Source organism: Dromiciops gliroides, chromosome 1 (assembly GCF_019393635.1).
Source record: "Dromiciops gliroides isolate mDroGli1 chromosome 1, mDroGli1.pri, whole genome shotgun sequence".
Classification (NCBI taxonomy): domain Eukaryota; kingdom Metazoa; phylum Chordata; class Mammalia; order Microbiotheria; family Microbiotheriidae; genus Dromiciops; species Dromiciops gliroides.
In genome coordinates this window covers 71,354,464-71,469,837 of record NC_057861.1, presented here as the reverse complement: position 1 = coordinate 71,469,837, position 115,374 = coordinate 71,354,464, and the positions used below count along the sequence as shown (strand labels likewise).

Sequence of the window (115,374 nt, the reverse complement as noted above, 5' to 3'; positions counted from 1 at the left end):
TTGTCTATAATGCTTTAGGGCCTCATTGGCCCCACAGACAGACTGGCCAGAAACTCCTGTGTTTTCACTGCTTGGGAGAAGGGGTAAAGGGAATGGGGATGGGAAGGGAAGTCCCAGATCCCACATTTGGGGGAAGGGAGGGTCCTGGGCTCCAGATGTAGGGTGGGGGGTAACCAGGACTGGGCCTAGCTCCATCCAAATCTCCCTGGGGCCTGAGGAGTTTCCCGGAAAGTGCAGGGGCCAAGGGAGGGAACTGGAGCTGCTGGGAAACCAGCTTGACTCACTACTCTTCCCCGCCCCCCCCTTTTCCAATCTCAGCCCACAGCCCTGACTGCCACAGCTGGATCCAGACCTTCTCCCCTCCTCCACATACAGCAGGATCCAGACTCTCCCTCCCCCCATGCCCACCCTCAGACAGCTATACAGAAAAACCACTGGGGATGGTGACCTCTTCAAATTCCCCCCCAGCCTCCCCACTCACACACACTTGGAGGGGATTCCTCTCCACAGAGTAGAGCTACAGCTAGACTAAATCCAGCCTCTTCCCCCTACCCCCACCTTGAGCATCTTCCTCTTGTGAACCCAAGAGTGCCTGCAGGCCCTTGTATCTAAGGGTCTCTTGTCTGTTCCCAAGCTCCTTATTGGGTAGGAGCCTATGACACTCCAGAGTCTAATTTCGGCATTCTCAACCTTTTTTTTGTGTCATGGAGTCAATTGGCAGTCTTGGTGAAGCCTTTGAGCCCCTTCTGTTTTAGATGCATAAAATATACAGGATTGAGGGGGAAAACCCAGATTATATTGAAATATAGTTATCAACATGCTGGTGGTGGGGGAACAAGTTCACAGATCCAAGGTTAAGACTCCCTACCTAAAATGAAGACTTTGAAGACTGGGATGTGATCCTGGCTAATACAGACATACATTTGTATTTAAGACTTAGTTTTTCCATCCATAAAGTGGGGATAATCATCCTTGCATTTTCCTCTCACAGACTTGTAAAGAAAATGAATTATAAATCTTAACACTAGATAAATTGATGTTGTTATTATAAACAAATACAGAGTGGATTGGGGAGGGAGGGAGTTTCTGAGTAGAGAGCAGGAAAGACATCCATGGTCAGGAACCTGAGAGCTCAAGAAACCAGGTGAGGGCCCAGAGTTCATCCCCTGGAAAAAAAAAAAGGGAGTGGGGTAAGATGTGGTCTGGGAGGATCTCATGGCTGCTTGTGTCTCCATTTCTCCCTTTTTCAATCTCTGTTGTTTTTTTTCCTCTTTTTTCATCTTCCTATTTTTTTTGGGGGGGGGGCAGTTGAAGGCTGACCCAGGGAGGAGTTTTGGCTAGTGAAGAGTCGGGGAGAGGGCCATGTGCCAAATGAGAATCAAGATGGGGTTGACAAGGAAGGGGCCTGTGTGTGAGATAACTGACAGTGATTGCCGGGAAGTGGGGTTGTAGGCTTGGTGTGGACAAGGGAGGGGTCGGTGTACTTAAGAGGGATCCAGAGGAACTTGTCTGCAAGACTGACTGGGAAGGAGCTAGGTTTAAGCACTGAAAAGGAGATATTTGAGTGCCTCAGATTGGGAGGGGGGGGTGTCAGTGCGTGACGGGGAAGGATCTGCCTGCGTGACGGCAAAGGGGCGGGATCTGTGTGCGTGACGGGATCTGTGTGCGTGACGGGATCTGTGTGCGTGACGGAAATGGGAGGGGGCCGTGTGCGTGATGAGGGTGGGGAAGGGATTTGTGTGCGTGCGTGCGTGACGAAAAATGCATTCTCTAGGGGAGTGGGAATCGGGTGGCTACGGATGGGGAGGGATTGAGTACATCTGTGCTTGTGCGCGTCTGGGGAAAACGTGTGCATCGGTCCCTAGGGAGCTGAGGGAGAGTCACCAGTAGGGGATCTGGGAAAGTAGGGCCCGGGGGTGCCTCCTTCCCCCGATCCCCTCACTGCGTGCGAGCCCCATCCCACACCTGCCCCGCCACCCCTTCTCCTTCCCTCCACCCGCCTCTGAGGGGCTTTTCAGACTGTTGTGAAACCGGGAGAGAAGGGTGGCTGTTAACCCCTTCCTGCCGGGCTGAAACCAGGCTGGGGCTTCCCCAGGCTGGGACCAACGGTGCCATCAGCTGTACCCCCATCTCCATGGCAACTGCGACTTCCGGCCTTTTTCATTCCCACCCACCCCCCCTTCCAGAGCTTCCTATGCCTGCTTGGGCCTGGAGAAAGGAGTGGGGGAAACCTTTTCCTGACCCGCCCTGACTGGCCTGGGGTGAGAGGGTTCAGTGCCCTTCCCTCCCTGACTATGACTCAGACCTCAGGGTCCCCAGCGTACCGGGGGTGGGGGTTGGGGGGGCTCCACCCTATGAATCATCTCTCCCCGCGGCTTTCTCAATAGTGGGGGGGGGTCCCTGGGCGGGGGTCTCAATCCCCTCCACTCCGCCTCTGCAGCCCAGTCCCAAGAAAAGGGAATCTGGGCTGAAATACCGAAGTTCTGGACAATGGGAAGCTTCCCAGTTCAGTCACTCCATCCCGTAGGTGGTGGGGGTGGAGAGCAGCCGCGACCCAGACTGAAGAGGGGACTCTTGATGGAAGCTAAGATGTTTGGATCACATCTTTACAGCCAAGGCCTGGGAATCAGGACCTAGGTGGCTGTTTTGGCCTCACTCTCCCCACAGAATCTGGGAAGAGCCAGTATGGGTTTATGTGTGTGTGTGTGTGGGGGGGTGACTCACTCAGGCCTGGGGAGGCCTTGGCCTCTCACCCCGTGGCCCCAACTCTCAGGCTCAATACTAATATAAGTCAACATGCTTTTGCTGTGCCCACATGCATGTCTCTGGGTCTGAGAGTCAACACAGAAGCCCAGTATGGCAAGTCTGTTGAAGTCTGCATTATCAGCATCATGTCATATACATGCCAAGGTCATATATGCATCAACTATCTAGGAACAAATGTGGCTGCCTGAAGGAGCTAGGTCCCCATCTCCCCATCAGACAGGAAGTTTTTGCAAGAAAGCTGGTAGAGAAACAGTTAAAAAACTGTTGTCCTATTCATTCCAGTCCTAACTTCAGAGTTAAAGTCATCAGCTGCCCCCCCCCTCTGACTCAAAACATCTTCCCCCCTCCCCCTCAGACCCCAGGAGAGGACACAGGCATCAAACTCCTAGCTCAGCCTCTTCTTGTGTGCTCCCGCCCCTCTCCTTAAGCCGTGGCTCTCAGTCCGGATGCTGTTCCCTGTCCAGTCGGTCTCTGGTCTGACCTGGAGAGCTCTCGATAGAAGAACAGGGCTAGTTGGCGGGAATGATCTCCCCTTCACCTGCCCCTCAACCCTCAGCTCTGACACTGAAGCCCAGAATTCTCTTCCAAGAACACAACACATAGTTCCTATTCTTCAAATTTGGTCCCCCTGAGGGCTCTACATCCTGGAATGTCCAGCTCTGACACCCTCTTTAGATCGACTTTACTCCTTGTCAGAAAAAACTGCCCCCACCCTGAGGCTCCTCATTCCCCCTCCCAAGTCAGAGCCTAAGGTCCTGAGGAGTGGGTCTCCTCAAGGTCTGCCTTGGAAGGCCGAAGATCCATTCCTCTTTACCCCAGGCCACAAGGTCTAGCCCTAACACCCCCAGGTCTGGCCCTGAGGCTTCGGTTCTCCACACCCTGCCACCACACCCCTCCCCCCCCCATCCCCACCTCCTGCCATGCACCCAGGAAGTGAGAGGCGGTGGGAGGAATGAGGAGGAACCCGTCTGGCCCGTTGGGGGCCTCCTCCCTGCCACCCTCATTCCCCAGCCCTGACACGGCCCCGCCCCCAGGAGCTGAGGGCTCAGAATGCCTGGGTCCCTGTGGAGAGGCTTGCAGGCTAGCCAGCCAGAGCTGGGGGGGGGGGAGGGGTAAAAGGAGGAGGAACTGAAGGATGAAGCCCAAGTCTGGTCTAGTGTCTCGGGAACATCCTGTGAACTGGAGATTCCCGGCTCTCCCCTCATCCCACTCCCCCCCCCCCCCAGACATCAGCTTGGGCCATCAGACAGTGAAAACAGGGTCACCAAAGCCCTGACACAGCTGGAGGAACACACACACACACACACACACACACCCCTTATACTTATCCAAGACACAAATATAACACAGTCATACATACACAAACATGCAAAATAAATACATATAGGAGAGGGATGCACACACACACACACACACACACACACACCTCTAACCTGGACATGCACCCCAACTGAGATATTCAAATACCTACTGAGAACAAAACTCAGTACACAACCCTGGGAGAACAGTACACAACTAAACACATATACAACATAGAAAGGACACAGACACTGATAGACACACCAGAGAACATGCTCAACTATACAACCTAGACAGGAACACTAAACCAGTCCTGATCTTCCTGATTCCTGGGGGCCCCCCTCCCCAGCCTGATGGCAACACTCCTGTTTCCTATCTCAAATTAATTGAAAATGCTGCCTCCCTCCTTCTCCATGAGGATTTCATGAGGTTGGGGTAATGGGACAGAGGGGATCTGTTAGTAGCTTGCTAAGTCTATCTGCCCCTCCACTTATCTGTCTGTCCTTGTTCCCCTGGGGGACTGTCTTTCGTGTCCACTGAGTTTGTGGGGTTTCACATCCAGAATCTTGCTAGAACATATTCCCTGATAACTACTTAAGACCTTAATAATGCTATACCCCACAGAGGGGTGGGCAGGTATTGGTTTTATGGGAATCATTCCTCTTCCACATCTGGGCATTGGCCCCCTCCCTCACACCTCCTATAGTGATGAGTCAGAGGAAAGAGGTTTGGCCCATTACTTCCTACTTCCAGGAAAGACTGGGAAACCTAGAATTGGGGAATGTGGTAGGAGATTGGCCTGGCCTGCCCCACCCAAGTAAAAGACTGAGGGCTTTGCTTTCTGCACTGGACCCCAGGCACCCAAAATAGGTTTGACTAGAAGCTGATTTTACTCCAGGGAACTTGGGGGCTGGGGGTGGATGAATTCCCTCAAATTCTTTCCTCAACCTCAACTGCTTCCTCTTTTCTTCTTCATGGGTTTAATCTAATTTAAAGCTGGAAGGGACCTCAGAAGTCATCTAGTTAAACCCCCTCATTTTGCTGAATAGGAAATGGAAGCCCAGAAAAAGGGAAAGGACTTGCCCAAGGTAACTCACATAGGTAGTAGTAGCAGACTCAAGATCTGGACTCAGGTCTCCTAATTTGAAATCCAAGGTTGTTTTCACCACATCACACTGCCTTTCAATCATTCCTTCCTCTTTAACCTCCCCCTCCATCCCTTGTTTAGCCCATAGAGTAGGATTTGGAGGGCTGGAGAAGCAAGGGTTAAGGCTGAAGAAGTTCAGTCTCAAACACCCCCTTGAACTCAGCCAATACTGTTTTGGTTTTTTTCCTTATAGGTTTCAAGAGCTGGAGGAACGAAACATGCTGCCTAATTCAGCTCTCTAAAAATTGACAGATGAAGACACTTGAGGCCTAGTAGCTTGCCCATAGCCCATAGCCACACAGCATGGAACAGAGCTAGGATTTGAACCCAGGACCTTTGGCTCCACTCTAGCGAGCTACTTGCATCCCACTTCTGGGCTTCCAGAGCAGGCAGGGAAGGAGGGGCCTAACCCTCCCCAACTCCCCATTGAATTTGACCTCTTCCTCTTTCTCTACTTCCTCTCCTGCCCTTCCCCCTCCCCAGCACTAACTTCCTGGAGCTAGGAAGCCTGACCTCAGGGTTCTAGCACCAGCTGGCTTGCTTGCTTGCTGTCTGAACAGGGGGACTCTCCCCTCCCCAGGCCTCAGTTTCCCAGGGGGGAACAAGTGGTTGTTGATTAGTTAGAGATTTTTGGAGGGAGAAAATGGGGGAAATGTTCACCAGGCTATTTATAAGAAGGAGAAGTCAGGTTGCTGGGCATGCTGTCCAAAAGCCCCAAAGAGTCCTGTCCTGGGGGGAAGTCACCCCAGCCTCAAGGGCTTCCTCTTTCCGAGAGGGCCAGAGTCCAACCAGATGCCTGTAGATGGTGCCCACCTCCCTGGGGCCTGGGCAGTGCTTACAGTGCCAGGCACGATGGGGGGAGGGGGGCCAGGGGGAGTCTTCTGTCCACGCCTACCTGCCTGCTGCAGCCTTTGGCGCCAGCAGGGCGGCTGGGGGGGTGGTGCCCAAGAAACACAGGCCACAAGGGTGAGGCTGGCATGGAGGCTGTCCTGAGCCTGGAACCTGCCCAACTAGCCCTCTCAAGGAACTGTGGGGTGGGAAAAGAGAAACAGAGATGATCTCCCATTTTTCCAATTTTCAAGATTTTTATCCCCTCCCCACAACAATATCCACATCCCCATCCCCATCCCTATTCCAATGAATTTCTGTTCAATATAATTAACAACAGTACCGGTTATCCATCCATCTCCATCCCCTTTCTTCTTCATCACAGAATCATCATCATTTCATCCTTTCTCTCTGCCACTACCCTTTACCCTGACCTGCCTCTTAGTCTGTATACTTCCCATGTTTTTAAACTTTGATAACTTAATCCTTTATAAATAAATATTTCTAAACATAGAAGGATCTGTGGATCTGCAACTCTCTCCAGTTCTCTTTTTCTGTAGGTTTCTCTGTCTTTATGTTTTTGTATACTTTTGTTTCTTTGATATGCTGCATAGAATTTTTGAACAGAGCAGAGTGGCTACAAAGCTGTCTCTTGGTTTCCTGTCTCTGTATGCATCTGTATTTCTGTGACTATTGACTACCTCTCTCTACCTCTGTTTCTATCCCCTGAACAAGAAACTTAGTTGTAAGGGACCTTGGAGGTAAAACATTCTCCAGCTCTGTTTTCTTTTTTTTGTCCCTCTGTCTCTTTCTCTCTCTCCCCCTCCCTCCCTCCTTCCTTTCCTTTCCCCCTTTCCATCTCTCAGAATCTGTTTCTCTCTCCTTCTCTCTCTCTCCTAATTTTTATAATGTCTGTGTCTACTTCTGTCTTTAGATCTTAGTCTCTTTCAGTCCCTTTTCCCTGTTTCCCATCCCTTCAACTTGATCTCTATCTCTTTAGCTGACCAAGGCCTGCTGTGGGAGCTGAGTCACCAAAGCCTCTGGGTCCCTGACCACCCCCGGCCCTAGCTTGGGGGATTTGAACTCCTGGGAGCAGTGGGTGGATGTTTCACGAAGAAGGGGAGCTTGGGATAGCCAGTGAATGAGAGTCTGTACCCCTCCCCTAGCAGTCATCTTAGCCATCCTCTCTGTTGCTCCCCTCCACCCCCAGCCCCTCCCTTCTCTCTATCATGGGAAAGCCCCTGCAGAGGCCCAGGCCTCCCCCAGCCCAATGGTCTTGCCAGGTGTCAGTCAGGGAGTCATTAGCATGGGCGGGAGACAAGGAGGCTGGCAAAGTGCCGGCCAGACAGAGCCCAGCTCCCTCCCCACCCCCCACTATCCTTATACTCCCATCCCTCTGACTGGTGAGGCACATCCTGGGATATATCCCAGAAGAGAGAGATCAGGATGAGAGAGGGACCAAGTTGGGGAGAGCTGGGGCAGGGACGAGGCAAAGGAGGGGGGGAACTTGAGGCATTGGGCTGGGGGCCAGGTAAAGAAAGGAAATATGGGGTACCCCTGGGGATAGGCAGATACCTGGGCCAGAGAGAGAGAGATAGGTGGTTCATGGTCCTTGTCACCTTTCCTAATCTTCATTATATTTCCCTGCCTCCTTCCCCCACCATCTCCACTCACTCCTCTCTTCATCTGTATATTTTTCATCCTGTCTTCAACAGTCTGTATATCTATCTGGTTCACTTAGTCTCAGTTTCTCTTTCTCCTCTTTCATTTTCTTACTCCACACATAACCAACCCTCTTCCTTTGGTTCCTCTCTCTGCCTGCAACTCTACCTCTCACTGTTTCTCTTTTCATCTGTCTGTTTCTATGTGCCTCTCCAGCTCCATATTTCTCTGTCCTGTGCCTCTATGCATCTCTCTCTCTCTCCCTCCCTCCCTGTTTCTGTCTCTTACTTCCCATGTCTCTTTCTCTCTAGATTCCTGTCTCTCTTACTTTCTCAACTTTGCTGTTTCTCTATGTGATCAGAAATAGATGATCCAATCGAATTCTTTACTTTGCAAATGAGGAAACCAAGGCCCAGAGGAGGAAAAGTAATTCGTCCAAAGCAGGACCTGTATCTTTATTTAAAGTGTCAGGATGGAAAAGAGATCATCTTTTCCCAACCCTTTACTTTATCGATAGGGAAACCAGGACCCTGAGAGGGGAAGGTGTCCGCCTTACACTATTAAGTAGCAGAAATGGAACTAAAATGCAAGTGTCCATGTCCTGCATCTGAGACAAGGCTCCTCTCCTGGTAGGAGTACTCCCTGGGTAAAAGTGGGGGCTGGACAGCTCCCTCCAAAGTCTCCTCTGCCATCCCCCCTGAGGCGGCTCTGGGCCTCTCTGGAAGGGAAGTGAGGCTTCCTTTTTGTTCTAGACACACGCTCTGGCAGCTGGGAAGTCCCACCTCTAGTCTAACATGATGCCTCTCCATCCCAAGGCTACCCAATAATCCCAGCTGTCCTGTGAAATGGGAACCGTCACTCTTAGTCCCTCCTTCCCACCTTAGGCCCGAGGCTCCTCCGGTAAGGCAGCGCCCCGGACCTTGTCCTCCTGGCTGCTTTGCTCCCTTCCCACTCGCTCCAACCTCCGCCCCAGGATGGGGTGAAGTCTGGCCCAAGCCTGGCTGGGCTCCCCTGGGATCCTGCCCCAGGGCAGGGGGACAGGACCTGGCTGGGTTGGGCGGGGTGGGGCAGGACAAAGCTGGAGGCCCAGGGGCGGGTGAGGGGGGGGGGCTGTCCGGGGGCGGTGGCCGGGGCTGGTTGGAACTAGCCAGAGAGGGGCCCGGCTTGGCCCCTCCTTAGGACCTGGCAGGAACCGGGACTCTGGGCTCCGGGCCCCGCCCCTTCCTGTGACCTTATTTGGACTTGGGGCTGAACCTGGGAAGGCGGGGCCAGAAAGTCTGAATGGGGGGAGGGGGACAGGATCCTGGAGGACCAGTAGGGCAAAGGTTCCTAGTCTGAGAGCCCGAGTTTGAAGTACGGGGGATTGGAGTTTGAATCTGGCGGGGAAAGGATTTAGGACGCTGCGGGGAAGGAGGCGGGGGAATAAAATCTGACCCGGCAAAGGCCAGAGGAGACCGGAGGGAAGCGATCCAGAGGAAAAATCTATGGGGCACTATGGGGCAGAGATTGCAAGGCAGGGGTCCTGGGGGTGGGTGGGGGGACGATCTGGGAGACAAAGGTTCAGAGAGTGAAGATTGTAGAGAGGAAAGGGCCTCAGGGGACTGGGGAGATCTGTAGGAACAGGAAGAATAAGGGTATGTGATGGGGCAGAGGTTTAATGGCCTGCAGAAAGGTCAGACATCTGGAGGAGCAGGAGTATCTCAGGCCCCATTCAGCTCGCAGACTGTGCCCCTTCCTCTTCCCTGGGAGCCTGGGGCATACAATATCCTAGACCCCTTTCGGTTACTATAGAGACGATGACAAGAGCTCTGCCACCCCGCCCCCATCCCCTTCTCTGCGGTAGAGCCTAATCTGGGCTCTACTGGGAACTCTGTTAAAGGGAACCCATGACTATAGTGGACATTTAGGCTCCTGCTTCCCACGTTTCTGGTCCCATTTCTATCCTTGGCCTCTGCTGAACACTCTCTGAGGTGAATTAAACTTTACAATCCATTCTGGCCTCATCCTCTTCCTCAGACCAGCCAATGGTACAAGAGGCTAGAGATGAAGACAAAAACTCTGGCAACCCTCACCACCACCACCAAAGTCCAGACCTCCTGCATCCCTCCATCCCCACCAGAGGCCTCAACATCTTGGAAATGCCCAGAGGAGTCTGACTGTTGGGGATATGGGGATACTTAGAGAACTGGCTTCCAGAGTCAGGCCTCGACCTGTTCCTGTTGGGGAAGAAAGGTGGTTCTATTCCTGCCCCTGCTCTGGGGGAGCAGTTCCAAAGGCAGGATGTGTACCTGCTCCCCTAGCTCCAGGCCCGTTGCCACATTTCCGGCAGTTAGCTCTTTCTGAAGCAGGTTTCCCGGGAAGAGAGTTAGGGTTTGGAGCCACCCTGGGGAGTCATCCCGGATACCAACCCAGATCCCCAAAGGGAGGAAGTGAGGTGAAAAGGGGCCCTATAGGGGCTTGGAGTCAGGAAACCTGGACTCTAGATGGGTTTTGCTTTTTACTACCTTTGGCCCTTCCTCCTTGGTTTCCTCCTCCTGTAGAACAAGGGAGCTGAACTCGATTATTTCTAAATTCTGCTAATCTGTGATTCTGTGGGAGAGGAACTCAGGCGTCCTGCCCTTCCCTGTCAGACCTCCTATTAGGGGAGCAAGCAATACTGGGATTAGGGGCTAGGAGTGAAGAGGCACTGGAGGTCCTGATCACCTGCCTATTTCCTATGGTCCGCCCTTACCCTTCTAATACACAAAGAGTAGGGAGGGGATTTTGGACTGTGAGGGTGGGGAAGTAAGTGAGGGTCAGGCAGGGTGCGAGTAAGTAACAGACAGTGTGTGTGGGGGGGGGGCGGGGGGTAGTTGGGAGTGGGGCGGCTCGGGATGTCAGAGTCTTTCTAGCAGAGGGGTCGGTGAGTTCCCTTGGGGATTTGTTACAGCAGCTTCTCGATTTAAGGCTCCATTGCCCCCGATACCCATGTTGATCTTAGGAGACCCTCTCTCATATCTCAGACCCGGCCCCCTTCTTCTCTCCTGTCTCCCAGGCCCTGTGTCTCCACCGCCCCGCCTCCAGCCCCCTACTCCGGCCCCCAGTTTCCCTGTCTCCCTGGCCCATCCCAGTACAGTTCCAGCCCAGCCCTGTCCTTGCCCGGCCCTGTCCCGCCGCCGCTGTTTACAAGGACACGCGCTTCCTGGCAGTGACGCCAACCTGCTCCCCCCCTTCCCCACGCCGAGCCCCGGCAAACTGGGCGGGGAGGGGGAGAGTGGGGTGCGGGAGGAGGCGGGGGCCTGGTTCTCCTGTACAACCAATCAGCGATCGCTTACGCAGCCACTGCCGTATAAAGGCTCTGGGGTACGCAGCGAGGCCGGCAAAGAAGCGGGGAGTCCGAAGGCTGTAGGCACGGAACCGGAGCTTGAGAACCGCAGGCAGCCATAGAGCCTGGATCGCTCGAGCCAGCTAGCAAACAGGGCGCGGCGCAAAGGAGACCAGCTGAATCAGGCCAGGACTTGGGTTCCTGCTGTCAGATCTGCCTCACTAACACAAGAGCCTTGCCATTGCTTTCTGGGGACTTGGAGGGGTGGGGGCGGTTACTGAAGACTGAGTCCGGGAAGAGTGGGCACAGCAGGAGAACCCAATTTGAGCATCGAGGTGCGTTCCGGAAGCTAGAAGCGACTGGTCTGACCCGAGCTTCCCAAAGCGTGCCCAGAGGGCATCCAGACATCCGAGCTCGAGTGCCTCAGGGGTCTCCTCCTCCCTGCTGAGGGGAGCGCCGGGAGCTGCCGGCTGGGCGCGCGGGCGCCTGGATGTGCACGAAGATGGAGCAACCTTTCTACCACGATGATTCGTACCCGGCGGCAGCTTACGGCCGGGGAGGTGCCGGCGCACTGGGACTGCACGATTATAAGCTACTGAAACAGAACCTGGCACTCAATCTTGCCGCTGACCCCTATCGCAGCCTCAAGGGGCCAGGGCACGGTCGGGGACCGGGGCCAGAGGACGCGAGTGGTGCCTACTTTTCGGGACCTCCCCCTCCCCCTCAGAACGAGGCCCCGGCGGGGCCGGCGGGCTCGTTAAAGCTCGCATCTCCGGAGCTGGAGCGCCTCATAGCGCAGAACAGCAACGGGCTCATCACCACAACGCCCACGCCGCCGGGCCAGTACTTCTACTCGCGCAGTGTGACGGAGGAGCAGGAGGGTTTCGCAGATGGCTTCGTCAAAGCGCTTGACGACCTGCACAAGATGAACCACGTGACGCCCCCCAACGTGTCACTGAGCAGCAGCAGTGGCAGCTCGGCGACCTCAGGGCCCCCAGCTCCCCCCAGTAGCGTTTATGGTCCCTCGGCCCTGGGCCCCGAACCACCTCCTGTCTACACCAACCTCACCAGTTACAGCACTAGTGGAGGTACGGGGGGCGCGGGCGCAGGGGCCGCGGGCGGCTACCCTACTGCCACCATTAGCTACCTCCCCCACGGACCGCCCTTCCCGGGGGGTCACCCGGCAGCTGTGGGACTGAGCGCCCGGGCTGCGGGAGGCGCGGGGCCGCTGGCGGCCTTCAAGGAGGAACCACAGACGGTGCCAGAGGCGCGCAGCAGGGACGGGACACCACCCGTGTCGCCCATCAACATGGAGGACCAGGAGCGCATCAAGGTGGAGAGGAAACGACTGCGGAACCGGCTGGCGGCCACTAAGTGCCGCAAACGGAAGCTGGAGCGCATCGCGCGACTCGAGGACAAGGTGAAAACGCTCAAGTCCGAAAATGCCGGGCTCTCGAACACGGCCAGTCTGCTCCGTGAACAGGTGGCGCAGCTCAAGCAGAAGGTGCTGAGCCACGTCAACAGCGGCTGCCAGCTGCTGCTGGCCGTCAAGATGCAGAACTTCTGAGCCCACGCGCGGCCCACCCACGGACCCGGCTGCGTGACTGACTCTCCCCCTCACGCCCCCGCCGCGCGTGATTCTGCCCGGGTATGGGCGGGCCGCAGACTCTGAGACGCGGGAGGAGGGCAGGGCCACCTGGAGGGCACTGGACTGGACTGAGGGGCCCCGCCCAGCGCGCCTGTCGGCTCGCTCTCTTCCTTCCCCACTTCACCCACTAGTTCCAATCTTGAAGTTTACAAGCCCCACCTTGGCCTGGGCCCCCACACCTCTGGGGCGACCCTCTGTACTCTGTTTTGTACGTTGTTGTTTTTGTTTTTGTTTTTTTTTTCTGCTGGAAACAGACACGATTCATATTGAATATAATATATTTGTGTATTTAAGAAAGAAGTTCTATCCCCGCGGCGGAGCTGGCCCCGCCGCCCGCACATGGCCCCAGCGGTGGTGGGGAAGGCATTGGAGTGGACCCCTAGGAAGGGATGCTCCCCACTTGCCCACCCTGCCTGCCCCAAGGGTTCCATCGGGTTGTGTCTCCCGAAGCACTTGGATTTCAAAGTTTATTTTATCATTTGTGTGTGTTTTTTTGTTCTGACTTTTTATTGAATTTATTTAAGTAAAAAAAAAGACTGTTTATTATTTATTACTCCCTGGCGTCTTAATTAAAAATGGGGGGAGGGATGCGAATGGGGAGGAAGGGTTAATTTGAACCTTCAACCTGGTTCAGCACGTACCTCTTTGCTGACTGCCTCCTGAGCCTGCCTATTTTATGGGTGTCTCTGCCCCTATGCCTAGATGTCTCTGCCTCCCCTATCTCTGTTTATCATCTATCCATCTATCCATCCATCCATCCATCCATCCATCCATCCATCCATCCATCCATCCATCCATCCATCCATCTATCTCTAATCTATTTCTATGTTTCTAATAGACGTATGTTCCAGGAGTCTCTGGTTCTTTTCTGTCTCTGTCCCTTAGATCTAGTTCCCTTCTTCAATGTGCCTGTCTCTCAGTCTCTGAAGCGTCTTTGTGTGTCTCTCCAGTCTGTTTTTAGATTCTCATATTAATCTCGTCTGTCCCTGCACTCTGTGGCCCAGGGCCGTCGTAGCCCGGAGGGACGGGCTGTGACGTCGCTGGGGCTTTTTCTCTCTTTGAAGCTGGACTCAAACCTTTCTTTTGCCGGGAAAAAGACCCTACAGGGGAACTGGAGTGGGCCTTTGACTGCGCAAGCGCGGTTCCTCGCGCCAGGGGGCTTTTCCCGGTGACGCACAGGAAGCCATGCCCATATATGGGCCGTTTCTGCCCAGTGACGCTCCGGCGGTCAGGCCTATTCCGGGAATCCCCTCCCACGTTGCCCGGCCGACCCTGAGCACCGGGAAGAGGGGCCGGGATTTTCCCACAGCGAGAAGTGGGGCGGCGGCCTAGCCCAGGCCCAGGCTAGGAAACCCCCCTCCCCTGTGGCAATGGGTGGGATGTAGAGCTGGGAAGCCAGAGCCTGTGGTATTTCACGCGGTGTCCCAAGGAACAACCCCGGGACCCACAGCGCCAGGGAACCTGTTAGGTTCTGTGGCAAAACTGTCCAGTCTGTTCTCCTCCTCCCCCGCCCCCAGCCTGGCGCCTTAATCCGTCTGCCAGGACCGACCCTGAAGCCAGGCTGGAACTGGGGGAGGGGAGGCGGGGCTCTTTAAGTGCCCGGCTGACCAGGAAGGGTGGTGATTGCCTCCAGTCTGCACTCCTTCCCACACCCTCCTTAGTCCCAGGTGGTGGGTGGTGCCAGCTTCCCATGCCAGGGCATCCAGGTCTGGTCATGCCCTGTCGGCTCCTCTGTGCCCCACCAGCGACAGGCGCCGCTGCAGCCTCGCCCACTCCCCCAGCCTGGGGCTCAGGCAGGGCAGGCCCAAGCACCTGGGATAGGGGGAGGGGGAAAAGAGGAAACCAAAGACTAGACACACAGGCGGCTACCCATCTTCCCTAGAAGCTGTGCCCAGGGCCGAATCAACCCTCTCACTTCCCCTCCTCCCAACCCTTGGACGAAGTCAAGGGTCTGGTACTTAGATGGTGGAGAAGGGAAGAGAAGTCAGGAAGCACATCGTTCAGGAAGGTGTTGAGGCCAATTTTTCTGATGACCCCAAAGACAGCATAGCATCTCTTCCCCCTGTCCCTGTGAATTATTAGCTTGGTCAGACTACTCAGTATCCTTATTGCACCAAATCCTTGATGCCTCGTCCCCAGGTGTGTCCCCTCCACCACCACCCCCAGCCCCTTCACAGGTAGCAGTCAGAGTAAGATAGGTTAGAGGCACATTGTTGGGGTTTCAGAGAGATCTAGGGGGCAATTACAGCCCCTCCCCAGGAAGCAATCCTCCCCTAAAATTCCTGCCTCCACCTCAGGAAAGAGTTGGGGCAGGGTTACTATTTGGAAATGCCTCAGATGGGGTATGAGAGATCTCAAGGGAGGCTTTTAGCCAAGGTTCTACTATCTCTTCAGTAGAAGAAACAACTCTGAAGACTTGGGCTGGTGACTTTTACAGGTACTTACATGTCAATAACAACATTTCCTTGAGTTTCCCCCTCTCCCTTGAAGTGTACCAGAAACATTCAGAGATAGGAAGGGCACACAACAGGGGAAGGGGGTACGTGTGTGAATTTCTTAAGGAAATCAGTGCTCTAGAGGAAATTCTCTCTTCCTTCTGGTGAAGAAACCATCCCCTATAATTCACAATTTCATTCCAGAGATGAGTCCAAACTAATGGTCCCAGTTAGACATATCCTGCCCTGGTCAAGCAGTTCCTTGCTCTGTCTTCCCTCAGCTTCTTCACTTCCAGTCCATAACCGAGGGCTCAAAAAGATCCCAAACATTCTTCTCTCAACTCTCCCTCCCCAAGCTCCTCCGACAAAGCAGCCAGTCCCCGCCCCCCCCCCCCCAGCCTTGGGAACCCGAGGCAAGGCCACCCTCTGGTGGCAAAATGTAAGAGCTGCATAAATGAGATGTTTAAGGGCCCTGCCCTTCTTTAGTCATGTGGGATAGCTACCTACTGGGTCAGGATGAACAGAAAAAGAAGAGGGTACCCTGATGCAGGTACCAGTTTTTAAACTTCCTTTTCCTCTGGCACCTAGGCATAGTTTTAGGTCCACTGAAGTGCAACAGAATTTGTAGATTTAATTGTGTGCTTAGCCAAGAAACTGAGAATTCAGAGCCCAACCGCAAGAGAGACTCAACAAGGGTATGTTTGATTTTCCCAGACGTTTATTAGACATAGGTCCCTTCCTCCTCTCCCATACATGCCCCCTCTATAAGGGGAAAATAGATAAAGAGGGGATTTGGGACAAGGACCACTACCCAGGAGGGGCAGAAGCCTCCTTCACCATATCAAGGTTTGCCACCGGAGCAAAGAAGGCAGCAGTACTGCTTGCCTAGTTGTTCTTAGAGAAATACTCTTTGCTGTCTTCCACGTTCGGCTTGATAGTATCTCCTCCAGGCTTCCAGCCTGCTGGGCATACTATGAGGGGGAGAAAAAGGAAACAGAAGTGCTAAGGGGCAGGAAATGGGTAGCCCAGTCCTTTGCCCAAAGCCAGAAGGGAGACCAGCTCAAGCTTCAGGGTTGTCCACAGAGTAGTCATCTGGGGGAGGGAGGATAAAAAACACACAACTAGGGAGTGGGGTAGGATGGGGAATATGGAAGGCTCACCTTCTCCGTGCTCATCTGTGAATTGGAATGCTTGCACTAGTCGCAAAACTTCATCCACTGAGCGACCCACAGGCAAGTCATTTATTGTGATTTGCCGGACAAGGCCCTTAGCATCAATGATAAACAGGCCCCTGTGTAAATAGACAGGGAGTAGTGTAAGACCTTGGAAGTCACCCAGGCCTGGGAAACACCTTGTACAGTAGAAAGAAGACAGGATTTCGATTCCAAACCTATTCTTCTGCCACGTCTTCCTTTTTGGGAAGTGTCTGGCTCCTGATATTCTATACCTTACCCACCCCAACCTCCCAAGTCTTAATCCTGGCTTTGTACTTAGTATTTGTGACTTTTTTTTTTGTGGGGCAATGAGGGATAAGTGACTTGCCCAGGGTCACACGGCTAGTAAGTGTCAAGTGTCTGAGGCCGGATTTGAACTCAGGTACTCCTGAATCCACTGCGCCACCTAGTTGCCCCTATACTTATGTGACTTTATATAGAGGGTCCCCAAGCCATACCTGTAGGCAATGCCTTCTTCTTCCTTCAGCACCCCATAATCTCGAGCTAGGTTTTTGGTTACATCTGCCAACAGGGGGATTTTCAAAGTACCCACGCCACCTATTTTTCGAGGGGTGTTGATCCTTTTTAGGGAAGGTGAGAAAGAAGTTCCCAAGTTACTTGTCACCATCGAGCCCCCCCTCCCCCCAATCAGGGGCCATCTTTTCTAGTCTCCAAAGAAAGGAGCCCTCTCAACTTTGCTCAGAAAGCTCCTCCTCCCCTCCCCCAGGGGCCTGAGCAGTAGATAAGGGCAGCTTGAGGGGACCAGAGCAGGTGATAAAGGGGTTGTAGGCAGGGCTGTCAAACCCCAAACCGACCACACCCAGGAGGGAGTGGTAAAGCAGGAGGAGGAGGAGGATGCTGTTCTATATTTCTGAGGAACAGAAAATAGAGCCTGCTCTGGTGGAAACAAGCAACAACTTGACCTAGAGTCTACAGACCCAAGTTCAAATGCCAGCTCTGGTACTTGGGGACTCAGGAACCATTGCTCTGAACCTTTCTAGGTCTGTTTTCTTCTTTTTAACATGATGAGGGCTGAATGAAATGTCTTCCAAAGTTCCTTCCAGTTCTAATGACCACAAAGGCACTCTAGGAACTCAGCTTTGGGAACCCTTCTGCCCCAATTCAAGAGTAGTTACGGGAGGTGGGATATTTCATAGCAAAGAAAAGGAGGCACCAGCCGGTGACCCTTCCAGTGCTCACAGTGGGTGGTGAGAGAAGCAGAAAGTCAGATAGGGTAGGGTCCCTTCCCTATCCTCCTTCTCCTCCTCCTAGTCAGAATCATACCAGGCTAGGTGACTGAACTGGGAATCCACAGATACACCAAGGACTTCGCAGCCCAGCTGATGGAAATCTGAGACCCGATCACTGAAGGCGATGATCTCCGTAGGGCACACAAAGGTGAAGTCCAGTGGATAGAAAAATATGACCAGATACTTCCCTAGAGCAGTAAGAACAAAAGGAGTGAGGAACAGGTGCTAAGGCCCCTTCCCCTCCCAGTCTCCGGGTGATAGGATTATCTCCTCACACCCTGACTTCCATCCTCCAGAGAAGGGAAGATCCCAGAGTCTCTGACCTCTAAGGCTTTTATCTCACCTTTATAGTCCGACAGTTTCACCTCCTTGAAAGCCCCATCGACCACGGCAGTGGCCTGGAAGTCAGGGGCTGGTTTTCCAATGTAAGCCTTTCCAGAGGACATGACTGGAAGAAAGGATTTCCCTTTAGGGTCAATTAGGGCACCTGATCCGCATTTCCCCCGGCTGTGCAACCCAGCACCACCTCCCCTCCCCCCCACCCTTCCCGAGGCTAGGCTGGGCACGTGGGTCAGACAAAGATGGTCACATGCAGCCCCCCACCCCCACCCCTCCGTCTACGGGCCGAACAAGACACTTGGGCACCCCCGGCCAAACTAAGCTAGCCCCACTGGGAAATGGGCAATTCAGACTCAGCCCTTTTACTTCCTCCGCGCTACTCCCACCCCACCAAAAGAAACAGGTCTGGGCACAGGCTGCAGGCTTCTCCACCTCCCAGGACCCAGATTTAGGCTGAGTTAGGCCTCTAGAGCACGAACAAAGAGATGCCTAGATTCCTCTCCAGGCTGTTTCCCTGTTGAGTGGGGAACAGGCGGAGGAGAATTCACCTGGGCTCAATTCCTAATCACCCACAACCGAACAAAAGCAGGGATCCGAAGGAGGGGGGCGGGGTTTCTTGCTCGGTGCAGGGGATGAGCCGGGAGAGTTACGAACCAGGATAAAACAATCTGCCTGGAAAAGGAGGAGTCGCAGGCTGCCTCCATTGCATCCCACTCCCCTAGCCTAGCTCTGGACCGACTCGGGTTGAGCTGTATTGTAGCTTACCGCACCGTGCCGCACTGCATCGTACTATACCTGCAAGGAGGGCGGGCTCCAAGCCTACAAAGACAGGTAGCGCGTGCTCCCAGACCGCAACAGCAGCAGTCGGGTAACCAAAAGTACGATCCGAGTGGCCTACGCCCGCTCCTTTTATCTGCGGCCTGTACCACCTAAAGCCAGACCGTGGGGGGGTGGGGTGTAGGGGGAGAAGAGGAGGAGTGGTTGGGAGGGACGTACTGGAGCGCGCCTGGGGGCGGACGCAACACGCCTGGGCGGGCCTACTGATGCGTCGTAAGGGGGTGTAGGGTGGGGGCGAGAAACCCAATGACTCCGAAGCTGAAGGGGTGGGGGTCACTGACCTCTTCCCTTCCCCTTGTTCCCTCCCTTCGTCTGACCCTCCCGACCAGCAGCTCAGATAACGGAGAGCCGGGAGAATGCTTGGATCAGCGGCTAACAGCGGTTAAGGGGGCTACTGAATAGAGGAGGCGGGGCCTTGGATGGCCAGACTGCAGCTGAGGTGGCTTCTGTTCTTCCTTCTGGCCGGGCCCCCAACCTGCCTAGGCCCGGACTATCACTATTTTGGAGAACAAGGCTCCGGAGATCCTTGGGAAAGAGAATTGGGTAAGGGGTTGAGATTCCCTTGACCCCCAGGACCTCCAGACTTGATCTCTCCAGATGTTACAGATCAATGAGCAATAGTAACTCAAGGAGTCTTCCACTGGGGGCTCGGGGCTCGGGGTGCGGGGAGGGTACGGAGTGTAGCTCAAATTTACCTCCGAAGAAGCTCAAAGGCACTTATACAGTGCACTGGTTCTGATATCATACTCCTCTCCCTTCTGTCACTTAGCAAAGATTTATACACACACACACCCACAATGAAATCTGCCTAGATTCCTCCCCAGGTCCTGTTACTCATTTGGCATACTGGGAAGAATCCCTTTCAAGCCTGAACATTTTAGGTGGGAGAAGAAACCCTATGAACATTCAGGCTCCCTAGCTGAGCAGTCTTTTCTTCCCCCAGAGCCAGAAGAATTGCCACTGGGCCCGTGGGGCCCGTGGAGTTGCCGGTGTCTCCTAGGCGTTCAAGAACGGAGGCGAGATGTGGTAGGGGCATCTGCAGGGCCTGTGTTTCTGGACAGGGACAGCCTTGTGCAGCGCCAGCCCTGCAGTCACAACGACTGTCCTAGCTGTTCACGGAGCCAGTGTGACTGGAGGGCCTGAGGACACAGAGTAAGCATGGTCAGAGGCAAATGCCTGAGTCCAGAGAAGGAGAAAGGAAGACAGAAAACGCAAGGGGGTTTCAGGCCCTGCCTGTGCACCTTACCATCCCTGTTGGGTAAGGAAGAGAGAGAGAGAGATCTGAATTTAGGAAAGGCGTATCCTGAGGGGGAGGGGTCAGGGCAGGCCCTGGTTGAGGTGGTGCTTGGGACTCCTGGGTTGACATCACCCTTGTCTATCTGCTGCATTCCGGATTCAGTTTTTCCCCTGAGGCCTACCCCACCCTGAGTGCTTTGAAGACCGGTGTGGGATCATGTCTATTATTACTATTGCTATTAAAGGTAATTTTAAAATATTGCTGTAAAGCCACTCCAGCAGGTCCAAGAAGATCCACAGCCACACCCACTACATGCCATAGCTGCTGGTTCAAGGAAGAAACCTCCTGAAGGAAGCCTACCCAGTTTGAGATTAAGGAAGCAGGGCCTGGTTCTATGGGGGCAAGATTTAGTCTACTAGGAGAGGCCCCTAGGGCTCTGAGGCAGCAGAAGTGGAGAAGAGTGGTGCTACTTTAGATTTTTCCTTAGTTCTTTTTTTTCTTTTCTTTTTGGGGCAATGAGTGTTAAGTGACTTGCCCAAGGTTACACAGCTAGTAAGTGTCAAGTGTCTGAGGCTGGATCTGAACTCAGGTCTTCCTGAATCCAGGACTGGTGCTTTATTCACTTTGCCACGCAGCTGCCCCTTTCCTTAGTTCTTATTAGCAGTTCCTACTCCTATTAGTGTTCAGAGACCAGGACAGAGAAGTTTGGTTCAATGAAAACACTAACCTAATGTTGTTGAGTCATTTCAGTCATGTCCAACTTTTGGTGGCCCCACTGGGGTTTTCTTGGCAAAGATAGTGGAGTGGTTTGCCATTTCCTTCTCCAGCTCATTTTACAGAGGAGGAAACTGAGGAAATAGAATTAAGTGACTTGCCTAGGGTCACGCAGCTAGAAAGTATCTGAGGCCAGATTTAAACTCACAAAGATGAGTCTTCCTGACTCTATTCCAACACTCTATCCACTGTATCCCTAGCTCTCTATCCACTTTGAAACTTAGTGGACTCTGAGACCAAACCAAAAGAACTGGGTTAGAATCCTGGCTGCATTTAATAACTCTGTGACACTGGACAAGTCCTTTCCCTTCTCTAGTTCTCAATTTCCCTGCCTATAAAATGAGAAGATTGGACTAGATCAGTCCCACTTAATGATTACTCAATCAATACACATTTATTAAGCAGAAGCTGGAGACATAAACAAAAATGGAAGTCCCTGTTCTCAAGAACCTTATAGTCTATTGGGGGACGGGAAATGTGTGTATAACATATTATACACATATATGTGTTTTTATATATCATACATATATGTATGTAAGAAAAGTAAATACAAGATTAATTCACTGGGGACATGAGTAGAGAGCACCAGCAAAGTTGGGGGATCTGGCAGAATCTCATGTAGGGGATGGTGTTTGAGCTGGGTTGTGAAGCAAAGGATTCTAAGACATAATGGTGAGGAAAGTGCATTTTAGGGCTGTGTAAAGTCAGGGGAGATAACATAGGTCATGTGTGAGGGACAGAAGAAAGTAAGCCGGAGTGAAGAAAGTTTGGCTGGAGGGTACAAAGGGGAGTTTTGTAAAAAGCTTGGAAAGGTAGATGTCGGGCTGTGAAGGGCCTCAAATGCCAAAGGAGTTTGTGTTTTTTAACAGAAGCAACTGAGAGCCACTGGAACTTTTTTTTTTTTTTGCGCGGGGCAATGGGGTTAAGTGACTTGCCCAGGGTCACACAGCTGGTAAGTGTCAAGTGTCTGAGACCAGATTTGAACTCAGGTACTCCTGAATCCAGGGCCGGTGCTTTATCCACTGCGCCACCTAGCCGCCCCCCACTGGAACTTTTTAAACAGGGCAATGCTTTAGTGTGTTAAGCAGGAAAGTTACATCTTGGCATTGGAGATCTTCAGTTAGGCAATGATCAGTCAAAAAGTCAGGCTGGACGATGTTGGAGGGGAAGATTCGTGCTTAGGAGGAAAGGTTAGATCAGATAGTTTTTGAGGTTTCCCCCAGCTCCTGAAATTCTAGGTCTTTTTTTTTAAATCAATTTCATTTATTTATTTATTTTGGTGAGGCAGTTGGGGTTAAGTAACTTGCCCAGGGTCACACAGCTAGTAAGTGTCAGGTGTGCGAGGCTGGATTTGAACTCAGGTCCTCCTGAATCCAGGGCTGGTGCTTTATCCACTGTGCCATCTAGCTGCCCCCAATTCTAGGTCTTTTTACAAAGCTTAGCAAATCAGTGATTGACCCGAGACTCCTGGCTAGGTGGCGCTCTTGCCGATGAACTACAACTCCCAGAAAACTATGCGGACGAACAGCAGGTTCAGGATTGGCTTGGAAGCTTCCGGGGGCGGAGAGCTCGCCTAGACCCGCGCTGTTGTCGAATCTCCCAGCCAGTGTCCGAGACTGCTTGGTTTGCCGCTGGCATGGATCTGGGCGACTTTGAGCAGGATAACACCGGCAGCTGCCGTCTGAGCTCGCCAGTGCCAGAACTGTGCCGCACCGAGGACTGCTGCCTAGGCATCGATGAGGCCGGCCGGGGGCCTGTTCTGGGTGGGGTTAGGGCCCGTGCTAGAGCCTGCGTGCTGGGGGAGGAGGATTGCATCCGGGCTGGGGGGGGAGGGGAGAAGGGGGGGGGGGTGGTTAGCCTGTCGTGGGTACTTCGGTTGTAGGACAGACGGCCTCTGGCCTGGAGATGGGTTTCGTGGGGTTGCCCCCCGGATGGGCACTTCCTTTGTAGGGCGAGTTGAGGGGTGGCAAATTGCTGGGAGGTGGGCTCTGATATTGGAGCAGTTGGGCTAATGGATTGCTACGGGGATGGCCTTGGGCTGGGGGCGTCCAGATCTGGGGACTGGAGCCATCTGACTCCAGCTCTTACCTTTTGTCAGGCCCCATGGTCTACGGCATCTGCTTTTGCCCCTTGTCCAAATTGGGCGACCTGGAGGCCCTGAAGGTGGCAGGTGAGTCCTGCACTAATGCACAAAAGACTTTCCCAACGACTGTGGGGGGAGGGGGGGAGGGGAGTCGGGGGACAGGATTGTGCCCCTGTGACTTAGCCTCTCCTCCTTGCATTTCTTCCCTTTTCCACATGGCCAGACTCAAAGACCCTATCGGAGGCGGAGAGGGAGAGACTCTTTGGGAAGCTAGACCAGGCCCGGGATTTTGTGGGCTGGGCCTTGGACATTCTGTCCCCGAACCTCATCTCCACCAGCATGCAAAGGCGGTGAGGGCTATTGGTGGGTGGGCAGCAAATTGCCTCTTGTGCCACTCATCGTGGCTAGTGGCGAGAACACTAGATTTCGGGAAAGGAATCTCAGGGATCATCTAGCCCATCAGCCTTTGCCCATCCTTTGCTTGTCAACTCCAAGTAAGGTAAAACCTACCTAACCCTGCCTGAGGAAACCCATTTCCCTTTTGTACTATAACTCTAATCGTTACAAAGTTGCCTCCTTATCTTGACCCTGACTTTGCCTCTACACAATCAAGCTGGAAGAGATTGTAGAGACCATTCAATCCCTTCATTTTACAGATGGGGAAACCGAGGCACAGAGGCTAAATGCCCATGTATCAATTAAATATGTCTCAATTACATATTTTTAACATTCATTTTTTAAAAAATTTGAGTTCCAAGTTCCCTCCCTCCCTCTCTTCCTCCTTGAGAAGGCAAGCAATTTGATATAGATTATATATGTGAAGTCGTGCAAAACATAAGCTGTGAAGTCTCTGAGGGAGGATTTGAACCCAGTTCTGACTCTGACAAATCCTCTATCCACTTCAAGGTGGCTTTCTCTTATCTCATTTTGCCCTATGGAGCCAAACCAAAAAAAAAAAAGGCTAGTCCTTCTTCCTCAATAGCTTTTGAAATCGAGTAAATACAGGTTCAAAAGACCTGAATCATAGGGTCACAGACTTAGAGCTGGAAGAGTTCTCAGGGGCCTCTTCATTTTACAAATAAGTTAATTGGGGCTCAGAGAAGTCTTAACTTCTTGTTCAGGGCCATCTGGCTAGTAAATGGTCAGAGGCAGAATTTGAATCCAGAACATCTTACCTCCAGTTCCAGTACTATTAGGTGTGTGACTTTGAACAAGTTCCTTCTCCTTTCTGGCCTCAATTTCTCCCACTGTAAAATGAGTGAGGTAATTGGCTGATGTCTAAAGTCCTTTCCAGCTATGAATCTTAAAAGGTTTCAAGTCTCATCCTTAGAAAGGCAAAGTCACTCAGGCTCTTGTTAGGAGGTGGGGATTCTCAAGTATCCTTAAAATGAGTATCCTTTACAAGGATGCTTAATTGCCCCTTAATAAGGAGCTGGGGCCAGGTAGGATGAGCACATCTTTGTGTTTCCTATAGGACCAAATATAACCTGAACTCCCTCTCTCATGACACTGCTATGGCCTTGGTGCAGCTGGCTCTGGATCAGGGTGTGAGGGTCACTCAGGTTAGTGGGACCTATTGGGGTAGGGGAAGTTGGGCTGCCTGGGGCTTCCCCGACTTTGACCCTCCTTCCCTGGTCTCTGCAGGTGTTTGTGGACACAGTGGGGCCAGCTGACAAGTACCAGCAAAAGCTTCAGGAGAGGTTTCCAGAGGTCGAGGTAACTGTTCGACCCAAGGCTGACTCCCTCTTCCCTGTGGTCAGTGCTGCCAGCATTTGTGCCAAGGTCAGTGCCCCTCCCTCCATGTTGTCTGTACTTCCTGGACCCTGATAAGTGCCAACTCCAACCTGCCCTTGGCCTTATACCTACCTTTGCCTACCCTACCCCTGCAGGTTGCCAGGGACCACATCGTGAAGAGATGGAAGTTTCTGGAAGACCTTGGGGACCTGAAAATGGATTATGGGTCTGGCTATCCCAACGGTGAGTAGTGTCCCAGTCAAACCAGTGGTCTTCTTCTCCCCCCCCCCCCTTCCCCTGTGAAGTCAACTGGGTTAAAGCGGGAACTACCCTGCAATATGGCCACAAGGGGGCATGGCACCAAGAGCCAGAATCTGAGAACTACATGCTAAAGATGGAAATAAACAAGGTCATGTGGTCAGTCTGATGCCATCACTTTATAGATAAGAAAACTGAGTCCCAGATAAATTAAGGGACTTCTCTAAAGCCACCTAGAGAATTAATGGGAGAACTGAGAATTGGATCCCAGAGCTCCTCCGATTCCCAAACTGTTGCTTGGTTCAACTCCACCGGCATTTATTAAACAATTAAACTGTATTCCTCTCACCGAGCTAGGAACTACTAGAGAGACAAAGACAAGAATGCAACATTTTTTATTTTGCAGGGCAATGAGGGTTAAGTGACTTGCCCAGGGTCACACAGCTAGTTAAATGTCAAGTGTCTGAGGCTGGATTTGAACTCAGGTCCTCCTGAATTCAAGGCCAGTGCTTTATCCACTGTGCCACCTAGCTGCCCCCACAACATTTCTTTTTCTTCCCCTAGAGTTTACATTGGGGAGGTGCTGCCATGTGGCATCAGGGAAGGCTTCCTGTAGGAGCCTTAAAGGAAGCCAGAGGGGACAGTGAGGAAGGAATGGACTTCAGGCATTGGGGAAGAAAGGGGGCTGGACAGCCTGGACTAAAGCACTGAGGTGGAAGATCCAATGCTGAGTTTAGGCAAGAGGCCAGGAGACACGTCAGTTATGTGTGGGAAAGATGGAGTATCTGGAGAAGAAAAATGGGAGCCTGAAGGTAGAGGGCTCTAAATGGTGGGCTTTGGGTGTTACCCTACAGTCACTAGGGGACCACCAAAGGGTATTTGGTGATTGTTGGGAAAGTGGATTGGAGAAGGTAGAAATTGGAAACCAAGGGACCAGTTAAAAGTCTGTTCCAGTAGTTCTGGGGAGAGGGAATGAGGGTGGTGGCCATGGGACTAGAGAAGAGGAGAGACAAGTGGAGGAGATGTTGTGGAGGCTGAATCAACAGTTGTACAAATGGTTAAATATGATGGCAGGATGGGGCAGCTAGGTGGCTCAGTGGATAGAGCACCAGCCCTAGATTCAGGAGGACCCGAGTTCAAATCTGGCCTCAGACACTCAGACTCAGATACTAGCTGTGTGACCCTGGGCAAGTCATTTAACCCCAATTGCCTCACCAAAAAAAAAAAAATCCCACAAAAAAAAATATGATGGCGGGGGAGAGGGAAGGGAGTTGAGGAAGGCTAATGCTGTAAATCTGGGCTACTGGAAGGATGGAGGGTCCCCAGCAGAAATTTTAAAAACACTGTTTTAGAGATGAGGGTGGTTGGGGGGTGGGGTGGAGATGATGAGTTCTTTGTGGACATGTGAGAGTCAGAGGTACTGATGGGACAGTGGTGGTGGAGTTCAGCAGCCAGCAGCTGGTGATATAAAACAGGAGAGAGATTACTACTGGTTCTGTAGCTAACATCGGTAGAGAGCTTTCTAAATATTGTTTCATTTAATCCTTACAACAACCCTGGGAGGTAGGTTATATTCATCCCCATTGCACAGATGAGGAAACAAGCAGAGAAGGATGAAGGGATTTGCCCATGGGTCATCTATCTAGTCTAAGGCTGGATTTGAACTCAGATCTTTCTGGCTCCAGGCCCAGATTTGGGAGTCAGGTAAAAGATTCTAACTGATAATGATAGATGCTGATTTGGCTCATGTGAACTGATAAAATCCTCAGGAGAGTCTAGAGAGAAGGACAGAACCTTGCAGGATTTCACTGCTGTCTCCTCACTTTCAATTCCCCTACCTAGTCACCTAGTTTGCAAATCTTCTTGTTTCTACCTCCACAAAATCTCTTCTCTCTACCAACTCCAATACCGCTGTAGTTGAGGCCTTCATCGCCTCTCACCTGAACAATTAGATTAATTGCAACAGACTTCTCATTGATATTCCCACCTGGGCCAATTCATCTTTTACACAGCTATCAAGCTGATTTCTTAAAGTAAAAATCTGACCACATCACTCTCCAACTCATTAAACTCCAGTGGCTTCCTATCACTCCCAGGATTAAGTCTAAACTCCTCTGCTCACCATTCAAAACCTCTTACAGTCCTGGTCTCAACACTCCTTTCCTTTCTTTTTGCAAATCACTCCTTTCTCCACACACTTTGGTTCAGGCAGACTGGCCCTTGCCATTTCTTATGCCCAGCACTCCATATGTGGCCTTCTTGCATTTTCACTGGCTGTCCTTCATTCCTGTAATCCATTCCCTCCTCAACCTGCATCTGTCAGAATCTCAACCCCTTGTTCAAGGCTCAGCTCAGATGTCAAGACTTTTGGGGGGGGGGCAACGAGGGTTAAGTGACTTACCCAAGGTCCCACAGCTAGGAAGTGTCAAGTGTCAGGTCCTCCTGAGTCTGGGGCTGGTGCTTTATTCACTGTGTCACCTAGCTGCTCCCCCCTCCCCCCAAGACCTTTTTCTGGTTCCTTCTCCTGAAAATCACCTTTTTTCTATAGATAAGTATTCAGATATTCCTGTAGTGGCTGCTAAATGCATCAGTTCAGATAGAACTTTGACTTTTAGTCAAAAAGACCTGAGTTCAAGTCTTACTTTAGATGCTGTGTGATTCTGGCAAGTCACCTATTTGAGCTCAGTTTTCCCATTCATAAAATGGGAATAGATAGGGAATAGATAATAATTGTACCCACTTTACTGAGCTGCTGTCAAGGTTCAGAAGAGATGACATGGAAAGTACTTTGGAACCTTTAAAATGCTATATAAATGCTAGCTATTAGTCTTCTATGTGTTGTATATACCTGTCTAGGTATGTGCTATTTTCCCTGGTTAGAATATAAGCTCCTTGGGACAGCTAGATGGCGAAGTGGATAGAGCACCGGCCCTGGAGTCAGGAGTACCTGAGTTCAAATCCGGCCTCAGACACTTAACACTTACTAGCTGTGTGACCCTGGGCAAGTCACTTAACCCCAATTGCCTCACTAAAAAAAAAAAAAAAGAATATAAGCTCCTTGAGAGCAGACTCTGTTGTGGTTTTTTTCCTTTGCATCCACTGTATCTAGTATGTAGCAGGTGTTTCATTCATTCATTTATTTATTTAGTGAGGCAATTGGGGTTAAGTGACTTGCCCAGGGTCACACAACTAGTAAGTGTTAAGTGTCTGAGGCCAGATTTGAACTCAGGGCCTCCTAATTCCAGGGCCGGTGCTCTATCCACTGCGCCACCTAGCTGCCCCTCCATAGCAGGTGTTTGTAAAAGTGCTCAGGAATTAATTGATGAGGGAGCAGATTTTGGATGGGTTGTCTGGTAAAGGAAACAAAGGACTAGTTAGATGAAAAGGGATTCCAGAGAGAGCAGAATTAAAGGGACAGAGTATCTCCAGGAGCAGGAGTGGGTGACCATCACTAGCTATTCCTTCTGCTCTACTGTGAGGCCAAGTTCTAGAGTTAGCAGAGATCCTAGAAACCTTCTTGTCCAAGGCCCTTCTACATATGAGGAGAGGTTGGAGTTTGCCGGGGGTCACGCAGTGAACTGGTGGCATACCTAAGAGAACTGGTTGACTTATTCACCATCTATTTTCTCAGCACTGAAACCACAGATGAGGGAACTGAGGCATGTAGGATGGCTCAGAGAGAGGGGCTGAGGGTATGTGTGTCAGTGGACCCTAGAATCTTGGTCTTTCATAACCCGAGGTCTGTACTACCTGTTTTCAACCTGCCCAACTGTGGCCTTCATTGGTGACCCCATTCTTCTTCCCCAGACCCCAAGACCAAGGAGTGGCTGGCCCAGTGCCTGGACCCTGTCTTTGGCTTCCCCCAGTTTGTTCGATTTAGCTGGAGCACTGCTCAGCTCATCCTGGATGGACGTGCCGTGCCCGTGCGCTGGTGGGTGACCCTGAGCCCCCTTGGGGGAGGGACAAAGGGACCAGCTGGCAACATGTTGACCTTGGTACTCGCCTACCCCCTAAGGAGAAATCCCAACCCTGGGGTTTGGGGCTTGGAATTAGACAAAGCAAATGACAAGAGGCCATTCAGTAACCTGGGTGGGGGGTTGGGGAGGAGACTAGGGTGGGAGTTGATAGGAATCACTGTGGCTTGTGCATCAGTCTTCAACATGGTACATTCCTTCCTCCATGCAGGGAGGACTCAGAGGAAGAGGCGGGAGGCACACCAGCTGCTGGCAGGGGTTCTGGCACCCCCTCCCTTCTGTCCTACTTTGCCCGTAGAGAAGCTCCCACAGAACGACAGTCTCACCGGTTCTTCCACGAGAGGGGGTTGGAGACAGTAGCCAACCTATAGAGATTGTTGAGGAAGTTGGCAGAGGGGAGTGGCAGGGTCTGGCAGGGATGAGAAGAGCTGTTGCTGTGCCTCTTTTCCTTCTTCATAGTTTGTAATAAAATCTCAGGAATAACAGTGAGGTGTCTGTCTTTGGATTCAGGGGATGATGGAGGGAGGGGTTAGGGAAGGATACTTGAGCCCAGCTACACAGGATGTGAAATGATAGTTCCCTCAAACCTTGATGGGGCCTCCGATCTTTTTTTTTTTTTTAGTGGGGCAATTGGGGTTAAGTGACTTGCCCAGGGTCACACAGCTAGTAAGTGTTAAGTTGTCTGAGGCTGGATTTGAACTCGGGTACTCCTGACTCCAGGGCTGGTGCTCTATCCACTGTACCACCTAGCTGCCCCAGGGGCCTCCACTCTTTAGGCAGTCCTTCTAGGCTATGCCCAATGTGTGATATGTGGCTGGATTTGAACTCAGATCTTCCTGACTCCAGGTCCAGCACTCTATCCCCTGGAGAGTTTTCCAGTCATGGGAGACAAAGGCAAAGGCATGTACATGGGGATGGGGTATCATGTGACACCCACAGGAGGAGAGTAAAGGGTTAAGTGTAAGAAGCCCGGAAATCTAGGAATGGGTCAGGTATGGAGAACAGGGTATTCCTTACTCGATCTTGGGGAAACAGCATCATTGGAGTTCATTGAGTAGAGGTGATGTGGTCCAGTGATTTTTAAAAAATCAATCAATTAATTATTTTTTTCCGTTACATGTAAAGATAGTTCTCAACTTTTGTTTATATGAGCTTTCCAATTTCAGATTTTTCTCCCTCCCTTCCCCCTCCCCTAGACAGCAGGTAATCTGATATAGGTTATATATATATATATATACACACACACACACACACACACACACACACACACACATAATAACATTAATCCTATTTCTGCATTAGTCATGTTATAAGAGAAAAATCAGAGCAATGATGAAAAACCTCAAAATAGAAAAAACAACAGCACCCAAAACAAAAGAAATGGTATGGTTCATTCCGCATCTATACTCCACAGTTCTTTTTTTTTTTTCCCTTGGATTTGGAGATCCTCTTCTATCATGAGTTCCCTGGAACTCTTCTGTGCCATTGCATGGGTGAGAAGAATACAGTAGATCGACACTTGATGTTGATGACACTGTGTACAATGTTCTTCTGGTTCTGCTCATCTCACTCATCAGGTCCAGTGATTTTAAGGAAATCACAGAAGTCTCTCTACTTGTTCAACCACCACTTCCTCAATACCTCTCACCTCAGTTATCACAGCAACCTCCTCACTGGAGTCTGGCTACTCCCAATCCATACTGTACACTGCTGCCAAGGTCATTTTTCTTTATTTCTTTTGCAGGGCAATGAGGGTCAAGTGACTTGCCCAGGGTCACACAGCTAGTAAGTGTCAAGTGTCTGAGGCTGGATTTGAACTCAGGTCCTCCTGAATCCAGGGCTGCTGCTTTATCCACTGAGCCACCTAGCTGCCCACCCCCAAGGTCATTTTTCTTAAGCATAGCTATAACCATAGGGCTCCCCAACTCAACTCCAGTGGCTTCCAGTTGCCTCTAGGGTAAAATCTAAACCCTATTTACCTTTAAATGCCCTCCACAAACTGGGCCCAACCTATCCTTCCAGACTAACAGGAAGTCAGTTCTCTCGAATTAATTAATTAATTCAGAGAAATTGGCCTTCTCTCTTTACATAGAATGCCCAAACACCTGGAATGAAGTCCTTCCTACCTCCCACATCATAAGAGTTCTTTTCTTTTGACACAGTTCAACTGTTTCATTCTTTGTACTTGTATCTGGTGTCTGGGGCAAAGCAGGTGCTCATTATGTATGTTGATTGACTGGAGGATGGATTAGGCAAAAGTGGGGAGAGACTCAAGGCAGGAAAATTCATCTAGGAGATGATTGTAATAGTCCAGAGAAGAGGTGATGAGGGCCTGAAACAGATTGATGACTGTGTGAGTGTAGAGAATTAGAAGTATATGAGAGATGTTGTGAAGGTAAAGAGAACAAGATTTTGTGATAGATTGGTTTTGAGAGGTGAGCAGGAGTGGGAAGTTGAGGACTACGCTGAGGTTGTGGGCCTAGGGTAACTGGGAGGTGGGTTGGTGGTACCCTCAATAGCAATAGGTAAGTTAGAAAGTGGAGTGAATTGGGAGTCAAGGATAATGACTTTGTGTGTCCAAAAAGTAGTTGATTTAGTACTGTAGCTCAGGACAGAGACTGAGTATATACCTCTGGGAACCATCTGCATAAAGATATTAATTGAAGCCATGGAAGCTAATGAGATTACCCAATGAGTTAGTACAGAGGGAAAAGAGAAAAAGGCCCAGGACAAAGCCTTGAGGAAGATCCATCGTGGGTGTGACATAAATGAAAAGGCAGCAGAGGCTGAAGACAGGTCAGACAAGTCAGAGGAATGCCAGGAAAGAGCAGTATCCCAAAACGAGAGGAGAAAATATCCAGAACAGGGTGGTCTACGATATCAAAAGCTTTCAGAGAGCTCAAGAAGGATAATCAATAGGAAAAGGTCAATAGATTTGGCAATTAGATCACCGGTGACTTTGGAGAGGGCAGTTTCCACTGGATGATGAGGTTGGAAGCTAGATTGAAGAAAATTTAGAAAAGAGGAGAGGAAAAGAAGTGGAGTCCCTTAGAGTAGCTGACTTTCTCAAGTTTAGCTAGGCGTGGAAGGAGACAGGGCATATTAGCTTTTGGGGAGAGTAGGATCAAGTGACAATTTTTTAAGGTTAAGAGAGGTAAGGTTAAAAGATGTGTTAGTAGGAGCAGGGGTAGAGCAAGTAGGTAGGGGGAGATTGAAGGTGAGGGAGTAGGGATTATAGTAGATGGGGAATCTTTTGGAAGTCAAGGTGTTGACCTTGGCAAGGAGAAAGACCATCTCATCATCTGAGACTGGAATGGAGGGTGAGTGGGGGCAGATATCTGAGTGAGGCAAGGAAGAAGAGGACACTTTTGGAAAATGGCCTCAATGTTTTCTGTGAAGCATGCATTGAGGTCATTAATGGAAAAGGGAGATTGAAGGGAATGGTTTTGGGGCAGAGAAGCGTTGGAGAATGCCAGGGGGCTAACTAGTGGCAGAGTTAGGGATTTGAATTCAGATTTTCGTTTCATTCTTTTGGGGGGGGGGCAATGAGAATTAAGTGACTTGCCCAGGGTCACACAGCTAGTAGGTGTCAAGTGTCTGAGGCTGGATTTGAACTCAGGTCTTCCTGAATACAGGGCCAGTGCTTTATCCACTGCACCACCTAGCTGCTCCCTGCTCATCATTTCTTACAGCACAGTAGTAATCCATTACATTCATATACCACAACTTGTTTAGCCATTCCCCAATTAGTGGGCATTCCCTTGATTTCCAATTTTTTGCCACCACAAAGAAAGCTGCTATAAATATTTTTGTACATGTGGGTCCTTTTCCCTCTTCTATGATCTCTTTGGGATATGGACCTAGTAGTGGTATTATTACTGTGTCAAAAGGTATGAACAGTACCATAGCCCTTTGGGCATAGTTCCGAATTGCTCTCCAGAATGGTTGGATCAGTTCACAGCTCCACCAATAATGCATTAGGTGTGAGGTGGTACCTCAGAGTTGTTTTAATTTGCATTTCTCTAATCAATAGTGGTTTAGAGCATTTTTTCCATATGGCAACAGATAGCTTTGATTTATTTGATTTGTTTTCAACATTTGTTTAGATAAGATTTCCTATTTCAAATTTTTCTCCCTCCCACCCCTCCCTTCTCCCTCCCCTAGACAGCAGGTAATCTGGTATAGGTTATATATATAATAACATTAAACATATTTCTGCATTAGTCATGTTATAAGAGAAGAATCAGAGCAAAAAGGAAAAACCTCAAAAAAGAAAAACAACAGCACCAAAAACAAAAGAAATAGTATGGGGGCAGCTAGGTGGCGCAGTGGATAGAGCACCAGCCCTGGAGTCAGGAGTACCTGAGTTCAAATCCAGCCTCAGACACTTAACACTTACTAGCTGTGTGACCCTGGGCAATCACTTAACCCCAATTGCCTCACTAAAAAAAAAAAAAAGAAATAGTATGGCCCAATCAGCATCCATATTCCACAGTTCCTTTTTTTTTTTTTTTCTGGATTTGGAGAGACTTTTCCATCATGAGTCCTTTGGAACTTTCTTGTACCATTGGATTGGTGAGAAGAATCTAGTCTATCACAGTTCATCAACACATAATATTGATGATACTGTGTATAATGTTCTCCTGGTTCTACTCACTCATCATCAGTTCATGCAAGTCCTTCCAGGTTTCTCTGAACTCCTCCTGCTCATCATTTCTTACAGCATAATAGAATTCCATTACATTCATATACCACAACTTGTTCAGCCATTCCCCAATTGATGGGCAGCCCTTCAATTTCCAATTCCTTGCCACCACAAAAAGAGCAGCTATAAATAGTTTTGTACATGTGGGTCCTTTCCCCCTTTTTATTATCTCTTTGGGAAAAAGACCCAAAAGTGGTATTGCTGGATCAAAGGGTATTCACAACTTTATAGCCCTTTGGGCATAATTCCAAATTGCTCTCCAGAATGGTTGGATCAGTTCATAGCTCCACCAACAATGTATTAGTGTTCCAATTTTTCCACAGCTTCTCCAACATTTATTATTTTCCTTTTTTGTCATATTAGCCAATCTGATAGGTGTGAGGTGGTACCTCAGAGTTGTTTTAATTTGCATCTCTCCAATCAATAGTGATTTAGAGCATTTTTTCATATGGCAATAGATAGCTTTGATTTCTTCATCAGAAAACTGCCTGTTCATATCCTTTAACCATTTCTCAATTGGGGATCATTTATTTATTTATTTATTTATTTATTTTTTGTTGTTGTTGTTGTTTTTGCAGGGCAATGGGGGTTAAGTGACTTGCCCAGGGTCACACAGCTGGTAAGTGTCAAGTGTCTGAGACCAGATTTGAACTCAGGTACTCCTGAATCCAGGGCTGGTGCTTTACCACTGTGCCATCTAGCTTCCCCAGCTGTGTATTTTTCTGAGGCTTTGCTTGTAGATATTTTAGAGTCATTTTCATCTGTGTTTCCCTGCCATCACAATAGCAGAAATGCTGGAGTTCATTTTTTGTTTTCCCCTTCTTCTAGCCTGCCTCCTGACTTTGGACTTAATCTTAGGTCTAGGTTCTACTGCACTTCTGGAAGGCAGGTCTGAGCTGGTCCTGTTCCTGCTTTCTTGGGATATTGAGAATTGTGTTTTACTAGCTGTGTGACCCTGGGCAAGTCACTTAACCCCCATTGCCCCGCAAAAAAGAAAAAAAAAGAAAAAGAGAATTGTGTTATTCCAGGGTCTCCTGGGCAGTCTGGGGACTGGCAAGCTTTCAGTGCTCTCAAAATGTGATCCAAGGCCAAGTGTGATTGCTGGATCTGATCTGATCTTGGATGTCCCTGGTCTGATCTTTGCAAGTTTTTGACTTATGTTTGGTAGACTCTAGACTATACGCTGCTAGACTCAACCCCTCTCAGTCAGCTGAAAAGTTCTGCTGGTTCAAAGTGACAGTACTATAGGCTCCCCTTTGAGCTGGTATTTCTGCCCTGGTTATTCCTTTGTAGACTGGGCTAGATACTGGAACTGAGACTGCTCTACTCCTGGGGAGGGGGTGGGGTGTTTGAGCCACACCACTGCTGTTCACTGCTGAACTTCCTCCTTTCTAGTTATACTGCCCAGGACCTCTCCACATAAGGACACTGCTCCTGGCATAGGTCTCCCTTTCAATACCCCTAAGTCTGTGATTAGAGCCAGATCATGGATGAAAAAGTTCCCAGTTGGCACCTGTCCTTGTTGTGGGTCTGAAGATGTGAGTCTGGAACCTCTTCTTGTTCTGGTGTGCAGCTTCTTTCTGGGTCTCCATCATCCTGACATGTCTGTCTCCTTATGCTGACTTGAGCTGGAAAAATAACTTACTGCTATTTCTTCTGGATTTCCCCATTGGATTCAGTCTAGTGGATTTTCTAGGTCTGTTTAGAGGAATTTTGTGTATTGCTTCCTGCTACTCTGTCATCTTGGCTCCAACCCCCATACACAATGAATTTTCTTTTTCTTTTTTTTTTCTTTTGTGTGAGGCAATTGGGGTTAAGTGACTTGCCCAGGGTCACACAGCTAGTAAGTGTCAAGTGTCTGAGGCTGGATTTGAACTCAGGTCCTCCTGACTCCAGGGCTGGTACTCTATCCACTGTGCCACCTAGCTGCCCTCCACAATGAATTTTAAAGAGCTGGGATACATGGCACAGAAGGCCAAGGAGTGGGACTCAGAACTGAACAAAAGAAAGGGAAGTGGGCTGAATTGACTTCAGGAAATTGCAAAATCCCTTTAATCACTTTAAGCTTCTCATGAAAGTGAAGGCCTATTTTTTTTTTTTTTGGTGGGACAATGAGGGTTAAGTGACTTGCCCAGGGTCACACAGCTAGTGTCAAGTGTTTGAGGTTTGGATTTGAACTCAGGTCCTCCTGAATCCAGGGCTGGTGCTCTATCCACTATACCACCTACCTGCCCCACGGCCCATCTTTTTGTTTTGTTTTGGGTTTTTTTTGGTGAGGCAATTGGGGTTAAGTGACTTGCCCAGGGTCACACAGCTAGTAAGTGTTAAGTGTCTGAGGTCAGATTTGAACTCAGGTCCTCCCAAATCCAGGGCCGGTACTCTATCCACTGTGCCAATAATAATATTCTATTGGCCTTACTATCAGGCAGCAAAGCAGGAATATGAGAGTCTCTGAAGAAAAATCCATGGTGTGAATAGGCTGTAACACAAAACCAATGAGGAGCTTTGAAGCGCAGGACTAATTGATGTTTAAAAAAAAAGAGGAATTGTATGATAGGAAGAGAAGTTGGTTTGGTAATGTGACAAGGGTGAGGGTTGACAGGTAGAAGCCTAGGATGTTTCAAGGTAGCTAGGTGACACAGTGAATACAGTGCTGGGCCTGGAGTCAGGAAGATTTAAGCTCAAATCCAACCTCAGAAATGTACTACCTGTATGACCTGGGACAAATCACTCAACCCCTTTTTTCCTCAGTTTCCTCAACTGTAAAATAGAAATAAGGTTGTTTTTGGTTGTTGAGGGCCAAATGAGACAGTAAAGCACTTAACACAATCCTTGGAAAATAATGGGCATTAGAGAAATGCTTATTCCCTTCCCTTCCTCTTCTCCCAGAAGTTTCTTGAAGGTGATAAAGTGGTGGGAAGAGGTATAGCAAGCTCCTTTCCTCCCACCCCCAGACAGATTAAGAAAATGGAAGTCTTCATCAAGAAATCCAAGAAAGAAAAATCTGAGTTATTTTTCCAGGCCATGTCATGAGAGAGAGACAAAGATGTCTACAGACACTGGGGACAGAGTCTAGTCAGGAATGGTGAGACAGCATTCTAGCATAGGGAGAGTCTGTGCATCAGAGTAAGAAGAGGTCCCAAATCCAGCACAGGGAACTAAACTTCTGCAGGGTTCAGGGAAAGGTGCAAACTGGCAGATATTTACTCATAATTCAGTTCTGAGTCACAAATCCAGGGTGGACTGAGAAGGGGACCTACATCGAGAGGCAGCATTCCATTGAGGAGCAGTCCCTGGCTCTAGGATGTGTACTGATTAAGGAACAAGTTCAGAAGCAAGCAGTAGCTGTATGCCTCAGATCCTAAAAGTGGAGTCTGGCCTTATTTCTCACTAAGAGCCCAACCTGAAGCCTACATGGGAATAATCAGGGCAGGAATCCCAGAACAAAGAGGAGGCTACAGCTCTGTTACTCTTTAGCAACAGACTATTCTAGCTCTCTGACAGTGGCTGAGTATAGCAGCAGTCTACTAGAACTAAAAATGGGGCAAGGCTATAGGCATGATGCTTGGACTCAAACCCAGGTCAGAAACTTTCAGAGCCTAGACCAGAAGGTCAGGAATACAACTTTGCCTTGTATCATGGCCCTTTTGGGACACTCAGCCAGACACCTCAAGAAAAATAGCAGCAGGACCAGCCCATCATTCTTTACAGTGTGCAGAGCTCCACCCTAACATAAAGTCCAAAAGCAAGAAGTCGGCTAGATGAAAAAGCAAACAAAAGAAGAATCCTACTATAAAAAACTATTATGGTGACAGGAAGCTCAAGACAAACCTAGGAGAGGAGAATGATTCCAAAGCATTTACAACCAAAGGCTAAAACAAAACAAAAACAGCTCGAGTACAAATCTGACTAAAATTGTTGGAAGAGATGAAGCAAGAAATAAGCTTTAAAAAGATTAAATTTTTTAAATTGAATTTTATTTTTTCAATTATCAAGTATTTCCCTGTCAGCTTTTATCCCTTCTCTCCTGCTGAACAGAAAGAAAAACAAAACACTTTTTTTTGTGTGGGGCAATGAAGGTTAAGTGACTTGCCCAGGGTCACACAGCTAGTAAGTGTCAAGTGTCTGAGGCTGGATTTGAACTCAGGTCCTCCTGAATCCAGGGCTGGTGCTTTATCCACTGCACCACCTAGCTGGCCCCAACAAAATAATTTTAACAAACATGCATCATCAGGCAAAACAAATTCCCATATTAGCTATTTCCAAAAACGTATATCTCATTCTGCATATTAAGTCCATTACTTCTCTAGCAGGAAGTGAGTGGCATGTTTTGTTTTCTGTCCTCTGGACTCATGATTTATCATTTCATTGATCAGAATTTTTTTTTTTTGCTTTAAAAAATTCAATTTCATTTTATTTTCAGGTTTAAATTCTCTTCTTTTCTCTGCCTCCTCTCCTACCCATTGAGAAGACAAGAAAAACAAAGCCCATTACAAATATGTATAGTCATACAAAAAAATCCACATTGAAATGTTTTTTATAAATGAACTGAATGCACTGGAGGAAAAAGTGGGAAATGATATTAGTAACTAGCATTTATACAGTGCTTACTATGTTCCAGGCAATATGCTAAGCATTTTACAAGTATTATCTCATTTGACCCTCACAATATCCCTAGGAGGTAGGTGCTATTATTATTCCCATTTTACAGTTGAGGAAACTGAAGAAGGGAGAGGTTAAATGACTTGCCTATGTTTACACAACTACTAAGTGTCTGGGGTTAGATTTGAACTCAGGTCTTCCTAACTCCAGAGCCAGTGTTCTAGTCACTGCACCACCTACCTGTCCACCCCTATCTCCCCCCCCCAAAATGAGAAGTATAGAAGAAATAATTTGAAAAAGAATTAACAGCTTGGCACAAGATGTCCAAATTCTTGTCCAAGAAATAAACCCCCTGGAAATTAAAATGGACCAAATAGAAGCTGATGGATCCACGAAACAACAAAAAATGCTAAAAACAAAGTTAAAAGTCTGGGGGAAAAAAAGAATGTGTAGGATACCTCACAGCAAAAACAAATGACATGGAAATTAGATCAGAGAGGTAATTTAAGACTCATTGGACTACCTGAAATCCTTGACCAAAGAAAGAGGCTAGACACTATATTTCAAGGAATGATAAAAGAAAACTACCCAGATCTTGTAGAACCAAAGGGCAAAATAGAAAGAATCCACCAGTTATCTCTCTTTCTTCTTCTTCTTTTTTTTTTTTTTTTTTGGTGAGGCAATTGGGGTTAAGTGACTTGCCCAGGGTCACACAGCTGGTAAGTGTTAAGTGTCTGAGGTCGGATTTGAACTCAGGTACTCCTGACTCCAGGGCTGGTGCTCTATCCGCTGTGCCACCTAGCTGCCCCAGTTATCTCTCAAAAGAAACCCCAAAATGAAAACTCTCAGGAGCATTATAACCAAAATCAAGAGCTTCCAGGTCAAAGAAAAAAATAAACTAAAAAGAAAGAATTCAAGCACCAAGAAGCCACAGTCAGCCTCACACATGATTTAACATCTACCATTATGAAGCTTGGAATATGATATTACAGAAGGCAAATGATATAGGTTTCCAAGCAAGAGTAATTTACACAGAAAAGTGGAATATAATCCTGGAGGGGGTATGGTTGTGGGGGTATGGGTGGGGTGAATTTTTAATGACATAGAGGACTTCCAAGCATTCCTGATGAAAAGACCAGAACTGTATAGAAATGTAGTTGTGCAAACACAGTAGTCAAGAGAAACATACAAAAATAAATGTGAAGAAACATTTATAAGGGACTAAATAAGGATAAACTTACATTCTAATATAAGGAGATCATCATCATCTCCTATCATCTTGAAAGGTCTGACTAGACAGAGGACCTGGGAGTAGTTTTATTATGGTTTGGAGCCAGGGTGTGGGGGGAGGGGAAGGAAGAGGAAGGTTGGAAGAAAATTTTTCACATGTATACAAGAACAAATGTAGGTTTACACAAACAAGGAAGCAGGGGGGAATGGGTGACACCTGCACTTCATTCTCATCTGAACTAGTAAAAGGACAGGAAAATGCATACACACACAGTGCAATGCAGAAATAGATTTTGTTCAATAGGGAAACAGGAGGAAAAAAGGGGGAAGGGGGGGATAAAAGGAAGAGTAGATTAAGGGAGGGAGTAGTTCTAAGCAAAACAAACCCTAAGAATCTACCCAAATATTTATAGCAGTTCTTTTTACAGTGGAAAAGTACTGGAAATCAAAGATGTGTCCACCAATTAGGCTGCAAAAGTGCTGGTATATAAATATGATGAAATAGTATTGTGCTATAAGAGATGATAAAGGAGGTGTTTTTTGTGAAACCTGTAAGAGGCAGCTAGGTGATACAGTGGATAGATAGATCCCTGGGCCTGGAATCAGGAAAACCTAAGTTCAAATCGAGCCTCAGACACTAACTTTGTGGCCCTGGGCAAGTCACAACCTCTGTCTGCCCAAGTTTCCTCAACTGTAAAATAATATCATTGAACTTATAGGATCAAATGAAATGTTATTTGTAAAGTGCTTAGCAGAGTTCCCGAGACCTAGTAGGCACTTAATACATGTTTATTTATTCCCTCCCTTATATGAACTGAAGCAGAATGAAGCAAGCAGAACCAGCAGGAAGACAATTGATACAATAACGAATATGTACATATTGTGACAAGTAAAACCTCATGTGTGGTCTCCTTATTCCATGTGTAGGGAAAACTAGCTAGGGTTTATTTATAAATTAGAAGCTTTAGCACTAGGTTTTGTTGTTGTTTTGGTTTGGTTTTTTGGCCAAAAAGCATTTATTAAAGAGAGTAAAGAGAGAACATGTGGAGTTCAGAAAGTTAAGAAACCTATCTACCCTAGAGGAGAGATAAGAGTTCAACTTGGCCTGGTTCTTCTCCCAAGTCTTCCTCCAAGAGGCTGTTAGAGACAGGAACTGAGAGAGGAAGATCTTCCTGCTACCTGGAAGAGGCAGTCCTTACACAGTGCTTCAAGCTAACTGGCTAGCATCACCCAAATCTATTGGTTCACTGGACTTGAGGGTGGTCTCTCCGTGAGTTCAAGATCCTCAGCTTCTGAGAACAATACTCTCTTGAGGGCCAGCCAGGTGTAGTTTCTTCCTTCCTTCCTTTCTTTCTTTCTTTCTTTCTTTCTTTCTTTCTTTCTTTCTTTCTTTCTTTCTTTCTTTCTTTCTTTCTTTCTTTCTGCAGGGCAGTGAGGGTTAAGTGACTTGCCCAGGGTCACACAGCAATTAAGTGTCAAGTGTCTGAGGCCGGATTTGAACTCAGTTCCTCCTGACTCCAGGGCAGGTGCTTTATCTACTGCACCACCTAGCTGCCCCCAGGTGCAGTTTCAATTGAATTAACTTGGGGTCAGCTAGGTGGCAGTGGATAAAGCACGGCCCTGGAGTCAGGAGAAACTGAGTTCAAATCCGGCCTCAGACACTTGACACTTACTTGCTGTGTGACCCTGGGCAAGTCACTTAACCCTCACTGCCCCACAAAAACAAAACAAAATGAAACAAAATCAATTGAATTAACTTTAAGTGGGTTAAATAGCGAAGTCTATCATTCTGTCAATCAAATCAATCCCAGCTAGGGCCTTTGGGAGTTGGCAAAGCCCATAAGTCCATTATTTTCTTACAACATATACACATATACACACACATTATCTATCTATCTACCTACCTATCTATCTATCTATCTATCTATCTATCTATCTATCTATCTATCTATCTATCTATCTATGGTTAAGGCAACTTTGAAAGACTTAGTGGGGCAGCTTTGTGACGCAAGTGGATAGAGAGTTCAAATGTGACCACAGACATTTACTAGCTGTGTGACCCTGGGCAACCCTGGATTGCGTCAAAAAAACCCCAACCCCAACACCTTCGAACCTCTGGCCCTAGCAACGGGTCACGAGATCCGTGGGGGCAGCGTCTTGACAACCTCCGCCCGGCTGCTGCTGCCGGGCTGTCGCGGTGATGTCCCTGTTGAATTTCCCAGAGCTCTGCTTCAACGTGGATAACGGCTACTTGGACGGGTTGGTTCGGGGCTTCAAGGCCGGGGTGCTGAAATTGGCAGATTACCGCCACCTGGAGCAGTGTGAGACGCTGGAGGATATAAAACTCCACCTCCAGACCACTGACTACGGAAACTTCCTGGCGAATGAGATATCGCCACTAACGGTGTCACTCCTTGATGACAAACTCAAGGAGAAGATGGTGGCCGAGTTCCGCCACCTGAGGAGTCAGGCCTACGAACCGCTGGCCAGCTTCCTGGACTTCATTACCTACAGCTACATGATCGACAATGTCATCCTCCTCATAACAGGCACCTTGCACCGTCGAAGCGTCGCTGAGCTTGTTCATAAATGCCACCCATTAGGCAGCTTTGAGCAGATGGAGGCCGTAAGCATCGCTCAGACGCCAGAAGAATTATATAACGCTATCTTGGTGGACACCCCACTCTATTCGTTCTTCCAAGACTGCATCTCTAAGGAGGACCTGGAGCAGATGAACATTGAGATCATTCGAAACACACTGTACAAAGCCTACCTAGAGGCTTTCTACAAGTTTTGTGCCTCACTGGGGGGCACCACAGCGGATGCCATGTGTCCTATCCTGGAGTTTGAGGCTGATCGCAGAGCCTTCATCATCACCATCAACTCATTTGGCACTGAACTCACCAAGGAGGACCGGGCCAAGCTGTTCCCACATTGCGGGAAGCTCTACCCTGAGGGTTTGTCATTGCTGGCCCAGGCTGATGACTACAAGGAGGTCAAAACCGTGGCTGATTACTACCTGCAATATAAAGTGCTCTTTGAAGGGGCTGGTGGCAATCCTGGAGATAAGACTTTGGAGGACCGATTCTTTGAGCGTGAGGTGAAACTGAACAAAATGACCTTCCTCAACCACTTCCACTTTGGCATCTTCTATGCCTTTGTGAAGCTCAAGGAGCAGGAGTGCCGGAACGTAGTGTGGATTGCCGAGTGCATCGCTCAGCGCAACAGGACCAAGATCCGCAACTATATCCCCATCTTCTAACTCCCTCCTCTGTTCCCCTGTTTCCTACCCTTTGACCAAGACTCCAAGAGGCCCCCTGGGCACAGAAAGTGCTCCTTATGTGCCAGGGGTAGTGTGCATATGTGTATTTGTAGTGATCACTCTTTTAGCCTGTTCCATATGCACTTGATATTGATGAAGCAGGGCTCCCTCTCCTTCCCTCCATTCCCCAACCTCTGGAGCAGTGTCTAGGCTAGAGTGTGGGAATCTAAGATCCTAGTATCAGAGCTGAGCCCTCCCCTCCCCTCCCCACAAGTAGCCTCTGTAACTTCTGTGTTGTTAAAAACCCTTTCCCCCCTTAAAAAAAACCACAACCCTTGGGGGCAGCTAAGTGGTGCAGTGGATGAAGCACCAGCCCTGGATTCAGAAGGACCTGAGTTCAAATCTGGTCTCAGACACTTGACACTGGTTAGCTGTGTGACCCTGGGCAAGTCACTTAACCCTCATTACCCTGCCCCCCCAAAAAATAATAAAATAAAAACAAAACAAAACCCATTTCCCCAAGAAAGATGAATACAGGGTTACCCCTGTCTTGATGTTTTTCAGCTATTAAAGGCATCTGAGAAGCATTCTGAAGTCATTTTGATATTCCTTCAAGATCTTGTGGGATTGCCCTAGTTTACCCAGCTCTTAGCAGCTTTTTCTCAGTTGCCCCAGGGTCCTATTCCCAGTGTATGGGCAAGGGAGTACCCCAACTAGTCCTTCTTTTCTCCAATATACACCCATGCATACACACACACACACACACACACACAAACACACACACAGAGTCTTCCCCCACCAGCACAAGGCAGCAGGGCTCTAGCTCTAGAAGCTAAGGAGCCTTTGCTCTCCTTATCACCCTTAACCAGGAGACTTTGGTACAGAAGTCAAGGAACTGTGCATAACCTTTTCTACCAACTGGAGTATCTCTCTTCTCTCAAACTCACCTTAAGTTTTTGTGTTTCTCCTGACAATAAAACTGCCCTTAACCCTTGAAGATTTACAAAGTGCTTTCTTCATGGCAACTCTAGAAATTGGTAGTATGAGTTCTATCCCTGTTTTACAAATGAAGAAACTGAAGCTCAGCTGAAATGACGAGCCCAGAGTCAAACAGCTGCTATTTGTCAGAACTAGTACTCGAATCCCTAGATCTTTTTTGTGAAAAAATTGACTGAATCCCTGGACCTCAGTTTCCTTATTTGTAAAATGAAGGGGTTGAACTAGATGGTCACTAAGGTTCCCTATGGGAAAGGGATCTTCTTCATTCATGAAAAACAAAAATTAAACAAGGTTATTTTCCTTTAGAGAGGATTGTTAGTTGGGTAGAGTTAGGACTAAATGATCTGACATCTCTTCCAATAAAGATTATGATTTTCTCATAAGACAGTTGCCCAAAGCCACTTACTTTTTTAATGCCCTGTTTTCTTTTTTATTAACTGAGGATTTTTTTCCTAGTGTAAAAGCTAATCTTTCTCAAACACCTTCTAGTTTCTGTCTCCAACTAAAGCTGCTATCTCCACTATCAAAGGAAGGAGGAAAGATCATAGCTTCATCAGGAAAGAGCAGAGGTTTAGTTTCTGTCAAATGAGGGAGGGGATTAAACAAAATGATTTACAAATTTCCTTCCATCTCTAGAAATTTCATGAGCAAATAAATAGCCAGAAGTGGGTTAAGAGCTAGAAATGGTATTAGAGAGAGGGAAGGTAGGGGCACCTGAGAACTAGGGACAGTAGAAATCTGGATTGGAAAGCTACACAACTAAGAGTAAAGACCAGGAATCCTGAATTAACTATTTTTTTTTTTGCAGGTCAATGAGGGTTAAGTGACTTGCCCAGGGTCACACAGCTAGTATCAAGTGTCTGAGGTCAAATTTGAACTCAGGTCCTCCTGAATCCAGGGCTGGTGCTTTATCCACTGCGCCACCTAGTTGCCTGGATTAACTATTTTTAAGGTTTTCTTATATTAGAAGGAGGTTAGGAGGGGCAGCTAGATGGCACAGTGGTTAAAGCACTTGCACTGGATTCAGGAGTACCTGAGTTCAAATCTGACCTCAGACACTTGACACTAGCTGTGTGACACTGGGCAAGTCACTTAACCCTCATTGCCCTGCAAAAAAAACAAAAACAAAAACCCGAACAGAAGGAGGTTAGGTGTACAAAAAGGGGCTCGCTCAACAAAGCCTTTTTTCTGACCTAAGTATTAATTCTTATCAAAGGAAATTTTATCTGATTGATGGACAGAATGCTTGACTAGTAATAAATCTCCCTTAGAAAAATGGGAATAATGGTTAGAAATTTCTTCAAGATTCCGGAAATATCTAGTTAAATCTTTTGAAGGGTGAAATAAAAATGAGAGAGAAATATACAGTTTAAAGAGAATATCCAGGGGCAGCTAGGTGACACAGTGGATAGAGCACCAGCCCTGGAGTCAGGAGGACCTGAGTTCAAATCCGACCTCAGACACTTGACACTAGCTGTGTGACCCTAGGCAAGTCACTTAACCCCAATTGCCTCACCAAAAAAAGAAAAAAAATTAATTAAAGAGAATATCCAAATGATTTTTAAGTTTCATTATGTATGGAACCCCGTTGCCTTCTGCAAACCCATTGTAGGACAATCGATGAACAAATATTTATTGTGTAACTGAGAATATGAATTTGCATAATAAATTCAAAAGAGGGTCCTTCACTTCCAAAAGAACTTACAAATAATATTCCTTTAGATTTCTAGGTCCACTTTTCTAGCCATCATCTACTGCTTAACTAAAGATATCAACTACCTTTGAAGTTAGAAGATCTAGGGATTCGAGTACTAGTTCTGACAAATAGCAGCTGTTTGACTCTGGGCTCGTCATTTCAGCTGAGCCTGTTTCCTCATTTGTAAAACAGGGATAGAACTCATACCACCAATTTTGAGAGTTGCCGTGAAGAAAGCACTTTGTAAATCTTCAAGGGTTAAGGACAGAGATGGCACCTGGGATTTCATTGGGTTAAGTCTAGTGGTGGGGAAAGTCCCTCTCAGTGCAGGTACATTGCCTAGGACAAGGAGAGGTTCCAGGTCTTGCTCATAGTCACTCAGTCATCAGGTATCAGAAGATAGGTCTTAAACCCATTTGACTTCAAAGGTAGTTCTCTACTACAGAAGTGGAAGTTAGCAGCTAACACAAACTACACCTGCCTTTTCTTTAGCTCCTTTCCATGAGGTCTAGGTACTAGGCCATTAACACCTTCATTTGGTTTCCTTCAGCAGATCAAAGGATGCACGTTAACATTGTTCTTACTTCCAGCCTGAAAGTGACTGGAGAAAGATCAACAAGCCAAGGCACTAACTCATGCTGTATACTAAAATGAAGAAAAATAGCATTTGAATGTCAAGGGAAATGCAAGCTTAAACAAATCTAAGGCTGAAGGGACAGGCCATGGACAAAAACATCTCAAGCCAAAACTGAGCAGGAAAGGTTGCAGTAAGAGGGTCAAGTTGGAATGAGGGAGGGAGAGAAATTCTATCTTCTCCCCTTCTGCTGTCTTCTCCTCTGAGCCACAGCGGCTGGCCTGGAAGGACCACACACAGCTCATCTGTCTCTGAAACAATCAGCACTTTGATGGCTGCTGCTGTTAAGTTAATAGATGCACACACTTGGTCACTGGTATGAGACTGAGCCCTTGGGGAGGAGGGGTGTTAGGACTCCTCTGGCTCTCAAGGAACCCAAATATTATACCGATCTCATGAAATTAGTTATCAAAAGCAATTAACCAGTTTGTGGATTAACAAGGGAAAAACATTGTATTCACCCAGCCCTGTGATGAAGAACACCCAAAACTATGTGTAAGGGAGAGCCAGCCCAGGGCTGTCATCTGCTCCTATATTCTACTAGAGGGGAAAAGGTGAAATAAATCCAGCTGCAGTATTGGTGTGGGAAAAAATGCTGGATTTGCAGCCAGAAGCCCTAGGTTCAAATCCCTTCTCTGCTGTTTACTAACTGGGTGAATGACCCTGGGTAAGTCACTTTAATGTCTCTCTGGGAGTCAGTTTCTACATCTTTAAAATGAGGCCTTTGAACTAAATAACCTTTCTGGTTGTGGCTTTAACTACTATGATAATCCAAGGCTTTAGTGTCTTTTTTATTACTAGCTAGCATTTCTTTAGTGCTTTAAGGCTTCTAATTTTATCCTCATAACAACCTTGGGAGGTGAGTACTGTAAGAAAATTATTACCAGGGCCCCCCGTGCTGAGATAGCCTGGCTGACCTTTGATTTAAGGTCAACCCTGTGTCAGGAAGTTATCTCACAAAGCCTTGTTCCGGCTGGAGGATATGAACTTTGACCTCAGCACGTTCTATTCATGGACCGCCTTCAAGTCATGTCATCAATGGACTTGAATGCTACCAGCCAATTAGCTTGGAGCTGTGTGTAGGGACCACCTGTCTTCCAGACCCTCAGGGAGCATCTGCTCTAACAGGCACTGGAACTTCCTCTTGGTGACCTGGGACTGGCAGGTGAAGGCAGCTTTTTTCTCCTCTCTCTCCTGTAGATCCTAGCTAGGCTTTCCTATATTTCTGAACTCCACATGTTCTCTCTTTGCTCTTTAATAAATGCTTAATGCCCCAAAACTGGTGCTAAAGCTTCTAATTTATAAGTAAACCCTAGCTAGCTTTCCCTATACTGGGGACAGAGATAGATCATCATACATTAAATTTTACTCATCACAGAGACTTAGAAACTCTGATTGATATAATAACGAAGGATGATTCCAGAGAAGTCATGATGAAACATGCTACCCACTTCCTGAGAGAGAAGTGAAAGACAGTGCAGAGACATTTTTCTGAACATAGCCAATGTAGGATTTTTGCATTTGTTTGACAAGAGGTCAGCAGACACCTAAGGGCAATAGGAAATGGGCCACCAGTAAAGTCAGTACAAGTACTCAGTAGCTCCCCAGTATGACTAGAGACAGGTCAGGGAAATATGCTGTGCAGTGCTCTGGGTATAGAAGCAGCAAGAGCAGAGGACTTCCTCAAAAAAGCTTGTAGGTGGTGCAAAAGCCCCCAACTAGGAACTTTGGAAGTCCTAGGGAGAAAGGCAGCAACCAGAATGGTGCTTTGATACCCAGGGCCAGGGCCTCTGAGGTCCCTTGATGCTCTGTCCTGATAAGCTGGAGAGGGTCCTAAAGACCCATTACTCTGAAATTCAGAGCAATAGAGGAGCTTAATACTGTGAGGTAGAGATCCAAGCAGGAACCCAGAGGTTCCAGAATGAGGTCAAGCAGGGCCTACCTGCCCCCTCAAAAGCACAGAGAAAAGTGGGAGCCGTGCCCTGGCACAAAGCCCCAGTTCAAGAGCTAAAGTTGAAGAGTAATAAATCAAAACACAGTTTAAAAATGTCAGAAATCAAGAGGTCTCTCAAAAGATTCTTGCAAGCAGAGACTCAAGGGGAAAAATAATTTCCCACAAGAATTCCACGAATACCTAGAAGAAATGAAATGGAAGCTCTGGGGGAAAGAAATGGAAGAATAAACAACTTTGAAGACAAAGTGTTAAATCTTAGTCAAGTAACAGACTCCGAAAACTTGCTCTTGTTCTTGTTCAGTCATGTCTCTTCATGACCCCATTTGGGGTTTTCTTGGGAAAGATACTGCAGTAGTTTGTCATTTCCTTCTCCAGCTCATTTTACAGATGAGGAACTGAAGCAGACAGGGTTAAATGACTTGCCCAGGGTTACACAGCCAGTAAGTGTTGAAGGTCAGATTTGAAATCAGGAAGAGGAGTCTTCGTGATTACAGGCCTGGCACCTAGGTGTCTGAAAATTAGAATAAACAAAACAGAAATCAACTTTTTGAGGGACCAAAATTTTTAGAATCAAAAGATTAAAAAAAGGAGAAAATATAAGAACCACTGGATCTCCTGAAAACCAGGTTCACAAAAAAGCTAAGATACCATATTTCAAGAAACTATAAACAAAAGCTATCCAGATTTAATAGAACAAGAAATCAAAGTGAAGATAGAAGAATCAACCACCTCCTGAAGAGGATCCCAAAAGGAAAAGTCTCAGAAAAGTCATGGCCAAGATCCACAAAACACAAAAACAAAAATACTGTAAGCCTACAGAGAGAAGCAGTTCAAGTTTTAAGCAACCACAATCAGCTTCTTCTCTTTAATTTTTTTTATTTAGAATTTTATTTTTTCCCCAAATTACATGTAAAAAACAATTTTTAACTTTGTTTTTTTTTGTTTTATGATTGATTGATTTGCAATTATTTGCCCCACCTTACATGTAAAAACAAATTGTAACATCGAATTTTTTTTGTGAGGCAATTGGGGTTAAGTGACTTGCCCAAGGTCACACAGCTAGTTAAGTGTCAAGTATCTGAGGCCAGATTTGAACTCAGGTCCTCCTGAATCCAGGGCTGGTGCTCTATCCACTGTACCACCTAGTTGCCCCCCCCATAACATCAATTTTTAAAACTGTTCCAAATTCTGTTCCTCACTCCCTACTCCCCCTTAAGAACTCAAGCCATTCAGTATAAGTTATACACATGTAGTCATGCAAAACATAGCAGACAAAAAACTTTAGAAAAAGGAACTAACAGAAAAAAATTATGCTTCAATCTGTATTCAGATACCAACAGTTCTTGCTCTGTAGATGGACTGTATTTTTCATAAGTCCTTCAGAGTTGTCTTGGATCATTGTACTGCTGAAAATAACCAAATCGTTTACAGCAGATCATCTTATAATATTGCTGTCATTTTGTATACAGTACATTTCACTTTGCATCAGCTCATGTAAGTCTTTCCAGGATTTTCCAATAGCATCCTGCTCATCATTTCTTTTTTTCTTTTCTTTTCTTTTTTTTTTTAGTTTTCAACATATGTTTTTATAAGATTTCTAGTTTGAAATTTTTCTCCCTCCCTCCCCTCTTCCTCACCTCCCCAAGACAGCAAGTATGTAAGTACAATAATATTAAACATATCTTTACATTAGTCTTGCTGTGAAAGAAGGATCAGAGCAAAAAGGAAAAACCTCAAAAAAGAAAAACAGCACCAAAAACAAGAGAAATCGTATAGTTCAATCTGCACCCATATTCCACAGTTCTTTTTATTTTCTAGATTTGTAGAGCATTTTTCATCATGAGTCCTTTGGAACTATCTTGTACCATTGTATTTCTGAGAAGAATCAAGCCTAGCACAGCTGATCAACACATAATGTTGATGATACTGTGTACAATGTTCTCCTGGTTCTGCTCATCTCACTCATCAGTTCATGCAAGTCCTTCTAGGTTTCACTGAAATCCACCTACTCATCATTTCTTACAGCACAATAGTATTCCATTACATTCATATACCACAATTTGTTCAGCCATTCCCCAATTGATGGGCAACTCCTCAATTTTCCCTTTTTAAAATTATCTCTTTGGGGGGCAGCTAGATGGCACAGTGGTTAAAGCACTGGCCCTGGATTCAGGAGTCCCTGAGTTCGGATCCGGCCTCAGACACTTGACACTTACTAGCTATGTGACCCTGGGCAAGTCACTTAACCCCCATTGCCTGCAAAAAAAAAATTATCTCTTTGGGAAAAAGACCTAATAGTGGTTTTTGTTTTTGTTTTAGCTTTAGTGGGGCAATGAGGGCTAAGTGACTTGCCCAGGGTCACACAGCTAGTAAGTGTCAAGTGTCTGAGGCCAGATTTGAACTCAGGTACTCCTGAATCCAGGGCCGGTGCTTTATCCACTGCGCCACCTAGCTGCCCCCCCAACAGCGGTATTGCTGGGTCAAAGGGTATGCACAGCTTTATAGCTCTTTGGGCATAATTCCAAATTGCTCTCCAGAATGGTTGGGTCAGTTCATAGCTCCACCAACAATGCATTAGTGCTTCTCCAACATTTATTATTTTCCTTTTTTGTCATATTAGACAATTACTTTAGTAATGTAGTGTTTGATAAACCCAAAGACTCAAGCTTTTGGGATAGGAACTCAATATTTGACCAAAACTGCTGGGAAAACTGGAAGAGAGTATGGCAGAAACTAGGCATAGACCAACATCTTACACCTTATACTAAAATAAGGTCAAAATGGGTACATAATTTAGACATAAAAGGTGATACCATAGTTTACCTATGGAGAGGAAGGAATAGTTTACCTCTCAGATCTTTGGAAAGGAGAACAGTTTATGACCAAACAAGAGATAAGAGAATATTATGAAATGCAAAGTGGATGATTTTGATTACATTAAACTAAAAAGGTTTTGTATAAACAGAAGCAATGCATCCAAAATTAGAAGGGAGGAAGAAAGCTGAGAAACAATTTTTATAGCCAGTACTTCTGATAAAGGCCTCATTTCTAAAATATATAGGGAACTAAATCAAATTTATAAGAATCCAAGTCATTCCTCAATTGAGAAATGGTCAAAGGATATGAGCAAAGGGGCAGCTAGGTGGCGCAGTGGATAGAGCACCGGCCCTGGAGTCAGGAGTACCTGAGTTCAAATCCGGCCTTAGACACTTAACACTTACTAGCTGTGTGACCCTGGGCAAGTCACTTAACCCCAATTGCCTCACTAAAAAAAAAAGATATGAGCAAGCAGTTTTCTGATGAAGAAATCAAAGCTATCTATTGCCATATGAAAAAATGCTCTAAATCACTATTGATTAGAGAAATACAAATTAAAACAACTCTGAGGTACCACCTCACACCTATCAGATTGGCTAATATGACAAAAAAGGAAAATAATAAATGTTGGAGAAGTTGTGGAAAAAATGGAGCACTAATGCATCATTGGTGGAGCTATGAACTGATCCAACCATTCTGGAGAGCAATTTGGAATTATGCCCAAAGGGCTATAAAGCTGAGCATACCCTTTGACCCAGCAATACCACTATTAGGTCTTTTCCCCAAAGAGATCATTAAAAAAGGGAAAAGGACCCATATGTACAAAAGTATTTATAGCTGCTGTTTTTGTGGTAGCAAGGAATTGGAAATTGAGGGACTGCCCATCAATTGGGGAATGGCTCAACAAGTTGTGGTATATGAACGCAATGGAATACTATCATACTGTAAGAAATGATGAGCAGGTGAATTTCAGAGAAACATGGAAGGACTTGCACGAACTGATGAGGAGTGAGATGAGCAGAACCAGGAGAACATTGTACACAATATCATCAACGTTATGTGTTGATCAACTGTGATAGACTTGATTCTTCTCAGCAATACAATGGTCCAAGATAGTTCTAAAGGACTCATGATGGAAAATGATCTCCAAATCCAGAGAAAAAAAAAAAGAACTGTGGAACATGGATGCAGATTGAACCGTACTATTTATCTTGTTTTTGTGCTGTTGTTTTTCTTTTTTGAGGTTTTTCCTTTTTGCTCTGATTCTTCTTTCACAGCAAGACTAATGTAGAGATATGGGCTTTTTTTGGGGGGGGGGTTGTTTGTTTTATGTTTTTGTGTGGAGCATTTAGGGTTAAGTGACTTGCCCAGGATCACACAGCTAGTAAATGTCAAGTGTCTGAGGCCAGATTTGAAATCAGGTCCTCCTGACTTCAGAGCCAGTGTTCTATCCACTGTGCCACTTAGCTGCCCCCCTAGAGATATGTTTAATGTTATTGTACATATATAACCTATATCAGATTACTTGCTGTCTTGGGGAGGGAGAAAAATTTGAAACTAGAAATCTTATAAAAACAAATGTTGAAAACTATAAATAAATAAATATGATAAAAAACAACAACCAAAAAGTGTTTTGCTTCTGACTGCTTCCTCTCCCAATCTTCCCTCCCTTCTATAACACCCCCTTTCCCCTTCTGCTCCTACTTTTATATAGGGTAAGATATATTAATATATCCAATTGAGTGTGTATGTTATTCCTGCTTTGAGCCAATTCTGATGAGAGTAAGGTTCACTCACTCCCCAGCAACCTCCCTCATCATCCCCTCCACTGTATAAGCTTTTTCTTGTTTCTTTTATGTGAGATATTTTACCCCATCCCACCTCTCCCTTTCCCTTTATCCCAGTGCATTCTTCTCACCCTTTAATTTTATTTTATTTTTCCTTTCTTTCTTTCTTTCTTTTTTTGGCGGGGCAATGAGGGTCAAGTGACTTGCCCAGGGTCACACAGCTAGTAAGCATCAAGTGTCTGAGGCCGGATTTGAACTCAGGTCCTCCTGAATCCAGGGTTGATGCTCTATCCACTGTACCACCTAGCTGCCCCCTAATTTTATTTTTTAAAAGATATCACCCAGGGGGCAGCTAGATGGCACAGTGGTTAAAGCACCGGCCCAGGATTCAGGAGGATCTGAGTTCAAATTCGGCCTCAGACACTTGACACTTACTAGCTGTGTGACCATGGGCAAGTCACTTAACCCCCATTGCCTAAAAAAAAAAAAAAAAGATATCACCCATTCATATTCAACTCACATTTGTGCCCTCTGTCTAAATATACTCCATCTAGCTGCCCTAATAATGAGAAAGTTCTTATGAGTTAACAGTATTATCTTCCCATATAGGAATGTAAACAGTTTAACCTTTTATTATCCCTTATGATTTCTTTTTCTTGTTTACCTTTTTATGCTTCTCTTGGGTCTTATATTTGAAAGTCAAATTTTCTATTTAGCTCAGGTCTTTTCATCAAGAATGTCTGAAAGTCCTCTCTTTCATTGAATTCCCATTTTCCCCTGAAAGATTATATTCCGTTTTGCTGGGTAGGTGATTCTTAGTTGTAATTCCAGTTCCTTTGCCCTCTGGAATATCATATTACAAGTCCTCTGATCCTTTAATGTAGTAGCTGCTAGTTCTTGTGTCATCCTGACTGTGGCTCCACTATACTTGAATTATTTCTTTCTGGCTGCTTGCAATATTTTCTCCTTGACTTGAGAGCTCTGGAATTTGGCTATAATATTCCTGGGGGCTTTCATTTTAGGATCTCTTTCAGAAGATGATTGGTGGATTCTTTTGATTTCTATTTTACCTTCTGGTTCTAGAATATCAGGGCAATTTCCCCAGACAATTTTTTGGAAGATGATGCTCTTTTTTTGATCATGGCTTTCAGGTAGTCCAATAATTTTCAAATGATCTCTCCTGGATCTATTTTCCAATTCAGTTGTTTTTCCAATGAGATATTTCACATTGCCTTCTATTTTTTCATTCTTTTGGTTTTGCTTTATTATTTCTTGATTTCTCATAAAGTCATTAACTTCCATTTGCACAATCCTAATTTTTAAGGAATTTTTTTCTTTTTTTTTCAGGGTATGAAGGATTTTATTTGGAAATTCTTGAGTGTCATGGTTTGAGACCATACATGCAGACTCAACCAATATGATTTAAAGAGACAGAAAACTAAACTCATTACTCAATCATTCTATACAGAATAGTTAAGGAATTATTTTCTTTAGAGAGCTTTTGTACCTCCTTTTCCATTTGGCCAATTCTGCTTTTCAAAGCATTCTTTTCCTCATTGGCTTTTTGTACTTCTCTTACCATTTGGCCCTGTCTGTTTTTCAAGGTGTCATTTTCTTAAGTATTTTTTTTATGTCTCCTTTACCAAGCTCTTGACTTTTTTTTTCATGATTTTCATGCATCACTTTCATTTCTCTTCCCATTTTTCCTCTGCCTCTCTTACTTTATTTTCAAAGTTCTTTTTGAGCCTTCTATGGCCTGAGACCAATTTATATTTTTCTTGGAAGCTTTGTATGTAGGAGCTTTGAATTTATTATCTTCTTCTGATGTTGTATTTTCATCTTCCTTGTTGGTCAGCATTTTTCTCTGTTCGCTCATTTTCCCAGCCTATTTCTTGACTTTTACCTCTTTGTTAAAGTTGGGTACTACTTCCAGGGTAGAAGGCCCACTGTCCCAAGCTTCAAGGAGTTTGAGCAGCTGTTCTCCAAGAAACTTCTAGGGATTTGTAAGTTTTTATTTCTTCTAAGGTGGTATGATTTAAGGAGAGGTATGTTCACCACTCTCCTAGCCTGTGCTCTTGTCTGCAAGCAACCACAGGCCTGCTTTTCTGCCCTGGAACTATGAACAGTCCCCCTCCACTATGGCTGCAAGCTCAAGTGTTCTTGTGCTCCTCCCCAGCCTGGGACTGCCACCCAAGACTGTGACCTATGTGAGAACATAATGGGATTTGGTAGATGCCCAGGGGCCCCACCTGAAGATTGATTTGGAATTGATTGAATTGGATAGGACTGACTGAGAACCTATTTAAGGTTGATTAAATCGAGACCACACCTGGCTGGCCCCGAGTGGGGTGTTGTTCTCAGTGGCCGTGGACTATGACATCAACACGAGACCACCCTCAACCAATCAGATTGAAGGACCTCCCCTTCCAGTGGAGGAAGACAGGAAGTAGGAAGTGAGGCTGGCTTCTTGGTTCTGGTCTTTTCATTCCAGAACCTTGGGTTGGTGGCAGAAAGGAAAGGACAAGAAGGAGGCCAGTCTGAACCCTAAGGGAGATAGGCTTTTCTTTCTGTACTTTCTGCATTCCACGTCTTCTCTCTTGACTCTTTAACAAATACTTAATGCCAAAAACTGGTGCTGACATTTCTAGCTTGTAGATAAACCTTAGCTAGTTCTTCCCCCATATTGGGGGCAGAAAGAAGGTGACCACACATTAGATTTTAAATGTCACACCTACATGCAAGTATGGGAAAACAACAGAGTCCTGCCTCAGTTCTAGCGCAGAGATCCCTGTAATCTCCTTCTGGCCAATTTTTTAACCCCCATGCCTCCTTACTGTTTTTGGGCTCAGTTCCAGGAGCAGTTGCTACCACTGCTGATTCAGAGGCTCCCAAGGCCCACTCCTGGTTTGTTGGGCTTGGGGCTGGGTCTGTGCTGATGTGGCCTACTCTGCGCTGTGCTCCATTGTCACCCAATACAACAGACCTTTCCTGCCGACCTTCTAAGTTGTCTTTGGCTGGAAAATGATTTCACCCTGTCCTTTTGTGGGTTCTGCTGCTCCAGGAATTGTCTTATGGCATTATTTGAAGGTATTTAGAGGGGCCTCGGGGAGAGCTCAGGCAAGTCACTGCCTTTCCTCTGCCATCTTGTCTCCACCCCGCTCAGCTTCTTCTCTTAACAAAAGGAGATACTGGAATACATTATTCCAAAAGACAAAACACATAGGCTTACTTACATTTGAGAATAACTTACTCTGCAAAGCTTTCCAAGAATTTCTGATGAAAAGACAAGAGTTGTGTTGTAATTCTGAAATACAAATATAAGAATCAAGAGAAATGTGAAAAGGTAAGTTTATTCGAGCAATTGGAAGGAACTCTATGATGACATAGGGTTAACATTCTAATAAAAAAGAAGAAACAATATTGAGGGAGTTAAATAAGAACAACAGAAAGACCCAGCAGTGGATTGGTCTAATTCTGATAATTTTTCTACTAGTGTATAAAGAAGGAAAAATAGTACAGAACTTGCTATTTCTCATAAGTTGAATGTGTGAGAAGAAGAGTTTACAACTGGGGAAGAGGAATCAGATGAACCTCACTCTTATCTGAAATGAGCAAAAGAGAGTTGAACACACATACACAGTTTAGCATAGAAATCCATTAAACTCAATTAGGAAACAAGTATGGGGATGGGGAATATATGGCATGATAAAGGGCAAGGATAGTGAGGAGAGAATTTGTTGCAAGCAAAACAAAATTCCTGATTCTGAGGGGAGGAAATTGAAAGGAGAAAATAAAAGAACTGGAATCTAATGGTATGGGGGCCTTAGTTTGCTTCATAGACTACCCAGGACTGGCTGCACAAATTGTAATGTATGAATGTAATGGAATATTATTGTATCTTAAGGAATGACATAGATGATTTTTAAAGAGCTGTGGGTGGAATGAATTGATGAAGCAGCAAGTGAGGACAGGAGAAAATTTTATACAAGGCCAGTAACATTGTAAAGAAAAACAACTTTTGAAGACTTAACTCTTATCTATGTAATGGCCAAACTTGTTTCTAGAGGACCTGCAAGGAAGCTAGCTATCCATTTTTTGATCGAAAGGTGATGGACAAGGTGCAGAAAAAGATATATGTTTTTGCACATGATCCTCCTGAATCCAGGGCTGGTGCTTTATCCACTGCACCATCTAGCTGCCCCTACTATATACTTTTTTTAAAAATATGTATTTTTTGTGTGTGAGGCAATTAGGGTTAAGTGACTTGCCCAGGGTCACATAGCTAGTAAGTGTTAAGTGTCTGAGGCTGGATTTGAACTCAGGTCCTCCTGAATCCAGTGCCAGTGTTCTATCCACTGTGCCACCTAGCTGCCCCTACTATATACTTTTTAAGAAGCATATGGCATTCATTCCCCAATTAATAAATGGTCAAAGAGTATGAATGGGCAGTTTTCAGAAGAAGAAATCAAACCTATGAACAATCAAATGAAAAAATACTCAAAATTATGATTGATTAGAGAAGTGCAAATTTAAACTATTCTGAGATATCATCTCATGCCTATCAGATTGGCTAATGTGAAAGAAAAGGAAAATGACAAATACTAGAGGGGAAATGGGAAAATGGTAGAGTTGTGAACTGGTCCCACTGTTATGGAGAACAATTTGGAACTGTGCCCAAGGAGCTATAAAACTTTGCATACTCTTTGATTTGGCAATACCACTAACTACTAGGTCTGTATCCTAAAGAGATCAAAGAAAAGGGAAAAGGCCCTACATGTACAAAAAATATAGCAACTCTTTTTGTTATGTCAAAGAATTGGAAATTGAGGAGATGGCCATAAATTGGGGAATGGCTGAACAAGTTGTGGTACATGATGGTGATGGAATACTATTGTGCTATATAAAAAATGACAAGCAGGATGCCTTCAGAAAAACTTAGAACAACTTACATGAACTAATGCAAAGTGAAGTGAGCAGAACCAGGAGAATATTGTACCCAGTAACAGCAATATTACGTAATGACCAACTGTGACAGCTATTTTCAGCTATATAATGATCTAAGACAATTCCAAAGGTCTTATGATGAAAAATGCTATGCATCTCCAGAGAAAGAACCAATGGAGTGTTAATGCAAATTGAAGCATACTTTTTTTTTTTTTTTAGTGAGGCAATTGGGGTTAAGTGACTTGCCCAGGGTTACACAGCTAGTAAGTGTTAAGTGTCTGAGGCTGGATTTGAACTCAGGTACTCCTGACTCCAGGGCCGGTGCTCTATCCACTGTGCCACCTAGCTGCCCCGTTGAAGCATACTTTTAAAAAATTTGTATTTTTCTTGTTTTTTTTTTCTTTTGGTCTCTGTTTTCTTTCACAACATGACTAATATGGAAATATGTTTTCCATGACTGCACATGTATAACCTATATAAAATTGCTTGCCTTCTCAATGAAGGAGAGGAAAGAGGGAGAGAATTTGTAACTAAAAATTTTTTAATGAATATTTAAAATTGTTTTACATGTAATTGGAAAAAATAATGTAAAATATTTAATGAAATAGACAAAATATGTTTTAAAATACAAAATGCTTTTATTAAGCATGTCACATGAAATAGAGATTTCATTTTATATAGCATCCTATTTTTATATTCTACTGAGTATTTAGAAATATCCTCCTTTTCATATTTAAGTTTAGAATTGTATAATCTTAAATTTTAAAAAAAGAACATGTACTTCTTCCAAGTAAGTCTGAGATTGATTCTGAAAACTCTAGTTGCCTCTTCTCCTGCATATTTCCTTCCCTGAGTACAAATGACCAAACAGTGATACTGAGGACATTTCAAACCTTGGCATCTATGTAGGGGACATATGATGTCTAAAGTCATTGAAATCTGGGTGCCTAGAAGCAGGAGATGATTTCTCAAAGAAGCAAATGACCAGCTGGTCAGGAGGACAAGAGTACCCTGACTTACCAGAAGATCTTGACATTGAATGTGTTTGTTTTTTTGTTTTTGTTTTTTTGTGGGGCAATGAGACTTGCCCAGGGTCACACAGCTAGTAAGTGTCAAGTGTCTGAGGCCGGATTTGAACTCAGGTACTCCTGAATCCAGGGCCAGTGCTTTATCCACTGGGCCACCTAGCTGCCCTGGAATGTGTTTGGATGTTACAAAGTCCTAGAATGTTTTAAGCATCAATCTGTGGGGAGTATAGGAGTTATGAGTTGCTCTTTCATGGTGTTTGGTTTGGTTTTTTTTTTAGTGAGGCAGTTGAGGTTAAGTGACTTGCCCAGCACACAGCTAGTAAGTGTTAAGTGTCTGAGGTCAGATTTGAACTCAGGTACTCCTGACTCCAGGGCCGGTGCTCTATCCACTGTGCCATCTAGCTGCCCCTACTCTTTCATGTTTTAACTAGTTGTCAACATGGGCTTACAAGTCTTTTGTAGTTTTTAAAAATATTTCTTTTGTAAAAGTGGATAAAATAAATCTTTCCTATACCATATTGAATACTTTTCTAGATGGGATACTGTCACTCTTTTTTGGGAAAAATCTATTTAAAAGATTTCCCCTAAAGGTCTTTTCTGGGGTTTGTTGTTGTTTGTTTTATAAGGGGGCCAATGACATTATGGTGTGATATCTTGACTTGTGTGTGAATTGGATTTAAATAAGGCAGAGTTGGACAAAGTTGTCAGCCTTGATCTCTCTTCTAGGGTCATTGAATTCCAATGGCAAGACAAAAGTCAAGATGACTGGCAATGGTTTTGGCCACTTTCATGGCTGTTGAAACAAATTGTTCTCACCTACCCATTCTGCCAGAGAAAGTCTTGACGTGCATGGGGTAGACATTCCTCTAACTCACGACAGGTTTGAGGCCTGTCAGTCATCCTGAACCTGGTTTAGCCCATCTGTAGAGTTGGTTTTATGGGATGTGACTGCTGTGTATGCTGCAGATTCTTGGAGCCATGGGTGTAAGTTGAGTGCCAGGTGGATATCAAAGGTGGATGTGCAGCTGTGAAAAGGGCTCAGCCAGTCCCCATACCAGAGGTGCTAGTCCTCCCTGAACACCCTATACACCTATTCTGGGGTGGGATTATAATGAATGGACCAGAGACAAATATGAAAAAGTGACCCCTCTTCTAGAGGTCAGACTCCTCCAGGACTTAATTCCGAAGGAGTGCAGAGCCATTGTCAGGGGAAAGACTGAGCTTTTAGGGCAATGGTATGTGGCTGACAGCATTTGTTAGATGAAGTGTGGGTGCAGCATGGGAATGGAGTGGAGAATAACCTAAATCAAAGCATGGGAGGGCTATGCCCAATTCAGGCCTCTGAGATTGGAGTCCAACCTCCTCCTTTTACAAATAAGAAAGGAGACCCAGAGAATCTAAATGATTTCCCTGATGTCACATAGGTATCAACAATCAGAGTTTGGATTCTAACTCAAGTCCTCTGACTCCAATATGAGTATTCTTTCCACTGTCTTAGCAGGGAAAAGGCCCAAATGGGAGTGGGGAGGTGAAGATCTGTTGCCCTGTGAAACATATATTTTGTGAATCTTTCCATTTGCTGGGGCTAATATATACATACCTAAAGACTGGGGCAGTGGCGGGGGCGGGGATGTCCCATGCCCCATCCCTTCTCCCCCAGGACACAGCCTGTGGCTTCCCAGACTCTGGGGAACCCCCTATACTGTAATGCCCCCTAACCACCCCCATCCCCAACAAGAAACAACTGAGTCGGGCTCTGTAACTCGGCATTTTATTCGAGGGGTCAGTGCTGAATTCCACTTCCCTGGGCTGTTAACTCTGGGGTCTGAGAACAAGCTCTGGCGGCAGTGAGTGGGGAAGCTAGTAGATGGAGTTGGGGGAGGGCCGGCTGATGGGACGGGACTTCTCATTGATTCCACCAGGGTGCTGAATGGCTGTTAAGGCTCTCAGCTCTCAACCCTAAATCTTCTTTCCTTTCCCCGCTCCGGTTCCCCGCACCCCGCACCCAGGCAGAGCGCACCCTCTAGGGGCCGCTGCCACTGCCGCTGCCGCTGCCGCTGCCGGGTCCTCCAGGCGGGAGGAGCAGCAGCGCACGTCTGAGCCGGTTGCCCTGCCGCCCTCGAGGTCGGGGCAGTGGCCAGGCTGGGCAGGCGATGCCGAATGGGGTCTCTGGGCCAGGCGGCTGCGGGTCAGAGATGGAGAGTTGAAGGCAGGGACAGGGAGCAGGCGCAGCAACCAGGTAGTCTCCCAGCGCAGAACCGCACAGGTCTCTGGCGTCCAGAAAGGTCTACGGGACCAACCCAGGTTAGAACAGGATCAATAGTGGAAGTGACGACCGGGGCTGGCTAGATCCACATTCAGTGGGGGAACGAGGTAGGAGGGTGAGACTAAAGGGAGAGGACAAAGACTGAACAATACCATGAATGAAATGGAGATTAGGACAGTAAGAGAGGCAGGACCCCACTCAGGCTGAGCACCAGATATGGAATGGGGGCCAAAGAGGAGGTGAGGCTCATCTTTGGTGTCTCTGTAAAGGTGCAGAGGACAAAGCCAAAGCAAGTGAGAAAGGGCCAAGCCAATATTTGGAGGAAGGCTAGGTGAGGACATGGGATAGGAGTTGGGCTAAGACTATGGAAGAGTGTGGAGGGCCATGCCCCTGCAGTACCTGGGGCCACTTCGGACTGGACTTTCAGTGGGTTCTTACCTGGTCGAAGGTAAGACAGCCACCCTCACAGCTCCCTCCTTCTGGTTGGGACAGCCAATTCCGACCACAGGTCAGATCATCTCTGCAGGCTGAAAACCTGAGTAGGGAGAGAGAACTAGGGAATCACGGTTTCAGAAATAGAAGGGAATTAAGTAGTCTGGTCCTGACCTTTTTCTCCACACCCCAGACCTGAGAGGGCCTCATCTGAGCTGACAAAATTAAACAGCCCGGAGTGGAGCCCCAGTGTCCTGACTCCCAGCCTTGGACTTTTGTTCCTTTCTCTTGCCTGGACTATTGAACAGCTAACTTTTCCCAGCATCCAACTTTCTTTGTCTTTCTGAATCCTGTCCTAAGCAGTTATTTTCACCTTCCTGAAATCAGGCTCTAACTACACCCTTCCTTCCTTTAGTCAAAAATACTCTGTGGCTACAAGCTCTAATCTAGGCATTCAAAGTCCTCTGCCTTATGGTCCTACTCACCCAAATGTGCTTTCCACAGCCTCCCTAGACCAGTCGTCTCTATACTACACTGTGAAGGTGCCTCAGTCCTTCCTGCCTCTGGAACTTAACCACCATGGCTCCACCTGGAATGACCCACCAGGGTCTGAGCTTCCTCCACCCTCTAACAAAGCTAGACTAGTAGCACCAACCTGATTAGGGATGACCAGGAAAGGACTTGAAGATGCAGGCTTCAATTCACCTTAATTAAAATGTCTACCTTCCTTGCTAACCCTCAGTACTGACTTGTTCCTGTACCTCTCCCCATGTCAGGTCCCTCCCATAGAGCTGCCCCAGACTCCTAACTGCACTAGGATCCACCTCTCCAGTAAGAAGGAGCCTTACTAAAGGCCTTATCCACACCCTTGAGATTATCCCTGTTTTACCACTGGTCACAGAAGGCAGCACAGATTGGCAGGGCCTGGATATTCCCATGTCTCTCTAGATGGGTCCAGTTGCCTACAATTGGTGAGCAGTGGAGGAAATAGGAGAGGCTTCTTAGGAAGGAATCACACCTGAAAGAGCCCAAGAGAAATCACAGAATATAGAGACTCAGAAAACCACCCCTACAGGGGGGCAGCTAGGTGACTCAGTGGATAGAGCACCTGCTCTGGAGTCAGCAGGACCTCAGTTAAAATCTGATATCAGCTATGTGACCCTGAGAAAGTCACTTTACCCCGATTGCCAGAAAGAAAGAAAGAAAGAAAGAAAGAAAACTGACTCCACAGATACATACTGGGATAGGGAAGCAGGGGCTATAGCATGTACAGAGGCACAGAGGGAAGTAAGTGAAATCCTAGACATTTTTCCCGTTAGACTTTAAGGTGATACAAGGAGTTTCTATGGCTCGGTACCAGAGTGTCTTCAAATCATGTAAAAATGTATGAATCTTCTAGTGTATCAATTACTAATCTATTCCAGGGTGGTTCGTCAGTGGAGGGAAAAGGACTGCACTCACCTGGGGCTCAGGCCCCCACAGCGATCCCAAATGAGGCAGATGCCTGTCATTATGGGGGAGCCTGAGGTGGAAGGAAGAGAAAGGGTAAGCTGCACTTAGCACATGTGATGGAGGGCATTGGATGGGTCTGCCCTCCCTGAAGTTCTTCAGTTCTGGATCATTTGAGAAGGGTTTGGTATGCACTTGGGGCCTCCCTGGCCGGGAAACAAGATTGTGGTGACCTGAATCAGTCTTAGGGGAATTGGGGTGTGTGTGTGTGTGTGTGTGTGTGTGTGTGTGTGTGTGTGTGTGTGTGTGTGTGTAATTTTCCTGAATGAATTCAAGGAGGTGGGAAGTCAGAAGAGAGGGGAAACCATTTGTTTAGCCTAGGAAGATTGGAAAGGAAAGAGGTATCACTTACCAGTAGAATGGAGTCTACACCAACGTGGTGCCCCATTGAACTCAGACTCTTCATTGGCTTGCCCCAAGCCCAGGTATTTAGGGCTAACAGCACCACCATCATTTCCAGCCAGCCCTAAGAGCCCTCTGGTCCCCAGCAGGCTCATGGCCCAGGCTAGGCCTAGAACCCAAGTCACACTGCCTGTCATGTCCACCTGAGGATCAGAAACTGAACTGAGTCCCTGCACAGAGTCCTCTTTCACAGTGCCTTTGGAGATAACAGGCTCATTGTCCTGTTTAGTCTGTCTCCATCCATTCCTACTACCTCTCCCCACAGAGCTGTACTGCCTGGGGATCTGGGGGGGGGCACCTGTCAGATAAGGTCTTGGCTGGGCACACAGCTCATCCTGGCAAGAGCTGCAAACTCATCCCTAGGATCCTCGATTTTCAACTTTCAATCCCTTCCATAAGAGACCCAGGGTACTGCCTCCCAGTCCCATACTACCAGCCGGACCCCAGTTTCCTGACTCCCAGATGCCTCAGCTCTGCACCTTCATCCAGGTGTCTGCTCTGGTTTAAGCGCTGGTGACCTTGACAAGGGCCAGAGCCATGGTTACCAGAACCCTGCCCCCCTCCTCCCTCCACCTGTCCCATCCTTTCCTCATTCTGCTGAGCCAAATCGGCTTAGCTGTGGCTGCTCACCCTTGGCCCTTTGCACTGCCTGGTCCACGTGTGACCACAAAGAACCCCATCTTTGCATATAACTAGTTGCCTGACTCATTTAGGGCTCAGGTTGCAGAGTCTAGGTTAGCGAACTTCAGGGGAAGCACACTCCACGGAATATAACTACATGCTTCTCCAAAGGAATCCAGGGGTCCCTGAAAGGTTCAGCCCCAGAGAGGGGGTGAAAGGAGGGTGGGGACATGTTTCTTGCTTACTCCAGCCCCCAAGGCCCTGGCCCAGTGGGATTTTACCTGGCTCCAACCTCTCCAGGTAGCACTGTCCAAGGTTTGCTGCTTCCTGCTTCTCCTACAGTCGACCTAGTGAGGGCTTCAGGACCCGGGAAAGAAGGGAGGAGCCGATTGGGAAGAAGGAGGGACCGGGTGGGATGGGGCGGGCAAGAAGATGAAGGAGGTTGGGGCGGGGCAGAAGCTGACAAGGGGCCGCCTCCACAATCCAAGAAGGTTTACAGGGATTGTTAAGAGTGGCTTGGAGAAGTGAACAAGGTGAAATGGGTGACTGGACTTCAAAATCTCTCTCTCTCTCTCTCTCTCTCTCTCTCTCTCTCTCTCTCTCTCTCTCTCTCTCTCTCTCTCTCTCTCTCTCTTTTGATAGGGCATGGGATGTGGGCCAGACCCGAGTCTTTGTCATCATTACTGAGGATGAGAGGCAAATGGGAAAAGTGTCTCCTAAGTCGCTGTATGTGGATGTCAGTGTCTCTTAGAGATTACTGTGGTCTATTGTGGAAGGGGTGTAACTGAGTGTGTATCTTTGTGTAATAGAGATTTGTGATGGTTCCCTATGTGTTCTCTGTGTTGGGGACTACAGGAAACATCCCAGGAGGTAGGAGTCTAAGCTTCTACCTTCCAGCCCCATCCATTCTCCTGTCTGATTATTCTATTATCCCTAAATCGGTGAGGTGAGGGAGGAGCTGGAGGCAAGAGCAGAGAACATCTGAAAGCTCTCCGGATGAGTGAGGGCTGCTCCGATGAGCAGAGGAAGAACTGGTCTAAGAAGGTGTTCGAGAAACACCCTCTTCCCCTTTTATCAAAGCAGGAGGAGGACCCAAGTGCCTAGACAGCTTCTCGTTCTGGCAGCAGCCACCGTAGCTTCACATAAGCTCCACACCCAACTCTTAGCTGGGAAATCTGATTTCCTAGGTCCGGGGCAAATGTAACTGGTTGAGATCAGCACCGCGGAGAGCGACAAGGAGACCTAGGAGAGAGCTAGACGGACAGAGAGAGAGAGAGAGAGAGAGAGAGAGAGAGAGAGAGAGAGAGAGAGAGAAATACCGGAGGGGGGGCGCAAAGGCGGAGACACAGATACAGTAGGAGAGTCAGAGAAAAAGACTCAGAGGGAGACATAGAGTGAGATAGTGAGGCACCTACTTGTTGGTACTAAAAGATTCAGAGGAATAGGAGAGACACCCAGAGAGACAGACAGAAGGACGGAAGAGACTGAGACAGAGGCACTTCTTCACCTAATTCCTTCCAGACCCCCGCGGTAGCCTCAGGACTGGCCGGCAGGTGGCGTTGGTGCACAAGGTGACCCCAGTCTCTGACAGTTCCAGTTTCTGGGGTCAGGAGTATCATTTTCCTCTGGGGACCTGTTCTTGTGTTGGTCGGATGGAAGACAGAACTCTTGAGACCAGCTCAATTCCTTTCTCGTTCCACTCCGCGGCGGCCCGGAGAGTCCAGTTTTCACCCTAGTTCATCTTGTATTGGCTCTGGTCCTGAGACTCCATTAGCAAAGAACAAAAAAGCTGGGGTCCTAAATGAAAGTAAGGGAAATCCAATGGGGAAGGGAGAGGGAAGAGGAGAGGAAGGAGGGTGAGGCCGTTCTGTCCACCCCAGGGAAGAGGACTTGGGCCTTTTCCTGCCTTCACTTTGGAACCAAGACCCGCCCCAAGGTGGCTGGACTATGGAAAGGACTTCCTAAGATGTGGGGAAAGAGCACAGGGAAAAGACCCTCCGATATGCACCAGGAAAAACGAGTGTCACAGGCAAGGGGATAGATACTGACTCCTGGGATGGATCTCTCTGTCTCTGTCTGTCTGTCTGTCTGTGTGTATTTCAGAAGCTGTTTACTCTCCCCTCCATCTCCCCCAGATGGATCCTAATATGACCTATAAATCCTGCCCTGTGCTGGTCCTGGCTCGGGCTACGCCCAACTCACGTTAATCCCTTGGGTGTGGGGTGGGGGTAAGTGTCCCTGTAAGGGAGTCTCTGTTTTTGAAAAGGGGTATGTATTTCTCTAGCGGGGGGGAGGGGAGGGGGCGGGGTGATGCCACTGTGGGGAGAGAGAGAGGGTTTCTCCATAGGTCTCTGTGAAGATGTCTTTAGAGCTTTGTCAGGGGATTTCTTTTTCTGTGGCCAGGGGATCGTGTCTTTGTGAGGGGACCGTGTCTGTCTAAGGTGAGGTGTCTCTCTTATGGTGGCCGTGGCTGCGGCTACAGCTCCCAGACGCAGTGACTGTTCAGGCCGCCCCTCTTGGCTCCGCCCCCGCCCCCCCACTTTCTCCCGCGGCCGCGGCTCCTCCCTCCCTCCCCCCACTCCCTCCCTCACAGGGGGCCGGAGAGCAGCCGCTCCCTCTCCCGCCGTCGCCGCTGCCGCTGCTGCCGCCGCCGCCATGGACGATTCCGGCATCATCCGGCGCCGGAGGCTTCAGGTACACTGGCCCAGCATCATCAGAGCACTGGCTCCGCATTCCCCGGCCCCGATCCAACCCCGCATTCCCTGATCTCCAGCCTCATAGTCCTCTTCATTTCTCCCACATCCTGGCCCCGCATCTCCAGAGCTCCAGTCTAGGCTATTCGTTTCCCAGCCCCGATCCGGGCCCCTGCCAGGGCTAGGTCCACTGGGGCTGCGGGTCTGTGGGTGCGAAACAAGCTATGGGTTGGTGCGGGGACCAGGGATGAAGAGCTGAGAATGGGACTGGGGCCGACACTACTAGTATAGGGGCACTAGAACAGAGGATGTGGGATTCGGGCTAGGTTTGAGGTAGGGGACAGTGAGGGGCTGTGGTTGGGGACCAGGATGCTTCCCGGTGCCTTGGGAGGGTTGTCGGGTCAGGAATACAGGACAGGAGCTGGAGCTGGGGTGGTCTCCTAGTCATTAAGCTAATGGCCAAGCCACAGCCGTAGCGCAGCCCCCTGCGACCCCGGCGAATAGCTTGGCCACCAGCTGCAGACTTACATTCTTCGTATCCCCAGCACCCTGTTTCCCTGCTTCAGCTCTAGCTTGAGCCCCTCCCAGGCTTGGGTCCACCGAGGCTTCGGCACAGGGGCTGGAACTGGAGGTACACATCTGGGGCTGGGGCTGCCGCCAGTTATTAGGGCAATGACCCGCCCCAAACACCGCCCTGCGTCCTGCCGCGCTAGGAGCCGCGGGGAGGTCGGAGGAGCCGCCTCCGCCCCTTTAGCCAGGGCTGCCCCACTCCCAGCCGGGGAAACTGAGGGCCCAGGTAAGGGTAGAACAGAGGGAGGGCTAGGACCTGGCCTGGGGTCACACTGGGGTTCTGGATCCTGCAGAGGCACTGGGGTAAGGGATAGCGAGTCCCTGGATCCCAAAGGTAACTGGACAGATTCCCGAGGTCTTCCTGGAGGAGGGGTCCGGGATAGTTCCTGGGGGCACAGAGCCAGCTCTCAGACTCTGCTGAGCTAAGTGGGAGGAGAAGAATGGAAAGTTATGGCCCTAGGGAACCCCTCCCCCTTTCTTCTCTGAGGCCCCCGGGGCCACCCTAGCCGCGCCTCTGCCTCCACGGCCGTAAACATGTTTGTGCTCCTGCTCCGGCTAAGCAGGATTACCGACCCATTCAAAAGACGGGTCTAGGGACCTCGAACTAACCACTATCTCCCCTTCCCACTCCCTATACCGGGAAGGGACAGGAGACCCCGCGCAACATCCATCCCCGCTCCTTCCACCACCACCACCCCCCACCCCGGCCGGGCCAGCTGGCCGGTGGGCGGCAGCGAATTTTAGCTCCTCTGTCGCGGGAGTCTCGAGGTCGAGCTGCGCACGCGCGAGACGAGGGGGGGGGGGCTGCCCACTAAGAACAGGGAAACTGAGGCCCAGAAAGAAGAAATGAAATATTCTGGAGCCAAGGGGACAGCACTGAGTCTAGGTGTCTTGGTGTCTTTGGCCCCTGGCTTCACACAGTCTGCTGGTTGGTGTGGGTGGGCAAGCATGAACTGGATGATGCTTCCTGACTCAGTTTTCCCTACGGAAGAGAGGGTCGTCGGACTTTTAAGAATTAAGGCAGAATGATGCTTTTGTATCCCTATTTTGGCATTGCTTCCCATAAATCCGGGAAGGGATGCAAATCTCGTGCACCCCTTGTCTACACAATCACTTCTTCTCCAGCTGAGGAAGGGGAATTTAGGTCTATCATTTGGAAGGCGTTAAAGAGAGTTTGGGGAGCAGGTCAGGCTTCTGGGGTTTGGTCTCCATTCTCATGTCTCTCCTTTCGTCATTTCTCCACCCAGTCACCTTCTAGTGGAAAGAAGAGATACTACGTAGGAAAGTCTCGGGAATGGGTTAGGGAGTGCCAAGATGCGGGGAGTGCGGACCGACTACATCTAGGGTGAAAGAGCAATTAGTGTAGCAGGAGAGAGTTCGGTCAAACGGCAGTAAGAACTCTGGGTGTCGAAGGAGGAAGGTTCAGGTAAGCAGGGAGACACTGGAAGCTAAGCGGTGGGGGAGGGGGGGGATCCTGTCTCTTCCTGGAAACAGGGAAGGTTGTAGATGACCTCTGAAGGGCTGTAGGGTCGGCTACTGGGGAAAAGCAGAGTACATATTGAAGTTATGCGAGGGTGGGGAAGAGGGCATGGAAGAGGAGGAAGAAAGTCTCTAGTGCCTGGAAGAGGAGGTGGCTGCGGCAGAGACAGTCAGCCTGGAGGGATGCCTAGGCTGCTATGGATTGACAGGCACTCACCCTACCAGGTTAGGTGGAGGGTCAAGACTCAACTCTGCTCTGTCCAGGCTGAGGTCAGACGGAGAAGGGCGGGGCCTGGAGGGGTGTGGTCCCACAGTCCTCTCCCATTGGCTCAGTGCCACGCGGGCTTCCTCTCTTCTGGTCCCGCCCAGAGCCTGAGGTGGGCGGGGGATGGGGGGGGCGGCAGAACTAGGAGGAGCCTGAGGCTGGAGACTTGGGCGTGGAATGAACTGGGTGCTCGGAGCCTTAGTGGGACTCAGCTTACTGAGCACTGGACTCTGATTTGAGACTGAGAGTACCGGATGCTCTCTTGTAGTGGGGAGCCGGGTTAAGGGGACTGACCATTGTTCGGAGGAGTGGTGTTACTGGGCACTGAAAGCCAGGAGGAGCGGAGGGTGTCGGGAACTAGAAATAGTGGAGAGTGAGGAGGTGGAGAAACCAGGAGCGCTTCTTTCTCTCCGAGCCTCCACAGCTGCCCCAAGCAGTACACCTTCACACTAAAGAGCCTGTATGTCCCAGCTTTCTGAAGAACTTCCATCCGCAAGCCCTGTTGAGTTCTCCCTATCCTCAGCAATTCTGATATGATTCTTTCCGTCCTCTCTGCCCACTCCCCACCCCCAACACCGTCAGCTGCGGGACTGCTCACATCCGTCAAAGGGCATGTCCTGGTGTCCTAAGGGTGGTGGCATGCATGGGCCATGGGGTAACTTCTGTTCAAGGCCAAGAATCTGGAGCACTTCTCTGGTCTTCAACAAAATGGAAACCTGGTCTTCGAACGTGAACTGGGGATCTTTTTGAGCTAGAGCTCCTTGATCCTCTGGGGGTGGGGTTGGCAACCAGGCCCCTTGGATTCTATCATTGGCCCCCGGAGTTTGGAGATACTCATGGCGTCAGAAGTAATAACAGTGATACCCTGAAGACTGAAAGCCAGCAGTCCCAGGGCTCCAGAAAGAACCCCTAGTCTCAATTCCACCAGCCCTGTCCTCACCAGCCTAGAGGCTTCACTCCCAGGGACCATGCTCCATGCCAGAATTTGGCTTAGGCTATTGCGGACGCCCGGAGGGTCCAGATTAACCTGACCACGGCTCATTCACTCAGGGATGATAAAGGCGGCATGCTCCCAGGCGGAGAGAGCTCAGTGAGCGCTCCAGGGCAGGAAGATGGAGGAAGCAGGGTTCTGATTGAACAACCACTTCTTTGACCCTCCCTTTGGACTCCAAATTCCACCTTCTCTTGCCCCCTTTCCTCCAAGAGCTGGACTTTGCTTCTCCAGCTTGTGGCAAAGGGTAGGGTCTGGGACACTCTGGGGTAGCTCTCTGGTTTCTAGAGGTGGGATCAAAGATGATTTGGGCCCTCAAGCATCGTGGCCTAGTGGGAGCAATGGACTTATAGAGTCTTGTAGTCCTAGCTCTGTGGCTGACTACCTATGTGATCTAGAGCAAGCCACTCATCCTTTGTATGCCTCAGTTTACCCATGTATAAAATTGGTTAATTGCATTAACCTGAGTTCCCTTTCAACCCTCATACACATATCTTAGAAACTCTTCCTTATATACCCCCAGAAGTCCTCCACATATAAACCTTTTCCTTTTGGCCCTGGCCCTGCCCAGAAAAAAAACCTGGAGGGATGAGACTTCCCTAACCCAGGACTTATTAAACTGACCCTTAGCCTTCTCTTCCTGTACAGACCCCTCCCCCAACTTTCAAATACAGTTTCCCTTAGTCATCCCTTTCATCATTGGCTCTCCTGACAGCAGGGAAGTCCAGCTGGCCCCAGAGGCCTTCTCTTCTATAGCCAAACAACCCTAAAAAGTGCCAGATTTCAGCTTGTAGCCTACTAAAAAGGACTCAAGGTCAGGTCTGCCCAAAGAAAATTTCAATGCTAGCAAAGTTTTCCTTTTGAACCATTAAACATGATATTACATGGGGGAAGTATCTTGATTGCTTCTATTTTGCTTTAGTTTCCCCATCTCCATTTCTTTAAATTCAGGGTTTCCGGGACCCCAGACAATTTGGACCAGCATTGATGGGCTGTCTCAATAGAGGTAGCTGGGGTGGTATGGTGTGAAGAGAACAGGACACCAAGTGACATGGATTTAAGTCTTAGCTCTGATGCTTCCTTGGTTGTCTGGTTGTGAGCAAATCACTTCACTTCTTCATCTAAGTTTCCTCATCTGTAAAATAGGAAAATAATCTTTGCCCTCCCTATTTCACTGGGTTGTTGTGAGGAAAGTGCTCTGTAAATGTTAAACTGCCACAGATGGCAAGCATGGCTTAGGGAGGGAGGGAGGGTGTGTGTGCTTGCCTGCCTGTTATATTTGCCCTCAGGGGGCTTGGTTTCAAGCCCTGATTGACACTTTCTAGATTTGTGACTTTGCTGTAAGTCACATTAGCTCTCTGTGCTTTAAATTCCTCATCTTTAAAAACATGAGCCATAATTTCCAGGTCAAAAGCCTTAAAGGACCAGATTAGTTTTGGAAAGAGGGACCCAGGAACTTTCACCTTCTTTGGACCCAGTTACTTTTCCCTCATCCTGTAACTGGCCAGTGTCTGTTTTCTCTTGTTAGGGGCAAATCTATGGCCCATCATGGACTTTTGGAATAACTTATTGGTCGTCTTCATACACTTTGAAGGTCACTTTGAATTTGGAAAGCACCCCTACCATAGGGTGTGGAGTGACTAATTTCCTCCTGAGTCCAGGTCTGATCCACCCCAAGCTACCCTTTGGGTCCATCATTACTTCTAGTTGGACCCTAGCCCAACTAACCCTATTTACATTACCTGCCTTCCCAAATGACAAAGGGAAAAGGTTGGTCCTAGTCTGACAGGGAAATGGAAGGAGGGTACAATTGGGTAGCATTTGGTGAAGACATCAGATCTCTGCTCTTAAGAGTCCTGCCAGGGGGAGGGACTGACCACAGTCTGTGTCCCTGACACTCAGGATCAAAGCAGGTACAGGAGCCAGGGAAAGGGAGGGAATAGTGGGAGTGGGTATGCAAGTGACCTTGCTGATCTTCCAGACTCTGTGTGCCCTCACTTCCCCATCTTTGCCTTTCAGAAGGATCTGCCTCTGCCCAGAAAGAGTAGCAGGTGAGTGACTGGAGGGTTCCCAGGGGTCACGGTGGGACTGGGAGGAGATGAAGCTAGGTCCTGGAGCCAGCCTGGGGGTACTGGGGTCTGGAGGCATTCTGAACTGTGGGGTGCCAGAATGTGGGGCTTGGGAGCTCCCTAAAGCCAAAGATGCTTTCTGTGGGTGTAGGGCCTGGGAGCCTTGGGTCTTGGGAATGCCAGGAGGGGCCCAGGCCTCTGACCTGGAAGGGTCTCTTTGGAACTTTGGGAGCTAGGCCTGTGTGTCCTGTGGGCGGAGGCCTAAACTCTGCCTCCTGGGGGGGTCCTCCCTCTTGGGAAAGGCTGGAGGCGTGTACACAGACAGACACAGACACTCGGGGCCACGTGCCGCCTGTTCAGGCGGGGCCTCCCCCTCCCCCTCCCTCCCTCCCTCCCTCGCTCACTCTGGCCCCCGCCTCCCCCGTGCTCCTTCCCTTCCTCTGTCCCTCGCTGGCTCTTTTGCTCGCTGCTCTCGGCTCTCCCCGGGCTGGGCTGGGCTGGATGCGGCTGCGGCTGCGGCGCTGAGCTCCCCGTCCCTGCCCTGGCCCCGGCCCCGCGCACCTGCCGCCGCCATGTCTCCACCGCCGCCGCCGCCGCCGCCGCCGCCCCTGGACCATGTCTGACTCGCTCTGGACCGTGCTCTCCAATTTCTCCATGCCCTATTTCCTTGACAGCAGCATGTTCCGCCGCACCAAGAGGTAATAGCCCCGCGGCCCGGACCACTCACCCCACCTCCAACACTTCCCCCACTCCTACTGACTGTCATCAGTTCCCCCAGAGTTCGGGTCCTATTTGATCCCCCAAGCTCTAGGACCCTTTACTGCCCACCCTCCCCTATTTCTTCTGCCGATGGAACCTCCAACAGATTCCAAGATCCTCCCCAACCCCGTGAAACCTTTCCCAACTCGAGACCCTTCTAGACTCCAGTCCTAGACTTGGGTCCTGGACCCTCCCCCAGCCCCCTGCCCTTGCCCTAAGGGGGGAGGGAAGTGGCAAGGGAGTTGGCCTGCCCCTGCTCTGAGGCGCCTCAATATTGCTGCTGCAAGGGCGGGGTCCAGGCCAGGGATGCTGCTGCTGCAGAGGCGGCCCAGTTGCGCCAGATGTGTGTGTGTGTGTGTGTGTGTGTGTGTGTGTGTGTGTAGCAGCAGGTCTGCTCTCTCTGCGGCCCTGGAAGTTGGGGTGGGGGGCGGATCGGGGTGAGAGGAGAAGCCGCTAACGTCCATACATCCTTGGAGGGGGGATGGCGTGGTGGGGGAAAAATGGAGCTTGGGGCGGGTACAGCGTCTTTGTCTTCGGGCACAGCCGGGTTCTGCCTCTACAGCTGGGGTTTGGGGAATTTGGGCGGGGATGGAGTGGGGAGCGGTGTGGGGAGGTGGAGAAGGGATGTGGGGGCGCCGCTCCCTGTGAACAATAGCTAAGGCCACCAGGCCTACCCCCCCCCTCCAATTGCCTGATCTAATGAGATGCTTCACTGCAACGGCTGCATCGACAACCCTCGGCACTGAGGCAGTGGGGGTGGCGGGGGAAGCAGGGCTAAAGACATTGCCCTCCTCCGAGCCCCCATTTGATCTGTTTTCCCTTCTTTTACTGGGGGTCAGAGAGAACTGGGGCTCCCTGCCCCTCCGCGTACAAATAGATACACAGTAATCCAAATATGATACATGGGCAGTTAAAGGCAGACACAGAGAAGTCACCCAGGCACAGAAATTCACAGAGCCATAAAGACAGACGTAGAGAGAGAGTCGCACAGTACTACAGAGATCCGGACACACATGCAGCAGTAGTCATTCACACGCACAGTCCTGTCAGGAGGCACAATGAGATACAATGAACCAGAAACTCTTCCCAGATGCACTGAAACAGCGATACAGACACAAAGTGAGATAACAGAAACAGTGCTACAGTTACAGAGAAAGAGAGATACTATGAAAAACACAAGGAGATACAGAGGCAGACAGATAGAAATTCAGTACTATAGAGACATCAAAGTCATAGAATCACAGAAAGTCACCGTGGTGGAAGTACAACCACTGACGATGACACAGTGTCTGTCTCTGTCTCTGTCTCTCTTTGTTTCTGTCTCTGTCTTTCTCTGTTTCTCTGTCTCTGTCTGCCTCTCTCTCTGTTTCTCTGTCTCTGTCTGCCTCTCTCTCTTTCACACGCACACACACACACAAACACTCGACTCCAACGCCAGGGGGCCTTGGTTAGGGTGGGATGGAAATATGGACCCTTGGCCTGGGACACAAGCTCCTAGCATCTGCTCCCCAGACTCGAGATTAGAACCCAGAGAACTGGAGGCCCCAAAGTTCATGCAGCTTTGGCCACCCGAGGGTATAGGAACGGAAGACCGAAGAGTTAAGGGCCGGCTCTGTTCGACTCTGCTCGGCACTGCCCGCCTCCCCTCCTTTTCCTTCCCCTCCCTGCAGCTGCCGTACCAGTAATAGGAAAAGCCTCATCTTGACCAGCACGTCACCTACTCTACCGAGGCCCCACTCTCCACTCCCTGGACACATAGGTGAGTTCTAGGGTGGGGGTGGGGGGTGGAAGGCCAAGCCAGGCCAGCAGGGAGGGGTGAGAGGGACTCTCCTGGGAAGGGAGCTGGGCTGTCCCGGGTAGAGGAGAGGCCATCTAAAAGGAGGTTGGGCCAGATGGAGCAGAGGCGGGGCGAAATTAGGAGAGGTGGGGTCAGGTTGGAGATCTGCGAGGTGAGGTTTGGTTTGAGCCAGGTTCGATCACAGAATGGTTGGGTCTAGGCTGGGGCGGTTTTGGATTAAGTGAGGGCGGATGAGAATCTTGGATCTAGAGGTGGAAGGGCTCTCAGAGGCCATCAGAATTGCTGCTCCAGATCGGAGCAAAGCCTGCAGGGTTTAGGGACTGAAGCAGATGGGGCTCACCAAGGCCAGAGAGAATATAGATTAGAATGGGGAACCAGTGGAGGCGGGGCCAGAATGGAGGGAGCAGGATGCGGGTGGGGACACATCGGCTGGAGTCGAGGCAAAATTGTAGAAAGGACCATATGGCCGAGGGGACTAAGAGGGAAAGGTACCCTGGAGGCCGCGGCAGCTCTGGCCTAAGCCGCCACTCCCCCCCGCTTCAGGCAGCAGCCCCCTGGACAGTCCCCGCAACTTCTCACCCAATACTCCTGCCCATTTCTCGTTCGCCTCCTCTCGCAGGTGAGTGTTCTCCCCTCTTCCCCCTACGCACCCCACCCCCACGCCCCAGCTCCTGGGAGAATGGACCACGCTATATGCTGCCCAACTATTGCCCCCGCGCCCATGGCTGTGGTAGGATCGGGAAAGGAGGGGGAAGAGTTCTGGGAATAAACTACTAGGAACCTAGCTGGACCGGCCTCGCGCCCGATTCCCAGAGGCCGGGCCCGCCAAGGCTGGGAGGAGTTGGTTTGGGGGCGGGGCAGGGCTGTTCCTAGTTCAGCGCGCGCTCCCGACTGGCACTTACAGCGTTGCTATGACAACCCCTGATGGTGATACTGGGTGCGCTAGCATTGACTGTCCAACTGGCGAGCAGCCGTCGACCCCCTCAACCCCCACCCCCGCGCGCGCCCCCTCTTCCCCCGCCCCCTTCACGCGAGAAAGAAGGTTAAGGAGGCTTTGGGGGAGGGGCGACCGTTAGCCCGGGGTGAGGCTGAGGGGAGGAGGGGCTCGGGCTGTGTGTGTGTGTACGTGTGAGAGAGTGTGTATGAGAGGGGGATGGGGACTTGTGGGTGTGAGAGAAAGGGGGGATGGATGGGATTGTGTCTTGAGGAGGAGCTTGAGGTTACAGTATGAGAAAGGAGAGGTGAGGGTATGGGAGGAGAGGGGACGTGGTGGGGGGGTACGTTGAAGAGGGATGGAGGGTGTAGAGAGGAGATGGGGATGTGTGAGAGGGTGGGGTGATGGGGTGTGTGTGTGTGTGTGAGAAAGGAGAGTGGGGTGAGTAAGTGAGGGGACGATTGAGGTCTATAGAGGGGAGATGGAGATGTGAAGAAGGAAGAGATGCATAGGGGAGGTAGGGGCCTATGTGAGAGGGAAGTGGGAATAGAAAATGGGGATTGTGTGAGAGAGAGGTGGGGTCATGGCGAGTGTAGGAGATAAGAGACGAGTTCTTGCTGTAAGAGGAGAAGGGGGTGTAAGGAGTGTTGGGATCATCATACCTTAGAATGAGAAGGAAGGACCCATTAATGACTGTGTGTGGGGGGACGCCACGGCTGTGTGTGTCTAGAAGTGAGTATGTGTGGAAGGAAAGCATATGGTTGAGCGAGGGGGAGGTTGAGGGCCATGTGTAACTTGTGGGGGAGGGGCAGGCAGAAGCTTTGTGAGTGAATGTATGTTAAGGGTTCAGGGGCTTTGCATGCAGGAAAGAGTTGGGAGCACGAATAAATGAGGTGAGATGAGGCACATGATTCTGAACATGCGTAGAGGAATGCATGAGTGTAGATATCTGTGAGATGGAGGATGAGGATGTGTGTGTAAGAAAGAATGGAGCATGTATGTGTGACAGGAGGAATGGACATATATCATGCATTTGAGATGGAAGGTTGGGACATGAATGAGTATTGTGGGGAAAAGTGGGAGCATGCATGGAATTGTGTGGTATATAAAGCAGGACTGGAGATGTATGTGAATAGGTGAGGGAGGAGGGGGATATGGATGAATATTGTGTGAGAAAGAGGGTGGAATATGTATGACTGTGTAAGAGAATGGTGACATTTCAACCTGTATGTGAGGAGAATGGATGTGTGTAAGAGCAGGATAGATGATATGAGGGTTAAAGAGAAGCAAGGGATATACATATATACACATACATACACACATATGTATATATATGATATGTGTATGAAAAGGATTGAGAGCAGATGGAGAGGGAGGGAGGAAAGAAGGAAGGAAGGAGGGAGGGAAGGAAAGAAAAAAGCATTAAGCACCTATGTGCCAGGTGCTGTGCTAAGCACTTTCTACATATAGCATTTGACCCTCACAACACCGGGAGGTAGGTGCTATTATTATCCCTCGTTTTATAGTTGAGGAAATTGAGGCAAACAGAGGTTAAGTGACTTGCCTAAAGACACATAGCTAGTAAAGTAAGTAGTTGAGGTAAAATCTGAACTCAGGTCTTCCTGACTCTAGGCTCAGCACTCTATCTACTAGAGTAAGAGGTTTATATGTGAGGGAGGAATGGGATCTGGGAGTGAGAAGGTGAGAAGACAGAGGTATGTGTATGGGAAAGTGAAGATAGGTCTCTGTGTGTGAGATTTGAGATGGGGTCTGTGTTTATGAAAAGGGGTTGGATGTGATGTTTGTGGGTGTTGGGTATACATGAGAGGAGGAGGATGGGGGTATCTCTGTGTATGTGGTGGATGGGGGAGTCTGCGCATGGGAGAATGGGGCTGAGAAGTCTGTATATGAGCCAGGAAGTTGGGGGCTCTGTGTGTCTATAAGAGAATGGAGAGGGCTTCTGAGCAGATTTGCACAGTGGATAGATCTCAGGATTTGGAGTCAGAAAGACCTGAGTTCAAATTCTGCCTCTGTATGATCCTGGGCAAGTCATATAACCTTTTCCAGCTTCAGTTTCCTTACCTGTAAAATAATTCATATAAATAATTGCACCTAATCTTTACAGTTGTTGGTATCAAATGAACTGCTACATGTAAAGTGTTTTGCCAACCTTAAAATGCTACATAACTGCTGGCTCAGATAGAAGGAGGGTCTGTGTGAGAGAGAGAGGTCATGGCTCTATGGGTGTAAGAAAAGGCCAGATCAATGTAGGGGTCATAGTGCAAATGAGAAGGTATGTGTGTGTGTAAGAAGGGAATAGCAGTAGTCTGAGAAGGAATAAGGATTAGGGTTAGGGCTATGGGTCTGTGACTGTGTGAGTCGCGGTGGGAGGTCTTTGTGTGTCTATGAGAGAGAAAGAATCTTGAATATGAGAGAGGGAAGGAGGAGGTCTGTATGTGCAGGAGAGATTAGGATGTGATTTGTGTGTGTAGAGAATCTGTGTATGAGACTGGGGTTGGGTTAGTGGGGGGGTGTGAGAGACAGGGAAGGGATGGATATGTGTGCATGTGAGAGAAAGGGAAGGGATGGGTATGTGTGTGTGTGTGTGTGTGTGTGTGTGTGAGTGAAAGAGAAAGGGAAGGGATGGGAGTGTGTAAGAGAGAGAGATAGAAGGATGGGATCTATGTGTGTAGAGGGTCTGTGAGAGTGGAATGGGGTGTGTGTGTTATAAGGTTGTGTGAGTATATGTGAAGAAGGCAAATGGATTGTTAAGAAGGGGTGTAAGAATGTATGCATGAGAGAAAAGGAGCATGAAGGTCTTTGTGTGTGTGAGAAAGGAGGTAAAGGGCCTGTGTTCATACAAGAGAATAAGGATGGGGGACATCTGTGTTTGTGTGGGGGTGGGGATGGAAAGGTTTGTGTGTGAGGGGAGATGGACGGATGTGTAAATCAGAAAAAGACAGATGGGGGCATGGATGTGAGTTAAGGGGAGATTTGGGGATCTGTGTGTATGAGAGGGGATGCTTGTACATGATGGGGAGATGTGTGTATTTGTATATGAGAGAAGAATGGATGCCTGTAGGAGACAGAGGGGAGGTAAGTCTGTGTGAAACTGAGGCTGGGTAGGCCCGTGTTGTATGAGAATGGGAATAGAATCTGTGTGTATGAAAGAGAGGAGAAAATAGAGGTTCCCTTTATGTGAGAGAAAAGGGCAAGGGAGTTTACATGAGGAGATGGAAGGATCTGTGTAGAGAAGGGGCCAGGTGGGTTTCGGACCTAAGAACAATGAATATTTTTGTGTGCCAATGAAAGATAGAGGGTCTGTGGGGTAAGAAAGGTCATAGGGAGTAAGTCTACCAGGGTGTTGGGGAAGGATGATCGGTTTATGAAGGATAAGGGAAATGAAAAATGGGGTGTGTGAGGGAGGTGCATATATTTGGAGGGGGGAGGTAGAATTGTGTTATGGGATGGGGGATAGGGGCAAGGCTGTGTGAGAAAGAGGGGCCTGGCTGTGAGAGAAAAGAAATTAGGGAATGGAGGGAGGTATGTGAGAAAAAAAGGGACGGAGCACTGGATTACATGTGAGATAGAATGGATGGGAGACCTGGGTGGGAGAAAGGAGAGTGGAGGACAGGTTGTATATGAGAGAAGAGGGAGATGTTGGGCTTTCATGGGAACAAGTTTATGAAGTGATGGCTTTATGTGTGAGCATGAGAGAGATAAGATGGGATAGAAATGTGTGGAAGAGTGAATGACTGTGTGTGTGTGTGTGTGTGTGTGTAAAGAGGTGAATGGGTATATCTGAAAGGAAAGTGGTGATGAGAGAATGTAAGAAAATAAGATGAGGGTGTGTGAGAGAAGGGAAATGGGTGTGTTTGAGAAGGTTAAGTGTGTGAAACAGATGGGGCTAGGTATGGGGGGGTCAGTCATGTGAGTGTAAGTTATGAGAGATTGTTTTGTGATAAGGGTTTGTGCATGAAAGGGGACACCTTGTGAGAAGATGAGTGTGTGTGTGAGAGAGGAGGGGGAGGGAGAGAGAAGAGGGAAGGAGGGAAAGAGGATGACTTTATGTGTGAGGGAATGAATGGATGGGTGTGGGTGAAAGTGAGGGGAGATGTGTGGGTGGGTGTAAGAGAGAGGGACTGAGGTGTATGTGTATGTGTGTGAGAGAGGAGGGGGAATGCGTGTGTGTGTAAAAAAGGTAAGCATATGCATCTAGATGGATGTGCACATGATAGGGACATGAATATACATGAAGGAGGAGGGGATCAGTGTGACAGTCGGAGGGGGGAATAGATTGGTTGTTGAATATGAGAGATAGGGTTGGGTATGGGTATGAGTGAAGATAGGGTGGGGTGGCCTGTGCATAAGAGATGGGTTTGGGGAAAGAGGTTTGGGGGTCCATGTGAGAGATTGTGAGAGATGGGCAGATGTGTGTGAGTGTGAGTGTGTGTGTGTGTGTGTGTGTGTGTGTGTGTGTGTGTGTGTGTGTGAGGAAGAAATGGGAGATGGCCTGCATGTGAGAGGGGGTATGAGTGAGAAAGGGAGATTTCTCTGTGTGTTTGGATGATTGTGTGTAGGGGGAGATCAGTGTCAGAGAGGGGGAGGGAGGTCTATGTGCTAATGAGAGACTAGGGAGGGTGAGTCCAAATGATATGAGATTGGGAATAGATTGTGTTTAGAAGGAGAGGTGTGTGTGATGAGAGGGAGAGAATATAAGGGTCTGTGTGGACAGTTTAGGAGGGAAATGAAGTATTTATGAGGGAGGGTTGGAAAGAAGGATATGTGTGCATGTGCATGTACATGTATGAGATGGAACAGGTATGTACTTTGGGGTCTCTGCTTTAGGTTTAACGTATTTTGTGAGTGGGGATGGGTCTGTGGGTATAAGAGAGGGAATGAGGGAATGTCAAGATGGGACGAGGAGTGCTATGTCAAGGAGGAAGGGTGGAGAGCTCAATGAGGAGCAAAATGAGGAATGAAACGATTTTGTGTATGAGAGAGGAGGGATGGAGGGATGGAGGAGACTGGGGAAGGTATGATCTATTGGGGTAGATGAGAGATGGGGAATGTGTCTGTGTGACTGAAATGTGCATTTGTGTGTGAAGGAGAGAAGTTGGGGGTTGATGTCAGGGAGAGATGGAAATATATGATTCTGTGAAAGAGTGAAGGAGTACATGAGGGTACGTGTAAGAGGGGAGATGCAGCCATTCATAACAATGTGGTAGAGGGTAGATACAGGAATCTAAGTGTGAGAAGAACTATGGAGGAGTCTGTGCATAAGGGGGTAGGGGTCTGATGTATGAAAATGGAGGTAGACACTTATATGTGTGAGAGGGTGAATGGGCCATGTATGTGTGAGAAGAATGGGGAAATGCTGCATATATATGTATATGGGGGCAATATGTGTGTGTGTGTGTGTGTGTGTGTGTGTGTGTGTGTGTGTGTGAGAGAGAGAGAGAGAGAGAGAGAGAGAGAGTCAGGTATGAGGATTATATGAAAGTAAGAAGGGCCAAGTGATTGTGTGAGTTGGAATGGGTGCTTTGTGAAAGGAGAATAGGTATTTTAGAGGGAAGAAGAGGAGATAGGTATGTAAGAGAGAGAGGCAGGAAAGGGGTGTGCGTGTGTCCAAAGGAGAGGAAGGGAATGGGGAAATGTATGAGAGCTCTGATAGATATAGGCATGTGTGAGTAGGTAGGATGGGTATATGTGTGATAGCATGTTTGTATTTGAAATGGGGGTCATCTGAGTGTGAGTATGACTGGATGGATGAGGGAGAATGTATGTGTAAGTGTATGGGAGATGTGATGGATAGGTATATATGTGTAAGAGGAAAAGGGAATGTAAGTGAGAGGGGGATGGAGGCATATGTGTATGGATTTAGCGTAAGAGATGGGTGGAACATAGATGAATGAATATGTGTATAAAGTGTGAGAGATGAAGATGAGGACACGGGAAAGGGGTGAATGAAGACATGAAGAGAGAGTGATTGAGAGGGGAATAGGGATGTATATATTCATAGAGATGGGAATGTGGTTCTTATGTGTAAGAGGGAAAGTATGGGGAATATGGGAAAGAAAGGGATGGGTATATGTGTGAGAAAGAGTATAGATGGAGGTATGAGAGAGGGCTATGGGTATGTGAGAGAGAAAGGTGAATGTGTGAGGGGAGAACTGGGGTGTTTGTGAGGTGGGGGTTGGATGTTAGTGTGTATGTGGGGGGGTTGTATGTGGGAAGAGAAGATGTGTATGTGAGATAGGGATGAATCTGTGTGTGTGTGTGTGTGTGTGTGTGTGTGTGTGAAGGAGAAGGGGGATGGTATATATGGGTGTGTTCTGTGACCAAGGAAGGATAGAGGCATGTGAAAGAGGAATGAGAGCTTGAATAGACGTGTATGAGGAGAGATGATGGGTCTTTATGTGATAAGAGGTAGAATGGGTGGGGCCTCTGTGTGTGAGAGAGAGAGAATGAGAGGCTCTGTGAGAAGGGCAAAGGAGGGGTGGTCTGCATATATTAGCATTGATTTTTTTTTTTGGTGGGGCAATGAGGGTTAAGTGACTTGCCCAGGGTCACACATCTAGTAAAGTGTCAAGTGTCTGAGGCCGGATTTGAACTCAGGTCTTCCTGAATCCAAGGCTGGTGCTTTATCCACTGCATCACCTAAGTTGCCCCCGGTCTGCATATATTAGAAGAGACAGAGATCTCTTCACAATGAGGGGAGGTTAAGGAGGTCTATATGTGTATGAAGAGGAATAAGGATTCTGTGTGTGAAATGGGGAATAAGGGGACTTGGGGGGTTATGGTATTCTTTGAAGAGTGAGGAAGACGTAATCTTTGTTTTGTTTTGTTTTTTTGTGGGGCAATGGGGGTTAAGTGACTTGCCCAGGGTCACACAGCTAATACTTGTCAAGTGTCTGAGGCTGGGTTTGAACTCAGGTCCTCCTGAATCCAGGGCCGGTGCTTTATCCACTGTGCCACCTAGCTGCCCCAGACGTAATCTTTGGGGAATATATAAGAGAAATGGTAATGAATGTGTATGTATGTGTGTGAGGGGGGGGGGCAGGGAGGGAAGGAGGGAGACTTGTAGGGGGTTGAGAGAAAGGGACAGAATATATGTGTGAGGGGGAAAGGTAGGATAGAGGTCAAATGAGGCTATGATATGTGTGTTTTGGAAGGAGAAAGGTATAACTGTGTATATTTAAGATAGAGGGATGCATACGTGAGAGAGAAAAGATGAGTTTATGAGAGGAGAGATAAATGTGTATGAGGGCGGATAGGTGTGGGGAAGAGGGAGCTAGGTGATGGTAGAAAGGTGGTGCAGGTATGCTTGTATGATGGGTGTGTAAGAGAATGAACAGGTTATAGGGAGGAGAGAAGGGGTACCAGTGTTTCTGTGTAGGAGATAGAAAGGGCATGGGCACTGTGAGGGAGAAGGGTGAATGGAGGCATAGGGTTATGGATGTGTATGAGAGAAGGACATCTGTGTATGAGGGAGAAAGGGGATCAATATTGTGTGTGTATATGTGTGTAAGAGATGGGGCAAGGGGAGTACAGGGGAGTAGAAAGAAGAACGGGTATAAAAATGGGAGAAATCTGGGTGTGTATATGTGAGGGAGAAGAGTGAGATGGATGTGTGAGGCAAAGAGGCGCTATGTGCAGGAAGGTGGAAGAGAAGGATTGTGTGTATGAGGAAGAAGGAGGTATGGATAGTGTTTGAGTGTGAGAGAAGGGAGGGGAGAAGGAGAAGCATGGGTAATATAGAGGGAGATTTGGGATAAGTAAATGAGAGTCTGTGAGGAGAGAGAAGGGCAATGGAGACTGGGATATGAGAGAGAAGACATCTTACATTGTGTGTGTGAGGGAGAATGGGTATTGACAGGAAAGAGGGGATGGCATTGTTATAGAGGGAGAGGACATGGGCTTATAGATCTGGGTTGAAGAAGCAGATATGGGAGATATGGATCTATATGAGAAAGAAAGGGAATAGGCATGTGGGGAGAGAGGAAATGGGCAGGTGGAGGATGGGGTGGGTGTGAAGGAGAGGAGGATGAGTATTGTGTGAGGGGGCAATAAAGAGGATGGGTATTGTATTAGGAGAAGGGTAACAGAGAGGAATATTGAAGGTGTGAAAGGGAAAATAGATGTGGGGATGTGGGCAGCATGTGAGAGAAAAGGGAAGGGAGGGAGGGAGGCAAGGAAGGAGACTGGGTATGAGAAACTTGGGTGTGGGGAAGGAAGAGAAGTGGGCAGCTCACCCTTTGTGAGGGAGATATGTGGGGGGCTGTGTGTGAAAGGGTCAGGGGGAGTCTGTGTGTGATGGGGGAAGGGGCAGTCTGTATGTGAAGAAGGATGTAGATAGGAATGTTCATTTGAGGAGTATGAAGACATGTATGAGTGTGCATGTGTGTGAAGGAAAGAATGGACACAGGGCAAGTATGAGGGTGCAGATGAGAAAAGGCCATGAACATGTATGAGTATGTGAGTACTGGGGAATGTGAACATGTCTGTGTGTGGCTTTAAGAGGGGATGAAGATAAATGTGTATGACAGTGATGAGGGTGTATGAGTGTTCGAGAGAGGGAGATGGTGATGTGTATGAAATATAAGTGTAAGAGGGGTTGGAATAGAGACATGTATGAAGGTATGTGGGCATGGTGTATATGTATTAAGAGAAGGTACATGGATGGGAAGAGAGATGAGTGTAAAAGGAGGAGGGAGTCTGTAAGAGGGAGAGATGAGAGGGGGTGTGAGTATGTGTGTGAGAAAGGGAAGGGGTGAACAAGGAGGGAGGAAGGGAGGGAGGGAGAGACACACAGACAGGGAAGGAGAGGGAGAGAGAGGGAGAGAGAGAGAGAGAGAGAGAGAGAGAGAGAGAGAAAGGGAGGGAGAGAGAGAGGGAGAGGGAGGGAGAAGGACAGGGAGGGAGGATTGAGATGGGTGTGTATGTAACAGAGGCAAGGATAGGTGAGAAGTGGGGTTGAGTGTTTGGAAAGGTCTAATAGTACCTTATGTGCTGTGTGGGTATATGAGGGACCAGGGCTATTTGTGACTGAAAGGAAGATGGGGCTGTGTGAGAAGTGGGTATAAGGGACAGTGTGAATAAATGTGTGTAGGGAGGAGGAGGGGATGGCTTGAGGTATGATTGTGTATGTGCTTGAGAAAGGGGAAACAAAGCTGTGTCTGTGTGAGTTACAGGGCAGGGGGATGAGGTCCTGTGGGGGCTGGGCGGGGAAATGGGACCAATAAATTCAGATCAAGTCAACAAGCATTTATTAAGTGCCTACTGTGTACCAGGCACTGTGTTAGGTGCTGGGGATACAAAGCCAAACCTGAAACAGTCCCCGTCCTTGAAGAGTTTACATTCTACTAGGGGGAGACAACATGTACACAGATAAGTAAATACAAATCTCTCTCTATATGTAGATAGCAAAGAATCCGTATTTTGGGGGGAGACAGGAAAGGACTCTGAGGAGCTTGCGCAAGGGGGCATGGTGAAGAGGGCAGCCTGGGCCAGGGCACGGAGACAGGAGATGTATGAGGTAGCAAATGTGACTGGCTGGAATGGCAGGCATGGGAGGTGTAGTAAGGTGAATGGTCTGGAAAGATGGATTGTAAAAGGCTATTGTAAATGCCACTGAGCATTTTGTCAGAGAGGCAGTAGGGAGTGGCCGGAGTTTCTTTAGCCAAGGAGTGAAACAGTCACTTTAGGAGTATCTGTTTGGCATCTGTGTGAATGATGGATGGGAGAAGAGCTAGAGGCAGAGACTTGTCAGCAGGCTATTGTAACATCTCAGCAAGAAGTGATGAGGGCTTGAACTAGAGCGCTAGCAATGTGAATCAGAAGGGATCAGATTTGAGACACGCTAGATTCGACCAGACTTGGCAACTAACTGGATTTAGGGATGAAGGGGAGTGAAGAATTGAGGTTGACCAAGGTTTTGAACCTGGGTGGCCAAGTTGATGACTGTGTGAGGTAGAAAAGAGAGTAAGGCTGGGCCTGTGAGTGAGTGAGTGACTGAAGGGAGCTGGTCATCTATCTATCTATCTATCTATCTATCTATCTATCTATCTATCTATCTATCTATCTATCTATCTATCTATCTATCTATCTATCTATCTTTGAGGGTTGATGGGAATCTCTATGAGAGTGAATGTCAATGAGTGTGTGTATGTGTGTGTGTGTGTGTGTGATGGTGGGATGATTGAGCAAGTGTTTTAGGGAGAATAGGGACCTGAGTGAGAATATGAGAAACGATGAAAGCATGTGGGTGAGAGGATAGAGAGGGGACAGGGACATGTATGAGTGAATTGTTGATAGAGGTGAACTGGGGACATTTTAAGGGGATATGTTGTAAGTGGGCCTGGAGACATAGATGAATGTAGTCTTCCTTCCTCAAGTCTTGCCCCCACCTTTTTTAAAAGTCTTACCTTTTCTTCCTCCCTCCCTTCTTATCTCACTCTTTCCCCCAGTCTTACCTCCTCTCCTTTCCAGGTCTTTCTTATTTTTTCTCCCAATTCTCTGTGACTTTCCCCAGCCATTAGTTTCCTTTCCCTTCTCACTCCTGCTCCTTTTCTCATTTCCCTTGTCTTTCCTTCTAATTTTTTCTTCCTCTCTTCCATTCATTTTCCCCCTTCATTTTTACTAGTCTTCCTTTCCTTTTCTTCTCTCCTTCCTCAGTCTTCTTTTCTCCCCCCATTTTCATCCCTTCATTTCCCCCTCACCTAACTTCCCCCCTTTCTCTTTCTTTCTTCCTCTTTTGTCTATAGTCTCTTCCCTCTTGGACCCCACCCCATTGTTCTTTTTTTTTTTCTTTTTTTTTTTGGTGAGGCAATTGGGGTTAAGTGACTTGCCCAGGGTCACACAGCTAGTAAGTGTTAAGTGTCTGAAGCTGGATTTGAACTCAGGTACTCCTGAATCCAGGGCCGGTGCTCTTTCTACTGCACCACCTAGCTGCACCCCCACCCCATTGTTCTTAATGCTTCTCCCCTTCCCTTTCTTCCCCTAGTATATTCTGACTTCTTTTCTTCTCCTTCCAGTCTTTTACTCTTCTCTTCCCACTAGTCTTTTCTTCATTTCCTTGTTCATTGACCAGTCTTCCCCTTCCATTTTCTTGTCTCCACCCTTTCCCAATCTTCTCCCTTTCTCTAGATTCCCCTCCATGTCTCTTCCCTTCATTTACCCTTCTCCATTCTCCATCACCATCTCCCCAGTCTTCTTCTTCCTTCCTCTCGACATTCCCTTGCCTTGCCTCCTTATCATGTCCTATTCCTGTCTCTGGGTTTGGGTCAAGGACTCTGGGGCAGTTTTGTCTCCTGAAGGGTGGCATGCATCCTGGAAATACCCATAGAGACCTCTGGAGAAAGTGAAAGGGAGGGTGTGTGTGTGTGTGTGTGTGTGTGTGTGTGTGTGTGTGTGTGTGTGAGAGAGAGAGAGAGAGAGAGAGAGAGAGAGAGAGAGAGAGAGAGAGAGAGAGAGAGAGAAAGGAAGAAACACATTTCCAGCTGCTTCTGAGGCCTTGTGGGTTGCTTTTCAGGGCAGATGGACGCCGCTGGTCTCTGGCCTCCCTCCCCTCCTCTGGCTATGGCACCAACACACCCAGCTCCACAGTCTCTGTAAGTGAGGAAAGTAGGGGCTGGAGGCAGGGGACCTCAGCGCTCCCCACCAGTTTTCCTTATTCACTTCTTTTCCTTCTTTCCCCACATTCTCAGCCCCACCCCCAGTCTCACTGTGGCTCTTTCTATCAACAGGGTCAAAGCCAATTTCTGGGTCTCCAGCCTCTGTGTCTATCTCTCTGCCCTTGGAGATCCCTGACTTGGGTCCATGGCACTGGGTGTCCAGAGGGTGGGGCAGGCACGTGGGGAGAGGGGACTTGTGGCTCTAAGTCTTCTGCCCTTCCCTTTACCTTATTCTCCCATTGGCTGCCCAGTCGTCCTGCTCCTCCCAAGAGCGGCTTCACCAGCTCCCTTATCAGCCCACGGTGGATGAGCTGCACTTCCTGTCCAAGCACTTTGGCAGTACAGAGAGCATCCCAGATGAAGATGGGGGCCGTCGCTCACCTGCTGCTCGGCCCCGCTCCCGAAGCCTCAGGTCAGGCCAGCTCTCCTAGGGCGCCCCTCCTGGGCAGGGTCAGGACCTGGGCTAGGGATGAGCTGGCACTTCCTGCCAAGGGAGCCCATGGGGACCCAGAAGGGGGCACTGAGGGAGGAGATGGATGGGCCTTCTCAGAGGCAGGCTGAATAAGATGACCTCTCCCTGCAGCCCTGGGCGCTCCCCTTCCTCCTATGACAATGAGATCGTGATGATGAACCATGTGTACAAGGAGAGGTTTCCCAAGGTGAGGCCAGGTCCCCAGCACAGCGTCCAGGTGCTGACTGTCCCAGAGCTAGGCCAGGAGCCTTGCTGCACAGCCACCTTACCAGAGAACTTGGTCTTGTCTGTTAGCTTCAAGCACCCCCTAGTGGTCACTTTCTGCCACTTCAGGCCTTTTCACTAAGAAATGACACCGGATCCCAGGAAGACACTAGCATGTTGTACCCCCCCCCCCCCACCACCATGCCCCCATCCTCACCCTTGACACAGGCCCAAATGCCCTTGCCAAGACTCTCACTCCAAATTTCCATCTGCCGGTTCCCAGCTTCGGGTCCTTCATGTTGTCATGAGACCACTTGGTGTGGTGGGAAGAAGGTGGAATCAGAGGACTCTAGAGTATTCTAACTTAGGCTCAGCTACTTGCTGTGTGACTTTGAGCAGTGACCTCACTTTCCCTCTAGACCCTGTCTACTCCTCTGTAAAAGGAGGGATTGTATTAGGGTTTTTTCTGGCATTCAGTCCTGTGCCCCTATGTTCCTGAGTCCTTGAATGTCCCTTCTTCAGACTCCTCACCCTAGAGTCCTTTCAGGCATGACCCTGAAGCCTCCTACCATAAGGACCAGGCCTACTGACGCCCTCAGTCTGGTTACTGCTGGTTGTAGCCCCTAGAACCGGTCCTCAAAGCAATTTCTTGCCCTATCCTCCAGGCTACGGCACAGATGGAAGAAAAGCTGAGAGACTTCACCCGATCCTTTGAGCCCGAGAGCGTGCTACCGCTGGCCGATGGTGTCCTCAGCTTCATCCATCACCAGATCATAGAGCTGGCCCGAGACTGCTTGGCCAAGTCTCATGATGGCCTCATCACCACTGTCTACTTCTATGAGCTGCAAGAGAACCTGGAGAAGCTACTACAGGATGTAAGAGCAGGAGTTTGTTTGGGCTAGAGTCACATACCCCAGAACCATGGGGCCCAAGCCCATTCCTCCCTGCTTCTGTATTCCCTGTTCCCAGACCTCCCCCCCCCCACCTTGTTATGTCCGCTCTAGCTGTTCTTATGTCCTCATGTCCCTGGGTCTCCTAGTCCCCTTTGATTCTCCTATCCCTCAGGCCAACCTGGGCCTCTCCTCCTCCTGGTGCCAGTTCCAGTCCTCCCCTACTAGACCTCTCTGTCTCAGTTTCTCAGCTCTGCCTCTTCCCTTTCCCTCAGGCTTACGCACGCTCTGAAAGCCTGGAAGTTGCCTTTGTCACTCAACTAGTGAAGAAACTCCTCATCATCATCTCTCGTCCAGCACGGCTGTTGGAGTGTCTGGTGAGGGCAGGGTCTGTAAGGGGATGGCACCTGGGAGGATTCAAGGGTGGAGGCCCTGGGATGGGACTGGAGAATCCTCCCTCAGAAGGAGGGAGTAGAGCCGCTCAAAGGGGACGGAGCCTTGCTGAAACAGATCCTCTTCAGTCTGAAGAAAGGACTAGGCTGGGGCTGGCCTTTGGGTCAGGAGACTTGACTCCTGTGGCCTTGCTCTCAAGTAGTCCCCTGAGCCTGAGGGAGCCTGCTGTCCTGTCCACTCCTCTGAGTGCCCGGCTTTCCTTTTGCCTTCAGGAATTTAACCCAGAGGAGTTCTACCACTTACTGGAGGCAGCTGAAGACCATGCCAAAGAAGGGCACCTGGTGAAGACAGATATTCCTCGCTACATCATCAGCCAGCTTGGCCTTACCCGAGACCCCTTTCCAGGTTCTAGGTCTAGTTAGGGTGTGGGCTCTGGGGACCTGCCCTTTCTACCCTCCATTAGAGTGGGGGTGGGATAAAAATACTGGGGTTGGGGCATCCAGAGGCCTCAACTGGACAATAGGGGTTCCTAAGGGAGGTCTGAGCCCCCCCCCCACCTGCCCCTCCAACCCTAGCACATGCAAAGGGAAGGTTTTAGGGAGAGTGATCCAGGAACCTGAACTCCCTCCCCAGATGTAGTTCACCTTGAGGACCAAGACAGTGGAGGCTCCAACACCCCTGAGCAGGATGACTTTGCAGAGGTGAGCTGACATCCCTGGAAGAGGCAGGGACCTGAGGGGAGCCTAAGACTCCTCTCTTTTCCCTGATGCCACTTTCTCCCTGATCCTTCCCTTCCTTACAGGGGCGTGGTGCCACCCCCAAGACCAAGAAACCCCCTGGTGAGAGTGACTTTGAGACCATCAAACTCATCAGCAATGGTGCATATGGGTAAGAGCCACACAGGTAGTGGGGAGAGAGGAGGCCAGAGAGGAAGAGGCCAGAGGGGAGGAGGATAGAAGGGATGCTAGTTGTACCCCCCACCCTTTGCAGGGCTGTGTATTTGGTGAGGCACCGAGAGACACGCCAGCGCTTCGCCATGAAGAAGATCAACAAGCAGAACCTTATCCTCCGCAACCAGATCCAGCAGGCATTCGTCGAGCGTGACATCCTTACCTTTGCTGAGAACCCTTTTGTCGTCAGCATGTTCTGCTCCTTTGAGACCAAGCGCCACCTTTGCATGGTCATGGAGTATGTGGAAGGTAGGTGTGGAAGGCGGGTGGTCGCTGGTTACCAGCCCGGGCAAGTCCACTTATTGCAAGTTGACAAAAATGTATTCACTATGACATCCTGTGTGCAAGGCTCTTTGCCCAGTGCTGGGGCTATAAGGATGAGAAATTTCGTAGACGCTACCCACAAGGAGCTTATGGGCCAGCTGAGGGGAAGGGCCCAGTGTACAAGTGAGGCAAACTAGACTGGCATAGAAGCAATGTAGAAGTCTAGGGGGGAAAAGGTTCTAGGAAATTTTGAGAAGGGGGAGCTCACTGTTATCCAAAGTAATGAGGGAAGGAAGGCTTCCTGCAAGAGGGGGCACCTGATTTGGAATTCGAAGGATGACAAGGATTTTACCAGGTGGAGATGGAGAGGTCAGAATAGTATTCTTAGCATGGAGAATTCCCTGCAATGATGCCCTTAGGGGTTGAATTTAGGCAGCAGCTAGCAATCAAGTTTGCCTTGAGGGAAGTAATAAGACAAAAGACTAGATAAAGCCAAGTCGTAGAAGGCCTTAAATGTCAGGCTAAGGAATTTGTCTTTTATCCTCCAGGCCATAAAGAGTCCCTTTTTTGAGTAGAAAACATCAGCTTTGTGAAGGATGGAGTAGAACTGGAAGAGACTGAAACACAAGTTATTACATACAATAGTCCAGGTTGTTGTTCAGTTGTGTCCAACTCTATGTGACCCCCATTTGAGGTTTTCTTGTCAGAGATAACTGGAGTGGTTTGCCATTCCCTTCTCCAGCTCATTTTACAGATGAGGAAACTGAGGGAAACAGGGTGAAGTGACTTGCCCAGGGTCATACAGCTGGTAAGTGTCTGAGGCAGGATTTGAACTCAGGTCTTCCTGACTCTAGGCCCGGCACTCTATCCACTGCACCACCTGGCTGCCCTTAACAGTCCAGGCAAGAGATGATAAAGGCCATGAGAAGCTGAGAGAAAGGCAAGATAATTGCAGAAATAGTAAGGGAGATGATGATGAGGTCTCTTCAGCTGGCCCAGACAAATCACCTTCTGGAAAACTGAAGGAACTGGCAGATGTGATTGCTGGGCTACTGTCAGTGATGGTGGAGATGGAGAAGGATGGAGAAAAGATGATGGAGGAAGATGATGGAGAAAGATGTTGGAGAAAAGAAGGGCACCACGGAATTGGAGAAGGGCAAATAGCCCAATTAAAACAACAGCAACAACAACATTGAAGTCTGCAAACTATAGGTCAGTGAGCTTTCCTTTAATTTCAGGCAGATTTCTAGAAGGTATCATTGAAGGCATGGTTAATGAAATCCAGAAAAGGTGATCACAGAGGGCAACATGACTTCAACAAAAACAAGTCATTTCAGACTAACCTTGTTTCCTTTTTGCATTGATTAGATAAAATTTATCTAGATTTTTAGCAAAGAATTTGAAAAAAGCCATGGTATTCTCATAGAAAAGATGACAGCTGTGGAGCAGACAATGAATAACTGAGTGAATTCAGACCTGGTTAAAGGGCCCCAGCCAAATCATCATTGTTTTGATGTCGCCTTGGAAGGTGGTCTTCAGTGGAGGACCTGAGGGCTCTGTGCTTGACCCTGTGCACTACTATGTGCCAGACTCTGTGCTAGCTTCTAGGGATACTAAGTGAAACATTCCTTGCCCTCAAAGTACTTACATTCTATCTATTGGATGATTCAATCACAGACTTAGAAAACAGATTAGGCAACATGCGTATCAATGACTTCTAGCACTACATCTATGATTCTGTGAAATTTATGGATGACACCAAGTGTGGAAAGATGCATGACACAGTGGATGACAGTATGCAAAAAGAACTTGACAGGCTTGGGCATTGGGCCATTTCTAAGAGGGTGAAAATTTTTCAACATTTTTTTTTTCATAAGATTTTGAGTTCCAGATTTTTCTCCCTCCCTCCCTTCCCTCCCCTATCCCCAAGACAGAAAGCAATCTGATATAGGTTATATATGTACAATCACATTGAATATATTTCTGCATTAGTCACGTTGTGAAAGAAGAATTAGAACAAAAGGGAAAACCCTCAAAAAAGAAAAAACAAAAACAAAAGTAGAAACAGTATGGTTCAATGTACATGCAGATTCTTTTTTTTTTTTTTAGTGAGACAATTGGGGTTAAGTGACTTGCCCAGGGTCACACAGCTAGTATGTGTTAAGTGTCTGAGGCCGGATTTGAACTCAGGTACTCCTGACTCTGGGCCGGTGCTCTATCCACTGTGCCACCTAGCTGCCCCTCAATCTGCGTTCAGAATCCACAGTTCTCTGATGAAGAAATCAAAGTTATTTATTGCCATATGAAAAAATGCTCTAAATCACTATTGATTAGAGAAATGCAAATTAAAACAACACTGAGGTACTACCTCACACCTATCAGATTGGCTAATATGACAAAAAAGGAAAATAATAAATGTTGGAGAGCTGTGGAAAAATTGGAACACTAATGCATTGTTGGTGGAGCTGTGAACTGATCCAACCATTCTGGAGAGCAATTTGGAACTATGCCCAAAGGGCTATAGAGCTATGCATACCCTTTGACCCAAAGGGTCTTTTTCCCAAAGAGATCATAAAAAAGGGAAAAGGACCCACATGTACAAAAATATTTATAGGGGCTGTTTTTGTGGTAGCAGGGAATTGAAAATTGAGGGACTGCCCATCAATTGGGGAATGGCTGAACAAGTTGTGGTATATGGATGTAATGGAATTCTATTGTGCTGTAAGAAACGATGAGCAGGCAGATTTCGGAGAAACCTGGAAAGACTTGCATGAACTGATGATGAGTGAGATGAGCAGAATCAGGAGAATATTGTACACAGTATCATCAACATTATGTGTTGATCAACTGTGATAGACTAGATTCTTCTCAGCAATACAATGGTCCAAGATAGTTCCAAAGGACTCATGATGGAAAAGGCTCTCCAAATCCAGAAAAAAAAAGAACTGTGGAATATGGATGCAGATTGAACCATACTATTTCTTTTGTTCTTGGTGCTGTTGTTTTTCTTTTTTGAGGTTTTTCCTTTTTGCTCTGATTCTTATAACTAATACAGAATTCTGACTAATGCAGAAATATGTTTAATGTTATTGTACATATATAACCTATATCAGATTACTTGCTGTCTTGGAGGGGAGGGAGAAAAATTTGAAACTAGAAATCTTATAAAAACAAATGTTGAAAACTAAAAAAAATAAAATAAAATTGTTGAGCTGAGAAAAAAAAAGAATCCACAGTTCTTTTTTTCTGGATGTGGAGAACATTTTCTATCATGAGTTCTTTGGAATTGTCTTGGATCATTGCACTGCTGAGAAGAGCTAAGTCTATCCCAGTTGATCATCACACAATGTTGCTGTTCCTTTGTAGTGTACAATGTTCTCTTTGTTCTGCTCACTTCACTCAGCATCAGTCCACTTAAGTCTTTCCAGGTTTTTCTGAAATCTGCCTGCTCATCATTTCTTATAGCATAATAGTATTCCATTACATTAATATACCACAACTTGTTCAGCCATTCCCCATCTGATGGGCATTCCCTCAATTCCCAATTCTTTGCCACCACAAAGAGAGCTGCTATACATATTTTTGTACATGTGGGCCCTTTTCCCTTTTCTATGATCTCTTTGGAATACAGACCTAGTAGTGGGTCAAAGGATATACATAGTCCCATAGCCCTTTAGGTAAGAGGGTGAAATTTAATAGAGATAAATGTCAAGTCTGATAGTTGGGTTCAAGAAATCAACTTCACAAGAACCAGATGGGAGAGGGATGGCTAGACAGCAACTCATGGGGCGGGGGAAGAACTGGGGGTTTTAGTGGACTGCAAGCTCAATATGAGCCCACAGGGTGATCTGTCAGCCAAGACAACTGAAGCAATCTCAGCTGCCTTAGAAGAGGGCTTGTGTCCAGGAATAAAGCAGTGTGCTCAGTCCTGATCGGGCCACATCTGGAGCATGTATTTAGATCTGTCTGGGACATTTTGGAAAGCTGAAGCTGGGCAGTATCCCGGAGAGCGCAGACAGGATGATGAGGACCCTGAAGTTCCTGACATTTGAGGATTAGTTGAAACAACTGAAAATTTTTATCCTGGAAAAGAGAAGATGGGGTGTGTCTCTCTTGGTGTGTGTGGGGGGGAGGGGTGTGGACTTAGTTGATGTCTTCCAGTATTTGAAGGACATGCTTGGGGAAGAGAGATTGATATTCCTCTTGACCCAGAGGACAGAAGGAGTAGCAAAGGGACCGCTTTAGACCGGATGTCAGGAAAAGCTTGCTAGCTCTTGGAGCTGTCCAGCAGTGGGATGGGCTGCCCTGGGGAAGGGGGGCCATGTATCCTGACTCACTATAGCTTGGTGAGCAAAGATTGGATGGCCACTTGTCGAGTCCATTGTACATTGTGGAAGGTGTTTTGGTTCTGGCACAGACTGAACTCAATAGCTGCTGAGTGCCCTTAACACTCTGAAATTGTCCTTCCATGACAGAAAATGCCAACAGGTTGAGCAATGAATAGGTCCTTGGTTAAAGAGAGACACATTCAAAGGAGACAGAGACACAGCAAAAAGCAGAGAAAGGAAGAGACAGGGAGAGAAAGAGGAGGGAGGAAAGAAAGTAGGGAAGGGAGAGAGGCAGAGAGGGAGGGAGGGGGAGAGACATAAGGGAGAGAAGAGAGAAGGCAAAGGAGGAAGGAAGGAAAGGAGAGGCACAGATGGATGCTGATTTGTAGAGAAAAGTTTCAATTGAGTGGTGGAGTCAGAATCAGATTGCAGGGGTCTGCAGAGTGATCGTGTGGGGGAGAAGTAGAGTCAGGGAGTGTAAACTGCTCTTTCTAGGATGTTGATGATGAAGAAGGCTAGTGGATGCTAACTAGAGGAAGTGTCAGTGTCAAGGGAAGATTTTTTTAGTTTTGTTTTTGTTTTAAGAATAGGGGAATATGGGCATGTTGTGGGCAGCTGGAATGGAGCCAACCTGCAGGGAGAGATGGTAGTTGAGAGAGAAAGGGAATTTAGATGGGAACACACTTCCTGACCAAGATGAGAGCATGGGGGATCAAGGACACAAGTGTGAGGAGTAGCCTTGGAAAGGAGAAGGGCCACCTCATCCTACAAGACTGGAGCAAAAAGAAGAGAGAGATGAGGATGCAGGGGTCTGGGTGAGAGGACATGCGGTCTCTCCCAGCTGATGGCCTCAGTCTCCTCAGTAAAGTAGGAACCAAGGTCATCTTCTGAGAGGGCAAGGCCCCACAGAAGGGAGTCACCCAGGCCACATGTGGCCCCATCATCTCAGGGGACACAGCCTGATGCCATGTGCATAGGGAGGGATGGGGTAAGATGTAGGCCCATAGAGGCACTCGGTGCCCAGGTGGCTGGGGTGCAGGACAAAGGGAGGGGCAGCTACTGAGTAAGCCCTGGGGATTGTGAGGAAGGGAGGTTGTCCTTGCCCTCCCTGCCTCAGACATAGAGGGCCCTCTTACAGGAGGAGACTGTGCCACACTGCTCAAGAACATCGGGGCCCTGCCCGTGGAGATGGCGAGGATGTACTTTGCAGAGACCGTGTTGGCACTAGAGTATTTGCACAACTATGGCATCGTGCACCGAGACCTCAAGCCTGACAAGTAGGGGACCCCTGCCTGCCCCCCATCTCCCACTGCCCCCACACTGTCCCACTGTCTCCATCTCCTCGCTCTCCAAAATACCAAAGACTGCCCAGGGCTCTCCCCCTAGATCCCTCACACCCCCGGACTTCACCTACCCTCGCTCCCTTTTGCCCTCCCCCATCTGCCACTGCTCCAACACTGGTCCCCCTCTTTTCCCACCTCCTAAATCCCTGCCCAATTATTTTCCACTCCCACCAAGTTCTCAAATAACCCACATTCCCCAGTCACTGTTCCTGGCCTGGCCCCTTATTTTCTCTCATTCATATCCTCCTACTCACTGCTCCTCAGTTCCAATCATGGAGAGTCCCCAGCTTCCCATCCCTGCCAGTCCCTAATCCTCATTGGCATATCAAGGTCCACAGTGGGAAGAGGTTTGTGCCCATGGGCTTGGGCAGGGGTGGGCACTGAGAGGGCCTGTTGGAGGCATCTGTCTCCTTGCAGTGTCTCTCTTGAGGGACTTACTGAAACTATGCCAGGCTGGGGTGGGATGGGGCTTGGTATCTCTGAGGTGCCCCCATACCCCCAGCCTCCTCATCACCTCCATGGGCCACATCAAGCTGACGGACTTCGGCCTCTCCAAGATGGGCCTGATGAGCCTCACCACCAACCTGTATGAGGGTCACATCGAGAAGGATGCCCGAGAGTTCCTGGATAAGCAGGTGGGAGGAGGTGGCAGCAGGCCTTTGCTTGGGGAGGGTCTGACTTGGGGCCCAGCAGGCACAAAGCTAGGGTGCTAATGGTCTTCACACAGGTATGTGGGACACCTGAGTATATCGCACCCGAGGTGATCCTGCGCCAGGGCTACGGAAAGCCTGTGGACTGGTGGGCCATGGGCATCATCCTCTATGAGTTCCTGGTGGGCTGTGTGCCCTTCTTTGGAGACACCCCTGAGGAATTGTTTGGGCAGGTCATCAGCGGTGCGTGTGCTTGTCCGTTGTCCTACCAACTGGCCACTGGCCATCCTTCCTTGGTCCACATGAGCAATCACTCATGCTCACATCCCTCTAGCAAACCCGAGCACCTCATGTGCAATACGCTGTGCTAGATGCTGAGACAAAGATGAAAACAAAGGGTCCCTACCTTGACAAAGGGGAGGATTGGGGGTGGGGGATGCAGCATGTACAAAGATGAAATACAGAGTAATCCCAGGCATGTCTGGAGGGTGAGCACATGGACAATGGGGGAGCTGGGATCAGAGAGGATCACGGACTCTGCCTACGCTCACCCTTTCCTGACAAAATTGGACAATGCCAGCAGGAGGCCATGATGGAATTTCACTGGCCTTGATGCTGTGGCTCCCAAGAGTTTGCTCCCCCTTTCCTTCTCGCCCCCTTCTTTGCTTTCTTCCCTCATCCCTTCCCTCCCTTCCTTTCAGATGACATTCTATGGCCCGAGGGGGAGGAGGCCTTGCCTGCTGATGCCCAACTCCTCATATCCTGCCTCTTACAGACCAACCCTCTGGTGCGCCTGGGTGCAGGTAAGGAGGGGTGCCTGGCATCGGGTGTCCCCCTTAAGGCCTGCACAACCCTTAGGCCCCCTGCCTAGGGCCTATTATCAACCCCCACCCCAGGCGGTGCCTTTGAGGTGAAGGAGCACAGCTTCTTCCGGGAGCTGGACTGGACGGGCCTCTTGCGGCAGAAAGCAGAATTCATCCCCAACCTGGAGTCGGAGGATGACACCAGCTACTTTGACAGTGAGTTCCCAGCCCAGGCCACTCTCTGGGCATGTCCATTGGGGGCCTGGGGAGGGGGAGGGGCCGGTAGAGGGCACAGGGCCAGGGAGCTGCTGCCCCAACATGCCCCCAATGCTTGTGGCGGTCCCCAGCCCGCTCCGACAGGTATCATCACGTCAACTCATATGATGAAGATGACACAACAGAGGATGAGCCTGTGGAAATCCGCCAGTTCTCCTCCTGTTCCCCCCGCTTCAGCAAAGTAAGCTCCCTTCCCTCTGAGACAGAAGACTGGGAAGGGACCAACACCGTGCCCAGGGCAGGAGATTCCCCCCAGGCTCATCTTGTGTGGTTGTGGGAAGGTTCTAACTGCAGCAGGGGCTGGGGCGGGGTGGGGGGCAGAAACCCCGGATCCTGTCCTGATGGTAGCCCCTCCGCCAGGTGTACAGCAGCATGGAACAGCTGTCCCAGCACGAGCCCAAACCACCCACAAGTGGCAAGCGGGAAGCTGGCACCAAGAGCCAGGACGAGAAGGCTGCCAGCAAGCGCGAGGGGCTGGGCGGCCTCACCCTGCGCGACAAGAGTTGGAGGGGGGGGTCCCCCGAGATGTGAGCTGGGGTGGAACCCTGGGCTATGGGGTGGGGGTGGCCTCTTGAGTTCTGAAGTGGGGGCAAGGGGCTGTGCGGAGGTTGGTCCAGAAGACTGGGAGGGGACCCAGACCAGGGAGAAAGTCAGAAGCTCTGGGACAGGGCAGGGCATCACAGGGCAGAGCTGGGGATCCTCTGGGTTCTCTTCTTTGTGTTGGGGCAAAAAAGCCATTTGAAACAGGGAGTTCTTGGACTGAGTGCTAACGCTGCCTCTGACTACCCTGCTCTTCCTACCCTAGCAAACGTCTGTCGGCCTCTGAGTCATCCTTCTTGGAGGGGGAGGCCAGTCCCCCCCTGGGTGCTCGCCGCCGCTTTTCTGCCCTCCTGGAGCCCAGCCGGTTTAGTGCTCCCCAGGAGGATGAGGATGAAGGAAGGGTGCGGAGGCCTCCACGGCCCAGCTCTGACCCCCCTGGGAGCCTAGACAGCAGAGCCCCCAAGGAAGGAACTGCAGGGGACAGCACTCCAAGCACTGGAGACTCGGAGCCTGGTGAGTGCACACTTTTCTCTCTCCCTGCTTCTCCCACAGCCCAGGCAGCTGCTGGCAAAGTGAAGCAATGTCTGGAATCAGGAAGGCTTGAGTTTGAATCCGGATAGGTGACCCTGAACAAATTCCTTACCCTCTGTCAGCTCAGTTTGCTAAACTATAAAATGGGTATAAGAGCACCAATCTCCCAGGGTGTTGTGAGGATCAGATGAGACAATGCTTGTAAAGAGCTTCTCAGACCTTTGCCTGGCAGGTGCTTAACAAGCACCCCTTCCCTTCCCCAAGCAGAGGGCTTCTGCTGTTTCCCAGATGGATGACCTTGTGCAAATAAATCCCTTCCTCATTCGGGGTCTGTTTCCACCACTGTAAAAGAGAGTTAGATCAGATGATCCTTAAGGTTCCTTTTGTTCTAAATCCTATGATCCTAAGGGCCCTGGGAATAACTTCTCTTTTTGCCTCTGGATTCAGGTTCATTCCCTGTTGCCAATTCCTTGAGGGTGCAGGGGAGCAGATTTTCTCTAAAGATGGTACCAATTGGGTCCCAGCATTTTCTTTTCCCCTTTCTCTCCATCCCCCTTCATCCATACAGTCCCTTAAAGGTATCTGGACTAGAGTCAAGAGGCCTGGGTTCAAATCCCAGTTCTAATACCAGCTTTTGACCTCGGATAAGCCTCTGGACCCTCTCTAAGGCTCCATTGGATTGTCTATAAATATGGAATATTGATTTCCTCCCCTAGCTCCCAGGAGCTAGTAAGGAGTGAGGAGCAAGTGAGGAGTACACTTGGCAACCTTAAGGCACTGCAGCCATGGAAACTATAGTGGCCATTATTTTCTACCAGGTGAATTGGTCCTGCCACCCAAAGATGGAGACCCATCAACACCCAAGGCCACAAATGACCTGGTCATTCGACGGGCAAGGCACCAACAGCAGATCTCTGGGGAGCCCTCAGAGAAGCGGTCCTCACGTCCTGGGGGCAAAGTCATCAAGTCAGCCTCAGCTACTGCTCTGTCCGTCATGATCCCCACAGGTAATCTGGGGGGCGGGGATGGGCATCAGGGGAGGTCCTGGCATTGGGTGGGTGAGGATAGTGTGAGGGACAAAATTTAATATACAGAGCGTTAATTGGGTGACTTGCCAAAATATTGGGATCCCGGAAATATGAGGGACCTTTAGGTTCACCCTTCCCTCTGAACTGCCCTTTTAGATATTTCTCCCAGGCCAATAAGAAAGAAGCCTTACAGCTTTAATTCACAAAAGGATCAGATTTTATTACTTGGGAATTAATTAAACAAAGGTGAAACTAATAAAAAATCAAAGATAAGGAAATAGGAAAAAGAAATACAGGTAAATTCTCCTTAACTCTAAACTTAACCTATGCAACCCCCATATGGTTTCCAATTAAGCTAATTCAAAGGAATTTAGGGTTCTTTGTGTTCTCTCACCAAAACCTGGAAAGTCTACAGTTGCTCATGCCACCGGAAGGGCAGATGACAGAGAGAGAGAGTGCTAGCATTCCGGAAGTGCCTCTACCTCCCCTCAGGGAGTGTTCAATCTTCCTCCCCCAAAAGGGGAGGTCCTTCAAAAACTGCCTATGGAGAGTTCTTCTGACCTCAATAGTATATGTGACTTCAGGGTGGGACAGGTGTGGCCCCTCCCAAATGAGTCAGCTAAAACTCCAATAATTTTTTACCACATTCCCCCCCTTTGTTTCTTCGGAAAACACGTGTGGTTTGCTGGATGAAACAATAGAACAGAACTTGCTAGCATGGCAGGACAGTCTCCCTCGTGGTATTGTCCATTTCCTGACCTTCTACAATCCCCATGTCCACAGTAGACCAGCATGGCAGCTCACCCCTGGCCAGTCCTATGTCCCCTCGGTCACTTTCTTCCAACCCATCATCGAGGGATTCATCTCCCAGCCGTGACTACTCCCCTGCTGTCAGCGCTCTCCGCTCCCCCATCACTATCCAGCGCTCAGGCAAGAAGTATGGCTTCACCCTCAGGGCGATCCGTGTCTACATGGGTGACTCAGATGTATATAGTGTCCACCACATTGTATGGGTGAGTGTTTGATCTACAAGGCCAGGGAACTGGGTGGTGGTGGTCATTTGGGGAAGACAATACTTCCCAGAACTCCCCTCCACTTTCAACTTATCCAGCCCACCCTGCTGCTCCTAATTTGGTGTAGTGGGCAAGGGCAGAACCTAGAAAGAGAAGACCCAGAGCTAGCTTCAGACTGCCACTTACTAACTGTGTGACCTTGGGCCTCCATCCCCACAGGACTTTTATCATAAGGTCATGGGCTGTTGAGCTGGAAGGGACCTTAGGGATCATTGGTCCAAGCCCCTCATTTTGCAAATGAGGAAACTGTGCCTTAGAGCAGTAAAATAACTTGCTTAGGGTCACCCGAATGGTAAGTAGATGCATGGCTAGGACTGTGACCCAGGGCTCAGAAGATAAAGATGGCGTTCATTCTGCCGTACCACACTTGTGAAGAAAATGCTCGGTACATTTCAGAGGCTCTAGAAATGGGAATTGTAGGAGGCAGCTAGGTGGTGCAGTGGATAAGCACCGGCCTTGGACTCAGGAGGACTTGAGTTCAAATCCGGCCTCAGACACTTGACACTTACTAGCTGTGTGACCCTGGGCAAGTCACTTAACCCTCATTGCCCCACAAAAAGCAAACAAAAACAAACAAACAAACTATCCAGTAGAAATGGGAATTGTTTTGTCTGCTATATGTGGGACTCAGGCTGTGACTGTGGCCTCCCAACAGGACTAGCCACCAGGCCATCTGCCCCACGGAGAGTGGGGCCCGATGAAGCATGCATGGGGGAAGGAAAATTTCTCTTAACCATTTGTTGTCCCCCACCCCTTGCAGCATGTGGAAGAGGGAGGACCTGCCCAGGAGGCTGGACTCTGTGCAGGGGACCTCATCACCCATGTCAATGGGGAGCCTGTCCATGGGATGGTGCACCCAGAGGTGGTGGAGCTAATCCTTAAGGTCAGGAGCTAGGAAGGAGGACAGCAGGATATTGGGGGGCTGGGCAACGCCTGGGAGACGAGCAGTTGTGGGAGGGGCTGGTGTGGTCCAAAGGAAGGGGGCCCTAGAAGATGGGGAGGAGACCGAGGAAGAAGGGGAAGAGGTGATGCTCCAGAGGGTGCCCAGCTGTGCCCCTTTCACCCTGGCACCTGTAGAGTGGGAACAAAGTGGCCGTGACAACCACGCCTTTCGAGAACACTTCTATCCGCATTGGGCCTGCCCGGCGCAGCAGCTACAAGGCCAAGATGGCCCGGAGGAACAAGAGGCCAGCGGCCAAGGAGGGTCAAGAGAGGTAGGGCCCACTCCCCAGAAGTGCTGAGGAGTCAGGGCAGCTCAGGAGCGGGGGGCAGCCCTAACTTCTGCTCAGGCTCGGCCGCTGCCTCATGGCTGTGACCCTGCATGAACCATCGATGCCCTCTTTGAGCCTCGGTTTCCCTTTCTGTAAAATGAGGACATGAGACTAGATGATCTTTCACTTTCTTTGGGTGGGTGTAGGAGTGGGGGAAGTTTGGGGGGCAGGAGCAGGCCTGGCCTTTCACCTCCCTTCTCTCCTGCCCCAGCAGGAAGCGCAGCTCCCTGTTCCGCAAGATCACCAAGCAGTCCAATCTCCTCCACACGAGCCGCTCCCTCTCATCTCTTAATCGATCCCTCTCCTCCAGTGACAGCCTCCCTGGGTCCCCGACCCATGGCCTGCCTGCTCGCTCTCCCACACACAGTTACCGCTCCACGCCTGACTCGGCCTACCTAGGTATGCTTCCCCGTGGCAGGGGAGGACTGGGAGCAGGGGGCCTGTGGGACCCTGGGCTGCGGACTCACCAGGGTCTCCTCCACAATTTCTTCGCTGTCCTGCAGGTGCCTCTTCTCAAAGCAGCTCCCCAGCTTCCAGCACCCCCAACTCCCCAGCCTCTTCCTCTCACCATATTCGGCCGAGCACTCTTCATGGCCTGTCCCCCAAGCTGCACCGGCAATACCGCTCAGCCCGCTGCAAGTCAGCTGGCAACATACCCCTGTCACCACTTGCGCACACACCCTCCCCCACACAGTCGTCTCCACCCCCACTGCCCGGCCACACAGTGGGCAGCTCCCACACCACACAGAGCTTCCCTGCCAAGTTACACTCCTCTCCACCTGTGGTGCGCCCACGCCCTAAGAGTGCTGAGCCCCCCCGTTCTCCACTTCTTAAGAGGGTGCAGTCTGCTGAAAAGCTGGGCTGCCCACTGGGTACTGACAAGAAGGGTGCGCTGCGTAAGCACAGTCTGGAGGTGGGGCACCCTGATTTCCGCAAGGACTTCCATGGAGAGCTGGCACTGCATAGCCTTGCTGAGGCCGAGGGCGAGACAGGCCCCACATCTGCTGCTGCTGAAGGGCCCGGGGCCCAGCGCCCCCCACCTATGAGGCGACTGGGCCGCCAGGAATCCCCCCTGAGTCTTGGTGGGGGAGACCCGCTCCTAGCCGGCCCACGGGGGGGTGAAGGTCCCAAGGAAGAAAAGTCAGCTGCCGGCCCAGGACCTCCTGGTCCAGGCAAAGTCCCAGAATCAGAAGGGTCAGCCCGCAAGGAAAGGGAAGTGGGCGGCAGTAGGGGGGAGCCCCCATGGTCAGGGGGCTGCCCGCCCCGGGCCCCAGCCCCAGGCCGGACTCTGGACCGAGAAGGGACAGGCACAAGACACCAGGGGGTGCAGACAGAGGATGCAGGAGGGGCAGCCCGGGCTTTAGCCAAGGCCGCCCTGAGCCCAGTACAAGAGTATGAGGTGGGCAGACGCAGCAGTGCCGGCGAAGCAGCCACCTCCCCCCGGGGGGGCCCAGGCAATGACCTGCCCCCTGTACCCATTGTGGTGGAGCCCACAGCTGAGGCCAGTAGGCCTCCCCTGGAGGCCCCCGGGGGGAGGGTGTCCAAGGAGCGCTGGGTGTTGGAGGTGGTAGAAGAAAGAACCACTCTGAGTTTGCCCCGAACTAAACCCATCTCTCCCAAACTCTCTCCGGAGCCCCCAGGCTCTACCCCTGTTCCCCCCCCACCTTCTGCGAGGAATGGGCCAGGCTCTGACCCAGGGCATCCACAAACCCCCACTGCCCTCCCTATCCCAGCTCTCCCAGGCCCCAAGAGTGAGTCAGGGCTGCCTACCCGCTTCCCTGCTGAGCCTGTGCCTGGCCCAGGCCTGGCCAAGAAGGGGTCAGCGAACTAAAGGCGGGCCCAGAAACTGCCCCACCTCTGGACCTTTGTAAATAGGACTGGAGGGTGGCACCAGATTGTACAGTGGGTTGTATACATATGTACACATATAAATAAAGTGCGTGTTACGCATCCTGGGCTCCAGGCTCTCTGGACCTGCCTGCCACATGTGGCAATGGTGAGATCTGAGCTAGAGGGTTTTAAATGGAAAGTTGAGAGGGAAGGAAGTGCCCTTGAAGCCACCGGGCAGCTGGCAGAAGAGAAGGGCATGAGGTGCAAAGACTCCATTTCCAGGAGACAAAATTCAAGAGGGGCAACACTCAGAACTGTAATGTACCTGACCAACCAGAGAGCTTGACCCAAGGAGGAAAGGCTACCTTGCAGAGAGGTATCACTGAGTTCTACTGTAAATTAGAGCTATATATAGAAATATAGCTGCACAAGGGTGGGGGTTGCCCCCAAGCAGCAGATTAGAGGGCTTAATACCTTGATAAAATGGACTGCTGAGGAAGAGCATTGTTAAGCTATCTTAAGTGAGGGAATCCCCATTTAGGGGAGAGGGGGATGGGAGTCATAGTGGAGAGCATTTGGGTGAGGTTCAATGGGGAAGATGGAACAAGCATTAAGTGCCTACTATATGCCAGGTGCTTTACAAATATCACATGTATGTATATATGATTTATGTGTATATATACTCTCATATTTTATATATGTATATACACACCTCAACAGCCCCGGGAGGTAAGTGCTATTATAATTTTACAATTGAAGAAACTAAGGCAGGCAGGGGTTAAGTGACTTGTCCAGGATCACATAGGTAGTCTGTCTTAGGTCTGATTTGAACTCAGGACTAAGCAACTGCAGACCCAGAGTTATATCCACCGTGTTGCCAAGCCGACAAAATGGAAAGAGAAACAAATGGTATCTGTCATGACGGTACACTTCAGATCACCTGGCCAGAAGATGAATAAGTGTGGGGAACAGATAAGTAGCCTGGCAAGTAAGCATGGTATGGGAGTTATGGGAGAAGACAACTCTCTGCATCTCCGCTGGAGAGAGACCTCTGCCTGAAGCAAAGAAGTGAATTATTGCCTTGCTGCCTCAAAGGGTAGAAAAAAGGGGAGCTTCTATTCTGGACCTCAGCCTGACTCACCAGGAACTGGCTGTAACGTTGAAAGGACAGCAGCTTCAGGAGGGGGCTCTCCTCAGAGATTGCCTCGAGTAGTAGATAACAGGGCTTTGGCCAGAGTTAAAAGGCTAGGATTCCACACCCAAGACTCTATGGGGGAAGCAGCTCTTAGGAGACAATTCCAGTGAAGAGAAGGACCTGCCAAGGAGTGTGCATTGGGTTGTTTTTTAAGATGCAAAGGAAATGGAAGCAGGGTAAAGTTTCTAAAAATAAATGCAAAAATATGGCCCCATTCTATTAAGAGAAGCACTGAATCGAAGAATGGGCCAAGGCCAGGGCTGAGGGCTCACACAACAAAAACGTCTCTTTAAGCTGAGTTGGGGATGAGTTGGAAGGGGCCTCAGAGATATCTGATCCAACTCATACCCAAACAAGATAACCTCCACAACACACCACCATATTCCCACACAGCTATTCCACTTTTGGACTAACATTGTTAGGAAGCTTTTAGACAAAGCCTAAATTTCTCTGCAACATCCATTTTTGCTAGTTTTGCCATCTGGGGCCAAACAGCATTTATGTAATTCCTCTCAAGATAGCCCATCAAATACTTAAGGACAGTTATCGTGTGTCCCTAAAAACTCTGTTTTTCATCATTCACCTTTTAAAAATTCATATCTTTCATTTTAATGGTCAATTTTATTTCTGGAAAATATTCTCTTTATCAAACCCATCTCTAGTAACAGAATATTTCAAACATGGGGGAGAAAAAGCAGTTGAGCAAAACCAAAGGAAACATTGCATCTGAAAGCCTCACCTCTGTAAAGAAAAGAGGGGAGCACACTTTGTTTACTCTCCTCAGAGGCTGAGGATGGTCATCATTATATAGTGTTTTGTTCTTAACCATTTCCATTGCTGTAATTTTCTCCCTGGTGCTTCTTGCTTCAATCTGCTTTAGTTCACCTAAGTCTTCCTGTGCTTCTCTGAATTATTTATATTGGTCATTCCTTACCAAGCAATAATATTCCATCACAATTTAGTCATTCTTGAATTAATAGGTGTCTACTTTGTCTCCAGATCTTTGCTACCACAAAAAGTGCTATCAGGGATATTTTGTTTTATTCTGGATCTTTCTGTTTTTTCACTTACTTGAAGGTATGCACCTAATAGAGTAGGATCTCTGGGCAAAAGGGTATGAAGAATTCAGTCACCACCACACCCCATAATTCCAAAGTGATTCACAGCTCCACCAAGCCTATCTTTTTGCAGCCCCTCTGACTTAGAACAAATTTCATGCCCAATTTTCTGAGGTTAAACCTCAGAGTTCTTTTGTCTTGTGTTATCAGTGATACTTTAAATAATTTTTCATATATTTTCTAATAATAATAGCTAACATTTATATAGCACTAATGTGCCAGGCACTGCGCTAAGCACTTTACAAGTGTTTCATTTGATCCTATCAACAACCCCGGGAGGTGGGTGCTAATATGATCCCCGTTTCAACACTTTTGCATTATTTTTTGAGAACTTTTTGCTCCTATCCTTTGATCACTTATCCATTAGTCTCCCCTCTTTCTTAAAAAATTAATGTCAAGGGGCAGCTAGGTGGTGCAGTAGATAGAGCATCGGCCCTGGAGTCAGGAGGACCTGAGTTCAAGTCCGGCCTCAGACACTTAACACTAACTGTGTGACCCTGGGCAAGTCACTTAACTCCAATTGCCTCACTAAAAAAAAAATAATGTCTGGGGCAACTAGGTGGTGCAGTGGATAAGGTACCAGCCTTGGATTCTGGAGGACCTGAGTTCAAATCCAGCCTCAGACACTTGACGCTAGCTGTGTGACCCTGGGCAAGTCACTTAACCCTCATTGCCCCATAAAACCCCCAAAACCCTACAAAAACAAAAACAAAAACAAAAAAACTAATGTCTTGATGGCTTTTTAAAATAACACTATAATTTATTCAAGTATCTCTTTTCCTCCTCCCATCCAGAGTCATCCTATATAACAAATAGTACTTTTAAAGTCAAAAATAAGGGGGGGGGGTAATCAGCAAAATTGATCAACACATTCAAAAAGTCTGAAAAAGTATGTGCAATGTGCCACACTCATAGACCTCCTGCATCTGCAAAGGGTTGGGATAGGGGTGCCTTCTACCTCTTCTTTGGAGCCATACTTATTATTTGAAGTTTTACAACATTCATTTTTTTGGAATGGATGTTCTATCCATTTACATTGTTGTAGTCATTGTGTATATTGTTTCTTTGGTTTTACTTCTCTTCCATCCCTTTATGGCCCAACTTAAAACTTCATAACCTTGCAATCTAAGTATTGACCTCACTACTCAATTGAAATTGTTTTCTCCAAGGTTAGCAGTGATCTCCTAATTGCCAGATCTAATAGTTTTTCCTCCCTCAATCCTCACCCTTCTTGACCTCTCTACAACCTTTGATATTATTGACCACCTCCTGTTTGGGTGACCCTGCTCTCTCCTGGGTCTCCCCCTATCTGTCTGACTGTTCCTTCTCAATTAGATCAGCATCCATGTTCTACCCCCCAATATGTGGGTGTACCACACAGGACCATGTCCTGTGCTCTCCTCCCTATACTCTCTTTTGGTGACCTAATCGGCTTTTGTGGATTCGATGATCGTCTTTACACCCTATGACTCTCTAATCTACCCATTCAACCCTTACTTAGCTCCAGCTGCCCACTTCACCATCTGCCTGCTGGAATTTCCTCTTGGATGTCAGTCACATCAGTATGAACAAAAGGGAACCCATTACCGTTTCCTCTAAACCCAACCCTCATGTCTGGAATGCTCTCGTAACTCACCTCTGCCTCTTGGAAATCCTCGCTTTCCAAGTCTCAGCTCAAGGAGCAACTCATACATAAAGCCTTCCCTGATTCCGCCACCCCCCTCCCCACCACCAGTGATTAGTGCTTTCCCTTGCTTCCCCTTTGTATTCACCTCATACATACTATATGAATGCATATGTATGTATCATAAATTTCCATATATTAATGTACTTTTTGTATATGTATTATTCCCTTGTAAATACCTCCCCCTAGGATGGAAGCTCTTTGAGAGCAGGGATTGTTGGGTTTTGCCTCTGTACACCTGGCATCTAGTACAGTGCTCTACACATAATAAATGCTTAATAAATGTTTGCTGAATTAAATGGAACAAAACATCCCCAGTTCTTTCATCTGGCCCTCGAATGGCACAGTCTTCAGTCCTCCGCCATCTTGGTTTATCCCTCTTGGAATGAAGTCCAGTTGGTCATCTGGAGTCTCCAGCAGTCCTCACCCCCAGGCAGCTTTCTACACCAATCTTTTGAATACATCTCTCCTGCCCCTGTCCATCTCCTTTCTGGACTAAGTATCCCAGTTCATTCGGTTGATCCCCAAATGATTTCATTCTAGTTACCCTTTCCTAGATACTCTCTGCTTATTCTTGTCCTTCTTGACACAACCCATGGCTCTGATCAGGCCCCTGTCCCAAAATGTAACACTCAGAATGGGAAAGAACTTTTCAAAAAGGAAGCTTTATTGCTCCATGGTCTGTCCTAGCCCTGGACACTATTCCTCTGCTACTTACTCATATGACCTTGGGGAAGCCATTTGTGCCCGAGTTTCCTCATATATAAAATGAAGGGCATAGGGCTCAATTTTCTTTGAGGTCTAAATTAAATGATTATTAAATGTTTCATTGAAAATAGCATTGGGGAAGCTAGGTAGCGCAGTGGATAGAGCATTGGCCCTGGAATCAGGAGTTCCTGAGTTCAAATCCGGCCTCAGACACTTAACACTTACTAGCTGTGTGACCCTGGGCAAGTCACTTAACCCCAATTGCCTCACTAAAAAAAGAAAAGAAAGAAAGAAAGAAAAAAAAAAAGAAAATAGCATTGAGGGGCAGCTAGGTGGTGCAGTGGATAGAGCACTGGCCCTGAGTTCAAATCCGACCTCAGACACTTAACATTTACTAGCTGTGTGACCATGGAATACTATTGTGCTATAAGAAACAATGAACAGGCAGATTTCAGAGAAACCTAGAAGGACTTGCATGAACTGATGATGAGTGAGATGAGCAAAACCAGAAGAACATTATACACAGTATCATCAACATTATGTGTAGGGGCAGCTAGGTGGCGCAGTGGATAGAGCACCGGCCCTGGAGTCAGGAGGACCTGAGTTAAAATCTGGCCTCAGACACTTAACACTTACTAGCTGTGTGACCCTGGGCAAGTCACTTAACCCCAATTGCCTTACTAAAAAACAAACAAACAAACAAAAAAACATTTTGATCAACTGTGATAGATTAGATTCTTCTCACCAATACAATGGTACAAGAAAGTTCCAAAGGACTTATGATAGAAAAGGCTCTCCAAATCCAGAAAAAAAAAAAAAAGAACTGTGGAATATGGATGCTGATTGAACCATACTATTTCTTTTGTTTTTGGTGCTGTTGTTTTTCTTTTTTGAGGTTTTTCCTTATTGCTCTGATTCTTCTCTTATAACATGACTAATGCAGAAATATGTTTAATGTTATTTTATATATATAAAACCTATATCAGATTACCTGCTGTCTAGGGGAGATGGGGAGGGAAAAAATTTGAAATTGGAAATCTTATATAAACAAATGTTGAAAACTATCTCTACATGTAACTGGAAAAGAATAAAATACTTTTGTTTTAAAAAGAAAAAAAAGAAACAATAAGCAGGAGGATTTCAGAGAAACCTGGAAGGACTTACATGAACTGATGCTGGATGAGATGAGCAGAACCAGGAGAACATTGTACACAGAAACAGCAACATTGTGTGATAATCAAATGTGTTGGACTTGGGTCTTCTCAGCAGTGCAAAGATCCAAAACAATTTCTTTTTTTTTTTTTTTTGACTTCTGATGTTACTTTGATATTAACTTGAATAAAATAACCACAAAAACATTCTATTTGCTTCTACATCTCCTCCATGTTTTCTCTTACATGTTTTCCCTAATTTTGTTAGTGTTACTAATTCATTCAATAAGCATTTATTAAGCACCTAGTATGTGCAGGTCAATGTCCTATACCCTAGGGGTACAAAATAAAAATGAAGACAAAAACAAGACAGTTCCTGCCCTCAGTGAGCTTAAATTCTATTGGAAGAATATACACACATATGTCAATACAAAATAGAGTAATTTTGATGAGAGGAGGACATTAACAATTGGATGAGGGGCAGGAAGGACCTCTTGTAAGAAGTAACATGAGCTGAGCCTTGAAGAAAGACCAGGGTTGTAAGAGGCAGAGGTGGGGCAGGGATGAGAATAAGGGAGAGCTGAGGCAAAAGCAGAGAGGTAGAAGTTAGAATCTTGTGTATGGGGAGCATAATGTCTAAGGGAAGGATGTGATTGACATGACAGGTACCCAATAAATGTGTTGAATGAAAAAATTAGCATGTCAGATTTAGAGTGAAAAGAACAGGATCATCGTCATAGAGCTCACATCCTGGTGGTGGAGAATAAGACACATACATCTGGTCATCATATTATATAGGCTTCAGAGAGCTGTAAAACAAATGCTGAGTGAGATCGGGGAAAACTATCACACTTTGGGGGTTGCTGAGTAGAATCAGAGAAGACTTTCTAGAGGAGGCAACCTTTGAGTTGAACTTTCAACGATGGGTAGGAATCCACCAGGTAAAGATGGGGAGAGAGTATATTCCAGCACTAAGGAACAGTATTCATAAAAACACAAAGATAAGAGAACATAGGGTGTGTTAGGAAAACATAGTGCTCTAGTTTGACTGGAGTTCATGGATTTGAACAATATGAAACAAGGCTAAAAGGTTGAGGGGGTGGAGGGCTTATTTTGGAAGGAGTTTCAATTTTACTTGGTAGACAATAGGAAGCCATGGATAAGTCTTGAGCAAAGGAGTAACCTTACCAGATTTAGGTATGTGTCACAGAAAGATTCTACTGACGAGAGAATGAAGGATTGATTGGTTGGGACAGGAAAAAGTGTAGATGGGAGAGAGTGTTAGGAGATCCAAAACAATTTCAAAGAACTCATGATAGAAAATGTTCTCCACATCCAGAAAAAGAACTGTGGGTTCTGATTGCAGATTGAACCATACTGTTTCTACTTTGGGGCTGTTTATTTTCTCTTTATGAGGTTTTCCCCTTGTGTTCTGCTTCCTCTTTCACAATATGACTAATGCACAAATACATTTGATGTGATTGTGCATATAAAGCCTATATCAGATGGCTTTCTGTCTTGGGGGAGCAGGGAGGAAAGGGAGGTTGGGAGAAAGAGCTGGAACCAAAAATCTTATGAAAACAAATATTGAAAACTATCTTTGCATGTAACTGGAAAGTAATCGAATGCTTTTATGATTGAAAAAAAGAAAGAAAATAGCATTGAATGGAAATATAATCAACTAAACTTGGATAGAAACCATTTAAATTTTATTTCAATATATGATACTTTTTCTTGACAATTTTTCTATCACCCAAGGTTTCCATCAAGATTCTTTGTCCATTCATTGCCATTCCTTTTCCTCAAATATTAATAGTGTGCACTTGGTTCTTCTGTTTCTGCTTTTTTTTTTCTTTTTAAATTTTTCATTATTTCATTAGGGCTTCCCAAATTGCTTTCTATTTTTTATTCGTCGGTTAATTGCATTATAATATTCCCTTTTGGACAGCTAGGTGGCACAGTGGATACTGCCAGGCCTGGAGTAAAAAAGACAACTGAAGTCAATTCTGGCTTCAGACAGTTCCTAGCTATGTAACCCTGGGAGAGTCACTTAACTCTGTTTGCCTCAATTTCCTCATCTGTCAAATGAGCTGGAGAAAGAAAAGGCAAACCATTCCAGTATCTCTGCCCAAGAAAACTCCAAATGAGGTCATGAAGAGTCAGACAAGACTGAAAATTACCTGAACAACAAAATTGCCTATTACTTTTGAGGGTACCACCCTCCTCTCATCTTCATCCAGCTCCGAAACCTAGGTATCATCCTCGACTCCTCATTCTGTTTCATCCCCCATAACCAATCAGCTGTAAAGTCCTAGCTTTTCTGCCTTCCTAACAACTTTCATGTTCTCCCTTCTCTCCTCTGATACTTCCATCACAAAATGCCTGGATGTAAGAGCCCACTGATTGGTCTCCCTGCCTCTACTCCAATCCATCCTTCATTCATCTGTCAAATTCATCTTCCTAAGATAGCAAGTCTGACTGTAGCCCCCCCCCCGCCCCCCCCCCTCCTGAGCATTCAAGAAACCCTAGTAGCTCCCAATCATCTCCAAGATCAAACACAAAATCCTCTATTTGGCCTTTAAAGCACTTCATAAAGTGGTCCCTTCTTATCTCGTCTTCTTAGACTTTATTCCCCCTGTGATCCAGTGACACTGGCCTTCTCACACAGGATACCACTTACTCTGAAAGTTTTCCCCAGCTGGCCCTTATTCCAGGAATGCTCTTTTTCTTATCCTGGCTGCCCTGGCTTCCTTCAAGTTTCAGCCAAAGGACCACCTTCTACAAGAACCTTTCCTTCTCCTCCTCAATCTTAGTGCCTTCTCTTTGAGATTTTCTCCAATTTAACCTGCACACAGCTTAATTGTTCATAGTCACTTGCATGTCATCTCTCCCCCATTAGACTGTGAGCTCCCTGTGAACAGAGATTGTCTTTTGCCTTCCTTTGTATCCCTGGCACTTCATAGTAGGCGCTTAAGAAATGTTTAGGGGGTGGCTAGGTGGCACAGTGGATAAAGCACCGGCCCTGGATTCAGGAGTACCTGAGTTCAAATCCAGCCTCAGACACTTGCCGTTTATTAGCTGTGTGACCCTGGGCAAGTCACTTAACCCCCATTGCCCCACAAAACAAAAAAAAAAACAAAAAAAGCAAACAAAAAAAGGAAATTTTTAGGAACTGATAAGACAAATTATTCTCTCAGCACCCCTTCTACTTGCAAAATGGATTTTTTTAACCCACACGTCAAACTTAAACTTGTTTTTTTTTTTTGGTTTTGTTTTGTTTTTTGTTGAGGCAATTAGGGTTAAGTGACTTGCCCAGGGTAACACAGATAGTAAATATCAAGCATCTGAGGCCACATTTGAACTCAGGTCCTCCTGACTTCAGGGCCAGGGCTCTATTCACTGTGCCACCTAGCTGCCCCCCCCACACATCAAACTTTTTTTTCTCTATCAAAATTGATAACCTTATTGAATTTAGACCCATTAAATTTAGACCTGTAAATTTTTTTTTAATCCTTACTCTGTCCTCTTATGTGGTAGCTATTCCACCCAGTTTCATGTCATCCACCAATTTGATAAGTAAGCCATGATTTTATCCAAATCATTGAGAAAAATGATTAATAGCTCAAGTCCAAACACTGATCCCTGGGGCACTCCATTGGAGACCATCCAAGGTGAAATTGAATCATAAATAGCTACTACAATTATCTCTTCCACATCTCAGGGGTTGGGGTACAGCTCCCCTCAGATCTGGAAAATCTGTATAAAATTTTTTGACCCTCCCCTCATACCAGAGAAAAAATCTGAATTTCTTTCTTTCTTTCTTTCTTTCTTTCTTTCTTTCTTTCTTTCTTTCTTTCTTTCTTTCTTTCTTTCTTTCTTTCTTTTTTTCTTTTTTTTTTGTGAAGCAATGAAGGTTATGTGACTTGCCCAGGGTCACACAGTTAGTACGTGTCAAGTGTCTGAGGTCAAATTTGAACTCAGATCTTCTAGAATCCAGGGCCAGTGCTTTATCCACAGCCCCTTCTTTTTCTTTTATGTAACATTTATAATACCTTATTGTAAAATTTGGGTTAAGTATTTGGTCATGGGCTCTGTGTCTTCTGCATCTTCCATAAAACTCTCCCCAAATTCCCATTTAATTTCTTATGCCAAGCTGCAATATATCTAAAGCACAATGGGGAAAGTTGTGATGTGGAAGGAATAACTGTACACTTTCTATTTAGTCATTCAATTAGTTGTACAGGAACTACTCAAGTTGGGATTATACTTCATATTTTTTAAGGTCCCTTCTCATTCATAGACTCTTTTTTTTTTTTTTTTTTTTTTTGGTGAGGCAATTGGGATTAAATGACTTGCCCAGGGTCACACAGCTAAGTGTTAAGTGTCTGAGGTCGGATTTGAACTCAGGTCCTTCTGAATCCAGGGCCAGTGCTCTATCCACTGCACCACCTAGCTGCCCCCATTCATAGACTCTTAAATTATCACTCCATATGTCCACTTCCCATTCCTCACCTCCAGGGAAAATGATGGGTAGAAAGACAGAACTTTGCAGATATTCTAGGACCACCTTCTATGTAGCCATGACAATGTGCAGAGCAATTCCTGGACAGAGCTGTTATCTGAGCTGGACTGAAATGGAAGAAGTTGATGAAGAAGTATATTGGTCTTCCCTCATAACTCCTTTCGTTGTCTGAGAGAGCAGATCTATTCATCACCTCGGCCCCCTTCTACCAGTTTTTTGGTTAAAGCAAATTCCCAGGAAACTGATCAGGGGATATTGGGGATGTCTATTAACCCGTGGGGTATTATCTTCAGCATCCTATTACATTCATGTCATTCTCATAAAGATTTTATAGTGATGAGAAATGAATCAGTGACGGTCAGTCATTGATGGTGTTCCTCCCAATTACCATTTTAAGAAAAATAATCCTGGGGATAGCTAGGTGGCACAGTGGATAGAGCACCAGCCCTAGAGTCGGGAGGACCTGAGTTCACATCTGACCTCAGACACTTAACACTTACTAGCTTTGTGACCCTGGGCAAGTCACTTAACCCCAATTACCTCACCCCCTCCCCCCAAAAAAAGAAATCGTCATGATCCCTGTGCATCCTCTGAATTAGGAAGGGAAAGGGCCCCTCAAACACACTCTTTTTTTTGGCAATTAAATAGTGTTTTATTTTATTTTTCCAATTACATGTAAAGATAGTTTTCAACATTTATTTTTGTAAAATTTTGAGTTCTGGGGCAGCTAGGTGGTGCAGTGGATATAGCACTAGTCCCAGAGTTGGGAGTACCTGAGTTCAAATCCAGCCTCAGACACTTAACACTTACTAGCTGTGTGACCCTGGGCAAGTCACTTAGCCCCAATTGCCTCACTAAAAAAAAATTAAAATTAAAAAAAGATTTTGAGTTCCTAATTTTTCTCCCTCCTTCCCTTCCCCAAACCAGCAAGCAACCTGATATAGGTTATCCAGTACAGTCATGTTAAACATATTTCCACATTAGTCATGTTGTGAGAGAAGAATCAGAAGTAAAGGAAAAAAACACAAGAAAGAAGAAACAAACAAAAACCATCAACAACAAAAGTGAAAATAGTATGTTTCAATCCATATTCAAACTCTGTAGTCCTTTTTCTGGATGTGGAGAACATTTTCCAACATGAGTCTTTTGAAATTGTCTTGGATCATTGTATTGCTGAGAAGAACTAATTCTATCACAGTTGATCATCACACAATGTTGCTGTTACTATGTATAATGTTCT

The 115,374-nt window shown here is 47.9% G+C and overlaps 6 protein-coding genes across 24 annotated transcripts; 4 read left to right on the top strand and 2 right to left on the bottom strand.

Moving 5' to 3' along the window:
* Nucleotides 1–11,044: 11,044 nt before the first annotated feature.
* JUNB (JunB proto-oncogene, AP-1 transcription factor subunit) lies at nt 11,045–13,200 on the top strand. The gene has a single exon (XM_043978626.1). It carries the CDS (start codon nt 11,497–11,499, stop codon nt 12,571–12,573), a length of 1,077 nt encoding a protein of 358 aa, XP_043834561.1. The 5' UTR covers nt 11,045–11,496; the 3' UTR covers nt 12,574–13,200.
* Nucleotides 13,201–15,789: 2,589 nt separating this feature from the next.
* Nucleotides 15,790–18,845, bottom strand: PRDX2 (peroxiredoxin 2). Of its 3 annotated transcripts, none has more exons than XM_043976639.1 (6): nt 18,688–18,845; nt 17,897–18,001; nt 17,588–17,741; nt 16,762–16,884; nt 16,250–16,380; nt 15,790–16,060 (listed from the first exon to the last, which is right to left on the bottom strand). In XM_043976639.1, exons 2-6 carry the CDS (start codon nt 17,997–17,999, stop codon nt 15,975–15,977), a joined length of 597 nt encoding a protein of 198 aa, XP_043832574.1. In that variant the 5' UTR covers nt 18,000–18,001; nt 18,688–18,845; the 3' UTR covers nt 15,790–15,974. The 3 variants fall into 3 exon arrangements, with proteins under 3 accessions (XP_043832574.1, XP_043832576.1, XP_043832575.1); XM_043976641.1 differs by having other exon boundaries at nt 18,658–18,842; XM_043976640.1 differs by lacking the exon at nt 18,688–18,845 and adding an exon at nt 18,441–18,575.
* A 144-nt stretch (nt 18,846–18,989) lies between these two features.
* Nucleotides 18,990–29,274, top strand: RNASEH2A (ribonuclease H2 subunit A). 2 transcript variants are annotated; one of them, XM_043976637.1, is made up of 9 exons: nt 18,990–19,272; nt 22,216–22,503; nt 22,839–22,910; nt 23,047–23,173; nt 24,298–24,385; nt 24,468–24,605; nt 24,713–24,800; nt 28,623–28,746; nt 29,001–29,274. In XM_043976637.1, exons 1-9 carry the CDS (start codon nt 19,149–19,151, stop codon nt 29,158–29,160), a joined length of 1,209 nt encoding a protein of 402 aa, XP_043832572.1. In that variant the 5' UTR covers nt 18,990–19,148; the 3' UTR covers nt 29,161–29,274. The 2 variants fall into 2 exon arrangements, with proteins under 2 accessions (XP_043832572.1, XP_043832573.1); XM_043976638.1 differs by lacking the exon at nt 18,990–19,272 and adding an exon at nt 19,779–19,987.
* A 12,178-nt stretch (nt 29,275–41,452) lies between these two features.
* Nucleotides 41,453–42,709, top strand: LOC122736932 (V-type proton ATPase subunit d 1-like). The gene has a single exon (XM_043979334.1). It carries the CDS (start codon nt 41,527–41,529, stop codon nt 42,586–42,588), a length of 1,062 nt encoding a protein of 353 aa, XP_043835269.1. The 5' UTR covers nt 41,453–41,526; the 3' UTR covers nt 42,589–42,709.
* A 17,761-nt stretch (nt 42,710–60,470) lies between these two features.
* Nucleotides 60,471–64,057, bottom strand: RTBDN (retbindin). The gene is made up of 6 exons (XM_043977169.1): nt 63,959–64,057; nt 63,007–63,199; nt 62,607–62,667; nt 62,035–62,163; nt 61,152–61,248; nt 60,471–60,734 (listed from the first exon to the last, which is right to left on the bottom strand). Exons 2-6 carry the CDS (start codon nt 63,191–63,193, stop codon nt 60,471–60,473), a joined length of 738 nt encoding a protein of 245 aa, XP_043833104.1. The 5' UTR covers nt 63,194–63,199; nt 63,959–64,057.
* A 2,190-nt stretch (nt 64,058–66,247) lies between these two features.
* On the top strand, nt 66,248–106,509 carry MAST1 (microtubule associated serine/threonine kinase 1). Of its 16 annotated transcripts, none has more exons than XM_044004079.1 (29): nt 66,260–66,371; nt 68,188–68,366; nt 71,695–71,726; nt 72,422–72,442; nt 74,174–74,262; nt 74,845–74,920; nt 86,769–86,847; nt 87,162–87,322; nt 87,494–87,569; nt 88,252–88,461; nt 88,752–88,853; nt 89,142–89,274; nt 89,503–89,570; nt 89,672–89,757; nt 89,860–90,068; nt 95,550–95,688; nt 96,257–96,389; nt 96,482–96,647; nt 97,106–97,207; nt 97,301–97,423; nt 97,555–97,664; nt 97,844–98,010; nt 98,289–98,536; nt 99,373–99,561; nt 100,366–100,595; nt 101,416–101,538; nt 101,733–101,869; nt 102,138–102,325; nt 102,430–106,508. In XM_044004079.1, exons 4-29 carry the CDS (start codon nt 72,423–72,425, stop codon nt 103,755–103,757), a joined length of 4,692 nt encoding a protein of 1,563 aa, XP_043860014.1. In that variant the 5' UTR covers nt 66,260–66,371; nt 68,188–68,366; nt 71,695–71,726; nt 72,422; the 3' UTR covers nt 103,758–106,508. The 16 variants fall into 16 exon arrangements, with proteins under 16 accessions (XP_043859914.1, XP_043859923.1, XP_043859893.1 ...); XM_044004071.1 differs by having other exon boundaries at nt 72,419–72,442; XM_044003979.1 differs by lacking the exon at nt 68,188–68,366 and having other exon boundaries at nt 66,248–66,371; nt 72,419–72,442; nt 100,369–100,595; nt 102,430–106,509.
* Nucleotides 106,510–115,374: the final 8,865 nt, after the last annotated feature.

Excerpts from the sequence above, each read along its gene's own strand:
- JUNB (XM_043978626.1), top strand. The coding sequence starts at position 11,497 with ATGTGCACGAAGATGGAGCAACCTTTCTACCACGATGATTCGTACCCG.
- PRDX2 (XM_043976639.1), bottom strand. The coding sequence starts at position 17,999 with ATGTCCTCTGGAAAGGCTTACATTGGAAAACCAGCCCCTGACTTCCAG. Across the intron at positions 17,742-17,896 it reads GAAACTGTCGGACTATAAAG|GGAAGTATCTGGTCATATTT; the intron begins GTGAGATAAAAG and ends TTACTGCTCTAG. Across the intron at positions 16,061-16,249 it reads CACAGATGAGCACGGAGAAG|TATGCCCAGCAGGCTGGAAG; the intron begins GTGAGCCTTCCA and ends TCCCCCTCATAG.
- RNASEH2A (XM_043976637.1), top strand. The coding sequence starts at position 19,149 with ATGGCCAGACTGCAGCTGAGGTGGCTTCTGTTCTTCCTTCTGGCCGGG. Across the intron at positions 22,504-22,838 it reads CGGCCGGGGGCCTGTTCTGG|GCCCCATGGTCTACGGCATC; the intron begins GTGGGGTTAGGG and ends ACCTTTTGTCAG. Across the intron at positions 24,801-28,622 it reads TGGGTCTGGCTATCCCAACG|ACCCCAAGACCAAGGAGTGG; the intron begins GTGAGTAGTGTC and ends CTTCTTCCCCAG.
- LOC122736932 (XM_043979334.1), top strand. The coding sequence starts at position 41,527 with ATGTCCCTGTTGAATTTCCCAGAGCTCTGCTTCAACGTGGATAACGGC.
- RTBDN (XM_043977169.1), bottom strand. The coding sequence starts at position 63,193 with ATGACAGGCAGTGTGACTTGGGTTCTAGGCCTAGCCTGGGCCATGAGC. Across the intron at positions 62,164-62,606 it reads TGTGGGGGCCTGAGCCCCAG|GTGTGATTCCTTCCTAAGAA; the intron begins GTGAGTGCAGTC and ends GGGCTCTTTCAG. Across the intron at positions 60,735-61,151 it reads GCTGTCTTACCTTCGACCAG|ACCTTTCTGGACGCCAGAGA; the intron begins GTAAGAACCCAC and ends TTGGTCCCGTAG.
- MAST1 (XM_044003958.1), top strand. The coding sequence starts at position 66,333 with ATGGACGATTCCGGCATCATCCGGCGCCGGAGGCTTCAG. Across the intron at positions 98,537-99,372 it reads CACTGGAGACTCGGAGCCTG|GTGAATTGGTCCTGCCACCC; the intron begins GTGAGTGCACAC and ends ATTTTCTACCAG. Across the intron at positions 100,596-101,415 it reads GTGTCCACCACATTGTATGG|CATGTGGAAGAGGGAGGACC; the intron begins GTGAGTGTTTGA and ends CACCCCTTGCAG.